Source organism: Oncorhynchus keta, chromosome 10, assembly GCF_023373465.1.
Source record: "Oncorhynchus keta strain PuntledgeMale-10-30-2019 chromosome 10, Oket_V2, whole genome shotgun sequence".
In the NCBI taxonomy this organism is placed as follows: domain Eukaryota; kingdom Metazoa; phylum Chordata; class Actinopteri; order Salmoniformes; family Salmonidae; genus Oncorhynchus; species Oncorhynchus keta.
The window spans coordinates 70,755,042-70,887,565 of record NC_068430.1 but is presented as its reverse complement, the minus strand read 5'-3'; the positions used below and the strand labels follow the sequence as shown (position 1 = coordinate 70,887,565).

At 43.2% G+C, this 132,524-nt stretch overlaps 3 protein-coding genes across 6 annotated transcripts; 1 reads left to right on the top strand and 2 right to left on the bottom strand.

The window, feature by feature from the left end:
* Positions 1 to 18,490: 18,490 nt before the first annotated feature.
* On the bottom strand, positions 18,491 to 24,740 carry LOC118389333 (glial fibrillary acidic protein-like). Its single transcript, XM_035779263.2, has 3 exons — positions 23,606 to 24,740; positions 22,717 to 22,841; positions 18,491 to 22,174 (listed from the first exon to the last, which is right to left on the bottom strand). Exons 1-3 carry the CDS (start codon positions 24,665 to 24,667, stop codon positions 21,859 to 21,861), a joined length of 1,503 nt encoding a protein of 500 aa, XP_035635156.2. The 5' UTR covers positions 24,668 to 24,740; the 3' UTR covers positions 18,491 to 21,858.
* Positions 24,741 to 26,200: 1,460 nt separating this feature from the next.
* LOC118389417 (cytosolic purine 5'-nucleotidase-like) lies at positions 26,201 to 59,579 on the top strand. 3 transcript variants are annotated; one of them, XM_052527811.1, is made up of 18 exons: positions 26,201 to 26,410; positions 30,891 to 31,023; positions 40,996 to 41,069; positions 46,153 to 46,270; positions 46,662 to 46,757; positions 46,916 to 47,007; positions 47,221 to 47,278; positions 47,954 to 48,047; positions 48,347 to 48,400; positions 48,597 to 48,680; positions 49,380 to 49,421; positions 49,550 to 49,657; positions 50,781 to 50,847; positions 51,280 to 51,450; positions 53,604 to 53,655; positions 54,314 to 54,374; positions 54,905 to 55,081; positions 55,760 to 59,579. In XM_052527811.1, the coding sequence occupies exons 2-18, from the start codon at positions 30,923 to 30,925 to the stop codon at positions 55,994 to 55,996; spliced, it is 1,686 nt and encodes a 561-aa protein (XP_052383771.1). In that variant the 5' UTR covers positions 26,201 to 26,410; positions 30,891 to 30,922; the 3' UTR covers positions 55,997 to 59,579. The 3 variants fall into 3 exon arrangements, with proteins under 3 accessions (XP_052383771.1, XP_052383772.1, XP_052383773.1); XM_052527812.1 differs by lacking the exons at positions 26,201 to 26,410; positions 30,891 to 31,023 and adding an exon at positions 38,160 to 38,242; XM_052527813.1 differs by lacking the exons at positions 26,201 to 26,410; positions 30,891 to 31,023; positions 40,996 to 41,069; ... (2 more) ...; positions 46,916 to 47,007; positions 47,221 to 47,278 and having other exon boundaries at positions 47,946 to 48,047; positions 48,347 to 48,384.
* A 6,133-nt stretch (positions 59,580 to 65,712) lies between these two features.
* On the bottom strand, positions 65,713 to 131,062 carry LOC118389416 (metal transporter CNNM2-like). Of its 2 annotated transcripts, none has more exons than XM_052527809.1 (8): positions 129,204 to 131,062; positions 78,215 to 78,358; positions 77,668 to 77,805; positions 75,947 to 76,116; positions 73,276 to 73,369; positions 72,701 to 72,760; positions 69,010 to 69,188; positions 65,713 to 65,989 (listed from the first exon to the last, which is right to left on the bottom strand). In XM_052527809.1, the coding sequence occupies exons 1-8, from the start codon at positions 130,693 to 130,695 to the stop codon at positions 65,735 to 65,737; spliced, it is 2,532 nt and encodes an 843-aa protein (XP_052383769.1). In that variant the 5' UTR covers positions 130,696 to 131,062; the 3' UTR covers positions 65,713 to 65,734. The 2 variants fall into 2 exon arrangements, with proteins under 2 accessions (XP_052383769.1, XP_052383768.1); XM_052527808.1 differs by lacking the exon at positions 72,701 to 72,760 and adding an exon at positions 72,547 to 72,609.
* Positions 131,063 to 132,524: the final 1,462 nt, after the last annotated feature.

Sequence of the window (132,524 nt, the reverse complement as noted above, 5' to 3'; positions counted from 1 at the left end):
TATTTCCTTTGCCTTATTTCTGCCTTTTCAATCTTGAAGAGATTCTCTGAAGAGACAGGAAGTTCAAAATCCGTTCTATTATTTATTCTGTCTGATACACCCACATATCAATCCGTTCCATCTCTGAGGTATGAAATCAGCCTCCACCGCAGTCGAGTTCCCCCCCCCCCGAAAGTGTCACTGCACTCCACAGAACACCTTGTCACTTCGGGTTATCATCACCTACTGTGGCGTTGGTTTCCAAAGTGTTCTTTTCCCCTGACCGGTGCAGCTTGGTTAGGTCCGTTCATTTTGTAGCTTTTTTCCGTCCCTTCTCTCAAAGTGCCAAGTCACCCTAGGCGGTTGTAGGATTGTTGGAGTGCAACCTTGAGTCATTGTTGATTTAACCTGGCCAGTCGTCGTTGATTTATAATAAATGCTGTACCCTGCTTGTAGTGAGATGAGTGAGTGAGATTTTATGGAATATTTAGCTGGGAGTATGAATGACTAGCTTGAGTGAGGTGGAGTAGTCGCAACATTTCTACATTTTTTTAATAATAGGAGGCCATCCATATTATTGAGCACAGATATCAATATATTGTCAACCTTGAGTTATCAATAATTGTCAGTCACCACCACCATTTTGCAATGTCATGCTGTCTCTTTCCTCCCTCTAATGTTGGGTTGCTCTGATATAGATTGTACTCTATATTTCAGCACTGCCATGCAACATAATCTCTCTGATGCCCAGGACTATTTTATGCTCCATTTTGCAATGTCACCGGCGTCAGGATACTCCCCATTGGACGGGGTTGTTTTTCCTGTGATGCGCCCTAAAAAAAAATAACGAGTCCCATCTGAATAGAGATTAAACATCTCTCTGTTTCCCCTCCCAGTTTACACTGGAAATCCTGAGCAGTAATTACAACTAGAGTCAAAGACATTTGCTGAGACAAAGAGGCCTAATCGTTAAAGGAAAGCTTTCAAATGTAACTGTTTTATTTGTACGCAGCTCAAGGTTTCTGTGTTGTAGTCTGAGAAGGTTCCTGGAGTTTTGTGGGAATACTCCAATGGTAGAATATAGCCAAACACTAGAGTGGAGGAGCGTTTGTATAGAGTTGTACATTCTAAGGGAGACAATGGATTGGTTTGCCATGTGTATTTAGAACACACCCACAGGGATAGTTAGTATCCAGAAATGTCTCCACATCCATATTATAGACAGCAACCATATCAAGAGTCCTGCATCTCAAACTCATACTTTCATATGGGCAGAAAATGAACAAAAAAAATGTCTAACTCCTCCGATTTCCTGGAAGGCAATTTGGCGTTCGATCTGTTGGAAAACTAGTCTTCCATTTGAAGTGCATCTCAGGAGCATCCTAGAGGAACTAGAGGAACCCTGAAGAGTTCTATCTGCCTCCAGGACTCTGCTGCTGCAGATGGCTAAGAAAGTGTCCTTGCTGATTGAGGTTGGAGTCCGTCTTTTAAGAGTTGAGTGTCTTAAAGTGTCTCTCTTTTAACATCTCCTGAAAACATTCTTCTGTTCTGCTGTGACAGGCTGCTTGGGGTACAGTATTGTGAAATTATTCAAGAACACGATTGTTCTCAATTCTCTCTCTCTCTGCCAGGCCTGAGGGGAGTTGGGGGCGAAATCTCATTCTTTCACTGTTTCTTTGATCAGCGGCCTTTGAGTGAAGTGGATTCTGGTTAAAAGTCTTTCCCTCAATATCATTTTGCAACAGTCTCCCACATGAAAAAATACTCCCTGTATTCACTGTAGTTTTTCTGCAGACTGAGGTCTTGATAAAAGAATGTACATGTTGAAAGATAACGATAAAATAATTCCACTCTGGAACCTTATAACGGTATGAAATTGATTGGAATCATAAAATTATCATCTGAGGATGTGTGCAGTTTTAGTCGGAACGAGGTTGAACAATGCATCTGCATTGTGAAAAAACACAGACTGTCTGAGCAAGGCGTAGCTTAGGATTTGAACTTGTGTGTGGGTGCCTTGGAAAATACCGAAGAACAATTCAAACTGTGTTTGAACCGGCCTGGCTAGGCCTCTGAGGAACCTATGGGAGCACAGGGAGTACTTCTCAAGGTTTCTCTAATCTTGGGGGAATGGAACTGTCGGCTGGGCAGTGATACACAGTGGTGAGGACTATGGAGATAAAACTCTCCTGCGGTTTGTGTGGAAGTATGTGCGTAGGATACCTACTGTTTGTGTGGAAGTATGTGCGTAGGATACCTACTGTTTGTGTGGAAGTATGTGCGTAGGATACCTACTGTTTGTGTGGAAGTATATGCACAGCTATACAATGGATGTCTTTGTATAATGGACTTCAGAACGTTCTCTGAATAAACTGTACTATCTTATTGCATAAGCTGAGTCTTTGACTAATTATTATTAAGCCCATGGTCTTACAGATCTCAGGGATTGGTCAGAGCTATTGATTGTCAGTTATTATGATTGGGATTGAAAATTCTCGTGACAAGTCTAAAGTCTACAAAAACTATACAGTGAATACCGTAGTATTGACTGTAAGTGTACTGTTATATTTACAGTTAACTATAGTATAAATACTACTGTAAAAGGATAATATGGTATATACTATAGTATTTAATGTACCATTTTTGCGGATTGAAGTGGCGTAAAATCACTGAGGAAGCCAAGTCAGTAAAACATCCACATTATAACCAATGTTGTGATAATTGTGTTGTTTGCGCTATAACCCATTCGTTCATAAGGCACTGTGATATAAAATGGCCGAGACAACAAAGAAGACAACAGTCACACAGTGGCAGATTAAATTCAACGACACATACGTTTGTTTAATTTTTTTATTTATTTATTTATTTCACCTTTATTTAACCAGGTAGGCAAGTTGAGAACAAGTTCTCATTTACAATTGCGACCTGGCCAAGATAAAGCAAAGCAGTTCGACAGATACAACGACACAGAGTTACACATGGAGTAAAACAAACATACAGTCAATAATACAGTATAAACAAGTCTATATACAATGTGAGCAAATGATGTGAGAAGGGAGGTAAAGGCAAAAAAGGCCATGGTGGCAAAGTAAATACAATATAGCAAGTAAAACACTGGAATGGTAGTTTTGCAATGGAAGAATGTGCAAAGTAGAAATAAAAATAATGGGGTGCAAAGGAGCAAAATAAATAAATAAATTAAATACAGTTGGGAAAGAGGTAGTTGTTTGGGCTAAATTATAGGTGGGCTATGTACAGGTGCAGTAATCTGTAAGATGCTCTGACAGTTGGTGCTTAAAGCTAGTGAGGGAGATAAGTTTTTCCAGTTTCAGAGATTTTTGTAGTTCGTTCCAGTCATTGGCAGCAGAGAACTGGAAGGAGAGTCGGCCAAAGAAAGAATTGGTTTTGGGGTGACTAGAGAGATATACCAGAGATATACCTGTGTGTGTGTGTGTGTGTGTCTGTGTGTCTGTGTCTGTGTCTGTGTCTGTGTCTGTGTCTGTGTGTGTCTGTGTCTGTGTCTGTGTGTGTCTGTGTGTGTGTGTGTGTGTGTGTGTGTGTGTGTGTGTGTGTGTGTGTGTGTGTGTGTGTGTGTGTGTGTGTGTCTGTGTCTGTGTCTGTGTCTGTGTCTGTGTCTGTGTGTGTGTGTGTCTGTGTGTGTGTGTGTGTGTGTGTGTGTGTGTGTGTGCGCACGCGCACGCATGGGTGCGCAAGTAAAACATGTTTTTGACTCTCCCTACTTACAAACTAGCTGAAAACCGATGCCATCGTCCTCTCTTTCATGTTGGCAAAATGGTCTGTGTCTCTGTCTTGCAGTACGCTTTTAGTTTTTGTTGTCATAGGCTACCTAGCTAAAAACCCTTGCTAGCCTAACTTACTCGCATGGGCAACAATGAACCAGCGAAGTTAGCTAGCTAGTTAACCTCAGCCTACTAGACTACATCTAGGCTACATATTGAATGTCCATTGTCTCAGGCCTATGGCACAATATACAATGCATTCGGAAAGTATTCAGACCGCTTGACCTTTCTACCTTTTGTTACGTTACAGCCTGATTCTAAAATGGATTAAACCGTTTTTTTTTCTCCACCTGTGGTAAATTCAATAGATTGGACCTGATTTGGAAAGGCACACACCCTTTCTACAGTGCATTTTGTTACGTTACAGCACAGATCTGATTTTCTCCCCAAGAACACAAAATGGAGTTTAAACCAAAATTATTTTTCTCCACCTGGTCAGGGAGGTGACCAAGAAACCTATGGTTACTCTGACAGAGCTTCAGAGTTCCTTGGTGGAGATGGGAGAACCTTCCAGAAGGACAACCATCTCTGCAGCACTCCACCAATCAGGCCTTTTTGATAGAGTGGCCAGACGGAAGCCACTCCTCAGTAAAAGGCACGTGACGGCCCACTTGGAGTATGCCAAAAGGCACCTAAAGGACTCTCAGACCATGAGAAACAAGATTCTCATTGGCCTGAATGCTAAGCGTCACATCTGGAGGAAACCTGGCACCATCCCTACGGTGAAGCATGGTGGTGACAGCATCATACTGTGGGGATGTTTTACAGCGGCAGGGACTGGGAGACTAGTCAGGATCGAGGGAAAGATGAACAGAGCAAGGTACAGAGAGATCCTTGATGAAAACCTACTCCAGATCATTCAGGGTCTCAGACTGGGCCAAAGGTTCACCTTCCAACAGGAAGTGGTTTCGGGACAAGTCTCTAAATGTCGTTGAGTGACCCAGTCAGAGCCCAGACTTGAACCCCATCTAACATCTCTGGAGAGACCTGAAAATAACTGTGCAGCGACGCTCCGCATCCAACCTGACAGAGATTGTGACAGAGCCTGACAGAGCTTGTGAATTGAATCAATTTTAGAATAAGGCTGTAACGTAACAAAGTATGGATAAAGGGTCTGAATACTTTCCGAATGCACTGTAATTCCATTGTAAATACTATAGTATTCTATACTACACTGTAGTATTTTTTTGTGTGGGCTGACTGCTTTTCTCTGCCATGTGATGTACAACAAGGAACATGTTGCTATGCAATTCTAAGATGAATGTGTTATACTGTAAGTCTGCAAAAACAATAACTTGTAATGTAAACTAATGCAAATGAAAACAAATGCTATCCTGCGTTATGCTTTGATCTACCCACACAGTCTCTTTCCCATCCTCTGCCGCAGTCAGAACGGCAGTGGCGTGACATGGCGTTGGGTTCCCCAGGGACAGGAGGAGAAAAGGCTTGGCTTTAAGAGGAGTTTTGCAGAGACTCCAGATCAACACACTGACTCACATCACTAACTATAACATCCATCAATATATGTATGCAGTTATATGTATGCAATATATGCAGTTATATATCTAAGGCCTATATTCCAGAATGTTGAATTTAAAGACATCTGTATCCTCAATGGATACAGATGTCTTTAAATTCAACATTCTGGAATATAGGCTCAATGGATACAGATGTCTTTAAATTCAACATTCTGGAATATAGGCTCAATGGATACAGATGTAGGATCTAAATTTGATCACCCCATTGCAGGAGAACTTTCCTGCATTGCTGAAATGTAAAACTTGTTGTTTTAAGGTTTAAAAAGGCTTCTGGGCCTCCCAAGTGGCGCAGCGGTCTAAAGCACTGCATCACTTTAGATCCTGGTTCGATCCCAGGCTGTGTCACAGCCAGCCGCGACTATGAGACCCATGAGGCGGCGCACAATTGGCCCAGCGTCGTCTGGGTTAGGGGCGGGTTTAGCCGGCCGGGTTGTCCTTGTTCCATTGCGCTCTAGCAACTCCTGCGGCGGGGTGGGCGCAATGCACGCTGACACGATCGACGAGGTGTATGATGTTTCCTCCGACACATTGGTGCGGCAGGCTTCCAGGTTAAGCGAGCATTGTGTCAAGAAGCATTGCAGCTTGGCGGGGTCGTGTTTTGCAGGACGCAGGGCTCTCTATCTTCGCCTCTTCCAAGTCCGTACAGGAATTGGAGCGATGGGACAAGACTGTAACTACCAATTGGATATCACGAAATTGGGGAGAAAAAGGGGTGGGATAAAAAAGGCTTCCAAAGTTTGTAATTTCTACTTCGAAATGTCAGACTTGATTTTCCCGTATGAAAAATTTATCAACCCCTACAAAAATGTCCAGAAATTACAATCCACATAAAGATTCACATTTCCTGTTGCTGCAGGATTATTTTCCTGCTGTAGAAAACTGGCTCAGATTAAGATCCCACGTCTGTGTCCCCTATCTTCCAGGCCGGCTCGGTCCTCCCCTCCCGCTCCGTGGCTCGACGACTCATTGCTAGCTCACAGAACAGGGCTCCGGGCAGCCGAGCGGAAATGGAGGAAAACTCGCCTCCCTGCGGACCTGGCATCCTTTCGCTCCCTCCTCTCTACATTTTCCTCCTCTGTCTCTGCTGCTAAAGCCACTTTCTACCACTCTAAATTCCAAGCATCTGCCTCTAACCCTGGGAAGCTCTTTGCCACCTTCTCCTCCCTCCTGAATCCTCCTCCCCCCTCCTCCCTCTCTGCAGATGACTTCGTCAACCATTTTGAAAAGAAGGTCGACGACATCCGATCCTCGTTTGCTAAGTCAAACGACACCGCTGGTTTTGCTCACACTGCCCTACCCTGTGCTCTGACCTCTTTCTCCCTCTCTCTCCAGATGAAATCTCGCGTCTTGTGACGGCCGGCCGCCCAACAACCTGCCCGCTCGACCCTATCCCCTCCTCTCTTCTCCAGACCATTTCCGGAGACCTTCTCCCTTACCTCACCTCGCTCATCAACTCATCCCTGACCGCTGGCTACGTCCCTTCCGTCTTCAAGAGAGCGAGAGTTGCACCCCTTCTGAAAAAACCTACACTCGATCCCTCCGATGTCAACAACTACAGACCAGTATCCCTTCTTTCTTTTCTCTCCAAAACTCTTGAACGTGCCGTCCTTGGCCAGCTCTCCCGCTATCTCTCTCAGAATGACCTTCTTGATCCAAATCAGTCAGGTTTCAAGACTAGTCATTCAACTGAGACTGCTCTTCTCTGTATCACGGAGGCGCTCCGCACTGCTAAAGCTAACTCTCTCTCCTCTGCTCTCATCCTTCTAGACCTATCGGCTGCCTTCGATACTGTGAACCATCAGATCCTCCTCTCCACCCTCTCCGAATTGGGCATCTCCGGCGCGGCCCACGCTTGGATTGCGTCCTACCTGACAGGTCGCTCCTACCAGGTGGCATGGCGAGAATCTGTCTCCTCACCATGCGCTCTCACCACTGGTGTCCCCAGGGCTCTGTTCTAGGCCCTCTCCTATTCTCGCTATACACCAAGTCACTTGGCTCTGTCATAACCTCACATGGTCTCTCCTATCATTGCTATGCAGACGACACACAATTAATCTTCTCCTTTCCCCTTCTGATGACCAGGTGGCGAATCGCATCTCTGCATGTCTGGCAGACATATCAGTGTGGATGACGGATCACCACCTCAAGCTGAACCTCGGCAAGACGGAGCTGCTCTTCCTCCCGGGGAAGGACTGCCCGTTCCATGATCTCGCCATCACGGTTGACAACTCCATTGTGTCCTCCTCCCAGAGCGCTAAGAACCTTGGCGTGATCCTGGACAACACCCTGTCGTTCTCAACTAACATCAAGGCGGTGGCCCGTTCCTGTAGGTTCATGCTCTACAACATCCGCAGAGTACGACCCTGCCTCACACAGGAAGCGGCGCAGGTCCTAATCCAGGCACTTGTCATCTCCCGTCTGGATTACTGCAACTCGCTGTTGGCTGGGCTCCCTGCCTGTGCCATTAAACCCCTACAACTCATCCAGAACGCCGCAGCCCGTTTGGTGTTCAACCTTCCCAAGTTCTCTCACGTCACCCCGCTCCTCCGCTCTCTCCACTGGCTTCCAGTTGAAGCTCGCATCCCCTACAAGACCATGGTGCTTGCCTACGGAGCTGTGAGGGGAACGGCACCTCAGTACCTCCAGGCTCTGATCAGGCCCTACACCCAAACAAGGACACTGCGTTCATCCACCTCTGGCCTGCTCGCCTCCCTACCACTGAGGAAGTACAGTTCCCGCTCAGCCCAGTCAAAACTGTTCGCTGCTCTGGCTCCCCAATGGTGGAACACACTCCCTCACGACGCCAGGACAGCGGAGTCAATCACCACCTTCCGGAGACACCTGAAACCCCACCTCTTTAAGGAATACCTAGGATAGGATAAAGTAATCCTTCTCACCCCCCTTAAAAGATTTAGATGCACTATTGTAAAGTGGCTGTTCCACTGGATGTCATAAGGTGAATGCACCAATTTGTAAGTCGCTCTGGATAAGAGCGTCTGCTAAATGACTTAAATGTAAATGTAAATGTAAATGTATGATTATCAGTCTATACTGAATTACAGCAGAGCATTTAAATGCCTTATGCAGTATCACTATCATAAAGACCATCTAGCTTGCTGTATGACAGACAGGGGAGAGCTCAGCTGGATTCTCATATTGCACACCAACCCAAAACAGCTGTATAAAGATAGAGAATAACACTGTCTTCCTCCCCAGGCTGGTCTGTCTATCCATCTGAAAAGTTAGACTGATGAGGTGGGATGTGTGGGTGCGTGTGTGTGTGTATGTGTGTATGTATCTTGTTGAACAGTTTCTGAGTCTCTAATGGGGTTATATACTGTAGGTCTGTTCTGTTTCTTCTGTCTCTGCTGCTAGACCCCTCAGGGTTCAGGGTTCAGGGTTCAGGGCTCAGGGTTCAGGGCTTAGGGCTCTGGGCTCAGGGCTCAGGGTTCAGGGCTCAGGGTTCAGGGCTCAGGGTTCAGGGCTTAGGGCTCAGGGCTCAGCGCTCAGGGCTCAGGGCTCAGGGCTCAGGGCTCTGGGCTCAGGGTTCAGGGCTCAGGGCTCTGGGCTCTGGGCTCAGGGCTCAGGGCTCAGGGCTCAGGGATTAGGGCTCAGGGCTCAGGGCTCAGGGTTCAGGGCTCAGGGCTCAGGGCTCAGGGCTCAGGGCTCAGGGCTCAGGGCTCAGGGCTCAGGGCTCAGGGCTCAGGGCTCTGGGCTCTGGGCTCTGGGCTCAGTACAGATAATACCAGGGAATAGACTGTTCCATCTCCTCCAGGGGAGATTATATAAGACTAGTGCACGGTGTCCATGGTGACAGCAGCAGCACAGCCGATCCCTTTGTTCAGGGTTTAACTGCTTCTGTCTGTCTCGCTCTGTTGAGTCGGTCTGATCTATAATTAGCACCAGCTGGGGGGAAAAACACGCTGTTTTCATAGCAGGGAGAGTCCTGAGTCACTTATCCTTTTGGGTAATATGACACAGTTTTTTTCTCATTCATGGGGAAACACTGATTGTAGTAATTGGAGATGTGGTTGGTGCAGCTGCTAGCTGTATTATCTTTTGCTTGGACATACTCTTGGTTTCTGTATTATCCCACTGGGCACAGATGTCAATTCATCTCTTCCATGTCGGTTCAACGTAATTCCATTCAAATGATGTGGGAACATCATTGATTCAACCAGTGTGTGCTCAGCGGGATTTTCTTTATCAATACGCTATTTTTAGTCCATGCAGCGCTTTTGATATAGTTTTGATGGTCACATGTTTTTTTATTTTTTATTACGTTATCAATACTCTATTTTTAGGCCTTTAACATGTCAATATCCTGTATTATTCTTTGCCCCTGCAGCTCTTCTGTTGAAGACACCTTTTGTTTTTGATGTTCCCTGCAGGCACCTTATACAACCCTTTTATCTGCAGTAATAATGATTGTTGGACTCTGGGCTCCCACATCATTTGACTTATGCTGTTTCTATGATTTCCCAGAGGGGCACCACAGCCGGTTACTATACGCCTGTGTAATGGGCCGGGACATTAGAGACTGTCAGACTACTGATATAAAGCTACTGCTGGCAGCAGGCTACTAAAACAACGCTTGCCTATTATTTGCTGGATGTGGGACACTTTCAAATCACAATAAAATGCCACGACAGCACACAACACACCTCTATGAGAATTCACCATGATAAAAAAAACATACTGTCCTGTTTGTAATAGTCTCTGTACTATGACCAGCTGGGGCTCTGGCTGCAGCCACTGAATGATACAATGACTGGTGCCTGAATACTGAACCTGTAGGCTTGGGATCCTATCAACTGAGAGGTTACTGGTCCCTGAATACTGAACCTGTAGGCTTGGGATCCTATCGACTGAGAGGTTACTGGTGCCTGACTACTGAACCTGTAGGCTTGGGATCCTATCGACTGAGAGGTTACTGGTGCCTGACTACTGAACCTGTAGGCTTGGGATCCTATCGACTGAGAGGTTACTGGTCCCTGACTACTGAACCTGTAGGCTTGGGATCCTATCGACTGAGAGGTTACTGGTGCCTGACTACTGAACCTGTAGGCTTGGGATCCTATCGACTGAGAGGTTACTGGTCCCTGACTACTGAACCTGTAGGCTTGGGATCCTATCGACTGAGAGGTTACTGGTGCCTGACTACTGAACCTGTAGGCTTGGGATCCTATCGACTGAGAGGTTACTGGTCCCTGACTACTGAACCTGTAGGCTTGGGATCCTATTGACTGAGAGGTTTCTGGTCCCTGACTACTGAACCTGTAGGCTTGGGATCCTATCGACTGAGAGGTTACTGGTGCCTGACTACTGAACCTGTAGGCTTGGGATCCTATTGACTGAGAGGTTACTGGTCCCTGACTACTGAACCTGTAGGCTTGGGATCCTATTGACTGAGAGGTTACTGGTCCCTGACTACTGAACCTGTAGGCTTGGGATCCTATCGACTGAGAGGTTACTGGTCCCTGACTACTGAACCTGTAGGCTTGGGATCCTATCGACTGAGAGGTTACTGGTGCCTGACTACTGAACCTGTAGGCTTGGGATCCTATCGACTGAGAGGTTACTGGTGCCTGACTACTGAACCTGTAGGCTTGGGATCCTATTGACTGAGAGGTTACTGGTCCCTGACTACTGAACTGGTCCCTGACTGAACCTGTAGGCTTGGGATCCTATCGACTGAGAGGTTACTGGTGCCTGACTACTGAACCTGTAGGCTTGGGATCCGATCGACTGAGAGGTTACTGGTGCCTGACTACTGAACCTGTAGGCTTGGGATCCTATTGACTGAGAGGTTACTGGTCCCTGACTACTGAACCTGTAGGCTTGGGATCCTATCGACTGAGAGGTTACTGGTGCCTGACTACTGAACCTGTAGGCTTGGGATCCTATCGACTGAGAGGTTACTGGTCCCTGACTACTGAACCTGTAGGCTTGGGATCCTATCGACTGAGAGGTTACTGGTCCCTGACTACTGAACCTGTAGGCTTGGGATCCTATCGACTGAGAGACTACTTGTCCATGAGTTTAAATTGTGATGGCTGATCTTCTTTGTCTTTTGGATGCAACACCAGGCACTGACAGGACTGTGTGTGTGTGTGTGTGTGTGTGTGTGTGTGTGTGTGTGTGTGTGTGTGTGTGTGTGTGTGCGTGCGTGCGTGCGTGCATGACTACTGAACCTGTAGGCTTGGGCGTGCGTGCGTGCGTGCGTGCGTGCGTGCCTGTCTGTCTGTCTGTCTGTCTGTCTGTCTGTCTGTCTGTCTGTCTGTCTGTCTGTCTGTCTGTCTGTCTGTCTGTCTGTCTGTCTGTGTGTCTGTCTATCTTCCTGACTGCCTAGTTTGTCTGAGAGGTCGCTCTCAAGGCCGCTAGAGCACAGCGGGACGTTAGCAACAGTATCCAAGGCAACAGCAGTCGCTAGCGACCCCGAATTAACACTTTGTTTACAGGTAACGAGACCAAGCTATGCAAAGAAGTGTTTTCCTAATATTTGTTGTTTTTACATGTTGATTGTCTATGTCTGCCTAGAAAAAAAGGATTTTGAAACATTACAAAGATTGGATAAATAGATCATAGGTCCTGCACAGCATCTGCCATCTGCATTTTCCAAATACAGTGTGTTTACAGTTTTTCTCAATTGCTAAAACACCATTTCTGAAACCTTGCTACATTTCCTGAGAACGTGAAACACAAAACTTCATCTTCAAGCACTATTTACATAACCTCTGACTCCTCTTGCAAAATGAAATTTTCGCCTCAAAACAGTTTTACCTGTGTTCAAAATCAAACATTGCTCTCAAATCATAAACAAAGTGATCAAAATAATATATACTCTCAAGCAGTCAGTAAACAATACACCGAAAAATAGAAAACACATTGTTCAAAACATACAATTCTCAGGGAGAAGTACATTTTTAATCTAAAAAAATATTCATATTTTTCCATCATTGTCTTTTGATGAACGAAAACATGTTCTATCATAGTAGCTCAAAATTGATCAGAAATTACTACTCTGCTTTGCTCTTTGCAGTTTTGTTTTCTGTTCTTCCTCCTCCTTGTACCCCTATTTTTACAGTACTGTACCCTGCATCTCACAAACTTGTCATTTGTCTCTGTGATACTGTAATTCTTGTTCTTTGTTGATATGAACCTGCAACCAGTCAAATTCTATTGAGCAGTCAGTACTGTTAATAAATGGAAAGCACAATGTTCAGGGCCATACAATTCATCCATTGTACAGTATACAGCCTACAATGCACTGTACTACAGTATCCATTCTCAGACTTTCTCCTTCCCACCTTCAACAACCTGTTTGCTCTCTGAACTGGCTTATATTGGTTGTGTCGCATCATTTGAAACAGGTTGAATCAATTTTGAGTGGTTCTGTTCAATCAATTATGTTACCTATTTGTATGTGATTGTTGCCACTTGTGTTTACCAGTATGGATGACATGTGCATTAGAGTGCAGAAAGTGTTTTGAGAATGAGAATGTGTTTAGAGTTTTGCTGAGAAGTCAAAGTGAGACTGCAAATTGTGTTTTACCATGTGAAATGGTTTAAGGTATTGACAACTGACTGCATAATTATCTAAATTAGTCTTTGTTCAGCCAATGGGTTTTAGTGTTTTAGCAATTGTGAGAAACTGTAAAACAACATGCCTATTTACATATTCATGTTCTGGTCAGTTAAGGCTGGTGGGTGGAGCTATTGGAGGATGGGCTCATTGTAATGGCTGTAATGGAATTATTTGGAACAATATCAAACACATCAAACCACATGTTTGACTCCTGTCCATTCATTCTATTCTGGCCATTACAATGGGCCCATCCTCCTATAGCTCCTCTCACCAGCCTCCACTGGTACTGGTAAAAGATTGAAGGCCATAGTATTCTCTCACATTCATTAGGCACAGTTCAAGCTTAACGATAACCCTCACGTCGCCTACTGATGACATCAACAGCCCTGGACGGTGACCTCTCAAGATGATGAATCACTTTCTAACGCGACCTTGAGATGGGAGACTGCAGCACGTCCACCATTTTACAACCAATAGTTCCTCCCTCCTCCTGTCTGCCATCAGGTGATACATAACATGTGGGTTAAAGCTACAATTTAAGGAATTTTTCAGTAACAGTCGTATTCCTTGCCTTGATTCCGTAATGTGTTTTTATACGGCCCATTGAAGTAGTGGTGGGCGGGAGAGACTGTGTGTGACTGCCAATTGTTGTGTGTGTGTGTGTGTGTGTGTGTGTGTGTGTGTGTGTGTGTGTGTGTGTGTGTGTGTGTGTGTGTGTGTGTGTGTGTGTGTGTGTGTGTGTGTGTGTGTGTGTGTGTGTGTGTGTGTGTGTGTGCCTGTGTGTGCATTAGCTTCCATGCGCACATTTGTGTGTGTGTGTGCTGCGTTTATGAGTCTGTGGGTGGATTAAGTGACAGGTAAGCCTGTGAGAGAGTGTGATGAATGGGTCTACTCCCACAGGGATAAGGAGCAGCCGAGGTCAGAGCTGTGGGTGATTTCATTTCATTAGAATAGGCTGCAGGCTGATATCATACTGTTGCTATAGGAAATATATATATATAGAATGTAATGGTAATGTATCGTAATTGTTGTTTTCAGTGGGCCCATGGGTTCAGGGATTTTGACTTACTCTCCATACTTGTCACAGTAAGTAGTGACTGATGAAGTAATGAGATGATTTATGGGAGTGTGTGTGTATGGATGTGTGTGATGTGTGCGTATGTGAATATGTGCATCTGTGTGTGTGACTCTGCATCTGTCCGTGCTGTGCTACAAGCTCTCAAAGTCACACGTCAAAATTACACGTTCATCCATGTTTCTCAAACGTCAAATTTCGAAGTGTTCAAGGCATTAACTCTGAATGGTTATGGTAAGGGGTTTGGGATAGGCTTAAAACAAAAAAACAAAAAAATGATATCGCTGGATTCGAACATGCAACGCTTGGTGCCCATCCGCCAACCCCATCAACAAAACTGAAACCTACTTGAAGGCATCAGTGCTCACTGTTACCCCTAGTGGCTGGTTTCCACGTCATCTCCCGACTTCCTCAGACATGGATGGACGTCGAATACTGACTTGTATCACGAATTACCTGCCTGGTACCATGATGACTCACTCCTTCTCCCGTTCTCCCACAGAGGGGTGATTGCATTGATCCGAGGCACTGATGGCCAGATGAAGTTTATGGCCTCCCTCGTTCCCCCAGCCCCAGTCAACTGTGTGTGTGTGTGTGTGTGTGTGTGTGTGTGTGTGTGTGTGTGTGTGTGTGTGTGTGTGTGTGTGTGTGTGTGTGTGTGTGTGTGTGTGTGTGTGTGTGTGTGTGTGTGTGTGTGGTTTATGACGTCCTTCGCTCCGCAGCCACAGTCCCCGGCCTGATTGTAATTTCCCTGTCCACCGCCAACAGAGAGGAGATTGAGACTCATCGCCATGACTCCGGAAAGATAAAACATGTTTATTTTTCAGAACATCCCTCACAGAGAGAGAGGGAGGACGAGGAGGGAGGGAGAGAGATAAAGAGAACAGGGGTGAAACAGGGAGAGAGAGACCCTGATAGAGATAGAGAGAGAAGTTGAGAGAGATAGGAACGGAGAAAGAGAGAGAATGTTTCCTCAAAACAGATGCCATTGCCTGACAAGCTGACTAGTCATGATTACCTTAGTCATTCCTCTCTCTGTTCACGTAGTTCGTTGTAGAGGTATTTTAGAACATATGCCGCTATCACGCTATGGAGCTACTGGGGTTATCCGGTGTTTGTCCCTACTGAAGCATATCCAATACACTCCAACTAAGTCATTTAAGTGAATCATTTCCACTGTAAGGAAAACATTATGCTTGACACAGTGTGCCAACTGCATGTTCGCAACATGCTGACGCAAGCAGGACATTAGCCATCAGCACGCTACCCTGGCCTTGTGTGATTGTGATTGTTTCTTGCATTGGCCTCTGAGCCATCCACTCTTTTTATTTTTTCATTTTACCTTTATTTAACCAGGCAAGTCAGTTAAGAACAAATTCTTATTTTCAATGACGGCCTAGGAACAGTGGGTTAACTGCCTGTTCAGGGGCAGAACGACAGATTTGTACCTTGTCAGCTCGGGGGTTTGAACTTGCATCCTTCCGGTTACTAGTCCAACGCTCTAACCACAAGGCTACAGCATTTGTTTCACTCTTTAAAATACATATATGGCAACATCTCTGAATGATCTGATGCAGGGTTGTTAAGTTGGGACCTGGGTAACAAGGTAAGAAAGGCATAGCTCCGATGCAGGATGGTCTGATCTGATGCAGGGCTGTTAAGTTGGGACCTGCGTAACAAGGTAAGAAAGGCATAGTTCCGATGCAGGATGGTCTGATCTGATGCAAGGTTGTTTAGTTGGGACCTGCGTAACAAGGTAAGAAAGGCGTAGCTCCGATGCAGGATGGTCTGATCTGATGCAGGGTTGTTAAGTTGGGACCTGGGTAACAAGGTAAGAAAGGCATAGCTCCGATGCAGGATGGTCTGATCTGATGCAGGGCTGTTAAGTTGGGACCTGCGTAACAAGGTAAGAAAGGCATAGCTCCGATGCAGGATGGTCTGATCTGATGCAGGGTTGTTGAGTTGGGACCTGGGTAACAAGGTAAGAAAGGCGTAGCTCCGATGCAGGATGGTCTGATCTGATGCAGGGCTGTTAAGTTGGGACCTGCGTAACAAGGTAAGAAAGGCGTAGCTCCGATGCAGGATGGTCTGATCTGATGCAGGGCTGTTAAGTTGGGACCTGCGTAACAAGGTAAGAAAGGCATAGCTCCGATGCAGGATGGTCTGATCTGATGCAGGGCTGTTAAGTTGGGACCTGCGTAACAAGGTAAGAAAGGCGTAGCTCCGATGCAGGATGGTCTGATCTGATGCAGGGCTGTTAAGTTGGGACCTGCGTAACAAGGTTAAAAGGCATAGCTCCGATGCAGGATGGTCTGATCTGATGCAGGGCTGTTAAGTTGGGACCTGGGTAACAAGGTAAGAAAGGCATAGCTCCGATGCAGGATGGTCTGATCTGATGCAGGGTTGTTAAGTTGGGACCTGCGTAACAAGGTAAGAAAGGCGTAGCTCCGATGCAGGATGGTCTGATCTGATGCAGGGCTGTTAAGTTGGGACCTGGGTAACAAGGTAAGAAAGGCGTATCTCCGATGCAGGATGGTCTGATCTGATGCAGGGTTGTTAAGTTGGGACCTGGGTAACAAGGTAAGAAAGGCATAGCTCCGATGCAGGATGGTCTGATCTGATGCAGGGCTGTTAAGTTGGGACCTGGGTAACAAGGTAAGAAAGGCGTAGCTCCGATGCAGGATGGTCTGATCTGATGCAGGGTTGTTAAGTTGGGACCTGGGTAACAAGGTAAGAAAGGCATAGCTCCGATGCAGGATGGTCTGATCTGATGCAGGGTTGTTAAGTTGGGACCTGGGTAACAAGGTAAGAAAGGCGTAGCTCCGATGCAGGATGGTCTGATCTGATGCAGGGCTGTTAAGTTGGGACCTGGGTAACAAGGTAAGAAAGGCATAGCTCCGATGCAGGATGGTCGGATCTGATGCAGGGCTGTTAAGTTGGGACCTGCGTAACAAGGTAAGAAAGGCGTAGCTCCGATGCAGGATGGTCTGATCTGATGCAGGGCTGTTAAGTTGGGACCTGCGTAACAAGGTAAGAAAGGCGTAGCTCCGATGCAGGATGGTCTGATCTGATGCAGGGTTGTTAAGTTGGGACCTGCGTAACAAGGTTAAAAGGCATAGCTCCGATGCAGGACGGTCTGATCTGATGCAGGGCTGTTTCATAACAGGGCTTTTACATGGCGTGCCACTGTGTGAGCCTCTCTCTAGACCTTCCACTCGGCAGCATTGCAGGGGTATAAATCTTTGAAGGACTGCAGAGTGCGTCACACACACAGAACCGCCCAGCCCAATCTGGCCCGGCCCACAGGCCCAAGGCTGCAGGGGGAGTGGGGCTTACAGGGGGTCCATGGACGCCCAAGGCCTGGGTGTTGGAAGGGTTTTGTGTGTGTGTGTGTGTGTGTGTGTGTGTGTGTGTGTGTGTGTGTGTGTGTGTGTGTGTGTGTGTGTGTGTGTGTGTGTGTGTGTGTGTGTGTGTGTGTGTGTATGAGGTAGGTAGAGGAAGAGATACAAAGGTCAACACGGCAGACAATCTATAAAGGTGTCTCTCTCCCGTGACCCTGGAGACTACAGCCATAACCAAAAGGTCAAGGTGGTTGTGCCCTTATTGTCTCAGCATCACTTCTTTACACAGAGATGTTCAAGCAAGTACAACAACTGTCATTCATTTCCCACCTGACAGATGGAGGGGCGGGACATTCAAAATTAAATGAACCTCTTTTGTTCTTTATTCATGAGTTTATTTGTGAGTTGTTCAATGATCATTCTTACATTCTTACATTCCTACCTACCTCTTTCATCATTAACAGAATGAACAAAAGTGCTCTAGCTGGAAAGGGAACTGCGAGAGTGAATGGGCCTACTAATGTAGTTATCTATTGCACATTCAACTTCTAATGAACAATCTAGGCTTTGATAGAATCATTAACACATGTAACGCTAGATGAATCACAGAAGATGCTCACTTAAAGTTAAGAATAATTGATTCATCAAAACTGAGATCCTGCATATTTCTTAGATTAATTTACCTAGCATGACCAAGAGTGGAAAACCACTTTCCATCATACAACTGTTAATCTTCGGAATAAGATTAGAATCTCATTAGTAAATGGGATTACATGTTTTCTTCATAGATGTATTAAACCACACTTGATTGGTCCATTACCACCATAATGACTGCATTGCCTCTTAAAAATGACTACTTTATCGTAGGATCCACCCATTCGTCGATGTATGATGTCATTTAGCTTGGTTGAGATCTCCCGTGACTGAGTGCACATAAGAAACATTGCTGTAAAAGGTTGAGTTTGGGTTTAATGTGTCAGAAGTCAAATAGTTAGTGCACTCCACTGGGCACACATTGGCTGAATCCACGTTGTTTCCACGTCATTTCAATGAAATTACATTGAACCGACGTGGAATAGACGTGGAATTGTGCCCAGTTTGGTATGCTCGCTCACCCCACGAAGCAAGTCCTTTAAACACCCATCAGAAAGACACAACAAGCCCAGAGATACGGTCTTAATATCTTAAGTCTTTATTGGTGTGTGCCATATATCAGCAGTAAGGTACAGAGTCAGAGCGTAGCCCACCAACCTACATTCAGATACTAAGCGTTGACATGTTTTCAGTTATTCAGTTCAGCATGGTAGCTGTTGCTCTTAACGCTAGAGGAAGATGGTTGAGAATAAAACATCCTAAACATAACCACACGTAGACGCACATGAATCCCGACTTCCACTTAAGTCCCATTTCCACTTGCGTTGATATCTATGGGAGGCTAAGTGGAGGTTTAACTTGAAGTGCAAGTCAGGACCCATTCAGTTAGAGAGCGGCTGGTGTTTTAAGGCATTTTGACAACACTCTAGCATTCATTCCGTGTTTTGTTTTGTATTGTTTTTGTCGGTTTCTGGTTTTGCGTGGCAACGGGTATTCAAAAACAGCTCTATTTTGTACACGAAAAGTTGTTTTTGCCGCACATGCATTTTAGAAAAGTTTGGCAGTGCTGCAGTAGCAGTAGTGAGGTTTGTTGTAGAGGCTTGTTGCAATGGTATTGAGACACCTGTGACCCTCTTGATTACGTTGAAGTTATAGCTATTCTAAACTTATACATGTGGTTGTGTACAAGGCTACTTGTATCTGTACTTGTACTTGCACTCGTATTTGTACTTGTCGATGTAGCTGTGCTTGTACTTGCAACCAGTTTTCCTTTGTAAATTTCCTTTACATTGGAGCTCAAGAATTACGGAAACGGTAGGCCAAACTTTCTGATTTTCCCAACCTGATTCCCCACTATGAGTTACCCCTAGGAAACTGTCCACATATACAAACACATACAACTCCAGACACTCAGACACTTAGTAACGCAAGCCTCGTGTAAAACAACGGCAAACACATCTCCACCAATCAACAGCTTTCTGTAGTCTGTTGTACAATCAGTGGTTTCCATTCGCAGGGTGAGAGAGTGCAGCCAGTCAGGGCTTAGAGGGCCGTGACAGACAGTCAGACAGACATAGATACAGAGGTAGCCTAGTTCCAGATTTGTTTGTGCTCTCTTGGCAACTCTCTGTCAATGAGAGACAATGAGCTGGCAACATAGCAGAAATAAACTGGCACTCAAGCTAAGATACAGAGGTAAGTTCACATAAGTAGTTGTGTTGAAACCTGGCAGTGCACAAGAAAGAAACCAAAGGGCTGCCTAGTTTCTTTACATACAGATTTCTATTGGTGAGATCATTCATGATCATTCACAACAGACATAATAATTCCGTCATGGCCGTATTTTTCAGAGGTCATGGTGCTTTAAAAGCATCATGGTCCGGTTCATTTTACTGGACTATTGGCTTGTTTTTGTTTACTTGTTTGTTTGGCTTGTTAGTTGTTGTGTTCCTAGGGCGTAGTGTCGTGATGTGGTACTGTTCAGAGGCTGGACGTCGCTGTTAATTCAAACGGGCTTCAGGAGTCCGCAATGGAACGTGGGAGTTTATGCATAGCATTCTGTCTGTCACACCCTATTGGACCATGTAGAAGCCCATGCATTCGTTCTAAAACGTCATTCTCTACCTACGCATTTTCTATTTGATTGATTGAGCCTGTCGTGAGAAAGAGAATTTCTCTCTCTCTCTCTGTTTCATTTCCTTTCTCCCTGTTTCTCAGAGTCCCACACCTCCTACTTTTCTTTCTACTTCTCCCATTGCCCCTTTTCTTGTAACCAGTCATGGCCTGCACAAACTGATCGTCAGTACAAATTAAATCCCATCTAGATCGATACATAAGTGCCCTGAATATGACCCTCGTCATGACGGACATCCTCATCATTAGAACCAAGCAGTGAGGCTGAGGACAATGTCAGCAGCGTGTGCCGAAGTCACATCCTGTCTAAATGATGGCATTCATCTCAAGTCTAGCTTACTGGCCAACTAAGCACGTACAACCTCATGTTCTAAAACAAGTGTTGTGTACATGGCGATGTAAAGCACTGGCAATGAAGTGTGGAACCTAGCCTCCCATTGTTTTCCTACTATACGTTATGAGTATGTGAAAATTAAGTATGGCCCTCTAACAATCTGTCATCATGCAAGCTTGAGATATGCTACATACATCATGCAAATAACAGTTTGATTATTAGCTAGTTTCACTTTCAGGCTGAGATTTCCGGTGGTCTATTCAAACAACAATCAGCGCTGATACTAAAAGGGCATTATCATCATTTTCACAATTTCACTGAATTAGTCCAACCTCATAGTGTGTAAACATTTAATAAACACCGGAAAATAAGTTTCTGACTGGACTGGGCCTTTATAGAAGTTAGAGTAATTGTCATGAGGTGCAACCTTGAAGAGTAATTACGTGTTTGATGGAACCGTTGATGGTTGAGATCTGGTTCTGGTGTAGAAGGGGTCGTGGTTTAAACAGCTACGCGCTGTTGTCATGCAGATTTGAGTGGACCAGGATCACAAGGCAGATGCTATTGACAGTGACGAGGCCAGGGTACGAACAAGCCTTTTAGATATACTCTGATTTTGTTACTCGTGATGCTTTGTCTGGGAATTTTTTTATTTATTTTTTATCTATATTGCTTTGAAACTCAGAGTTCGCAATATTGTCTGCGTTGTAGATAAGGCAAAAATGTCTCAGCAAGATCACAGATCTTTTTGGTTTTCTGCTGAGTTTGAATAACTGTGTGCTCCTTTAACAACTTGGTCGATCTCTAGCTCTCACCCCTGTACCATACACGTGCTTTCCTTCATATTGTAGTATGTGGATGTAGTAGACGTATTAACAACAGTTAACAAGCTGATATGTTTTGGATTTTTGTTTTCCGTGCACAAATTCAAACTCTCACACACACATACACACACCCCTCCCCCTATGGAATGTGTATAGAGAATATTATCATAGGCGGTGGCAGTAGTGCATGATTATTTCTTGAACTGAATGACATCTATCACAGCTCGGTGCCAAACTAGCCTGGCGTCCCAAACTGATTTAGCTGTGTTTCACTGCTGTTTCTAGTGAGTGCAGGGTTCAGTCTGGTTAAACCAGGCTAGTGCCATACAATAGCGCGAGCCTAAAGTGAGAGTAATCTGTTGGGAGTATTGTACTGAACTGTATGTTCCTATCACCACAATAACCTACGTGTCTCCTGATAGGGCCAGAAGTGTGCCTGTAACTACTTTGTTATTGTCATAGTAAGAGAGTAGAGTGGAGAGAAGTACCGTGATTGGTTGTTGGATAGTGGTAGGTTACACAGTAGTAGTAGTAGAGTCTAAACTATAACGGATTCCTCTCTGAGAATACCCCTGTGAAGGGGGAGAGGGGGATGGGGAGTAGGAGGGAGGGGATGGAAGGTGTAAGGGTAAACCTAAGGGAAGGGGAGAGTCTAGTTTTTCTGGTTGGCGTCGCTGGACCCCTTCTGGTCTCCGTCGTTGGACCCCTTGCCAGACTTGCTCTGCCCATCCTCCTGGTCCTTTCCCTCGTCCTTCTGGGATCCTCCAGAGATGGTGGTGTACCTGGTGGTCTGGTTGTAGCTGCCCATGCTGGGCAAGTCCACGTCGCCGGAGGAGGTCATGTCGGAGGACCTCATGTTGGAGGACCTCATCCCGAAGGACCTCATCTCGGAGGACCTCATGTTCATGCTGGGGCTGGAGTAGGTGATGCCTGTGCTGATGCGGGTCTCTTCCCCTTCCAGGAGTTTCCTGAGGAGAGGGGGGGAGTGTTGGGGTGGGAGTGTGACGGAGGGAGGGAGGGATGGGGGGAGAAGAAAGCAGGGGAAGAGGGAAGAGGGAGAGGAAGAAGAGATGTAGAGAAAGCGATAGCGGGAGGGGAGGAAGGGAGAGAGATAGGGTTGGTTAAATACAGGTTAAAATATAAACAAGTCATGTGACCTGCCCATGCTACCCCAGGAGAGTAATGCTAAGTCACCTCAGGGTGTGTGGCTAATGACTTCTAAATCTATGTCATTGATTGATCAGGATCTTTAAGGTGATGCTGATCAAGTGTTGGTCATGCAGATATTGAGGCATGACATTTTCAAGCTTAATAAATCTACTGTAACTATATGAAAGCTAGGATGTCCATTTTTACGTTACAGTAATACATCATTGTGATGTTGTGATTACAATGATGAGTGTTATGAATACAATCTATGTAAAATGTATGCATGACTGTAAGTTGCTTTGGGTAAAAGCATCTGCTAAATTGCATATATTATATTATTATATATGATCATATTAAGTACCTGTACGCAGCAATTTCAATATCCAGCGCCATCTTGACATTCAGCAGGTCCTGGTACTCCCGCAGGTGACGAGCCATCTCGCTCTTAGTGGTCCTCAGGTCATTGTCCATCTCGGCCATGTTGTCCTGGTAACATATTGAAGTAGAAAACAAATTGTGAAACAGTGGCAACCCTAAAAGTGAATTGTGTTGATATAGGCTATGTTTTAATATAGCCTACCTTTCTTCTGAGAGTTGGTGGTCTGACTCAAGAAAATAACGATAACAATAAGATTATAAATTCGATTTTAAATAATCAAGAACATGCAGCTCTCCAGAGAATATTTCATCACTATGTACAGAGACGCACTAACGCCAAATAAAATACGGTTATAAGAGAGCAGTCAATGAGTTTCTCAGTTACTAAGTACAACACAAAGCAGTTACAATGAGAGGCGCGTGCGTAATTTAAAATTAGAACAGTGGTTTTCAACTTCCAAACTAAAAAAAAAGATAAAAGACGCTTTCAACCGCAGCCCGATAACCGGTGACAGAGCGTCTTATCACGCCACCGGAATAGTTTCAGCACTGTGGAGAGTGAACAGCTCCTATTGTCATCTCAACACTTTTATTTGACAGCTCTCGTGTTGTTCATTTTAGTAAAACAATTGAATAGCTCTAAAATAATGTTATAAAGATAAATTCCCCACTTTTATTAGAACATAAATTGTGATGTTCTTTTAATCAGAATTGTTTTGTTTTTTGCACATGGTTATATGCTATATATTTCCAAACTAAACAGTTCTTTATCTCTTGCTTTATCCTGGACATGTTTGTAAACAAACTGCAAGAAAGATAAGCTCACATTTGAGCTTTAAAAATGTATTTAAAGTATACAAATAATTTCTTACCTGGTACTGGCCAATCTCCTGGTTGTGCCTCTCCTCCATCTCGTTGAGCTGCCTTTCCAGGGACTCATTGGTTCCCCTCTGGCTCTCGATCTCGATGGTCTTGGACTGGAGCTGCCTCCTGAACTCGTTGAGTTCCTCCCGGCTGGCGCGCATCGCCTCCTGGCTGCGGGTGGCCTGCTCACTGAGGTCAACAAACTTCGACTTGTACCACTCCTCGGCGGACTGGAGGTTCTTGGAGGCCATGGACTCGTACTGGCCTCGGATCTCCTTCAGGGCAGAGGTGAGGTCAGGTTTGGAGACCTCCATCTCCACGGACACCTGGGCGGCTTGGATCATGTTCATGAGCTCGGCCACCTCCTCCTCGTGCACCTTCCTCATGAAGTTGATCTCGTCAAGGAGGGATTCTACCTTCTTCTCCAGGTCTAATCGCACCATGGTGGCGTCGTCCACGTCCTTCTTGAACGCCTTGAGGGTCTGCTCGGCTTCCTCCCGCAGGCGGTACTCGTCATCATATTTGCAGCGGAGCTTCTGCAGGTCCTCCTCGATGTTGTCACGCTCGATGAGGATCTGGGACTTCTCGCCGTTCACCTCATCCAGCTGGGAGCGCAGCTCGCGGATCTCCTGCTGGTACAGGTCCGCCAGGCGCGAGGGCTCCGTCTGCCTCTGACGCAGGGTCACCAGCTCGGTCTCGAGCACCTTGTTCTGCTGTTCCAAGTTGCGAACCTTGTCGATGAACATGGCAAAGCGGTCATTGAGCCCCATCATCTGCTCCTTCTCGTTGGTGCGGATGATTTTGAACTCATTGTTGAGCACCGTGCTCTGGGCGAAATCCAACTTCTCCGTCGGCATGGGCATCTGCGAGTAGGACCGGCCAGAGGACCTCTTCTGGTGGAAAGAGGAGCCCAGGTTAGAGCCCATGCTCCGGGACTGAGAGTGGGACCGGTAACCGCCGCTGCGTAAAGAGGCATTGCTCATCCGGGAAGGAGAGCTGGAGTAACGGGGAGACTCCCCGAAAATCTTTCGGTAGGAAGAGGCGGAATTGAAGTCAGATCCGTAGCTCATCTTGGCGAGTGATGAAAGGGAGCAGAGCAGGAGGCGCGTCTCCTTTTTATAGGGGGACCTTCCAACGATCAATAATTAAAGCCGGTTTATGGCAACCTCTAGCCTGCCCAACTGGCCACTGCAGATTTCCCAGGTAAAACAACCTCATCAAATACCTTAAATATACTGAGTCATTGATTATAAGCACTTTTAAATGGTTAATAACCACATTTATATTTTATATCACATCTAAGGAACCGCACCCATTTTGGACGCTAGAGTCGGTAGATGGAACTGTCCGTTTTGGCGCAGTGCTGATTTCAGCAAGAAATACTGTATCTCGTTTTAACCACTCACCTCTGAGGAGACTGGACACATTGTAATAAACTATATTTAATGTGGTTCTAAACCTATGCAATTTTCATTCTCAGTACTATTGGATTTAGGATGCGTTTTTAGGCTTCCTAACACATTTATTCCGTTGCCTAAAACCGGTAGTAATGCTGAAATGTATATTATTTTAGAAGGTGAACCTGAAGTGTTGCCATTTGTGAGCTACTCCTCCCATTACAGAAAGTAATATGTGTCCTTCTACATAATTTGACACTACAATTAGGAACCAAGAAATATGAAGCGTCTTGTTTTTAGTCAATAGACCTACATCAGATATTGTCCTGCAGAGGATTCAGCACATTTCTGACATATGGCTAGATTTCGTTTGTAAATATCCCTGTATCATCCTTCGTCATCATGCAGCTTTCCAAAATCAGACCTCTCTCCACACCTCCCATGGAAATAGTTGTGTGACGCTGCCCTCTGTTGACGCAACTCATACTGCATGGCACCAGAGTTTGGAATGGGACACATGCAGCAAAATACAAGACTAGGTGCATGTGGCTAGATGGATGGATGGATGTAGACAGTGTTGGGTTTATATAGCCTCGTATTCTAAATTGCTTTAGCAGATATTTATATCTTTAAATATGACATGAGATGGATGATAGACAGATTCTAATGCCCCGTCGGCAGATTATTCACCGATCTACTATTGGGTCAATCATACGCTATGGCATTATTACTGTACATGGATGGCTTGGTAACCTGACGGTGCAGCTCACTGTTACATGGTTTGGTAACCTGACGGTGCAGTTCACTGGTACATGGTTTGGTAACCTGACGGTGCAGCTGAAAGTCCAAATCTTGAGACTGACTAAGACTGACTTACTCCTGAGACTGACTACTTACTGGAGCCTATTCATCAAAATAATAGAGAATAGAGAAATAATTTGCCTAATAGAAAAAGTATGAATTGTCAATAGATTGATTTGGAAAAACAAATCAAAGTTTGCAATAGTGTTTGCAGTAAAACTTGTGAAATTACGAAATCACAACTGTATTTTTATTCTAAATACATTTAGTGAATGAAAGGAATTGCAACAGTAGTCTCATTGATGGCCCATTGTTGATATCAGAATTGTATTGAGCCTAAAATCATCACATTTCAATAATACAATTTATGTCCCTCCCCCTTACAGCAGAAAACACCGCCCACTGCCTCCGGAACAATCCAGTCAGTAGAGAGCTTTTCCAAGAAATTGCAAAAGAATCATATCTCCACGGACTGTGTGTGCATAACGTATCTACTTGTTCTTCTGCGAGTGCATTTCAGATACTTTTTTCGATTTTGTTCCACGTTGATCGTGTATGAAGCGCATGCTCAGATTACCAAACGGTGCAGTTTTTGCTTTATCGAGGAATACAGAGGTGAGTGTATGTAAAGTTGGTCACAGAACACCCGTTTTTGTTCTATTCTACTATAGACAGTCTGCCACTTTGGCTTTTCCGTGAAGGGGGAGCAGATGTGAATGGTTGTTTTGTAACCTGCTAGCTAGCTAGCTTAGCATAATGCTAATAAATGCGACAAAATAGTTCAATTGTGGCTTAGCTAACGTCCATTTTGTAAATTGCCTAACGTTAGTATTTAATGCTAAACTCCATAATCAGCTGTTAGCTGGCAAGGTAGCTATAACTAGCTAACCCCCTTGGCGACCTGCAAGCAAAGAAAATGTGATTTGACAGAGACCATTGTTTGTGCCGGCAAGATAAGCGCATAATGACAAGCCCTGCGCGAGCTGAGCCTATAATTAAAAGGTAGCTACAGTATATATTCAGGCTAACAATGAGCTAAACCTAGTTATTAAATATGCGATATATAACTTTTTTGGGGCCACCAAACCAAATTCACATAGAAATACAGGTTATAGATATTTTATTATTGAAAGCAAGTCTAAGAAGCAGCAGACCTGTTCTATGTGCACTTTTTCTATGCTTCCCGTTCTTAAGTTTTTGTTTTTTATACCAGCTTCAAACACAATATTTTAGTTTATGGAAATATATTAAATGGTACAATGGTTCTCTACATAATGACGGGTTGTTTTGTCACGAACTGAGGTGAAATATTAGCAAGTGATTTATGAATATTGCACCTTTTTAAAGCACATACCTAGCTACTGAATTTAAAATGTGACCTAGCTAACTAATGTATCACTTTTTGTTGGCCACAAAATTGCTGTTAGTTACCATGTTAGCTAGCGAAGCACAGCTGCGTATTGCTTGCTACTCAAATGGAGTAGTTACTGCTAGTTTACTTAACATTCTTTTTACCTTGTTGATTTGCCCATTTTTTTTTTTTAGCAAACGTGAAAAGTAGTTAGCTGCTACATAACGTTAGCTATCTATTTGTTTAATCAAAAACAGATCTGGCATGGGTCATCATCAGCCAATCAGGCATTGACTGGTCTGACGAGGCAGGTCCAGTGTTCCCTGTAGGACCTTGGACCAAGTCTGAACACTGTATAATTTTTGAGGATAAACATATTAACTTGGTCTTTGATTGTATAGTCCATTACAAAATGTTAAATAAATCTTTACTCTGCATATCTTCACTGGTTTGTCAAGGAGCATAAGGCTGGAATAGGCAAACTTTTATCTATGCCAAAAATGCCAAGGGCTGTCCTTGGCCTCCTTAGAAAACTTGCTCAGTTGAGTAGTTCACACTGTGATGTCACTTTGCCTGAACCCAGTTTCAGAGCCTCTCATCAGATGTCATTTTCCTGAGCACAGCTGAGTGAGGAGACTCATGGTTGCTGGGGATAAGTCTTTCCCTCACCCTTAGCCAGCAGATCTGACCCGCTTGCTTACAGCTTATACTAGTTGGACAGCATTCCTGTGTATATTAAGACACCGTGGAGCCGGCGTGAGGTATTGCTCAGAAAACGTACCTCAATCCAAGGATGAGAAATGTGTTGTACTCCTGAGTTGTCCCAATATCTCAACTGTCACACCATGAGAAGATTGAACGACTGCTAAAAACGAGTAGTCTTCTCAAATCAAATCAAATCAAATGTCAAATCAAATTTAATTTGTCACATACACATGGTTAGCAGATGTTAAATGCGAGTGTAGCGAAATGCTTGTGCTTCTAGTTCCGACAATGCAGTGATAACCAACAAGTAATCTAACTAACAATTCCAAAACTACTGTCTTATACACAGTGTAAGGGGATAAGGAACCTGTACATAAGGATATATGAATGAGTGATGGTACAGAGCAGCATACAGTAGATGGTATCGAGTACAGTATATACATATGAGATGAGTGTGTAGACAAAGTAAACAAAGTGGCATAGTTAAAGTGGCTAGTGATACATGTGTTACATAAGGATGCAGTCGATGATGTAGAGTACAGTATATACATATGCATATGAGATGAATAATGTAGGGTAAGTAACATTATATAAGGTAGCATTGTTTAAAGTGGCTAGTGATATATTTACATAATTCCCATCAATTCCCATTATTAAAATGGCTGGAGTTGGGTCAGTGTCAATGACAGTGTGTTGGCAGCAGCCACTCAATGTTAGTGGTGGCTGTTTAACAGTCTGATGGCCTTGAGATAGAAGCTGTTTTTCAGTCTCTCGGTCCCAGCTTTGATGCACCTGTACTGACCTCGCCTTCTGGATGATAGCGGGGTGAACAGGCAGTGGTTCGGGTGGTTGATGTCCTTGATGATCTTTATGGCCTTCCTGTAACAACGGGTGGTGTAGGTGTCCTGGAGGGCAGGTAGTTTGCCCCCGGTGATGCGTTGTGCAGTCCTCACTACCCTCTGGAGAGCCTTACGGTTGAGGGCGGAGCAGTTGCCGTACCAGGCGGTGATACAGCCCGCCAGGATGCTCTCGATTGTGCATCTGTAGAAGTTTGTGAGTGCTTTTGGTGACAAGCCGAATTTCTTCAGCCTCCTGAGGTTGAATAGGCGCTGCTGCGCCTTCTTCACGACGCTGTCAGTGTGAGTGGACCAATTCAGTTTGTCTGTGATGTGTATGCCGAGGAACTTAAAACTAGCTACCCTCTCCACTACTGTTCCATCGATGTGGATAGGGGGTGTTCCCTCTGCTGTTTCCTGAAGTCCACAATCATCTCCTTAGTTTTGTTGACGTTGAGTGTGAGGTTATTTTCCTGACACCACACTCCGAGGGCCCTCACCTCCTCCCTGTAGGCCGTCTCGTCGTTGTTGGTAATCAAGCCTACCACTGTTGTGTCGTCCGCAAACTTGATGATTGAGTTGGAGGCGTGCGTGGCCACGCAGTCGTGGGTGAACAGGGAGTACAGGAGAGGGCTCAGAACGCACCCTTGTGGGGCCCCGTGTTGAGGATCAGCGGGGAGGAGATGTTGTTGCCTACCCTCACCACCTGGGGGCAGCCCGTCAGGAAGTCCAGTACCCAGTGGCACAGGGGGCGGGGTCGAGACCCAGGGTCTCGAGCTTGATGACGAGCTTGGAGGGTACTATGGTGTTGAATGCCGAGCTGTAGTCGATGAACAGCATTCTCACATAGGTATTCCTCTTGTCCAGGTGGGTTAGGGCAGTGTGCAGTGTGGTTGAGATTGCATCGTCTGTGGACCTATTTGGGCGGTAAGCAAATTGGAGTGGGTCTAGGGTGTCAGGTAGGGTGGAGGTGATATGGTCCTTGACTAGTCTCTCAAAGCACTCGGTGTAACAGTTGGGATAACGGGACAATTCAAAGTACAACACATTTCTCATCCCTGGATTGAGGTACATTTCCCGAGCCTTATCTCACACCGGCACACAGTGTCTTTTAATATACACAGGAATTCTATACAACCCTAGTGCTGCTGTAAGCAAGGTCAGATCTGCTGGCTACCTCAACCCTTCAACTCCTCAAGGTTTTCTCGCTTGTTTGTGTATTGTGTCATTTGCGAGTTGTGTGACAAAGAAAAGCTGACCTCAGCTTTTTTTCTCCTGCTCACTTCTCTAGTCTCCTGGGTGATAGAGAAGGCAGTTAATGTATAAAAAAAACCCGGTCCTTCTCTGGAGAGACCGCTAAAAACATAAATCTTTCCCCTGAGAATTTTACGCTGCTAAACACTCAACAGATGTGAATGCTGGCACTGAAGGCTCTATTCATTTCTGTTTTTATCATAATAAAAACAATAATGTGTTACTGTCTACTGTACAGCTCAATTTCCTCTTACGTGTGCTCGATTTAATCTAACCTGCCCTAACTCCTTGTCCCTCAAACGGAGTAGCACAGAAGAAGTGAGTGACTCCTTTTGATTTCTTCCACCTGGGTGGCCGGCCGTTTGTCATTAGCCACAGTCAGGATGAGGACAGTAATTAGTCTTCCATTCAGTCTTATTGCATAGAAATTGCCTGCAAACTGCAAAGTGTGAACATTGACAACACACACTGTTCGATTTCTTTAGTCGTCAAGAGTGACTCAAACTAGGGATGTGTCCCGAGCGGCACCCTGTACACTAAATCTGGAATAGGGTGCCATTGGGCACACCGACTTGGCAAAGTGTATTTTAGGGATTTGATAAGATTATTGTGGTTCTTTGTGTTCTGTCATTGACATAACAAACAGCTGGTGTGACTGGAGGACTAGGTTCTCCCCGCCCGGCGGCTCTCCCTGCCTTAGAACTACATAATTAGTCCAAATGCAGCTGTTTTTCAGGCAGTGGCTTGCAACGGTGGCTCGTTCATACAGGTTTCGCAGAGCGAGTGTAGTGAACTCTTTGAGAGTTCATACTCCTCCTGTTTGAAGATTTGAAAGATATTTGACGCTAAATAGATAAGCCTTATAATGTTCAGTTAGGCCTATGCTCAAAGCGCAAGAAGAGGAAACTGCAGAATCATGTCAAGGTGAATTTCTCTTTTCTCCCTCTAGATTGACTTTCAGAGGATTTTAAAGGTATAAATATGACCACTTCATGGAGCGACAGACTGCAGAACTATGCAGACCTTCCAGCCAACATGGACGGGCTGGCCATGAAGAAGTACCGCAGAGAGGCTTACCATAGGTATGGATGGACACTGTCAGTGACATTAGTTACCACAGTTATTGATACTCTCAGGGGTGACATGTAGGTATGTATGTACAGTGGGGAGAACAAGTATCTGATACACTGCCGCTTTTGCAGGTTTTCCCACTTACAAAGCATCTAGAGGTCTGTAATTTTTATCATATGTACACTTCAACTGTGAGAGACTGAATCTAAAACAAAAATCCCAAAAATCACATTGTATGATTAAGTAATTAGCATTTTATTGCATGACATAAGTATTTGATACATCAGAAAAGCATAACTTAATATTTGGTACAGAAAACTTTGTTTGCAATTACAGAGATCATACGTTTCCTGTAGTTCTTGACCAGGTTTGCACCCACTGCAGCAGGGATTTTAGCCCACTCCTCCATACAGACCTTCTCCAGATCCTTCAGGTTTTGGGGCTGTCGCTGGGCAATACGGACTTTCAGCTCCCTCCCAAAGATTTTCTATTGGGTTCAGGTCTAGAGACTGGCTAGGCCACTCCAGGACCTTGAGATGCTTCTTACGGAGCCACTCCTTAGTTGCCCTTGTTGTGTGTTTCGGGTCGTTGTCATGCTGGAAGACCAGGCCACGACCCATCTTCAATGCTCTTACTGAGGGAAGGAGGTTGTTGGCCAAGATCTCGCGATAGATGGCCCCATCCATCCTCCCCTCAATACGGTGTAGTCGTCCTGTCCCATTTGCAGAAAAGTATCCCCAAAGAATGATGTTTCCACCTTCATGCTTCACGGTTGGGATGGTGTTCTTGGGGTTGTACTCATCCTTCTTCTTCCTCCAAACACGGCGAGCGGAGTTTAGACCAAAAAGCTCTATTTTTGTCTCATCAGACCACATGACCGTCTCCCATTTCTCCTCTGGATCATCCAGATGGTCATTGGCAAACTTCAGACGGGCCTGGACATGCGCTGGCTTGAGCAAGGGCACCTTGTGTGCGCTGCAGGATTTTAATCCATGACGGCGTAGGTTGATACTAATGGTTTTCTTTGAGACTGTGGTCCCAACTCTCTTCAGGTCATTGACCAGGTAGTTCTGGGCTGATCTCTCACATTCCTCATGATCATTGATGCCCCATGAGGTGAGATTTTGCATTGAGCCACAGACCGAGGGTGATTGACCGTCATCTTGAACTTCTTCCATTTTCTAATAATTGCGCCAACAGTTGTTGCCTTCTCACCAAGCTGCTTGCCTATTGTCCTGTAGTCCATCCCAGCCTTGTGCAGGTCTACAATTTTATCCCTGATGTCCTTACACAGCTCTCTGGTCTTGGCCATTGTGGAGAGGTTGGAGTCTGTTTAATTGAGTGTGTGGACAGGTGTCTTTTATACAGGTAACGAGTTAAAACAGGTGCAGTTAATACAGGTAATGAGTGGAAAACAGGAGGGCTTCTTAAAGAAAAACTAACAGGTCTGTGAGAGCCGGAATTCGTACTGGTTGGTAGGTGATCAAATACTTATGTCATGCAATAAAATGCAAATTAATTACTTAAAAATCATACAATGTGATTTTCTGGATTTTTGTTTTAGATTCAGTCTCTCACAGTTGAATTGTACCTATGATAAAATTACAGACCTCTACATGCTTTGTAAGTAGGAATACCTGCAAAATCGTCAGTGTATCAAATACTTGTTCTCCCCACTGTATGTACAGTGGGGCAAAAAAGTATTTAGTCAGCCAACAATGGTGCAAGTTCTCCCACTTGAAAAGATGAGAGAGGCCTGTAATTTTCATCATAGGTACACTTCAACTATGACAGACAAAATGAGAAAAACATTCCAGAAAATCACTTTGTAGGATTTTTAATGAATTTATTTGCAAAATATGGTGCGTAAAAACTTTTGTTATTGACCAAATACTTAATCTCAATACTTTGTTATATACCCTTTGTTGGCAATGACCGAGGTCAAACATTTTCTGTAAGTCTTCTTCACAAGGTTTTCACACACTGTTGCTGGTATTTTGGCCCATTCCTCCATGCAGATCTCCTCTAGCGCAGTGATGTTTTGGGGCTGTTGCTGGGCAACACAGACTTTCAACTCCCTCCAAAGATTTTCTATGGGGTTGAGATCTGGAGACTGGCTAGGCCACTCCAGGACCTTGAAATGCTTCTTACGAAGAAGCCACTCCTTCGTTGCCCGGGCGGTGTGTTTGGGATCATTGTCATGCTGAAAGACCCAGCCACGTTTCATCTTCAATGCCCTTGCTGATTGAAGGAGGTTTTCACTCAAAATCTCACGATACATGGCCCCATTCATTCTTTCATTTACACGGATCAGTCGTCCTGGTCCCTTTGCAGAAAAACATCCCCAAAGCATGATGTTTCCACCCCCATGCTTCACAGTAGGTATGGTGTTGTTTGGATGCAACTCCGCATTCTTTGTCCTCCAAACACGACGAGTTGAGTTTTTACCAAAAAGTTATATTTTGGTTTCATCTGACCATATGACATTCTCCCAATCTTCTTCTGGATCATCCAAATGCTCTCTAGCAAACTTCAGACGGGCCTGGCTTAAGCAGGGGGACATGTCTGGCACTGCAGGATTTGAGTCCCTGGCGGCGTAGTGTGTTGCTGATAGTAGGCTTTGTTACTCTGGTCCCAGCTCTCTGCAGGTCATTCACTAGGTCTCCCCGTGTGGTTCTGGGATTTTTGCTCACCGTTCTTGTGATCATTTTGACCCCACGGGGTGAGATCTTGCGTGGAGCCCCAGATCGAGGGAGATTATCAGTGGTCTTGTATGTCTTCCATTTCCTAATAATTGCTCCCACAGTTGATTTCTTCAAACCAAGCTGCTTACCTATTGCAGATTCAGTCTTCCCAGCCTGGAGCAGGTGTACAATTTTGTTTCTGGTGTCCTTTGACAGCTCTTTGGTCTTGGCCATAGTGGAGTTTGGAGTGTGACTGTTTGAGGTTGTGGACAGGTGTCTTTTATACTGATAACAAGTCCAAACAGGTACCATTAATACAGGTCAACGAGTGGAGGACAGAGGAGCCTCTTAAAGAAGAAGTTACAGGCCTGTGAGAGCCAGAAATCTTGCTTGTTTGTAGGTTACCAAATACTTATTTTCCACCATAATTTGCAAATAAATTCATTAAAAAATCCTACAATGTGATTTTTTTTTCTTCTAATTTTGTCTATCATAGTTGAAGTGTACCTATGATGAAAATTACAGGCCTCTCATCTTTTTAAGTGTGAGAACTTGCACAATTGGTGGCTGACTAAATACTTTCCCCCCCCCACTGTATGTATGTACGTATGTACAGTACTCGTCAAAAGTTTGGACACACCTACTCATTAAAGGGTTTTTATTTATTTGGACTATTTTCTACATTGTAGAATAATAGTAAAAACATCAAAACACATGGAATCATGTAGTAACCAAAAAAGTGTTAAACACTCTTGGCATTCTCTCAACCAGCTTCACCTGGAATGCTTTTCCAACAGTCTTGAAGGAGTTCCCACATATGCTGAGCAGTTGTTTGCAGCTTTTCCTTCACTCTGCAGTCCAACCCACCCTAAATCATCTCACCCTAAATCATGAGGTCAGGTGGTCTAATGTCCATTGCTCGTGTTTCTTGGCCCAAGCAAGTCTCTTCTTCTTTGTAAGTCGCTCTGGATAAGAGCGTCTGCTAAATGACTTAAATGTAAATGTAAATGTTAGTGGTTTCTTTGCAGCAATTCGACCATGAAGGCCTGATTCACTCAGTCTCCTCTGAACAGTTGATGTTGAGATGTGTCTGTTACTTGAACTCTGTGGTGCAATCTGAGGTGCAGTTAGTTGCTGATTTCTGAGGCTGGTAACTCTAATGAACTTATCCTCTGACTGGTTGAGAGAATGCCAAGAGTGTGCAAAACTGTCATCAAGGCAAAGGGTGGCTACTTTGAAGACTCTCAAATATGAAATATATTTTGATTTAACACTTTTTTTGGTTGCTACATGATTCCATATGTTTTTTCATAGTTTTGATGTCTTCACTATTATTCTACAATTTAGAAAATAGTTAACATAAAGAAAAACCCCTGAATGAGTATTTTGTGTCCAAACTTTTGACTGGTACTCTGGATGGATGGATGGATGGATGGACACTGGGAAGATAGCCTAGCGGTTAAGCGCTGTGGGCCAGGAATCGATAGGTTGTTGGTTCAAATCCTCAAGCCGACTAGGTGAAAAATCTGTCGAGACACTTAACCCTAATTGCGCCTGTAAGTCGCTGTGGATAAGATTGTCTGCTAAATGACTAACATGTAAATGATGTACAATAAGATTCAGTTATATTAACCTACTGTACTGTATGTAGCCGTGTATTGTGTGTCACTGTTTTCTTTAGTCATTAGTCTACCACAGATAATTACAGCAGCAACATATGACAGGACGCTATGATACTACTCGTCCCAACCCTCTGTTTGTAAATGTCTTTCAACGTCAACTTTCCACTTAGCCTAATTCTCAGTTCACACCATCATAACCACTCAGTATGTCTTGTTAAATGGCTGTGGATTTGAATGTGGTGTAGTTGTAGGTTATTCTTTGGTCCAAAATCTTGCGACAACCTGTCAGCCATGTAGCGTATATTACAGAGTCCTTGTGTACTAGTTTGTTTTACACCCGTTCAGTGTAAAACCAAGTCTCTGTGGATTTCATTTAGCACTTCCTGTCTGAAGCGTCTTCCTCTGAACTTCATGACTGTTATGCCAACATCCTGTTCAACTGAAACACACGTATTTTCTCAATACTGACATGTCATTTGTGATGTGTTGGAGGTGGGGAATATGGCAAAAAAAATCCATATTGCGATAAATTGCCTGAATTGAGGCGAGAACGATAAGTTTACAACATGAATGTACACCACAGGTTTTTAAAATGAGCCTTTAAAATACTAGTACCTGTTTGATGGTTGTAGCCATCAATTGTCATTAACAAACATCCATATTATATTAGCAAACTTATTTCATTTCAAACTTCACATTCCTCTACTATAGGCTACTTATCGTAATGGAAGATGTCAGCAAAATGTCTATCGATCATTTTCGGTTCATCATCCCAGCTCTAGTGTGTGTGTGTGTGTGTGTGTGTGTGTGGTCCTACACTAGCTGTGTGCAGCAGTCAAATAACCTCTCTATGTCCTGACTCGATAAACTAGTCCTCTAATTCGTTAAATATAGGCTAAAGTGGTGCCCAGTCGTAAAATAAGTTACAATGGTTTGACAGTCACTTACATTTATAACTGAAAATGGGGACCCTAAAATAGATGAGCCCTAAATTCATTGTATCTCATGACAGGAAAGAAGCCTTTGGCCGTGCATGCTGGTTAGCTGGCCTTAACGGTAGACAATGGCAGTGGGCAGGAATGCCGGCTCCACGTGAGTGAGATAAACAGCCGCTTGTGCAACGTTTAACTTCACCAAAGAGACGTTGTGTGTGTGCGGCTTAATTGCAGTTATTTCATACAGTTACATAACCTATAGACATTACAGCGCCACTAAAGCTGTCACTGTGTCGCTGTTGGTTCTGAGTTCACTGGCACTCTGGCATCTGTAAGGAAGTCTGTAAGCCAAGTCCCTCAACAACAACAGCATTGAACTTTTACTACCTGGTTGTTTTGAGGGGCTGATGCATTTATGTACATTTAACAATATTTTTTTTGTTGAAATGTCAGGCTTAGTTTAACAAACTTTGCAGATTCAAAAATATCAGCAACCTTTACAGAAAGAATATCTTTGCTGAAAGACTGATGAAACCATACAATGAAACAATCCACTCAGTCAGTAAGGCGAACACCATTTGTTAGTCTCACAGAGAAGGGTCTGTTAGACCTAGATAAACTCTCATGTTAGGTTCAATGTACTGTTTCCATAAGATAAGGGTACTGGTGGTACACAAATCTGTCTGATTGTCACACACTGTGGTCTGCCTAAACTAGGGATTCACTGTTAGATATAGACTACATAGAAATAGAATCACTGTGCTCTGAGGTGCTTTACCCATTCTAGTAAATCTATTTCTACGTCGCCTGCACCTAAAAGTTAATCCCTCAGTCAGACCACAGTGGGGACAACCAGACAATCAGGTAATGGTATGCTAGTACGGGAGGCCGGCCCACACATTCAGTCTATTTGAGGCCCAGTCATCAGGTCAAAGTGGGCTGTCCCCCACCGTCACGCTTTGTCAATAGTAGGGAAATGAGTACTCGCAACATTTATGACTCCCACTCACGTTCACCTCTGTGCTAATGGCCCCAGAACATCTTGGTCTATTTGCAGAAGGAGGGCCTGAACTGTACACCTAGAGTTTGACCGTTTAACCTGTTCATAGGGGGACTGGAACAAGGAGAACCCCCAGTAATCTACCCATTACTTCAAGACCCCGATTTGTACTCAATGGTGAGAATACAGTAGGTCCTTCTTAGGCCTACTCACATTCCAGACGATTGTTATCAGTTAGCCTAGAGGGACCTCGGCTGTAAGCTACAGCTTAGTGTCAGTAGTAGGTCTACCTCACATTCAGTGCACTGACATTGTAATCGTATCATCCATATTAGGGATTGTAAGCATCAGATAATTGGCTATTTCTGATGAAATTCTTCTGAGTTAAAGCAGTGAATGGTGTTACGTTCTCCTTATTCCTGATGGATAGCATAGCCCCTATTCACAAACTGTCTCAGAGTTAGGAGCGCAGATCTAGGATCAGGTGCCTCCGGTCCATACAATCACATTCATTATCATCTAAAAGGCCAAACTGATCCTAGTACACGATGACTATTTGCGAATACAGGCTTGAGCCTTAGTACTGTACAGTAGCCTAGCTCCAGTGGCTTAGGGCCTGGGAGGCACTGAGTTTGTTGCTGTTTCCACCTGATGGATTGTTCTGGATGTTTTTGAGGGCTACAGCAAACGGCAACTCTCCCCAACCAACAACACTAGTGACAAACGGGCACCACAAACAACAACAACAATAACAGAGAATGATGCAGAATGGCAACAATAATTTTTGCAACAAGTCAGAAATTGAATGGCAAGGAAGCAAAGAGAGTGGGCTCTTTTTGTTTCTGGGCTGGAGTTGGAATAGCATTATGTAAGCGGGCTAGGCCAGAGCGCAGGCTAGTACACTTTTAGTCACGACACAGAATGCATCGTATGTCTGCCGCCGGGCTTAACTCGCAGTGGAAGCTGGTTCATTATGGAGCTGCAGCAAGGTAATGACAAAATATTGGATCATTTATGAATGTATTATGGTCTATTTCCTAGGACGGTGACGATGGCAGTATCATAATAGCTGTGTTCAAATACCCATACTAACATACTGTATACTACATACTTAATGAGTGTATATACTGCATACTATTAGTTAATTTTAGTATACTGTAAAAGAACTGTATCCTTTCAGTTGAGTGTACTAGTGCTTTGCCTGTCCACCGGAAGTTGATTCTGTTGCTATGCAACCTCTTTCTAGCTTGTTAGCATAACAAATGACGAGCTAGACCTTTTTACAATCTTCAATCTGGAGCGTTTGTAAATTCAGAGCGTTCAGGGCGCACACACTGGACTCTGGTCGAGGAGTAGGGTTGATCTGAGCGTTCTGACCTCACAACGGCAGTCAAGCACCCAAGCTAACTGGCTAACGTTGGCTAGCTTGTTAGCTACTTCCAGACACAAATGAGAGAGCACCTCTCTGACCATTTTACTCGCCCAAGCAGAGCTGGTTATCCAGAGCGTTGGTGACTGTAACTGTGCTGCTGGCAACATTTTAATTACGCTTTTTTTAAAGCCAACGTTTGACACCGGCCATATTCAATGGGTGTTGAGCGTTCAGAAATTCGTCAGTTCTTCTGCGCTCTGTCACACTCAGACTAGAGTGCTCTGAAATTGGAGAAGATAGCCAGAATTAGCAATGCCCGTTGAGAATGCAAAATGACTAAACCACATAGCTAAGAATGAAGTGAATAATCATGTCAATAAACATTGAGTAGTTAGTTATATAGCATATAGTTAATATACTGCCTGGCAAATTCGATATGTTAGTAGCCAACTAACTTTAGGACTGTAGCTAGCTTGCATACTGCTGTGATGATATGCAGTTCGTAAGGTTAGCTAACTGTCAGCCAACATAACATGTAATGTAACTTATTTCAAAAGTCATTACTTTATTACATTGCTCAACATTTTCTTAACGGTTGTCTCAATTAGTTAAAGCAATTAGTATCTTTTCTCATTGGACTTTAGCTGCATATTTTCCACCATTTTTTTTTTTTTCAAATCTGAAAACGTTGTGAAGCCACGCCCATTTTGCATTATGGGCCCTAAAAGCACGGAAATTGTGTCCACTGCTTGTATACTTAGTATTTTGGCGAATTTAGTACGACTTCCAGAACTTTTGGCATACTAACTATATCCATACTATGACCAATAAGCATACTACATACTCTATTTAAGTCACAAATTGTACATTAGTGTGGTTAGTGTGAGTATTCGATCATAGTGAATATGTTTTCCATGGTAAAAATGAAAACACAAAGCAGACAATTCTTTGCTCCTTTAAAAACCTGCTGTATTTAAAATAGGGTTTTATAGCTTGGAAAATATATAAATGTGACTTGATGACAACATAATGATGTCTGTTACTAACAATAGGACTTTTTTGTAAAGATTATTATTATTATTTTGCCATGATACTAACTGGTATCGTCCCGGACCTACTACTTCCCGGAATAGGAAAAGGGTGGTGTTGGGGTAGTGTTGTGGAAATGAATATTGTGTCAGATGTGGATTGACTGTTTCGGATGAAAGAAAAACCGGTTTGTGGAATGCCTGTCAACATGTTTTCAACCTCATTAACAGATATGTAGTTGTTGAACTGGATTGACTAGTTGTATAAAACATATTTTTTTAAATGGCTAGCTTAATTATGTTGATTTGTGTGTGAAAACATCTGGAGACCTTTTTTGAATACCAACATATTTATTTAAAAAAATGCGAAATTCTATGTGTAGCCCTAACTTTTTTTACAAGTTACTTTGCAGTATAAGTTGTTTTGTGGTAGTTTGTTCAAAAGCTGTAGGTAGCAGGCTTGGCTGCACTAACACAGAAAAGCCTAGAACCAGAAGAACAGAGATCTCTCTGACAGGAGCTTCCTGGCCTGGCCTGCCACTGGAGCTGCCTGGCCTGGCCTGCCACAGGAGCTGCCTGGCCTGGCCTGCCACAGGAGCTGCCTGGCCTGGCCTGCCACTGGAGTTGGCTGGATCAGAAAGTGTCAGGCAGGATATGCCAACAATGCCGACCACTCCGGCCATGCAGACCCCCCCTACCGTGCCTTTAGATTTAACACTGGGGACAGTTGAGCTAGTTGAGGTGCCACTGTAAACATGCTGTCTATGCAGAATGGAGAGTCATGTTCATTAGGTACCAAACTGACTGATACAGGGATGGTACGTGTCCAATAAGAAACGCTCATTTTGTTGTCCATTGCAAAATGTTTTGCTATAGTGTGCACTTGTGAACCTACCCTGTAGGAAGCAATGCACTGTCTAAGGGCTAATAATGCCTTTTAAAAGGTTAAAAAGCTCAGACAGCGAGTCTAGCTGTCTAATACTCAAATTCCTATGTTTTTAAGACATGTGGGAACGTGCCTTGTAAGGCTAGGGAAAATAGGAGCTTACTGACTTCATTATCTGTGCCAGATTGTTTCTAATATCTGTTTCGAGGCCATGCATATCAATTGTAGACGTTTGTTAGGCTATATTTCAAAATGAGAACCACGTCAGCCATCACTAGATGGCTAACATATGATTTAATCGCAAAAATACCTCTGCTCATTCCTCTTATGTGAGAGGCAATTTATCCTAATGTTCTCCTTGCACACAGAGGTAGAACTCTCTTGTATGTCTCTCAAAATCACTCTGAATCACATTCTGATTCTATCCTTCTGTTTCCTCCCTTTTTTGTTTTTTAGAGTTTTTGTAAACAGAAGCTTGGCCATGGAGAAGATTAAATGCTTTGGCTTCGATATGGATTACACTCTAGCCGGTAAGTGCACTACAGTCGCTGCCCTGGCCGTCAATACTTCTTTACTGTGTGTGTGTGGGCGCCCTCAGCCCACCGTCACTACTTTACAATGTAGGCTCAACTCTAGTTTGGTTGGCATAGCAACTAGTCGTCGGCCATATTGATTTCTCCTTCAGTGTTTGTTGACAAAGTACACCGGGTCAGAACAGGGGCTCACGTGTCATTCGATAAGCCCAGACCAGACTCACTGGGGACTAGGGGTGGTGGGTAGAAGGGCAGGGGAGGTGTAGGTTTCTTGGGGTACAGCGACGATGGAAAAAGGTGATGAGTTCTTCAGAAGGATACTGTAACGGAGGGAAATGCGTCAACTGAATCTGTATTGTTTTTAGACTCTTCCGTCATTGGAATTTGCAAACAACAAAACTCTGACCTCAAGTGAATGGCTAAGACTATCCTCACTTTCTAAATATTAACTAGTACAGTTTCTCTGTATTTGACTAAGCAATAGTAAAAAAAGTAGCAGTAATTCTCTAATAGTTTTCTAAGTGACAATAGGTTGTCTGTAATCCATTGACCTGACCGTCAACCACATGAAGGCTAACGTCAGTTAGGCGACATCTCTTGACACAATGTCTAGGTGATGGCGTTGACATGAGTCCGTGCCAGATTTGTAACTGCAAGGCGAACCAGAAACATAGATGAGGTTGTACCAGTGACGGGCAGGAGGCTGAGGTGTCGCTGTGTCGTGCTCTGGCCAGGGAGGCCACAGCCAGTTCCTGCGGTCGCAACTCGAGCATTGAGTGAAGCGATACAATAGCCCTGGCATCTTGTAAACATCATCACTTGGTTATGGACCGTCCCATATTTATTTTATAAAAAAAAAAAAATGTAACCAGGTAGGCTAGTTAGAACAAGTTCTCATTTGCAACTGCGACCTGTCCAAGATAAAGCATAGCAGTGTGAACAGACAACACAGAGTTACACATGGAGTAAACAATTAACAAGTCAATAACACAGTAGAAAAAAAAGAGAGTCTATATACATTGTGTGCAAAAGGCATGAGCAGGTAGGCGAATAATTACAATTTTGCAGATTAACACTGGAGTAATAAATGATCAGATGGTCATGTACAGGTTGAGATATTGGTGTGCAAAAGAGCAGAAAAATAAATAAATAAAAACAGTATGGGGATGAGGTAGGTAAAATTGGGTGGGCTATTTACCGATAGACTATGTACAGCTGATCGGTTAGCTGCTCAGATAGCAGATGTTTGAAGTTGGTAGGAGAGTTGGTAGGAGAGGGAGATAAAAGTCTCCAACTTCAGCGATTTTTGCAATTATAAAGAGGCTACATGTCAACAGTTGAGCGCCCGTAAATGCCCTCAGATGATGGAAATGGGATATGGGCCGTGTGTTTGCGGGTACAAGCGATCCCCTTTCCCTAGGGATGACCCCCTCCTCAAAGTCTCACACACACACTGTACTTCTAGATGAATTACCAACCCTCCACTTAGCTGAGTCACTGAAGCACATTTAGCTAGCTAGATAGCGTCTTGACCCATGTTGATAGGACTTGACGCCTGAGGAGTCAGACCCCTCACTTTGACGACTTCTCACGGCAGCAGGTAGGCTATACATTGGTTTCTGTTTCTAGTGAGGATTTAAGAAGAGGGCTGTTAGGAGTTTTGTTTTCATACAACATGGTTACATGTACAACAAATCCTCTGACTGTAAATAGACCATAACCGTACAGTCGTCCTATACGGTCGTATTAGGACCGTGATCTCTGGTCAGTGTTGAACCATGTTCCTCTATGATATATCGGCCTTCTGTCAATAGCTTTGTGTCAAACAGAGGAGATCAAATGTCCTCCCATCTGTCCATGTCACTACGATACAGTATTTCCACATCAAGACCACGATGCCTGATAAAAGCAAAGGGCATTAGTTGAACCATGCCCTTCGATGATAGGTCATCCGTTATTAACTGTGGTTTATATCAAAGGTCGTGAAATCATCCACTGATGACAGCTCTGTCTGGCCTAACACTGTCCCTGCCCACTCGCCTCTGGCACATTACCGTGGTAACGAGATGCCCCCGGCCACGCTGGCTGACACATCTGTCCTCGACGACTCGCTGTTCTGAAAACACAACATAGAGAGGCTTCGCTGTACTGTAGTTCAAATAACACACACATACACACACACTGTTCTGAAAACAACCTAGTGAGAGACTCCACTGTTCTGAAAACAACCTAGTGAGAGACTCCACTGTTCTGAAAACAACCTAGTGAGAGACTCCACTGTTCTGAAAACAACCTAGTGAGAGACTCCACTGAGAAGCTCAAAGTGGAGCCACACTGTCCACCTGTTAGTTCTATGGGGCACGGGGTTATCGTCCACTGTTCCATTGTAGTATGGTGATTAGCCTGAAAGCCATTCGTTTTGGAATAAGCTAGACTATGCTATGCTAACTCTTAGCCTTTGGCAGAGCGGAGCCCAAGCTACTAATTTATGTTATTTTGACATGGTGTTGCTGTCTAATAAAGATACTGCTGTCTGAGTGACAGCGATGTCTGGACCCACCTCCGATACAGCTAGATAATTACTTAGGCCTATAATTAGCAACCAGGAAGTTGTCCAGAAGACACTTCATATGTCATAAGCTATGGCTACGATCCATATGGCACCCTATTCCCAATACAGTACACTTCTTTTGACCTGGTGCCATAGGGCTGTGGTCAAAATTAGTGCACTTTATTGGGAATAGGGTGCCATTTGGGATGAAGGCTGTTTATGTATCTGTATATAGCACTGTCTAGTCCAATAGATTTACAGGTCTACAACCATGTTTTAGTTAAAGGGTAAAGTTGTTTACCCTTAGGTGAGGGGTAAGCTTACATTTGGAAAGAAATTGGCCCTGCAGGACTGTAAATTCTAGCCTGGTCACCTACTCACGCACGCACGCACGCACGCACACACACACACGGCTTAAGGGGAGTATAATTATCTGTCAACGTCTGCATCAGGAGAGGAAGATTTAATGGATCCCCAAGCTTAGTGTGTATGTGTTACCAGGCTATAATTGACTACTTTCCAGTGTCACTTTCATCCCAAATTTAAGGTATACCCCTCGCCTATGAGTAAACAAAACAACTATTTCAACTTACACATGGTCCCAGACCAGTAAATCTAATGGTCTAGACCAGGGATGGGCCACCGGCGGGCCACGGAACAATTTCACCCCCCATCTCTCAACTTACTGTTGAGAGATTTAGAATAATAGAACACACAAGGGTCAATTTTGAAATGTCAGGGATTTTTAAAAACATTTTTTATTGGTAAATTAGTCTGGCGTTCACCTATTTACACTTGTAGTAACCATGGCCAAATTAGCGACCGGGGTGGGGCCAGTTATCTTATTAAAAACGGCCTACTTTTCTGTTCGCCCCATGGAAAAATGTGTAGAATTGCAGAAATGTTTTGCTCGCAAGGTGGGGATGTGCAGACATACCCACTGCCCACTGCAACCCCTCATGATGAGTTCTGTTTTTCTGTGACCCCCAACCCCATCAACGTTTCCTATCCCTGGACTAGACTGTGCTATATATACAGACATAAATAGGCTGTGTGTGTTTCAGCTAAAGCTGTCTGAAGGTCACAGCAGTGGACAGTGCAGAGAGCGAGAGCGAGCAAACTCTGCTCATCGCCGGCCAACCAAAGAGAGAGCTGATCGGGAAGGTGGCAGAGGGGAAAATACTCTTAAAATAGGTTTCTTTGTAACAGCCACAGAGCTTAGGGAAATGGAGGCAGGGATGAGGGGAGGAAAGGTGGGAGGGGCTATTTGTATGGAGGAGTCTGGCCCAGAACTGTGCGACTCTTCGAGGCTGCAGCACTGGGCATGATGCCCACCACTCCTCTGCTTCGCTAGCTAGCCAGGGACACTGGAACACCACAGGGGATTTGAACTCACCAGAGAGCGAGGGAGAGAAAACACACAATTGGGCTAAGAAGCAAACACACAAATGGGTAAATGTGCACACACACATTACAACAAGATGGGTATTCACACTGCTCTTTCTCTCTCTCTCTCTGTCTGTCTGTCTGTCTGTGCACACGCTAACTCAGTAAGACACATTTTCCCAGGCCTATTCCTTCCACGTTTGGGGTCTCAGCGCTAGCTAGCCTATCCCCACATCGTCCTTCCTGCTCCCTCTAAGCATCAGCCAAGTCCTCCCCTCCTGCAGCCTGACTGGACCTCATGTGGAAAAACACCCTTTATATGAATACCATCTGACAGAGCCTTCTTCCAATGTCAGTTAGCATTCTCATCGGCTGATAGGCCCCTCTGGCCCAGGCCTGGACATTGTATCCCTCTCTACTTTTCCCCTTCACCCATGGCTTGGCTCGCCAGGCCTGGGGGATGTGTTCATTAGGCACCAAATGGCAGAAAACAGACAAACAGGGAGGGACTAAATGGACCTGCCCAATAAGAAAGGCTTATTATCCTTTTCTGTTGCACAACCTTGTAAACTGTTTTCTGTCACGTGCCCTAATGAACAGGGCCCTGGAGATGTCTGGTCGTTTGGTGTCTGAATGTCATCGTCTCCACCGGCCTCATTAGTATCAGAGTCCAGAGTTGAGCTATGGGTCCTGTTTCTCCACGGATTAGATCCTAGGTTATTCAGGCCCCTGCGCTCGGTGTGTGTGTGCCCGGGCGTGTGCGCGCATGCACTTTAGGGGGAGAGGGGCTAGGCTATGTTATTACCAACAGTATCCCAGATATCCTTACGGTTAGAGTTCTTTTTAAAATACCTGTCTCGCGTTGCATCACGTCACCATGTCACGTTGCAATAGCTTACGCGCTGTTGTCGAGTTGAATGGGTCCACATTGGCTGGTTGAGGATCAATGGGAGGCTGCAATTTACAGAGTGGTCCGTTCGCAAACAGGCCATTAGACTTGACTTCCTCCTACGTCCTTCTCCTAAATGTATGGTGTCAGTGTAATTACGTGCCTGTATAGGCATCGGGGAGTGCTGATGTGTGACTCTGTGTAGTCTACACCGGCTTGTGTTAAATGCTAACGTCTGTGTTTCTATTCTCCAGTGTACAAGTCTCCAGAGTATGAGTCCCTGGGCTTTGAGCTGACCGTGGAGCGCCTGGTCCACATCGGTTACCCCCAGGAGCTGCTCAGCTTCGTCTACGACCCCGCCTTCCCCACCAGGTGACCACACACACACACACACACACACACACACACACACACACACACACACAAGGGGACCACCAATCACATCATACCGTTAATGTTGTTGCCATGGTGATGGCGTTATACTGCTATATATTTATTTATTTTAACTGGAAAACGCTTTGATGTCAACGGGGCACCAGCTGTCCTTTGTTACCAGGTACCTATTACCTATCACATCATGGTTGCCATGTTGTTGCCATGGTGAGGATGTTTTAATGCTATTTTTATACCTGGCTGCGTGGGTTTCTAATTTGGTCCTGGTTGTAGCTAGGTAGATTGTCTGATGGGCTTTTAAAGATCATGTGTCAACCATTTGTAGATATTCTAACTGACTGAATGATGTTGTTTCTCTGTGTTTCTTCAGAGGCCTGGTGTTTGACACCCTGTATGGGAACCTGTTAAAGGTGGACGCCTACGGCAACATCCTGGTCTGTGTCCACGGCTTCAATTTCCTACGAGGGTAAATGGTGAACCCAACGCTCTCCTAACCTTCTCGCAGTGTCCTCCCTACGTCCCCTTGTCCCCGGATCATTGAGCAGGTTTTTGAAGGTTAGGTCCCGGTCTACCTGCCAAGAAATTCTCCTGACGTTGCATTTTGTTTTTCTCTTCTCTCCCCAGACCTGAAATACGGGAGCTATACCCGAACAAGTTCATCCAACGTGACGATACTGAACGTTTCTATATCCTCAACACTCTCTTCAACTTACCAGGTAGAAGGAGGAGAGATTCTGTCCATGCCAGAGCCATTCAATTATTTAAAAATGTGTTTATCTCCATCTAGATTCAACTGTCAATCATAAGAGGGACAAGCCCAGACATGCCCTCCATTTTGTCTGAGCACAGTTTGAGGCAAGGCCATGGAGTTCAACTCAACTTTATTGACACTCAATTGATTTTACAGTACAGTTTCCCTCTCTCTCCAGAGACCTACCTCTTTGCCTGCCTCGTGGACTTCTTCTCAAACTGTGACAGATATGCAAGGTATGGAATCCCTAGTCACACTACCCACCTTATTTGTCTTGTGGGTTATATACAAGTAATTCCTGGATATGACATGGCAACATTTGATAAGCCAATTAGACAACATGACAACAGGGTAGGTCCATATCTCCAATAAGAATCCTCCAATAAGGAAGTACTTTAGCCCTAACCCTGTTAAGCCAGTGGAGCAAGATACTTTATTAGGATTACTCAGCTCTCTGAATGATTATTGGTCTTCCATACTAATCATTCCACGAATGCATGCAGTAACTTAATTCCATATTTTCAGATTTCATTACTTTTATTATTTAAAGGAATCTGTAATGACTAATCATCTAGCATGATGTAATATCATGTCTATCGTCTCGATATAATTATACAATCATTTGTTAGCGATAGTTTTAATGAGTTCTTTGTGTGATGATGTGATCTGCAATGGAATGGCTGCATGTCTTCTCCTCTGAAATGAGTTGTTGGTCTTTTAGGGGGAGATTGCTTTCCTGTTTGGCTGGAAACCACCTCAAACAAGGGAAGACTATCCCATTTAAAAGCAAAACAAAAACAAAACAAAAGAATGTAGTGAAAATGGCTACTAGCGTTTAAAAGCAAAGCTCTCTGTCTGGCCTTGGCCTGTCCACTGGCTCTGTGTGTCCCTCTCCTCCCCCCTTACCTCAGCTGTGAGACTGGCTTTAAAGATGGCGACCTCTTCATGTCCTTCAAGAGCATGTTCCAGGACATCCGCGACGCCGTCGACTGGGTCCACTTCAAGGTAGCGTGATGAGGAAGTCTATCACAGTGCAATCATTTGTTCACTTCAATTCACTTGACTTCCATTTCAAGGTGTTATATGGGGCGAAACGCCCAATGATTATCTTATAATAAATATAAATAAATCTTTATCTTGAAGCATTCATTTACTGTTTGTCGTCGTGCTAATGGTATGTACCCTGAAAATGATTGACATAGTTTACAGTGAGTGTCATCATAAAGAAGACATATGATGTATAGATGTGAGCTTGTTATTTTTCTACGTATTTCAACCCATTTACCGGTAGTCCTGTCTTCCAGGGCACCCTGAAGGAAAAGACAGTAGAGAACCTTGAAAAGTACGTAGTGAGAGACGTAAGTACACACATTAACATTTTACCAGCCCCTTTAGCGTCTCGACTTGTTGTATTCCTACGGGAACACACTGGCACGATGACTTCAAAACCTGACGAGAAGTTAACATTTTACTTTACGTCTCTGTCTGTATGCCTGTACAAACGCAGTGTGTATGATAATGGCTTTGTAATATTTAGTGTTCTCTCTCATAAAGGCTAAGCTGCCTCTCCTGCTGAGTAGAATGAATGAAGTCGCCAAGGTGTTCCTGGCCACCAACAGTGACTACAAATACACACACGTGAGTCCACAGTACTGACCACGCTAAGTGCCCCGGTCCACTGTTTCACACACACACACACACACACACACACACACACACACACACACACACACACACACACACACACACACACACACACACACACACACACACACACACACACACACACACACACACACACACACACACACACACACACACACACACACACACACACACACACACACACACACACACACACACACACACACACACACACACACACACACACACACACACACACACACACACACACACACACACACACACACACACACACACACACACACACACACACACACACACACACACACACACACACACACACACACACACACACACACACACACACACACACACACACACACACACACACACACACACACACACACAGAGGAATGAACGATTCACATGCACAGTAACAGACACCCTTCAGAGCCCAAAACAATAGTTAAGTCCTGCCTTGTTAAATGTCCATGCAGAGCAACATTTAATATGCAAAGCAAACGCACACACGCAGCTTCACAAAACATGTCCTGGCAAACTGTCACGTTTGCATATGAAACTGGGGTGTTTGCGTACTGAACTGGGGCGTTTAGCTGCGGTATCTGTCCCAGTCACGAAGACATTTAAATGAGGTGACTAATAGGCTCGTTATGTTGTTTACTTTTCTCACAGAAGATCATGACATACCTGTTTGACTTCCCCCACGGCCCAAAGGTAAGAGAATCATATTCAACATTCATACACGGCATTCTCCCGTAGACGTGAAATCTTGTTAACTAGATTCATCTATATAAGTTAACTATCGTTGGTACGCATTGACCAGAATCTGTGTTGTGTTGCAGCACGGGACATCCCACCGGCCGTGGCAGTCCTACTTTGACCTGATTCTGGTGGACGCCAGGAAGCCTCTGTTCTTTGGAGAGGGAACGGTGCTCCGACAAGTCGACACAGTGAGTAATTACACCATCACACCTCTGTCAGAACACAGTGCCGAGACTTTTTAGTGTGGTAGCCTGATGGTGTGGTAGCCTGATGGTGTTGTAGCCTGATGGTGTGGTAGCCTGATGGTGTGGTAGCCTGATGGTGTTGTAGCCTGATGGTGTTGTAGCCTTTGAGCAATTTGAGGTGACTAATCTGCTTGGAGTAACCCTGGATTGTAAACAGTCATGGTCAAAGCATATTGATTCAACAGTAGCTAAGAGGAGAAGTCTGTCCATAATAAAGTGCTGCTCTGCCTTCTTAAAAACACTATCAACAAGGCAGGTCCTACAGGCCCTGGGTTTGACACACCTGGACTACTGTTCAGTCTTCTGGTTAGGTGCCACATAAAGGGACTTAGGAAAATTGCAATTGGCTCAGAACAGGGCAGCCCGGCTGGCCCTTGGATGTACACAGAGAGCTAATATTAATAATATGCCTGTCAATCTCTCCTGGCTGAAAGTGGAGCAGAGATTGACTTCATCACTACTTGTACTTTGGCACACAGCTCGGACACCCATGCATACCCCACAAGACATGACACCAGAGGTCTCTTCACAGTCCAGAACAGACTATGGGAGGCGCACAGTACTACATAGAGCATAGACTACATGGAACTCTATTCCACGTCAAATAACTGATGCCAGCAGTATAATTAGATTTGAAAAAATATAATTAAAAAAACTGATAAATACACCTTATGGAACAGCGGAGTCATAGACACCAGACACACACACACACACACACACACACACACACACACACACACACACACACCATAACATGTGCACTATACACACACACACACGTACACATGGATTTTGTACTGTAGATATGTGGTGGAGTAGGGGCCTGAGGGCACACAGTGTGTTGTGAAATCTGTGAATGTAACGGTAAAATGGTATAAACTGCCTTCATTTTGCTGGACCCCAGGAAGTGTAGCTGCTGCTTTGGCAGGAACTAATGGGGATCTATAATAAACCCCAGGAAGAGTAGATACTGCTTTGGCAGGAACTAATGGGGATCCATAATGAATACATATACTTGACATTGTTTTGTGGTGAGGCTACTGTTCCATGTGTTCTCTGGTGTTAGACGACAGGGCGGCTGAAGATCGGGACCTATACCGGACCCCTGCACCATGGCATCGTCTACTCTGGAGGTAAGATACCTGGGGACATGCACTGACTCACAGCACAAACCGCCAGACAGCACTGCCAACTTGTCAAATCATCTAACTAGCAGAGTACTTCTAAACATGATGGATCTCAGTTAACCTTTATTTAGCCAGCATAGTCTTCTCAACAACGTTCACTGTTCTCCAGGGAGGTCTGGGTTCCCTAAAAACAAAACAATGTGGTACAAATCTTTCATAAAACAACATCATCCAGTAACGTCTACATTTCAATATGTGTGTCTCTCTCTCTCTCTCTCTCTGTCTCTCTGTCTGTCTCTCTGTCTGTCTCTCTGTCTCTCTCTCTGTCTCTCTGTCTGTCTCTCTGTCTGTCTCTCTGTCTGTCTCTCTGTGTCTCTCTCTGTCTGTCTCTGTCTCTGTCTCTGTCTCTCTCTGTCTCTGTCTCTCTCGCCCACCTAGGTTCTTCTGACATCGTGTGTGACCTGCTGGGGGCCAAGGGGAAGGACATTGTCTACATCGGAGACCACATCTTCGGGGACATCCTCAAGTCCAAGAAACGCCAGGGTTGGAGGACCTTCCTCGTCATCCCCGAGCTGGCCCAGGAGTTGCATGTCTGGACTGACAAGAGCTGTGAGTCACACTTGTAGTCTCACACGCAGGCACACACACGCAGTCACACACACACACAAAAGGACGGGTGGACATTCCCATGCAAGCAGCCAGACAGACGTGTGCAGACACACAGATACTCGTACATAAAAATGGCTGATGGACACACTGGAGAGCACTGGTCTGTAGCTCAGTTGGTAGAGCATGGTGCTTGCAACGCCAGAATTATGGGTTTGGTTCCCGGGACCTACAGTAGGTAAAATGTATGCAGGCGTGACGAAGTCGCTTTGGAGAAAAGCGTCTGCGAAATGGCATACAGTGTCTACAGAAAGTATTCGCACCCCTTGACTTGTACCACATTTTGTTGTGTTACAGCCTGAATTCAACATGGATTCAAATATTTTTTTCTCACCTGTCTACACACAAAGCCCCATAATGACAAAGTGAAAACATTTTTGTGTTTTATTGAAAATGAAATATCTAATTTACATAAGTATTCACACCCCTGAGTCAATACATGTTAGAATCATCTTAGGCAGTGATTACAGCCGTGAGTCTTTCTGGGTAAGTTTCTAAGAGCTTTGCACACCTGGGTTGTACAATATTTTCACATTTATTATTTTTTAAATTCTTTAAACTCTTGTTTAAATTGGTTGTTGATCATTGATAGACAACCATTTTTAAGTCTTGTCATAGATCTTCAAGTCAAAACTGTAACTTGGCCACTCAGGAACATTCAATGTCATCTTGGTAAGCAACCCCAGTGTATATTTGGCCTTGTTTTAGATTATTGCCTTGCTGAAAGGTGAATTTGTCTCCCAGTGTCTGTTGGAAAGCAGACTGAACAAGGTTTTCCTCTAGGATTTTGCCTGTGCTTAGCTTTATTCAATTTATTCTTCTGCTAAACAAAACTTCCTAGTCCTTGCCGATGACAAGCATACCCATAACAGGATGCAGCCACCACCATGCTTGAAAATACGAAGAGTGGTCCTCGGCAAAGTGTTGTGTTGGATTTGCCCCAAACGTAACACTTTGTATTCAGGGCATAAAGTTAATTTCTTTGCCACATTTCTTGCAGTATTATTTCTTGCCGTTTTAGTTTCGTGCCTTATTGCAAACAGGATGCATATTTTTTAAATATTTTTTTTTGTTCTGTACAGGCTTCCTTTTCACTCTGTCATTTGTTAGAATTGTGGAGTAACTGCACAGTTATTGATCCATCCTCAGTTTTCTCCTATCACAGCCATTAAACTCTGTAACTGTTTTAAAGCCGTGGTGAAATCCCTGAGCGGTTTCCTTCCTCTCTGACAACTGAGTTAGGAAGGACCTGTATCTTTGTAGTGACTGGGTGAATTGTTACACCATCCAACGTGTAATTTAATAGTTTCACCATGCTCAACGGGATATTCAATGTCTGCTTTTTCATTTTTACCCATCTACCAATAGGTGCCCTTCTTTATGAAGCATTGGAAAACCTCCCTGGTCTTTGTGGTTGAATCTGTGTTTGAAATTCACTGTCGACTGAGGGACCTTAACTTATTTAGGCTTGCCATAAGAAAGCGGTGGAGTACTTCTCAACTCTTTTCATTTTTAATTAATTTGTAAAAATGTCGTAACATAATTCCACTTTGACATTTATAGGAAATTATGTGTAGGCCAGTGACACACAATCTCAATTTAATCCATTTTAAATTCAGGCTGTAACACAACAACATGTGGAAAAAGTCAAGGGGTATTAATTAGTCAAGGGGTGTTATATTATAGCAGTGACACACACACACACACACACACACACACACACACATTCATGCACAGGCACACACACACACATTCATGCACAGGCACACACACGCACACATACACAAATATAACTGTGACGTGTCATTGTAGCTGTAAAATGCCCTCGTACACCTCTCAACGGCCTTTGAGTGACAGCGTGCCAGGGAGAGGGGGAATGAGAAGGGAAGATGGAGGGGGAGAGTGAAAAAGCAACAGATGGAACAAGTTTGTCAACACCTGTGATTAAGGGCAGTGGTGTAAAGTACTTTAAGTAAAAATACTTTAAAGTACTACTTATCTGTACTTTCTCCACCGCTGAATTTAAGGGAGGAGGAGAGAAAGGGATGTTGTGACTGAGACTTACCCTGGCCTCCTTTTCCTCTTCTGTCTTACAGCGTTATTCGAGGAATTGCAGGGCCTGGACATTTTCTTGGCAGAGCTCTACAAGTGAGTACTGCACTGTTGGCTCCCTGTGTGTGTGTGTGTGTGTCGCCCTTGGGCCAAAGTCTGCAGGGTTTGCCCCATCGGTCTGATGATAACTGGCTTCAGTCAGACTTCAGCCCATTTAGAAACAGTCTATCTATGTAGGTCTGTCCCCTTCCTTCTTGCTCTTTATAATAGTGACTAGCACTGTCTTCACTCTCTCTCTTCCAATCCCCTTCTTCTCTACCTCTTTGACCTCTCTAACCCATTATCTCTCTACCTCTTTGCCCTCTCTAACCCATTATCTCTCTACCTCTTTGCCCTTTCTAACCCATTATCTCTCTACCTCTTTGCCCTCTCTAACCCATTATCTCTCTACCTCTTTGCCCTCTCTAACCCATTATCTCTCTACCTCTTTGCCCTCTCTAACCCATTATCTCTCTACCTCTTTGCCCTCTCTAACCCATTATCTCTCTACCTCTTTGCCCTCTCTAACCCATTATCTCTCTACCTCTTTGCCCTCTCTAACCCATTATCTCTCTACCTCTTTGCCCTCTCTAACCCATTATCTCTCTACCTCTTTGCCCTCTCTAACCCATTATCTCTCTACCTCTTTGCCCTCTCTAACCCATTATCTCTCTACCTCTTTGCCCTCTCTAACCCATTATCTCTATCTCTCCAGGCATCTGGACAGCAGTAGTAATGAGAGACCTGACATCAGTGCTCTCCAGAGAAGGGTCAAGGTACAGATTCTACACATGTTTCCATAGCGACTACAGAAACATTATTCAATACGTCCACATGTGTCCCTGAATAGTTACAGGCTTCAGTTTAGTCTTCAAACCAAATCATTCCCAACTTGTGGACTTACATGGTCTTACAACCCCTAAGTAAACTCCTGAAAATACGCTACGATCCTCCTCCCGTCCCATCGAAGGCTTGGATATACCGGAACACAAGTCGCTGAATTTCCATTGTCCTCAAGGAATTTTATATTTAACCAGGAAAATACCCTTGGATGTTAGAAACCTCTTTTTTTAGAAGGGGACCTGGCAAGAGGTCAGTAGGATGTAGTCAGTAGGATGTAGTCAGTAGGATGTAGTCAGCAGGAAGTAGGAAGTAGTCAGCATGTACACGTAACACAAGAGCACAATACCAAACATGAAAACATGTTTGACAATGGTCATCACGTTCTTCCGTCGGAGCTTGAAATATTTTCAGAGGGTCTTTTCGGGCTGAGTATCTAAACCCAGTGTTCTTCTCCCCTCCCCAGAAAGTGACCCATGACATGGACATGTGCTACGGCATGATGGGTAGTCTGTTCAGGTCTGGCTCCAGACAGACTCTGTTTGCCTCTCAGGTGATGCGCTATGCTGACCTGTACGCTGCCTCCTTCATCAACCTCCTGTACTATCCCTTCAGCTACCTGTTCAGAGCTGCTCACGTACTGGTGAGACACTCTATTCAATTCCTTCTGTTGATTCCTGTTAACAGTTTACGGGTAAAAAGGGAGAAATGCAGCATTTACGGAATAAAATGTTACAAAGACAATAGTGTAAGATACAGCCCTTTCTTTTGCTAATTGGAACACTGTAATTGTTAGAAATTGGATGGTTAAAAATATAGATGCACATGAATTAACATTTCCAGCTAGTTTAATAAAGAATATACAGTACTTGACTCTTAACTTAGACTGAACCCTTACATAGTCTGGCACCCATCTAGCTGAAACACTGACAGGCAGAGTGACATTTGCATTAGAGTTGGTACGTATGAGTTATCTTCTCATTTCAATTCAATACAAATGTCTTTACCAAACATATTATCTGAAACATGCACATCACATACACACAGTGATCAATATTCTGTGTAACAAGTTAAACGCATGGTAATAACATTATTATATTACGTATTGGTGAGCTGAAGCTCTCTTTACTAGCTGCTAGCCAACTGGAAGTGCTCCGAGTTGACTTTGGTAGTAGCGTCTCTCCTCACCTTCTCTCACGCTCTCTCTCTGTTTCTCTCTCTCTTTCTCTCTCTCTGTCTCTGTCTCTGTCTCTGTGTCTGTTTCTCTCTCTCTGTCTCTGTCTCTGTCTCTGTCTCTGTCTCTCTCTCTCTCCCCTCCCAGATGCCCCATGAGTCAACGGTGGAGCACGCACACATCGACACGGACACCGAGTCCCCCCTGGCCACGCGCAACCGCCACTGCACTGAGAGCAAGGACCTGGAGAGCTGTAGCAACAAGAACCGCAGCCAGCTGACCCGGTCCATCAGTGAGATCAAACCCCCCAACATGTTCCCCCAGACCCCCCAGGAGATCACCCACTGCCACGATGAAGACGACGATGAGGAGGAGGAAGAGTAGATGGGAGGAGGTGTGATGGCGTGACCCGAACCAGGCTTGATTCCTTCCTAGGAGGAGGAAGAGAGAGAGGAGTGAAAAACCGTCTTGATTCCTTCCTGATGTTTCCCTAAGGGGGTTTTAGAGTATAAATACTTCTAGGAAGATATAAACTATAATAGTCCACAGTAAAAGTCAATGTAGGATACATTGGAATGAGGGAGGAGGGGATATGGCCAGTGTAGTGTATCTATAGGAGATTTATATAGAGAGAAATGAAGCTACGTTTTATACTAGAGATGTATCAGGATATTAAGGTTTTATGAATCAGATCAGTCAACTGTATGTTACTACAGTACCAGTTGCTGCTCGGTTCTCCAAAAACGTTGCCCCCGTGCCAACCCCTTTTCAAGTTTTACGTTTTCAATGCTTGTTGTTTTTTTCTATGGATTTTTATGATGAAATGGGAAAAGGTTGACTTGAAGTTGGCAAATTTAAATTTTTAAAAAATTGTTATTTTTTATTTTTAAGTTGGAGCTAAAACAGTTTTTACGGCATAGGATGTTGTAGCAGACAAATATACATGAATACACACAAGAAGCAAATATTACGAACACTACTTTTCTCTGTACTGACCTTAGTGTCTGGTCATAGAGAATAATTCCCTGTGTGAGTTTACATAGTCTACCATAATGCAGGCACCATACTGTAGTTTGAAGATGGAATAGCCTTTGCCAAACAGTATGTACAGTACTGTATATAAACTCTATATACTGTTTTGCTGTTCTCCTTTTGAAATGAATGAAAGTGTTCTAGCCTTTTGCTGTACTGGTGATGCGTATCGAGCAGCACGGCAATCCAAAAACATGGTCCAAAAAATGTATTTCTCACTGGTTGTTATTTTGGTCATTTTTTTTGCAGTATAATTCCTCCCGTCGTGACCCTGCATAACACAGCTTGTGTGTGTGTCCGGCCTTGGCCAATCAAAAGTCGAGTTTGTGTCGTCCTGAGCGACTGTAACCAAGGCATCCATAATTGTACTAAAGAACAGTGTGGTGTATGTTTTGGGTTACACAAAGCACAAGTCTGATTGTGGGTAACTGATTGTCAATATTAGCTCGATATGCCATGAAACATGCTGTCTATTTAAGGTATGGTGCACATAATGTAATCTGTGATTCTGTGTGGTTAATTTCAACTGACGTTTTGAAATGCATGAAATGTTGTTTCTAGGCAACCGTGCGTACAGGGTATCGATTATGCTGCCTCTGTACAGATGGGGTCTATGGCAACTGTGGACGGTCACATAGGCCTAATGCTATTGAGAGGCTGTGACCCAGTATTACTGTTCTCATACATGATACTGTAAAAAGCAAGACATTCATCATGCAAAATACCATTACATTTTTTTTTGTTCTCCTGTAGGATGATATGAGATATCGAAACCTGCAACATTGTTACACTATGTGCAACTAACATGCAGTAGTAGTTTTCCTGTTCTCTTGATTATTACATTGTTACAGTTGTATTTTTCATTGCATAGAACCGCTTTAGTTAGAACTGTCATTCACCCCTACCTAACCAAACCCTCATATTCCATGTGTGATAATTATGGTCGGGTGTTTCCTAGTAATTCTTTGCAGTTAACATAAAGAGTACAGTATGTTATAGGAACAGACCTGGGTTCAAGTACTATTTAAAATGTTTCAAATACTTCAGCCTGCTTGGAGTGCCAGGTGGGCAGAGTTGAACATTTGTGAACATTTTTCTGGTTCCATTGCTCCAGGCAAGCTCAGTCAAGCCCCAATAAAGTATATGAAATGATTTTGAATCGTATTTGAACCCAGGTCTGATGTACAGGAGGCCTTGATATTGAAAAAGGAAAACTAGGTCAGCCTGGGTGCTGTGACGTGTGACACTGTGTAGGCCTTGAGAATGCACGGGCACCAGACAAGAAACCAACGCCTCGGCGAGGGGGCGTTAGTGTCTGACCACCCCCAGAGAGGTTAGGTTGGGCCTGGGAAAAGGACAAGGGGCGCCCTCCTGACTGATGGGAATAGGTTGTAGACTCACCCTAGCAGGAAGATGTATAAAGGACTATAGCTACAGTATTCTGGAGTTTGTTGGATCACTTAGGGGTAAAAAAACACTGAATGATGCAAAGAAGCACCTGGTATTTCCCACCAGGGTTGCATTTGCTGTCTCCGAACATGAGCAAACCTTTTAAAAAGGTGGAAATCTCGCAATTGTTGATTAGGCCCACAATTCCACTGAAACGTTGAGATACTTAAAAAAAAATGTTACTGGAAAATATTACCGATTTTGCTTAATATTAAACTTCCCTGTTTAGCTACGGGAATGCTTAACATGTTCAGTTGTGTGTCCTAATGAACATGACCCAGATGGTATGCAGTGCGGAGGGCAGGAAAACTGCATATGTGTATGCTATGTAAAACATGTGCATCGTTTTATTTCTAAGGCACGTAGTTGTGTAGCTAGAGGTTTCGATTGGCCTGTTGATTTGAGCTGATGAAGGGAAGACCAATAGCAGGTCTCTGTTTGTAACCTGGTGTAGTAAAAAGGGGAATGTGGGTTCAACTGGGGATCTTTAAAACAGATTCTACTCTTACTAAATTTGTTACAGAGCAAATATATAGTGGTTCAATATTTTATTACTCTCTGAAAAAAAAAGTATCTTTTTAAGAATTGATTTAACTGGAAATACCACAGAAACACCTGAGGCATCTGTGTTCTTCACCTGGTTGGTTAGTCATTGTTTTGGTCTCGTTACTGAAGAATTCCTAATAAAGCTTGGTCGTTGGGAGGAACATTTGAAGTCCTTTTCTATCAAAACACTTTACAATACATTTATTTTCTATGCAATGACTCAGTACAGTGCATTATACGTGTAAACTAACTTACTAAAAGGCTGGTCAATGCAAGCAAATGGCTTACGTCAAAGTTTGATAACTGTATGGCTACAACTGATATGTGGAGCGAAAAGAAAACATGTCCGTCTGGCCACATGTTCTAGAAGGTCATCTGTGTAGTAACAATTGTACACTTAATAATAATAATAATAATAATAATAATAATAGCCTTGCAGACCGATATGCTGAACAATAGGTGATGTTGAAGAGCATGTATTTACCGTGCATCAGACATGGCACCTTACTCAACAACACCTTGGTTTTGCTGTTTATTTGTTTTTTCTAACCAGTGTTTTCAGATTCTTAGTTTACAACGTTGTATATTATATATGCATTTCCATGTGGAAGAAATGTTCCTTAAATTCTTTATTTTTTTTCTTTGTTTTTGACATTTTTCTGGTTTCAGACATGTTTTTTTACTATAACGGCTTCCGTGAGTATGTCTGAGCGAGCTAAACATGGCGAACAGGTTAATGCCACCATCCATTTATACAATTTGTCCATTTAAACAAAATTTCAACAATTGCAGACCGAGCGTGACAACTATCACGCATTCACTTCTTTGTTTCGTGCGTTTACTTGGATGTTCCTCAGAGCGTTTTGTTTCCAGAGTTATTATATAATGTGTCCATTGGGGAAATGACATATGTACAATAAAAGCTAATTTTCCATAATAAGTTACTGGGTGTGTGTGTACTGTCTCCTGTTGCTTCTTGTTCTTCTTGCAAAACTATAGTTTTAAAATGTTTAAGTCAAACAAGTATTTGATTGTATGCAAGTATAATTCTTATAATCATACATAAACATTCTTTCATACAGAAATGACTTAATATATCCAGTAATGTGTTAAAGTAAATGTTCTACAATGAATTGTGAATGAAAATATATAGCTTGCATAGCTTTTTATATCTAATGAACTTCAGGGCACTTGCCTAGAATTCTCCTCTCCCATCCCTCTGGTGACAAGAAATCAAGAAAATGGTGGGGAATTACATTTGTCATTTCACCTCCCCCTCACAGTTTAAAAGGGTGACATTTGGGTGTCCAAAAGGCAACTCAAAACATGATTCAAGAATAGAAGTCCTGTCAAAGTTGGGAAATATAAACGTCCCAGATTTTTTAAAATAATTATATTTAACTACACAATAAAACATATCCAATAATCCCAAATCCAGCTAAAATGAGGAGTTTCTCTGAGCAAGCACCAAATCCCCATTCATGTTTCACTATGTAATAACATTTAAAAACTGATGGCATTTCTATTACATACTGTGAGTACATTGAGACTTACTACAATGCAAACATCTGTGTGGTTCCAGTTAACAGATGTACTTAGGCTACACAACGGGAAATGTATACAGTATAGTGGGAAAAAAGTCATGAATACATGTAAATCTCCTAATGCTTTGATCCAAGGGTTAAATGTCCACAACCTCGTCAATGCGTTTGGCAGATCTGTGTACACTAACATGAAAGGTCAAGGAGTAATATTTGCAGCAGCATCAGCTGCATTTCTTTGACTCAGCAACTTTTGCTTATAATGCAGCAATGCTCTACCGCAATGGTTTTAACACAAATCAAGAATAGCAGGTAAATTAAAACATGGAAATATTTGATACAGACTTGGGACGACTTTTTTAAAGGCATTTTTATGAGTATTTTTTGGGAAACGGTTACGTTTTTCCAGCCTTCAATACTTTTCAGGAAGACAAAACAAACCTGCGACTGAAAATGTCATTTTAACAGAAGGGTAAATCATCTTTGCAATAGATCATTCTGTCCTTGAAATTGCCTCCATACAATGTTCTGAACTGCCTCTCTTTAATCTGAGCACCTTTGTGTTGAGGGGAAAAATAACATATTCCATCACTAATACACATTCTGTTAATAATTCACTTTTTATTGTACCACCAACACCAACCAGAGCAGAATATGGGAATGCTTTTGCCGTGTTGAGTATCAAACATGTGGACAGGCACATATACATAGCAGCATGAGGATAAACGTGGTCCGATATGACACATATAATGATAGAATGGAGTGAAGTATTTTTCTACGGATCTAAAAGTGTCTTGACAAATACTGTAGTCATTCATTGGTGATGTGTGTCTTATCTTTAGAGCGGAGAAAGTCCTCAGAGAAAGAGGGGGAAAAGAGAGAGAGAGAGCAATAGAAAGAGAGAGGAATCTCTTTTTTCAGGTGTTTATTTTCCTGTGAATGTTCAGGAAGCAGGGGTAAAGACCACATGGGTCAAGATATAGGTCACAACCAGGCTAAAAAAAACAACACAAGACTACGTTGGATAGTCATATATGTTATTTTCAAAATTCTGACATGTGAAAAACCCTCATCTGCATGTGAAGGACTTTTATTTTGAAGGAGATACCTATTTTTTTCTTGTATAAGTGTATTAAATACAGCAGTGATCAAAGTATAGATGGTAAAGTACAAATACAGTCTTGTTATATCATCATCATCGTCGCTTATCTCTGGAATGATTGTCCTTGCAGAGCAGAGTTCACCTGATGCATAGGAACACTCACAAGTAAAACAACAATATCTGGTCAGTGTTATTAATCTCTTCCATAGTCTGGTCATTTTGAAACGGAAGCCCCTTGGTGTATGTGGGAAGATTGCCAACCCATGTGTTTTTTTAGAAGTTGTTTATGCTCCCAGTAATTTGGGAATACTGTGACACGAAGAGAAATGGCGACGACCAGTGGTTAAAAGTTGCAATTGCACGCTCATACTTGGAGCTACATTCTGCAATGAATATCTTTGCTTTAGCGAGCAGATATTACAACTATCTAGGATGACTACAAACTGCGTCAACATGCTTTACGTTAAGATGCTGCGTCTACAGAGATTTAGGATAGGAGAGTTATTTTTGGACTTCTACTTTAAGTTCAGCTTTGATTCATATAAAACCATTTATATACAAACTGATACAAAGAAAAAGTAAACTCAACATTACATTACCCTAGAAATAAGTTTACACTTGAAGTTAATATACTCAACAGAAGGCATACACCCCAACCCTGGCTTGGTTGTTCATACATATTTCCCAAGAGACAAATGATAACAAAATACAGAATGGTCCACCACAAAGAAAAACAGAATAATTTGTTTACAGGCTTATAGGAGAATTGTGATAAGAAATATACAACATATGTGTGGCTAAGATACAGAAAACACATTAGTAGTTCTAATACTGTAATTGCGTACATTCAATACAGTACATCAATGGTGAGATTTCATATTTTCCTCAATTTCCCCCAAACTATGCATTGCTAAGATTCAAGTCATCACAATTCAAAGAACTAGCATCTATAGTAACCAGCAAAGGGAATGTTTTGCTCTTTACAATAAATAATAATAATAACAATAGTAATCATTTTAATGTTAAGGTTTTTTTAGCTTCAGTGGCACATGTTCATTCAATTAATTATTATTAGATTACAAAGGTGTAAAACTAGCATGTGAAAACAAGCACTTAAGTGTTTAATTTGGCAATTTTTCTCACTTTAAAGTGTTTTAAGTTGGTATGAACTTGAGCCTTACAAAAAAGATCAGTCAGTCACAGAAAAACAACCATTTCTGTTCATCTCCAACAGTGACCAAGTTAAAGGGTGTATAACATCAACAAGCTTGGGGTGACAGGTAGTGGTTAGAGCGTTGGGCCAGTAACTGAAAGGTTGCTGGATCGAATCCCCGAGCTGGCAAGGTAAAAAAAAATCTGTCGTGCTGCCCCTGAACAAGGCACTGTTCCTCTGTAGGCCGTCATTGTAAATAAGAATTTGTTCTTAACTGACTTTCCTAGTTAAATAAAGGTTAAATTAAAAAAAGGTTTCAGTTCAAGCCCACACTATTCGATTAAACTCGCTAACCAAATGATTGGGGCATTGTTGGGAAAAAAACATTCTTCTTGCACTGAAAGAGAGCATGTTTGAAGCATTATTATTTTTGTTTCACACAGTAAACATTGTTTTTCATTACATTCTCACACTGCAAGAAGAATGGTACCTTAATCTCAAAGGTACACCGCAAAAAATGACATCATTCACAGCAGGGCGACATCCTGCTTACTGACAACAACAACGAGAACATTTGAATCTGCCAAGGCTCCCCACTATTGGCTCTTTCGAATTTGCACCCTCCCACAATGCAATAGTCAATTTCAGTTTTGTTGGTGTCAATTTATTTAAGCCGGATGTTGCCACACTGTGTATGCTACACACAGAGTGGACAAAACATTAAGAACACCTGCTCTTTCCATGGCATAGACTGACCAGGTGATCCTAGGTGAAAGCTATGATCCCTTATTGATTTCACTTGTTAAATCCACTTTAAATCAGTGTAGATGAAGGGGAGGAGACAAGTTAAAGAATGCTTTTTAAGCCTTGAGATAATTGAGACATTGATTGTGTATGTGTGTCATTCAGTGGGTGAATGGGCAACTCAAAAGATTAAGTGCCTTCCAACGGTGTATGGTAGTAGGTGCCAGGCGCACTGGTTTGTGTCAAGAACTGTAACGCTGCTAGGTTTTTCACACTCAACAGTTTCCCGTGTGTATCAAGAATGGTCCACCACCCAAAGGACATCCAGGCAAGTTGACACAACTGTGGGAAGCATTGGAGTCAACATGGGTCAGCATTCCTGTGGAAAGCTTTCGACACATTGTAGAGTCCGTGGCCTGACCAATCGAGGCTGTTCTGAGGGCGAAAGTGAAGGTGCAACTCAAAATGACTGGAAGGTGTTCCTAATGTTTTGTACACTCAGTGTATTTCATAATGCATAGTCTGCCTTTAACCCCAAAACCCAGTTAACAAGTTTGATTGAATAAAGCTTACACTCTAAGCTCAACATGAGCTGAAGGAGACTGAACATACTTTAACATGCCACACAACACACACACAGTGGAAAGGAGAGTGCTGTGCCATACAAGAGGGTCATTCATGGACAATAGTTTAATGTCGAGGTTGCTTTTGTGAAGTTCATGATGCTCAACATGTTAGATGAGGTCATTAATACTGGCCAATGATCACGTTTGATTATTAATAATAAAAGACACATGCGTTCATAAGTGCCAAGTTAGCACTTTTCAATGTCAATACATCCCGGGTCCCACTCCTTAACCACAGACCTAAGACTTGTCTGGATTCTATTATTAAGTCTGATTTAAGTCTGTTAACTAAAGTCTGGATAACCTCCATATCAAACAGCAATATAATGAGGTCAAAGGGCTTCTGATCGTACATCGGCCATAATAGGAAAAGAAACTGGCTTAGGGACGGGTTTTGCTTGTGGACGGTTGCAACTCAGCATCTTTGAACCAAAACCCACACATACATACGGTGCATACAAACATACAAATATATCTGTCTCAATTTACAATAAAGTGATATTTTTATTCATAATCATCTCTTAAATATACTGTTTTTTCCCCATTGCACTTTGTTAAAATAATTAAGATGATTTTTTAAAAAGGCAATAGTGTGATTTTAAGAAGGTGAAAAGATACGGTACCATGAGCCTGATTGAGAAGAATAGTAAAAATAACAAGATCTGTAATACAGTACCAGTCCAAAGTTTGGACACACCTACTCATTCAAGGTTTTTTCTTCATTTTGACTATTTTCAACATTGTAGAATAATAGTGAAGACATCAAAACTATGAAATGGAATCATGTAGTAACCAAAAAAGTGTTAAACAAATCAAAATATATTTCATAAAATAGTAAAAATAAAGATAAACCCTTGAATGAGTAGGTGTGTCCAAACGTTTGACTGGTACTTGTATGAGCATATATATATATATATAATCATCTTATATATATATATAAATATATGTAGCATGTATTTCAATATCACATATACACACACAAACATCTACATGCCCATGCATGTTTGTGCGCCGGTATATGTCATATCTTCTCCACACATACATATATACACATATATAATAAATAAATGCACAAAAACATTCTTGGTTCATGGTTCCATGGTTTCCTTCAAAGCGGTATTTGGTTACAGTCTTTGACTAACCATTTTGTCTGCGTCCGTTTGAGTCCTTCGATGTAGTAGTACTAGTAGTACTACAGTAGTACTAAAGTAGTACTACAGTCACTCTGACAATCCCTGAACAAGAACAGACTGGAAAGTGTGTGTACTTATGTGTAAGTGTTTGTGTGCGGACAGGGGAATGGGGTGGGGGGCATGCACACTGTTGTCCATCTTTCCGAGCTACTGGAATACCAGGTTACCGGGTATTTAAGAGGATGGATTGGCCGAGGACGGTCCAAGCCCACCCTAACAGGATATTCTAGAGGTGTGTGATGTGGGTGAGGGCCCAGAGTGCTATCCCTTTAGCCCCCTTCCCCATTACCCCAAAGGGTATTCTGTTCCAGGCTGTGGAATCAGACAGGGATGGTGGAGGGTAGAGAGTAGAGGTTCAGGCTGGGGCTCAGAATACACATCTACGTAGCCCCCTTCCCCTCAAATCCTCCAGGGTCTTCCATCCATAAGGGGGTGGTGGGTAGGGATTAGAGGTCCTTCCCCTCAATTCCTCCAGGGTCTTCAATCCATAAGGGGGTGGTGGGTAGGGGTTAGAGGTCATTCCCCTCAATTCCTACAGGGTCTTCAATCCATAAGGGGGTGGTGGGTAGGGGTTAGAGGTCCTTGGATGTTGGGGGATTAGGCCCAGGCCCTGGCCCAGAGGGTACTAACACCATCTCTCCTCCCTCCTCTCCCCCTGTCCCCAGACCCCTCCTCTCCCCCTGTCCCCAGACCCATCCTCCCTCCTCTCCCCCTGTCCCCACCACCCCAGTGTGGGCTAGATGGGTCCCTCATTGTGTGCAGTGTGGTTGACCCTGTGGGCCAGACAGTTCTGGGGCTGTGTGTTGAGGTTGAGCAGGCCGACTGTCTCGTGGTGGGCCATAGCTGGCGTCTCCAGGACGCCTCCCCCTCCACCATCGTGGAGCTCAGTGGTCAGAGTCAATTCGATCTTGGTGAACTCGCTGTCCATCGACTGGGGCGTCTTATCCATGCGCGACGCCATCAGGGCGTTCTGGTACTGCTGCCGGGTCACCTGCGGGAGGATAATGCAGTTACATGATATCAGGTTATATGATATTACAGGATATTAAATTGCACCCCTGGGCATCAGTTGAACTGGCAGATGTGGATATCTACATGATCATCTTGAATGATATCATAGCTACATTTCCAATAGAACATTCTTATCCACTTTCTCCTGGTTTCAATCATGTTTCACCAAATGGACACATATATCTCACTAAACTCACACAGGGTGTGCCTCTGGGCTCTATGCTAGGCCCCCTATTTTTCATAATCTACATCCTCCCACTTGGACAGATCCTATGCCAGCCAATTGAACCTCAACCTTCACTGTTATACAAGCGACACACAAATGTGACCCGTTTCAGGAAACTAGGCGTATGTCGCGGGTCACTACTTCACAGGACAGTCATTTGAACATAATATACAGTGCCTTGCGAAAGTATTCGGCCCCCTTGAACTTTGCGACCTTTTGCCACATTTCAGGCTTCAAACATAAAGATATAAAACTGTATTTTTTTGTGAAGAATCAACAACAAGTGGGACACAATCATGAAGTGGAAGTGTATCTCAGAGCCATTTTTTTAGCTAACATTGAACCTGCTTGGTTAGCTACCTGCAGATTCATGCAAGGTAGTAATGTCATGAGTTTGGATTATGGTTCATTGTTTAGCTAGCTACATGTCTTAACAAAAGACTCCACTATGCAAGTGTCTGATTTAATAGAATGTCACTGCGACAACTGTTAACCAGTTATCTTGGGTGCTTGACTGCTGTTGTTAGGACAAAACGCTCAGATAAAGAGATTGGAGGAGCTAAAGCTTAAAAGGGTGCTGAATGAAGAAGAGCTCTCCAGTAGGTACCAAAACATTCAAAGGCGATTTTCTCAAAAGTGAATTTACCAGTTTATCAACTGTCAAAGCAACATTACTTTCCCATTGTTCCTCAAATGCAGTGTATGATATACCATTTTGTAGCTCTGAGTCTCTGCTTTTATCCAATGTAAAAAACACCATTTCAGATTTTGCTACATAAGACCGAATCAAGGCGGTTGGTCACAAATGTGTGTGTGTGTGTACAGTATGTGCGTGCAAACGTGTGTGTAGAAGTGTGTATAGACTCTCCTTGAAATACTGCAGGTCCGACAGCCTTAACAGAGTAGTCAGGCATGTCTACAACTGAAGTCGGAGGTTTACATACACTTAGGTTAGAGTCATTAAACCCATTTTTCAACAACTTCACACATTTCTTGTAAACAAACTATAGTTTAGGACATCTACTTTGTGCATGACACAAGACATTTTTCCAACAATTGTTACAGACAGATTATTTAACTTATAATTCACTGTATCACAATTCCAGTGGGTCAGAAGTTTAAATACACTAAGTTGACTGTGCCTTTAAACAGCTTGGAAAATTCCAGAAAATTATGTCATGGCTTTAGAAGCTTCTGATAGTCTAATTGACATAATTTGAGTCAATTGGAGGTGTACCTGTGGATGTATTTCAAGGCCTACCTTCAAACTCAGTGCCTCTTTGCTTGACATCATGGGAAGATTAAAAGAAATCAGCCAAGACCTCAGAAAAAACAATTGTAGACATCCACAAGTCATCCTTGGGAGCTATTTCCAAATGCCTGAAGGTACCACGTTCATCTGTACGAACATTAGTACGCAAGTATAAACACCATTGGACCACGCAGCTGTCATACCGCTCAGGAAGGAGACACGTTTTGTCTCCTAGAGATGAATGTACTTTGGTGCGAAAAGTGCAAATCAATCCCAGAACAACAGCAAAGGACCCTGTGAAGATGCTGGAGGAAACAGGTACAAAAGTATCTATATCCACAGTAAAATTAATCCTATATCGACATAACCTAAAAGGCCACTCAGCAAGGAAGAAACCACTGCTCAAAAACCGGCATAAAAAGCGGTTTGCAACTGCACATGGGGACAAAGATCATACTTTTTGGAGAAATGTCCTCTGGTCTGATGAAACAAAAATAGAACTGTTTGGCCAAAATGACCATCTTTATGTTTGGGGGAAAAAGGGAGAGGCTTGCAAGCCGAAGAACACCATCCCAACCGTGAAGCACGGGGGTGGCAGCATCATGTTGTGGGGATGCTTTGCTGCAGGAGGGCCTGGTGCTCTTCACAAAATGGATGGCATCATGAGGATGGGAAAGGATGTGGATATATTGAAGCAACATCTCAAGACATCAGTCAGGAAGTTAAAGCTTGGTTGCAAATGGGTCTTCCAAATGGACAATGACCCCAAGCATGCTTCCAAAGTTGTGGCAAAATGGCTTAAGGACAACAAAGTAAAAGTATTGGAGTGGCCATCACAAAGCCCTGACCTCAATCCTATATAACATTTGTGGGCAGGACTGAAAAAGCGTGTGCGAGCAAGGAGGCCTACAAACCTGACTCAGTTACACCAGCTCTGTTAGGAGGAATGGGCCAAAATTCAACCAACTTATTGTGAGAAGCTTGTGGAAAGCTACCTGAAACATTTGACCTAAGTTGATCAATTTAAAGGCAATGCTACCAAATACTAATTGAGTGTATGTAAACTTCTGACCCACTGGGAATGTGTTGAAAGAAATAAAAGCTGAATGAAATCATTCTCTCTACTATTATTCTGACATTTCACATTCTTAAAATAATGTGGTGATCCTAACTGACCCAATACAGGGAATTTTTACTATGATTAAATGTCAGAAATTGTGAAAAACTGAGTTTAAATGTATTTAGCTAAGGTGTATGTAATCTTCTGATTTCAACTGTATGTGTAGTGTGTGTGTGTGTGTGTGTGTGTGTGTGTGTGTGTGTGTGTGTGTGTGTGTGTGTGTGTGTGTGTGTGTGTGTGTGTGTGTGTGTGTGTGTGTGTGTGTGTGTGTGTGTGTGTGTGTGAATCCTGACTATCCTCTCACCTTGATGTACTGCAGGTCAGACACAGCCCAGACAGAGTAGTCTGGCATGTATATCTGCAGTGTGTGTGTGTGTGTGTGCATCCTGACTATCCTCTCACCTTGATGTACTGCAGGTCAGACACAGCCCTGACAGAGTAGTCTGGCATGTATATCTGTAGGAAGGCGTTCAGCTGGTTGTTACTGCTCCCCAGCGTGGGTGTGATGGCATCGATGCGGTCACTCCGGTTCAGGGAGTCTGAGTGGTTCAGGCCAAACGGCCGCGGGGGGGACTTGTTCTCTGCACAGGATAGAGAAGAATATACGTTTTTGGCTTCTGTTCACAGAAAATACCTATCTGAGGTTGGGGTCGATCCCGTGTCTATAAAAGTCGATTCAGAAAGTAAACCAAAATCCAATATCCAATTCTACATTTTCCTCATTGAAAAGCATTGAAGAGACCTGGAATTGAAATGGAATTGACCCCAGCCCTGATCTGAGAACAGAATAGAGAACAGAGTAAAAGCAGAACATGTCACACAGACCGTGTATATGGAATCCACAATCAGTTATAGCTGTACTGCTGGACCTAGCCATAGCTGTGTATGATTTATGTTTGTCACCTCATCTCCATCTACACAACCTGATTGTGCATCATCTATTTACTGAATTCTACGCAGAATGAGAAGCTATTTCTTTAATTGAACGATTAGGTAACATATAGGCCAAGAATCCTTGGTGCAATGTATGGAAATCTAATATACAGTGCCTTGCGAAGGTATTCGGCCCCCTTGAACTTTGCGACCTTTTGCCACATTTCAGGCTTCAAACATAAAGATATAAAACTGTATTTTTTTGTGAAGAATCAACAACAAGTGGGACACAATCATGAAGTGGACCGACATTTATTGGATATTTCAAACTTTTTTAACAAATCAAAAAATGAAAAATTGGGCGTGCAAAATTATTTAGCCCCTTTACTTTCAGTGCAGCAAACCCTCTCCAGAAGTTCAGTGAGGATCTCTGAATGATCCAATGTTGACCTAAATGACTAATGATGATAAATACAATCCACCTGTGTGTAATCAAGTCTCCGTATAAATGCACCTGCACTGTGATAGTCTCAGAGGTCCGTTAAAAGCGCAGAGAGCATCATGAAGAACAAGGAACACACCAGGCAGGTCCGAGATACTGTTGTGAAGAAGTTTAAAGCTGAATTTGGATACAAAAAGATTTCCCAAGCTTTAAACATCCCAAGGAGCACTGTGCAAGCGATAATATTGAAATGGAAGGAGTGTCAGACCACTGCAAATCTACCAAGACCTGGCCGCCCCTAAACTTTCAGCTCATACAAGGAGAAGATTGATCAGAGATGCAGCCAAGAGGCCCATGATCACTCTGGATGAACTGCAGAGATCTACAGCTGAGGTGGGAGACTCTGTCCATAGGACAACAATCAGTCGTATATTGCACATATCTGGCCTTTATGGAAGAGTGGCAAGAAGAAAGCCATTTCTTAAAGATATCCATAAAAAGTGTTGTTTAAAGTTTGCCACAAGCCACCTGGGAGACACACCAAACATGTGGAAGAAGGTGCTCTGGTCAGATGAAACCAAAATTGAACTTTTTGGCAACAATGCAAAACGTTATGTTTGGCGTAAAAGCAACACCCTGAACACACCATCCCCACTGTCAAACATGGTGGTGGCAGCATCATGGTTTGGGCCTGCTTTTCTTCAGCAGGGACAGGAAAGATGGTTAAAATTGATGGGAAGATGGATGGAGCCAAATACAGGACCATTCTGGAAGAAAACCTGATGGAGTCTGCAAAAGACCTGAGACTGGGACGGAGATTTGTCTTCCAACAAGACAATGATCCAAAACATAAAGCAAAATATACAATGGAATGGTTAAAAAAATAAACATATCCAGGTGTTAGAATGGCCAAGTCAAAGTCCAGACCTGAATCCAATCGAGAATCTGTGGAAAGAACTGAAAACTGCTGTTCACAAATGCTCTCCATCCAACCTCACTGAGCTCGAGCTGTTTTGCAAGGAGGAATGGGAAAAAATTTCAGTCTCTCGATGTGCAAAACTGATAGAGACATACCCCAAGTGACTTACAGCTGTAATCGCAGCAAAAGGTGGCGCTACAAAGTATTAACTTAAGGAGGCTGAATAATTTTGCACGCCCAATTTTTCAGTTTTTGATTTGTTACATTTTTTTGAGATATCCAATAAATGTCGTTCCACTTCATGATTGTGTCCCACTTGTTGTTGATTCTTCACAAAAAAATACAGTTTTATATCTTTATGTTTGAAGCCTGAAATGTGGCAAAAGGTCGAAAAGTTCAAGGGGGCCGAATACTTTCGCAAGGCACTGTAGGGGGGGTGCTTTGCTTCACAGGTTTTGAGTCGGTGGTCTAGAGTGATGCCGCTTTTTTTTCACACTTCTCAAATTAGAATACTTTCTCTTTATTTTAATTAAACTCAGCTTATGTTTTCCACTCCTCAAAAAGCAGACGAGAGGAAAACCACACAACAAAGTGGAAAAGACGTGGGCTTGCAGAGGACTGGGGCGTTAATGCTCACTACTCTGGCTGGAATGTATGTAATCCTGGGTTTGGATGTGGTCCCCAGACCCACGCAGTAGTCCAAGGCCCAGTGAACCCTGGGAGATTTGTACTCTACTTTCTCGGGGGCCGACGGGGGACGGTAGGGGATGGAGGGATAGAGTGGAAGAGGGTGGAGTGGGACAAGGGGGAAAAGAAGGAGGAGGAAATTTAGTAAACATAGGGTGGATCAGAGGCTTGAGCCGTGTGTGTGTGTGTGTGTGTGTTTATGTTTTCAGAATGTGTGTGTGTGTGCTTGCAGCTTGTGTGTGTGTGTGCGTGCTGCAGTCAGCGGCCCTGCGGTGGGCTGTAACTCATAGCCTTGTTTATGGAGTCAGAGGGTTAAGGGGCTAGAGGGTGGAGCCTGTCTCTAGTGGCGGCTATGCCTCACTCTGGGGGCCCCTACTACACTATTCACTGGCTTGAGTTATGGCACTGGTTACCACACACACACACACACACACACACACACACACACACACACACACACACACACACACACACACACACACACACACACACACACACACACACACACACACACACACAGCACAGGAATGGACGATTCACATGCACAGTACACAGTAACAGACATCCTTCAGAGCCCAAAACAATAGTTAAGTCCTGCCTTGTTAAACGTCCATGCAGAGCAACATTTAATATGCAAAGCAAACGTAAGGACAGCGTAAGTAGGACATGCATATTAATACACAAACACGCAACAAACAATATGCTCAAAGTATTCTTGCTATGTGGCACAAGAGAATCCCGCTCTCAAAGAATTTAAGCTCATGACCAGCAGGTCCAGAATTCATTCCTATGTCCACAACACATCATGCAGTTTTGATACCTGTAAATACCAGGCTTAGGTGAAGTGTACACTCATCCCAATGGGTGATAGACAGATGGATGAGGCATATTAGATGTGAGGAGAGATGGAGAGATAGAGGGATAGGGGGATGGACTGTCCGGACAGACAGACAGGCAGACAGACAGGTTGACAGACAGACAGGCAAGCAGACAGACAGGAAAGAGAGGACTACCATACCTGGAGATCCTGCTAGGGACTCAGCCCTACTGACAACGAAGGTACGAGACAGGGAGAGAGGGACTGGCGAGTAGAGACGGACGACAGAGAGAGGAGACACACATGGAAAAATCCATCACCAAAGCCCACAAGTGAAATAATTGTATAACGTTACCGTCGTACACCGTGTCCTGAAAAACAACCAACGTGCCATCCAAGCACATTGAAAGAGGGTCTGTGATAAAATATGACAAAATACATAATCTCATAAGCATGTGCTCTATGTTCCATAAACCAAACAACAGTGACAACTTTTTTTGATGAGGAGGGTGTAATTCTGCCCTCTCACCAGCAGGTGTCTCTGAGATCCTACTAGCGCCTGACTGGAAGTTTGTGAATGAACTGAGAAAATACAGAGGCTGCGTCACAATTTTCTTTTTATCATACCTTGTTTCAATATGAGTCAATTCACTTGATTACTGATAAACAGTTTCTTTACTATTTCTAAACCAGTCATCCTGCACCTAGCCCTTGTCTCAGTAGCTGCCAAAGGATGATGGGTAGGAGGGAATTGGGGAAATCTGAAATATACATGGTAGGTTCCTATAGACTACAATGTAGTATTTTAGAAAAGTAGTTTTATATAGGGACGTAGGGTTCTGGACAAAAGTGTTGTGTACTGCAGTGAATATTTATAGGACCTCATTTTAGACACAGCCATTGAGACGTCAGTCTACAAGGATGTCTTACCTGGAGAGGTGGTGAGAGCCATCATCCCATAGGAGGAGAACGCTCCTGCTTCAAACTTCATCCCTTCCTTCCCTGCCTCCACCTCCACCTTCCCCTGCAGAGGAGCACAACACACTCTGCGTAAGAGTCTGAAGAAGACTCAGATCAGTTGAGAAGTACTGCGGGGTATAGAGGTTTGATCATCAGCTACAGTAAATTCACTATGTGTTTTTGTTTCGGCAGCATTACAGTCGAAGCATTGACTGAACCGCGTAACAACATTTCAGAATTCACACCTTGAACAATATTCAGGCAAATCTCTCCTTCGCAGTGAGATGACGATCTACTTCACGTTCTTTTAAAGGTCCAGTGCGTTCTGTTTTTCCTGTGTTTTCAATCATATTGTACAACAGCTGATGAAACTGTGATCTGTGTTATTTCCTGATAGTTACTGGTTGACAATATAATCTCATCAAGCAGGGTTTAGCATGGGTGGAGTTTCAGCTTGCCTGGTTACAGCACCAGGCGGTAGATAAGTTAATAGACCAATAACAAAGAGAGTTCAAACCTCTCTGCCAGTTTTTTGTTTTCGGGTGCCCTCCCCCTCCCCACTCAGACCACTCCCAGACCGCCCTAGAAACATTCTTGCTTGAGAACTTATTTTTTGCGAAGAAGTTTTTTTTTTTTTTTTTACAATTTTAATTGAAAACTATTACAGAATGATACTTAATTGTTACCCAGAAATGATTTGATATTGATATAAAAACATCCGCATTGGTGCTTTTAAGTCCACAAAGTCAATTTCCTATTTGCATGCTGCAACATTTCAGCCAATCCATCTTTAACACTTTCTCTTAATAAAGATGAATTACCCAATGCAGAAGTGTTTATCTCAATATCAAATCATTTCATGTTAACAATTAAGTACCTTACTGTGATTGTTTTCAATCAAAATGGTCAAAAAGAAACAAATTCTCAAGAATTTAGCTTGGACTGTCTGGGAGTGGTTAGAGCTGGGAGGGGAAAACTGAAAACTAGCTGTTAATTGGCAAAGAGGTTTGGAACTCTCTTTCTTATTGGGCTATTAATTTACCGCCTGATGATGTCACCAGTCAGGTCAAAACTCCATCCTCTTTTCAAACAGCTCTTACACTAAAAGGGCATTATCATCATCATCATTTTCACAATTTCACTGTATTTTTCCAACCTCATAGTGAGGAAATATATATAAAATACAGAAAAGTAACTTATTTTGACTGCACTGGGCCTTTAAAACAGGTACTTGCAGCATCACTTCTGACTTGCATCACCCTCATGTTGCCACCCTGACTCGAGGGCAAATATCACTCTTGTTTATAATTAGTGGAAAATCCCCTTGCGTTGTTTAATAGCTGCCAATCCCCTTCCTGGCCTACACTCTTAGGAAAAGGGTTCCAGAAGATTATTTAGCTATCCCCATATGAGAACCCTTTTTGGTTCCAGGACAAACTCTTTTTGGTTTCAGGTAGAACCCTCTGTGGAAAGGATTTTACATGGAAGTCAAAAGGGTTCCACCTGGAAACAAAAAGGGTTCATCAAAGGGTTCTCCTATAGGGACAGCTGAAGAATCGCTTAGGTTCTAGATAGCACTTTTTTTCCTAAAGCCTCTTTTATACCATGTTCTAACATGCGTCAGTTGTCCTGATCTGGTCAACATTCTGATTGTGCCCACACTTGTCGACAGGTGTAGACAATCAAAAGACGCATTGTGAACTGATTGTGATTAGACCTTCCTGACCACCGGAGGAAGTCAAAGACGCATCTTGTACGGATATCCTTGAAGTGTAAACGAATCCTGACCACGAAAGCTTAGAAATTTGTCCAACGTCACGGTTGTCCCGTCCTCTAAAGATAAATTGCACTGGCCTGTTGAGGTAGTAATTATGGGCAACGATACCTCGACAATTCCTCCAGAACAAACATCATGGACTTCATTAGCAACTAACTGCCTACTGGAGTGGGAGTGGGAACTGGAATACCCAATGCCCATTTTATTCAGAGCTGGACAAGGTATTGGGCTGTAATGATGAGTATAAAAAGTTAGCTGTTTTCTGTCGATTTATACAGCTCGTGTTGTAAAGGGAGGTTCAAGTCAGGTTGGATAATTTTGCATCGAGGTAGGGACCAGGGAATCTGGTCACAATACGGACGTAGTGGGCAGATAACAGACACATTTTATTACCATGTGTAGACGCAACAAATCTCCATCTTGGTCGGATGATGACAACTACATGTTAATGCAAGGTGTAACCACAGCTGAAGAGTGGAGTGACCGTCGCCCAATAGCATGGCCCATTTCTGACCTGGCCCGATAGTGTGGCCCATTTCTGACCTTGCCTGACAATGTGGCCCATTTCTGACCTGGCCCGATAGTGTGGCCCATTTCTGCCCTTGCCCGATAGTGTGGCCCATTTCTGACCTGTCCCGATAGTGTGGCCCATTACTGACCTGACCCGAAGTGTGGCCCATTACTGACCTGGCCTGATAGCGTGGCCCCGCTCTACATTTGTCACTTCTGTCATTGTACAACTACATACAGCATCACAATCACTGCAAGTAAAATATCTGCTATCTGCAAAATCCGTGTTTGTGAGTGCCCCAATAGCGTGGCCCCGTACTAACCTCTGGCCCAATGGCGTGGCTCGGTACTGACCTGCAGGATTAGTATGAAGTAGTCCACAGGCTTGTTCCTGTGGAAGAGGTAGTGCTCCGGTGCTCTCTTGTTCTTCTCATCGTACTTCAGCTCCTGGATCACGTTGGGGTGTTTGAGCAGACGCAGCAGGATCTTCTCTGACATCTGCACCGGCCCGAACGACTCCACCTCTGGAGAGGGGGATGGATGGAGAGAGAGAGATGGCAAGAGAGAAAGAGAGAGAGAGAGGGGGGGGGAGAGTCAGAGAGAGAGAGAGAGTCAGAGAGAGAGAGAGAGAGAGAGAGAGAGGGAGGGGGAGAGTCAGAGAGAGAGAGTCAGAGAGAGACAGAGAGAGAGTCAGAGAGAGAGGGGGGAGAGAGAGAGTCAGAGAGAGAGAGGGGGGAGAGAGAGAGTCAGAGAGAGAGAGAGAGGGGGAGAGAGATAGTCAGAGAGAGAGAGTCAGAGAGAGAGCGGGAGAGAGTCAGAGAGAGAGAGACACAAGATGTTATGATGTAATACCTTACAATACCATATCAAAAATATAATTCCATGTAAAAACACACTCCCTCTCTTGCATTTACCATGTCACCTTATTATCACCATATCCACGGTAAATTGACTATAATCACGTGTATTGCACACAGGCTCAACCTGATACTCCCCATACTCTATCATTATTCTCATTGGTCAAGGTAAAAAAGGTTAACCAATTGTGCCCCTGACACCAGAGTGTGGTGATATGTCTCAGTTGGCAGCTTGCTCCAACACACTACGGTAGCGACCTGCTAATAGCCAAAGTTCCTTTAGAGGGGCCAGCGGGGCCACAGCTTTAAGCGATGCTTACCAGCTCGCTAGGTCAAAGTTCTCACCAAATCCCCTACAAATGCAACATATTTGAATGACCTGTGCTCTACTACTGGTAGCTAGCTGGGACATTCCACGGTGGTTCCGGTTGTACGTTCCATGGGATTTTTCAAATAGTATTTCAAATCTTTTAAACACTTGGCACCACAGCCACATATTGATCTGGATCTAATGTTCTGCTTTGAGCTTTAGTCTGTTTGCTTTAGCCTGTTTGCTTTAGCATGCCTGAAGTGCCAGATGGAATGGGGTTTGCACTTTGGGGACTATTCCATTCCAACCCATTGCCCTAGGCAAACTCAATCAAGCACATCTCAATCAAGAATGTCAAACATATGTGAATGCAGGTCTGGCATGCAGACATGCCTTCTGTGAGAACCTCAGAAATCAGCCAAACTGTTGAAAGTGATGTCATCGTGAAAGTAGTGTAACCAAATTGTGATATGTGTTCCAAGCTAAATGCTCCAGTCTCCCAACTGCTGAGAACATGACACGCAAGCAAATAGTCGGCCATGTTTTCAGACTGAGCCATATAAAGTCTGTGCAGACATCCCCTGCCGCGCTCCCCAGAGGCCTAGTGTCTCCTCTCAGACAATCACCCACGTGTATATCACAAACACACATTCTCGTCTCAGACACACACTGTCGCCACACACACGCATTCACGTGTCGCAAACACACACTCAAACACACACTCTCGCCATGTCCACACACACGCACGCACGCACGCACGCACGCACGCACGCACACACACACACACACACACACACACACACACACACACACACACACACACACACACACACACACACACGTTCCACAGTCAGGGTTCTGAGGGCACACTGGGGGAAGTCAAGCAGCAACACAGTGTGCACACTTGCCTGTTGCTAGGTAACGCAGGGTTGCCAGCAGAAGCTGAGGTGATATTTTAACCTTCATTTCACTGTCGTTGGGCTTGAAGGCTGAGAAATCCTGCTTCCGCTCACGGTGGGTGATTTTCTTCTTCGTTTTGTTGTCAGCTGAGGGGAGAAAGAATTGGGGAATGGGGATGAAAGGGGAGGAATTGTTTTTAGGAAAAGGGAGAAATTGTAAGATGACTTTGATAGTGCATTTCCTAGTTACAAGGGGGAATAAACTTTAGTTACTCAAAGGAATTTATTTTCAAGCAACTATATTCTTTCCCTATGGACAACGTGTGTACAATGTAAAAAAAATGGGGGAAACAGAGTTGCTGTTGAAACATTACTGGACATAACAATAAAATGATGTAAAATGCCTGGAAGATAAACTTTTGCAGTAGCACCTTACATTACAGAAGATAATACAGTGGTACAGGTCTGGTAACAGGTTCAAGTTACTCAAAATGAAAACATTGATACCCCTTCATTTCAATAAAATGTGCGTAAAGTAAATAGTTTGGGCACCTACTGTACAAGTCTGTCTCGTCCAGGATCTCTGACTTGATGATTTCCTCGATTATGTCCTCCAGGGTGACAATGCCCAGGACCTCGTAGAAGGGGTCCCCCTCACCCTCGTTGTTCACCCTCTGAACTATGGCCAGGTGGGATTTACCTAACACACACACACACAGAAGGAGAGATAGAGAGACAGAGAGAGAGATAGAGAGAGAGAGAGAGAGAGAGAGAGAGAGAGAGAGAGAGAGAGAGAGAGAGAGAGAGAGAGAGAGAGAGAGAGAGAGAGAGAGAGAGAGAGAGAGCGATAGAACACACATTTAAGAGGTTGTAAAGTTTGGGTCACAGTGATAAAGTGCGGCAGGAGCCTCTGTCTCCAACGCTATGAAGGTCCACTTATGAACACGGTGGGCTTTTTGAACAGTGGATAGAGGTCAAGTACTCTCTGTTCATGCAATATATCACTAATTACAAACCAGGTGGTTCGAGGCCGGAATGCTGATTGGCTGAAAGTATGACAAAGAAATATTTTTTTTTCCCGTCGTTAAACAGTTTATAACAGCAATAAGGCATCTCAGAGGTGTGTAGTATATGGCCAGTATTCCGAGTACCGTAGCCAGGTACTCTGTGTTCCGTCGTACAAAAGAACAACCCTTGGCCGAGGTATTTTGGCAACACAACACACATCCACAGGCCTCACTGCTTAATGATACATTGCATAAAGTAATAAAGCACACATCACACATCATCATATTTTATTCCCCTCATCAATGTACACCCAATACCCCATAATGACAAAGCGGAAACAGGGCTTTGGACAGTTTTGCAAAAAATGTAAAATAACAGAAATAACTAATTTACATAAGTATTCAGACCCTTTGCTATGAGACTCAAAATTGAGCTCAGGTGCATCCTGTTTCCATTGATCATCCTTTAAATGTTTATACAGCTTGATTGGAGTCCACCTGTGGTAAATTCAATTGATTGGACATGATTTGGAAAGGCGCACACCTGTCTATATAAGGTCCCACAGTTATCAGTGTATGTCAGAGGCAAAAACTAAGCCATGAGGTCGAATGAATTGTCCATAGAACTCAGAGACAGGATTGTGTCGAGGGACAGATGTTGGGAAGCATTGAAGGTTCCCAAGAACACAGTGGCCTCCATCATTCTTAAATGTAAGAAGTTTGGAACCACCAAGACACTTCCTAGAGCTGGTCACCTGGCCAAACTGAGCAATCTGGTCACTCTGACAGAGCTCCAGAGTTCCTCTGTGGGGATGGGAGAAACTTCCAGAAGGACAACCATCTCTGTAGCCCTCCACCAATTAGGCCTTAATGGTAGAGTGGCCAAACAGAAGCCAATCCTCAGTAAAAGGCACATGACAGCCCACTTGGAGTTTGCCAAAAGGCACCTAAAGGACTCTCAGACCGTGAGAAACAAGATTATCTGGTCTGATGAAACCAAGATTGAACTCTTTGGCCTGAATGCCAAGCTTCATGTATGGAGGAAACCTGGCACCATCCCTACAGTGAAGCACGGTGGTGGCAGCATCATGCTGTGGGGATGGTTTTCAGCGGAATGGGACTGGGAGACTAGTCAGGATCAAGGCAAATATGAACAGAGCAAAGTACAGAGAGCTCCTTGATGAAAACCTGCTCAGGCTGGGGCAAATGTTCACCTTCCAACAGGACAATGACCCTAAGCACACTGCCAAGAGAACACAGGAGTGACTTCGGGACAAGTCTCTGAATGTCCTTGAGCGGCCCAGCCAGAGCCCAGACTTTAACCCGATCGAACATCTCTGGAGAGACCTGAGAATAGCTGTGCAGCAACGCTCCCCATCCAACCTGAGAGAGTTTGAGAGGATCTGCAGAGAAGAATGAGAGAAACTCCCCAAATACAGGCTTAAATCGCTACCAAGTGTGCTTCAACAGAGTACTGAGCAAAGGGTCTGAATAATTATGCAAGTGACAAATAGTTCATTTAAAAAATAGATATATATATTTTACCATATAATACATATGAACATACTGGGCATATCCATTGAGGTTTGCAACTTAATAAAAGCTTGCAGAAAGTAACAGTGAGTAACATAGTAACACTAGTAATACAGTAGTAACAGTAGCATAGTAACACTAGTAATACAGTAGTAACAGTAACATAGTAACACTAGTAATACAGTAGTAACAGTAGCATAGTAACACTAGTAATACAGTAGTAACAGTAACATAGTAACACTAGTAATACAGTAGTAACAGTAGCATAGTAACACTAGTAATACAGTAGTAACAGTGAGATGGTAACACTAGTAATACAGTAGTAACAGTAACATAGTAACACTAGTAATACAGTAGTAACAGTAACATAGTAACACTAGTAATACAGTAGTAACAGTAGCATAGTAACACTAGTAATACAGTAGTAACAGTGAGATGGTAACACTAGTAATACAGTAGTAACAGTAACATAGTAACACTAGTAATACAGTAGTAACAGTAACATAGTAACACTAGTAATACAGTAGTAACAGTAGCATAGTAACACTAGTAATACAGTAGTAACAGTGAGATGGTAACACTAGTAATACAGTAGTAACAGTAACATAGTAACACTAGTAATACAGTAGTAACAGTAACATAGTAATACAGTAGTAACAGTAACATAGTAACACTAGTAATACAGTAGTAACAGTAACATATTAACACTAGTAATACAGTAGTAACAGTGAGATAGTAACACTAGTAATACAGTAGTAACAGTAACACAGTAACACTAGCAATACAGTAGTAACAGTAACATATTAACATTAGTAATACAGTAGTAACAGTAGCATAGTAACACTAGTAATACAGTAGTAACAGTGAGATGGTAACACTAGTAATACAGTAGTAACAGTAACATAGTAACACTAGTAATACAGTAGTAACAGTAACATAGTAATACAGTAGTAACAGTAACATAGTACCACTAGTAATATAGTAGTAACAGTGAGATAGTAACACTAGTAATGTAGTAGTAACAGTGAGATGGTACCACTAGTAATACAGTAGTAACAGTAACACAGTAACATTAGTAATACAGTAGTAACAGTGAGATAGTAACACTAGTAATACAGTGGTAACAGTGAGATGGTAACACTAGTAATACAGTAGTAACAGTGATATGGTAACACTAGTAATACAGTAGTAACAGTAACATAGTACCACTAGTAATATAGTAGTAACAGTGAGATAGTAACACTAGTAATGTAGTAGTAACAGTGAGATGGTACCACTAGTAATACAGTAGTAACAGTGGGATGGTAACAGTAGTAATACAGTAGTAACAGTGAGATGGTAACACTAGTAATACAGTAGTAACAGTGAGATGGTAACACTAGTAATACAGTAGTAACAGTAGCATAGTAACACTAGTAATACAGTAGTAACAGTGAGATGGTAACACGAGTAATACAGTAGTAACAGTAACATAGTAACACTAGTAATACAGTAGTAACAGTAACATAGTACCACTAGTACTATAGTAGTAACAGTGAGATGGTAACACTAGTAATACAGTAGTAACAGTGAGATGGTAACACTAGTAATATAGTAGTAACAGTGAGATGGTAACACTAGTAATACAGTGGTAACAGTAACATAGTAACACTAGTAATATAGTAGTAACAGTGAGATGGTAACACTAGTAATACAGTAGTAACAGTGACATGGTAACACTAGTAATATAGTAGTAACAGTGAGATGGTAACACCAGTAATACAGTAGTAACAGTGAGATGGTAACACTAGTAATACAGTAGTAACAGTGACATGGTAACACCAGTAATATAGTAGTAACAGTGAGATGGTAACACTAGTAATATAGTAGTAACAGTGAGATGGTAACACCAGTAATACAGTAGTAACAGTGACATGGTAACACTAGTAATATAGTAGTAACAGTGACATGGTAACACTAGTAATATAGTAGTAACAGTGAGATGGTAACACCAGTAATACAGTAGTAACAGTGAGATGGTAACACTAGTAATACAGTAGTAACAGTGACATGGTAACACTAGTAATATAGTAGTAACAGTGAGATGGTAACACTAGTAATACAGTGGTAACAGTGACATGGTAACACTAGTAATATAGTAGTAACAGTGAGATGGTAACACTAGTAATACAGTGGTAACAGTGACATGGTAACACTAGTAATATAGTAGTAACAGTGAGATGGTAACACCAGTAATACAGTGGTAACAGTGACATGGTAACACTAGTAATATAGTAGTAACAGTGAGATGGTAACACTAGTAATACAGTGGTAACAGTGACATGGTAACACTAGTAATATAGTAGTAACAGTGAGATGGTAACACCAGTAATACAGTGGTAACAGTGACATGGTAACACCAGTAATACAGTAGTAACAGTGAGATGGTAACACTAGTAATACAGTGGTAACAATGACATGGTAACACTAGTAATATAGTAGTAACAGTGAGATGGTAACACTAGTAATACAGTGGTAACAGTGACATGGTAACACTAGTAATATAGTAGTAACAGTGAGATGGTAACACCAGTAATACAGTAGTAACAGTGAGATGGTAACACTAGTAATACAGTGGTAACAGTAGCCTACTGTGATGCTGTACCATGACATGATATCAAGCTCTTGGCCTATTACGTGACTGTATTGATCTCTATCAATCAGTATAAAATAAGAAACAATGTTCTACTGTCTGGCACACAGCAATGACAATCATTCCATTGGTCATCTGATGGAAAGAAACCTTAACCCACATCTGCTTTCCCAGGACCCTCTACTACACAGCCACTGTCTGCAAAAACCCCTCCATGCAAAATACTGTCAACCAAAACGCTAAACAAATTCTTTGCCTTTTCTCAGCGAGTGATCATTTAAAAGGAATTTTCCAGAGGAGGCCCGGCCCGGGCTAATATTAGCCCAGAAAATGAAGTTTCCGTTCCCGCCCTCCCGGGCGATATTCTCACTGACCGAAGCCACTACTGTGTGATCAGATTGTCTTGGAGCTTGTGGGGTCGTTTAGATGCAGATAGGCCATAGTTTAAATACGAAGGACTCTCTCTCTCTCTCTCCCTCTCTCATCTCTCTCCTCTCTCTCTCTCTCTCTCTCTCCCTCTCCCTCCCTCCCCCTCCCTACCTCCCTCCATCCCTCTCTCTCTCTCTCTCTCTCTCATCTGATCTCTCTCTCTCCCAGGACCCCCTCCCTACCTCCCTCCATCCCCTCTCAAAATCTCTAAACTCTCTTTTCTCCCTCCTCCCTCCCCTCCCTACCTCCCTCCATCCCTCTCTCCACTCTCTCTCTTCTCTCTCCCTCTCCCTCCCCCTCCCTACCTCCCTCCATCCCTCTCTCTCTCTCTCACTCTGGTCCCTCAATGGGGTAAATGGATCCAGTCAAATACTTCAGCAACAATCCCTCTACACTGTGTTACTCTGAGCACCTGAGGTAGTTGGAAAACAGAACAGCTCCATGTTGATCAGAGGGAAATCACTCCAAATACACAGGTGTTGCAGATCGAGTAGAAACCAACCCTGGAATGTGTGTTAACGTAGCCCTTTCCTGCAGTCAAATGACCTACTAACCTCATTGTGGAATGTTATTCATATTTTTCTTCATTATAAACATTTTAAAAATCAGAAAATATGGTGTTCCTATGTCCAACAGCTTTGTTATATACTGAAAAATATATATAAATGCAACATGTTGGTCCCATGTTTCATAAAAGATTGCAGAGAAGTTCAAATACGCACAAAAAGCTTATTTCTTTCAAATCTTGTGCACACATTTGTTTCCATCCCTGTTAGTGAGCATTTCTCCTTTAACAAGAGAATCCACCCACCTGACAGGTGTGGAATATCAAGAAGCTGATAAAACAGCATGATCATTACACAGGTGCACCTTGTGCTGGGGGCATGGCGTTGTGTGCCGTTTTGGCACACAACGCCATGCCACAGATTCCTCAAGTTTTGAGGGTGCAAGCAATTGGCATGCTGACTGCACGAATGTCCACCAAAGCTGTTGCCAGAGAATTTAATGTTAATTTCTCTACCATAAGCCGCCTCCAACGATAACAGCCACCCAGACATACCAGCCACCCAGACAGCTGACGAAACTAAGGAGAATTTCTGCCTGTAATAAAGCCCTTTTATGGGGAAAAACTCATTTTGATTGGCTGGGCCAATCAAAATGAGTTTTTCCCCATAAAAGGGCTTCATTACAGGCAGAAATTCACCCATGGCTGCGCCCCTGCCCTGAATGTGAAATCCATAGATCAAATCAAATCAAAGTGTATTTGTCACATGCGCAGAATACAACATGTATAGACCTAACAATGAAATGCTTACTTACAGGCTCTAACCAATAGTGCAAAAAAAAGGTGTGTGTGTGTGTGTGTGTAGGTAAGTAAAGAAATAAAACAACAGTAAAAAGAAATTTGAAAATAAGAGTAGCAAGGCTGTATACGGACACCGGTTAGTCAGGCTTATTGAGGTAGTATGAACATGTAGGTATGGTTAAAGTGACTATGCATATATGATGAACAGAGAGTAGCAGAAGCGTAAAAAGAGGGATTGGCGGGTGGTGAGACACAATGCAGATAGCCAGGTTAGCCAATGTGCGGGGGGCACTGGTTGGTCGGGCCAATTGAAATAGTATGTACATGTACAGTTACAGTGACTATGCATATAAGATAAACAGAGAGTAGCAGCAGCGTAAAAGAGCGGTTGGAGGGGGGGGGGGACGCACACTGCAAATAGTCCGGGTAACCATTTGGTTACCTGTTCAGGAGTCTTATGGCTTGTTGAGAACTGTTGAGAAGCCTTTTTGTCCTAGACTTAGCACTCCGGCACCGCTTGCCATGCGGTAGTAGAGAGAACAGTCTATGACTGGGGTGATTGGGGTCTTTGACAATTTTTAGGTCCTTCCTCTGACACCGCCTGGTGTAGAGGTCCTGGATGGCAGGCAGCTTTGCCCCAGTGATGTACTGGACCGTACGCATTACCCTCTGTAGTGGCTTGCGGTCGGAGGCCGAGCAGTTGCCGTACCAGGCAGTGATGTAACCAGTGCTTTCAATGCTGCAACTGTAGAACCTTTTGAGGATCTCAGGACCCATGCCAAATCTTTTCAGTCTCCTGAGTGGGAATAGGCTTTGTCGTGCCCTCTTCACGACTGTCTTGGTGTGTTTGGACCATTCTAGTTTGTTGTTGATGTGGACACCAAGGAACTTGAAGCTCTCAACCTGCTCCTCTACAGCCCCGTCAATGAGAATGGGGGCATGCTTGGTGCTCTTTTTCTTGTAGTCCACAATCATCTCCTTTGTCTTGATCACGTTGAGGGATAGGTTGTTATTCTGGCACCACCCGGCCAGGTCTCTGACCTCCTCCCTATAGGCTGTCTCGTCGTTGTCGGTGAACAGGCCTACCACTGTTGTGTCGTCTGCAAACTTAATGATGGTGTTGGTGTCGTGCCTGGCCATGCAGTCGTGGGTGAACAGGGAATACAGGAGGGGACTGAGCACGCACCCCTGGGGAGCTCCAGTGTTGAGGATCAGCGTGGCAGATGTGTTGCCACCTACCCTCACCACCTGGGGGCGTCCTGTCAGGAAGTCCAGGATCCAGTTGCAGAGTGAGGTGTTTAGTCCCAGGTTCCTTAGCTTAGTGATGAGCTTTGAGGGTACTATGGTGTTGAACGCTGAGCTGTAGTCAATGAATAGCATTCTCACATAGGTGTTCCTTTTGTCCAGGTGGGAAAGGACAGTGTGGAGTGCAATAGAGATTGCATCATCTGTGGATCTGTTTGGGCGGTATGCAAATTGGAGTGGGTTTAGGGTTTCTGGGATAATGGTGTTGATGTGAGCCATTACCAGCCTTTCAAAGCACTTCATGGCTACGGACGTGAGTGCTACGGGTCTGTAGTCATTTAGGGCCTAATGAATTTATTTCAATTGACTGATTTTCTTATATAAATTCAGACAAATCGTTGAATGTTGCGTTTATATTTTTGTTCAGTATATTCCAGTCTTATGTGATGTGTATAAAGTGTAATATTGGGATGCAAACACAAAATGTAATACATTTCAATTCTATATCTGACATGGTACAGGTGTCTTCTTCTTTTTAAGCCCATAACCATGTGTGTGAGGTGTCTACCTTTGTCTCAAAGTAGATTTTTTTTAAGACTACCAAGAAACACTCTGTTTTTAGCCCACCGCAGTAATTAACCGTGCCTTCCCAACACAACACACCAATATAACCCCTGTAAACCAGATAGATCTAGATAGGCCAGGTGTAAGGTGACAACAGCACTCAAGTAAGCCACACACACAGCACATAGAGGGACAGAGACAGAAAGACACACGCACAGCACAGAGAGGGACAGAGACAGAGGGACGGAGACAGAGGGACACACACACACAGCACATAGAGGGACAGAGACAGAAAGACACAGACAGAGACAGGTACACACAGCACAGAGAGGGACAGAGACAGAGATACAGACAGAGACACAGACAGAGACACGTACACACAGCACAGAGAGGGACAGAGACAGAGACACAGACAGAGACACAGACAGAGACACGTACACACAGCACAGAGAGGGACAGAGACAGAGAGACACGTACACACAGCACATAGAGAGATAGAGACAGAGAGACACACACACAGCACATAGAGGGACAGAGACAGAGACAGAGACGCGTACACACAGCACAGAGAGACACACACACAGCACGGTGAGGGATAGTGACAGAGACAGAGAGAGACACACACAGCACAGAGAGGGATAGTGACAGAGACAGAGAGAGACACACACAGCACAGAGAGGAATAGTGACAGAGACAGAGAGAGACACATACACCGCACAGAGAGGGAGTGACAGAGACAGAGAGAAACACACACAGCACAGAGAGACACACACCACACAGAGAGAGACACACACACCGCACAGAGAGGGATAGTGACAGAGACAGAGAGAGACACACACAGCACAGAGAGAGATAGAGACAGAGAGACACACACACAGCACATAGAGGGACAGAGACAGAGACAGAGACGCGTACACACAGCACAGAGAGACACACACACAGCACGGTGAGGGATAGTGACAGAGACAGAGAGAGACACACACAGCACAGAGAGGGATAGTGACAGAGACAGAGAGAGACACACACAGCACAGAGAGGAATAGTGACAGAGACAGAGAGAGACACACACAGCACAGAGAGGGATAGTGACAGAGACAGAGAGAGACACACACAGCACAGAGAGGAATAGTGACAGAGACAGAGAGAGACACATACACAGCACAGAGAGGGAGTGACAGAGACAGAGAGAAACACACACAGCACAGAGAGACACACACCACACAGAGAGAGACACACACACCGCACAGAGAGGGATAGTGACAGAGACAGAGAGAGACACACACAGCACAGAGAGAGATACACACCGCACAGAGAGAGACACACACACCGCACAGAGAGGGACAGTGACAGAGACAGAGAGACACACACACCGCACAGAGAGGGATAGTAACAGAGACAGAGAGAGACACACACACCGCACAGAGAGGGATAGTGACAGAGACAGAGAGAGACACACCACACCGCACAGAGAGGGATAGTGACAGAGACAGAGAGACACACACACCGCACAGAGAGGGATAGTGACAGAGACAGAGAGACACACACACCGCACAGAGAGGGATAGTGACAGAGACAGAGAGAGACACATACACCGCACAGAGAGAGACAGAGAGACACACACACAGCACGGTGAGGGATAGTGATAGAGACAGAGAGAGACACACAGCACAGAGAGAGACAGAGAGACACACATACCGCACAGAGAGGGATAGTGACAGAGACAGAGAGAGACACATACACCGCACAGAGAGAGACAGAGAGACACACACACAGCACGGTGAGGGATAGTGATAGAGACAGAGAGAGACACAGCACAGAGAGAGACAGAGAGACACACATACCGCACAGAGAGAGACAGTGAGACACACACCAGTGGAATGGTACCAGTGGAATGGAATCAAATACTGTACATCAAACACATCGTTTCCAGGTGTTTGATGCCGTTCCATTCTGCTCTGTTACAGCCATTATTATGATCCAACCTCCCCTCACCAGCCTTCTGTGGTATACACATACCCTCCATATGTACAGTGGGACAGACAAAATTAGAAAAAAAATCCAGAAAATCACATTGTAGGATTTTTAATGAATTTATTTGCAAATTATGGTGGAAAATAAGTATTTGGTCAATAACAAAAGTTTATCTCAATACTTTGTTATATACCCTTTGTTGGCAATGACAGAGGTCAAACATTTTCTGTAAGTCTTCACAAGGTTTTCACACACTGTTGGTGGTATTTTGGCCCATTCCTCCATGCAGATCTCCTCTAGAGCAGTGATGTTTTGGGGCTGTTGCTGGGCAACACGGACTTTCAACTCCTTCCAAAGATTTTCTATGGTGTTGAGATCTGGAGACTGGCTAGGCCACTCCAGGACCTTGAAATGCTTCTAACGAAGCCACTCCTTCGTTGCCCGGGCGGTGTGTTTGGGATAATTGTCATGCTGAAATACCCAGCCACGTTTCATCTTCAATGCCCTTGCGGATGGAAGGAGGTTTTCACTCAAAATCTCAAGATACATGGCCCCATTCATTCTTTCCTTTACACGGATCAGTCGTCCTGGTCCCTTGGCAGAAAAACAGCCCCAAAGCATGATGTTTCCACCCCCATGCTTCACAGTAGGTATGGTGTTCTTTGGATGCAACTCAGCATTATTTGTCCTCCAAACACGACAAGTTGAGTTTTTACCAAAAAGTTCTATTTTGGTTTCATCTGACCATATGACATTCTCCCAATCTTCTTCTGGATCATCCAAATGCTCTCTAGCAAACTTCAGATGGGCCTGGACATGTACTGGCTTAAGCAGGGGGACAAATCTGGCACTGCAGGATTTGAGTCCCTGGCGGCGTAGTGTGTTACTGATGCTAGGCTTTGTTACTTTGGTCCCAGCTCTCTGCAGGTCATTCACTAGGTCCCCCCGTGTGGTTCTGGGATTTTTGCTCACTGTTCTTGTGATCATTTTGACCCCACGGGGTGAGATCTTGCGAGGAGCCCCAGATTGAGGGAGATTATCAGTGGTCTTGTATGTCCATTTCCTAATATTTGCTCTCACAGTTGATTTCTTCAAACCAAGCTGCTTACCTATTGCAGATTCAGTCTTCCCAGCCTGGTGCAGGTCTACAATTTTGTTTCTGGTGTCCTTTGACAGCTCTTTGGTCTTGGCCATAGTGGAGTTTGGAGTGTGACTGTTTGAGGTTGTGGACAGGTGTCTTTTATACTGATAACAAGTTCAAACAGGTGCCATTAATACAGGTAACGAGTGGAGGACAGAGGAGCCTCTTAAAGAAGAAGTTACAGGTCTGTGAGAGCCAGAAATCTTGCTTGTTTGTAGGTGACCATCTTTTTTAAGTGGGAAATCTTGCACAATTGGTGGTTGACTAAATACTTTTTTGTCCCACTGTATTTGGACAGTGATGCTACAATTTACCATTTAAAATTGTATATCTGTACACATGCATTTTGGGACTTGAGATCAAATGTTTCATATGAGGCGACAGTATAGAACGTCACCTTCTTTTTGAGGGTGTGTTCATACAAGCTCAGAAAGTTTTCTCACCCCTTGACTTCTTCCCCATGTTGTTGGGTTACAGCCTGAATTCAACATGGGTTCAAACGCTTCTTTTTTTTGTCACCCATCTACACACATTTCCCCCATTATGACAAAGTGAAAACATGTTTTTAGAATTCTTTGCATTTTATCGGAAAAAGAAATACAGAAATATCTCATTGACAAAAGTATTCACACATGTTAGCAGCATCACCGTTGGCAGCGATTACAGCTGTGAGTCTTTCTGGGTAAAAGTCTCTAAGAGCTTCCAAACCTGGATTGTGCAACATTTGCCCATTATTCTTTTCACATTTCTTCAAGCTCTGTCAAATTGTTGTTGATCATTGCTAGAAAGCTATTTTTAAGTCTTGCCTTAGTCTTGCCTTAGATTTTCAAGCAGATTTAAGTCAAAACTGTAACTCGGCCACTGTTGATAAGCAACTCCAGTGTAGCCTTGTGTTTTAGGTTATTGTCCTGCTGAAAGGTGAATTCATCTTCCAGTGTCTGATGGAAAGTAGCCTGTACCAGGTTTTCCTTTAAGATTTTGCCTGTGCTTTGCTCCATTCAGTAGATTTTTATCCTTAAAAACTCCCCAGTGCTTATATATTATATTATATATATTACAACCACACTACAGAGAGCTAAGCACACACACACACACACACACACACACACACACACACACACACACACACACACAACACACACACACACACACACACACACACACACACACACACACACACACACACACACACACACACAGCACACACACACACACACACACGCACACACAACCACACTACAGAGAACTAAGCACACACACACACACACACACACACAACCACACACAGAGCTAAACACACACACACACACACACACACACACACACACACACACACACACACACACACACACACACACACACACACACACACACACACACACACACACACACACACACACACACACACACACACTACAGAGAGCTAAGCACACACACACACACACACGCACACACACACACACTACAGAGAGCTAAACAAACACACACACACACACACACACACACACACACACACACACACACACACACACACACACACACACACACACACACACACACACACACACACACACACACACACACACACACACAACACAACCACACTACAGAGAGCTAAGCACACACACACACACGCACACACACAACCACACTACAGAGAGCTGAACACACACACACACACACACACACACACACACACACACACACACACACACACACACACACACACACATACACACACACACACACACAACCACACTACAGAGAGCTAAGCACACACACACACACACACACACACACACACACACACACAGAGCTACACACACACACACACACACACACACACACACACACACACACTACAGAGAGCTGAAAACACACACACACACACATACACACACACTACAGAGAGCTGAACACACACACACATACACACACACACACACCCACACACACACACACACAACCACACTACAGAGAGCTAAAACAACACACACACACACAAACACAACCACACTACAGAGAGCTAAACACACACACACGCACACACACACACAAACACAAACACAACCACACTACAGAGAGCTAAGCACACACACACACACACACACACACACAACCACACTACGGAGAGCTAAACAACACACACACACACACACACTACAGAGAAATAATCACACACACACACACGCACACACACAACCACACTACAGAGAGCTAAACAAACACACACACACACACACACACACACACACACACACACACACACACACACACACACACACACACACACACACACACACACACACACACACACACACACTACAGAGAGCTGAACACACACACACACACACATACACACACACACACACACACACACACAGCACACACACACACACACACAGAGAGCACAACACACACACACACACACACAACCACACCACAGAGAGCTGAACAAACACACACACACACACACAAAACCACACTACAGAGAGCTAAACACACACACACACACACACACACACACACACACACACACACACACACACACACTAATCACACACACACACACACACACACACTACAGAGAGCTAAACACACACATACACACACACACACACACTACAGAGAGCTGAACACACACACACACACACACAACCACACTAGAGAGCTAAAAACACACACACACACAAACCACACTACAGAGAGCTAAAACACACACACACACACACACACACACACACACACACACACACACACACACACACACACACACACACAGAGCACACACACACACACACACACACACACACACAACCACACTACAGAGAGCTAAACACACACACACACACACACACACACAACCACACTACAGAGAGCTAAACACACACACACGCACACACACACACAAACACAAACACAACCACACTACAGAGAGCTAAGCACGCACACACACACACACAACCACACTACGGAGAGCTAAACACACACACACCTTCATATCCCTTTATCCTTTTACTGCAGTGGGCTAAATCGGGGTCACACAGAGTGTTTCTTGGTAGTCTTAAACAAATCTACTTTGAGACAAAAGTAGACACCTCACACACATGGTTATGGGATTAAAAGAAGAAGACACCTGTACCATGTCAGATATACAGTTGAAATCTGTTACATTTTGTGTTTTCATCCCAATATTATACTTTATATACATCACAGAAGACTGAAATAATAAAAGACTGTTTGACATCGAAACACCAGATTTTCAAAGTTTTTGTTTTATAATGTCTATTAATGATTAAATTAAGAAGAACATTAATAACATTCCACCCATGAGGTCACTAGGTCATTTGACTGCAGGAAAGGGCTACGTTCCTAAGTGGCAAGGGTTAAAAAGGTTGTTGTCACCCCTAACAAAATCAGTATTTTTAGTTACAGACTGATCCCAGATCTGGCTGTGAAGTCTTGCCACCCGCTATGGCCATTGTGCTATACAGCACAAACAGATCTGGGACCAGGTTAGCTTAGTTAGGGTTAAGCTTTATAATGACCAACTCCATAAGTCCTATGACTTAAAGAAAGACCCTATAAGTTACAAGCCACCACCAGTACATATATAGAGGGGAGTGTATATGCATGGTCATATACTCTCCCCTCCATATGTATTTGGACAGTACATTTTTTGTTTTTAAATAACAGTAACAAATCATGAAAGAGCAGCAGTAAAATAACAATAGCGAGGCTGTATACAGGGGGGTACAGAGTCAATGTGTGGGGGGGCACTGGTTAGTCGAGATAATCGAGGTAATATGTACATGTAGGTAGAGTTAAAGTGACTATGCATAGATAATAAACAGAGAGTAGCAGCAGTGTAAAAGAGGGGGGAGTAAAGGTGGTCTCGAGTTTTTTTCCCCCTCTGGTTGCACATTTAACATGCTGGTAGAAATGAGGTAAAGCGGATTTAAGTCCCCGGCCACTAGGAGCGCCGGCCTCTGGATGAGCGGTTTGCTTATGGCCGTATACAGCTCATTGAGTGCGGTCTTAGTGACAGAATCGGTTTGTGATGGTAAATAGACAGCTACAAAGAATATAGATGAATACTCTCTTGGTAAATAGTGTGGTCGACAGCTTATCATGAGATACTCTACCTCAGGCGAGCAAAACCTTGAGACTTCCTTAGATATTGTGCACCAGCTGTTGTTTACAAATATACATAGACCGCCACCCCTTGTCTTACCAGAGGCCACAGTTCTATCCTGCCGAACAAGTGTAAAACCCGCCAGCTGTATGTTATTCATGCCGTGGTTTAGCCACGACTCTGTAAAACACAAGATACTACAGTTTTTAATGTCCCGTTGGTACGATATAAGTGCTCGTAGTTCATCTATTTTATTATCCAGTGAATTTACGTTGGCTAATAGGATTGATGGTAAAGGCAGATTACCCACTCGCCGTCGGACCCTTACAAGGCACTCAGGCCTACGTCCCCAATATCTCAATTTCTTTCTCCTGCGAATGACGGGGATGAGGGCCTTGTCGGGTGTCTGGAGTAAATCCTTTGCGTCCGACTCGTTAAAGAAAACAAAAAACGATTCTTCCAGTATGAGGTGAGTTATCGCTGTCCTGATATCTAGAAGCTCTTTCTGGTCATAAGAGACAGTGGCAGAAACATTATGTACAGAATAAGTTACAAATAACGCGAAAACACACACACAATAGCACAATTGGTTAGAGGACCGTAAAAAGGCAGCCATATCCTCCGGCTCCATTAGTATCAATGAAATATATTAGAGAAAAACATGTTCATGCAGTTGCATGTGTTTATACCAGGTTTAAGCTAGTTCGATTGGGTGTACGGGTAGAAGGAGACACATATTTCCCCACGAGGATGAAGAGGAAATCCTATTTGATATTTCCCTTGAGGATGTCTCACACTTTTCATGGAAATCATTTGAAGTAAAGAGGACATTCAGCAAGAAGCTCTTATCAACTTCCAGTGTCCTTTCAAGAGTTTACTTTACTGTACCTGTATGGTCTAATACTTCAGTAAATTAGACAATAAATGCTAGTGATGTTCCAATGTAACCAAAAACCTTACATGACAGTGTTATGGCAGGTTATGACAGTGTATCCATCTAATTGTCCACGCCCGCTTTACCCTACTGCAGCACGCCGGTGGCAAACTTGACAGGGATAATTATTCGAAGGAGTTCATTTATAGAGCATAAAAGTAAAGTAAACAAGTATAAATGTATTTTTATATATTTTTTTAATTCAAGTTCACTAACGTTAGCTATACCTACTGGTAGTTCTGCTGTGATAATTATGTTAGTTGTGTTGTCAGAGTTAAGGGCTATCCACCAAGCCAATATCTATAACGATAAACTATAGGCCACATAACTATAAAAACATTGGTGAGCATCCACACCAGAGGAAAGTTTATCGTTCTACAGTCTTACACCTGTCAATCAACTGATCAACGCATTCTACTGCACACTGCCTATTAATAAGGTGGTAACATAAGACCATTCACGAGGTCATAAGCACAGATACTGGTCAGACCGTTCACGAGGTCATACGCACAGATACTGGTTCAGACCATTCACGAGGTCATACGCACAGATACTGGTTCAGACCATTCACGAGGTCATACACACAGATAATGGCTCAGACCATTCACGAGGTCATAAGCACAGATACTGGTCAGACCGTTCACGAGGTCATACGCACAGATACTGGTTCAGACCATTCACGAGGTCTAACACACAGATACTGTTTCAGACCATTCACGAGGTCATAAGCACAGATACTGGTCAGACCGTTCACGAGGTCATACGCACAGATACTGGTTCAGACCATTCACGAGGTCATACGCACAGATACTGGTTCAGACCATTCACGAGGTCTAACACACAGATACTGGTTCAGACCATTCACAAGGTCTAACACACAGATACTGGTTCAGACCATTCACGAGGTCTAACACACAGATACTGGTTCAGACCATTCACGAGGTCATACGCACAGATACTGGTTCAGACCATTCACGAGGTCTAACACACAGATACTGGTTCAGACCATTCACGAGGTCTAACACACAGATACTGGTTCAGACCATTCACGAGGTCATACACACAGATACTGGTTCAGACCATTCACGAGGTCATACACACAGATAATGGCTCAGACCATTCACGAGGTCATACACACAGATACTGGTTCAGACCATTCACAAGGTCTAATGCACAGATACTGGTTCAGACCATTCACGAGGTCTAATGCACAGATACTGGTTCAGACCATTCACGAGGTCATACACACAGATAATGGCTCAGACCATTCACAAGGTCTAACGCACAGATACTGGTTCAGACCATTCACGAGGTCTAATGCACAGATACTGGTTCAGACCATTCACGAGGTCTAATGCACAGATACTGGTTCAGACCATTCACGAGGTCTAATGCACAGATACTGGTTCAGACCATTCACGAGGTCTAATGCACAGATACTGGTTCAGACCATTCACGAGGTCTAATGCACAGATACTGGTTCAGACCATTCACGAGGTCTAATGCACAGATACTGGTTCAGACCATTCACGAGATCTAATGCACAGATACTGGTTCAGACCATTCACGAGGTCTAACACACAGATACTGGTTCAGACCATTCACGAGGTCTAATGCACAGATACTGGTTCAGACCATTCACGAGGTCTAACACACAGATACTGGTTCAGACCATTCACAGATCTAATGCACAGATACTGGTTCAGACCATTCACGAGGTCTAACACACAGATACTGGTTCAGACCATTCACGAGGTCTAATGCACAGATACTGGTTCAGACCATTCACGAGGTCTAATGCACAGATACTGTTTCAGACCATTCACGAGGTCTAACGCACAGATACTGGTTCAGACCATTCACGAGGTCTAATGCACAGATACTGGTTCAGACCATTCACGAGGTCTAACACACAGATACTGTTTCAGACCATTCACGAGGTCATAAGCACAGATACTGGTCAGACCGTTCACGAGGTCATACGCACAGATACTGGTTCAGACCATTCACGAGGTCATACGCACAGATACTGGTTCAGACCATTCACGAGGTCTAACACACAGATACTGGTTCAGACCATTCACAAGGTCTAACACACAGATACTGGTTCAGACCATTCACGAGGTCTAACACACAGATACTGGTTCAGACCATTCACGAGGTCATACACACAGATACTGGTTCAGACCATTTACGAGGTCATACACACAGATAATGGCTCAGACCATTCACGAGGTCATACACACAGATACTGGTTCAGACCATTCACAAGGTCTAATGCACAGATACTGGTTCAGACCATTCACGAGGTCTAATGCACAGATACTGGTTCAGACCATTCACGAGGTCATACACACAGATAATGGCTCAGACCATTCACGAGGTCTAACGCACAGATACTGGTTCAGACCATTCACAAGGTCTAATGCACAGATACTGGTTCAGACCATTCACGAGGTCATACACACAGATACTGGTTCAGACCATTCACGAGGTCTAATGCACAGATACTGGTTCAGACCATTCACGAGGTCTAACACACAGATACTGGTTCAGACCATTCACGAGGTCTAATGCACAGATACTGGTTCAGACCATTCACGAGGTCTAATGCACAGATACTGGTTCAGACCATTCACGAGGTCTAACACACAGATACTGGTTCAGACCATTCACGAGGTCTAATGCACAGATACTGGTTCAGACCATTCACGAGGTCTAATGCACAGATACTGGTTCAGACCATTCACGGGTCTAACACACAGATACTGGTTCAGACCATTCACGAGGTCTAACACACAGATACTGGTTCAGACCATTCACGGTCTAATGCACAGATACTGGTTCAGACCATTCACGAGGTCTAACACACAGATACTGGTTCAGACCATTCACGAGGTCTAACTCACAGATACTGGTTCAGACCATTCACGAGGTCTAACTCACAGATACTGGTTCAGACCATTCACGAGGTCTAATGCACAGATACTGGTTCAGACCATTCACGAGGTCTAACACACAGATACTGGTTCAGACCATTCACGAGGTCTAACTCACAGATACTGGTTCAGACCATTCACGAGGTCTAACACACAGATACTGGTTCAGACCATTCACGAGGTCTAATGCACAGATACTGGTTCAGACCATTCACGAGGTCTAACACACAGATACTGGTTCAGACCATTCACGAGGTCTAACACACAGATACTGGTCAGACCGTTCACGAGGTCATACGCACAGATACTGGTTCAGACCATTCACGAGGTCATACGCACAGATACTGGTTCAGACCATTCACGAGGTCTAATGCACAGATACTGGTTCAGACCATTCACGGGGTCTAATGCACAGATACTGGTTCAGACCATTCACGAGGTCTAACACACAGATACTGGTTCAGACCATTCACGAGGTCATACACACAGATACTGGTTCAGACCATTCACGAGGTCTAACACACAGATACTGGTTCAGACCATTCACGAGGTCTAATGCACAGATACTGGTTCAGACCATTCACGAGGTCTAATGCACAGATACTGGTTCAGACCATTCACGAGGTCTAATGCACAGATACTGGTTCAAACCATTCACGAGGTCATACGCACAGATACTGGTTCAGACCATTCACGAGGTCATACACACAGATACTGGTTCAGACCATTCACGAGGTCATACACACAGATACTGGTTCAGACCAGTGCTTTCAGGGTGTGTTCATTGTCATAGTGACAATTGCAAATAATACTTCAATGTACATCTAGGCCAAATGAAAAATAAGGCCGAGCCTGCACATATTTTATAGCATCTCATTGCCTCGTTGCTCATGTGGTTTGTAAGTGATTTCCATTTTTCTAATGGTTGTCAATTCCTTTGCGTCTTATTTTTCACTGTGCTCATCTCTCTGTCTGTCCAGTGCATCCATTTAAAATGCATCAGTACAACAATGTTATCATAATCAGCCAAAAGTGATCACATCAACACACTTTCTCTCCTCAACTCTCCACGAAATTGATTTTCTGTGCTGTAGGCCTGTTTTACATTCAGCAATTAGTCAAAGCAAGCCTGCTTCTTTCCCCGAATAGACTATTAGGCTTTGTAAAAAAATAAATCGATAAAATATGAATGTCCTATAGTTTTTGTAGCCTATAGCGCAAAGGAACGTTTTAGTTATTTATCAGACGCTCTTATCCAGAGCGACATACAGGAGCAATCAGGTTTAAGCGCTTTGCCCAAGGGCACATCGACAGATTTAACACATAGCCGCTTCAGAACTAGCGACCTTTCGGTTATTGGCCCAACGCTCTTAACCGCTAGGCTACCTGCCGCTCAGCTGGAAGGGAGAGGCGGGTGATGTGTAGCCCAAGTAATTAAGCTAAATATCAGCTAGATATTAGGCCATTCATTTGCTAAATATTAGGGATAAAGGCTAAATATTTACCTGCCAGGGTGCAAGACAAAAGGTTAACGGATTATGAAATGTCAGATCTGTGCGTTCCCCCAGAGTTCTGTGGTACCGGGGTACGCAAAGCTTCAGTATTGATTAGGCCTAGGCCTATGTTTTCAGACAAGATGATTATCACACCTGGGCTACGACAACACAGTGCAACGAGGAAGGTATTATTGTTATGAAGTGAGGTCACAGTTATCGTTCTATAGGCTGCAAACTGCAGTGATGTAGGCTAATAACCGCTCAAACATCCTGTTGTTTTTCATGCCAAAATAGCTGCCCACAGCCTAGGCCTGATTATGCAACCATTTGGATCAGTCTATTATCAACAGTTTAGAACAGGGGTGTCAAACTCATTCCATGGAGGGACTAGTGTCTGCTGTTTTTTTTTTTTTTTCCTATTCAATTTAAGACCTAGACAACCAGGTGAGGGGAGTTCCTGACTACTCAGTGACCTTAATTAATCAATTAAGTACAAGGGAAGAGCGAAAACCCACAGACACTCGGCCCTCTGTGGAATGAGTTTGACACATGTAGTTTAGAAGCACAAGAAAGGTCCATTAGCAGGCCACTCCTATGGTGTATTTTGTCAGGATGTAGCCTGTTAAGATAGGCCTACTATAGGAAAAAAAATCTAAAATATTCCCCTTTATTTAACCAGGCAGGCTTGTTGAGAACAACGGTGACCTGGCCAAGATAAAGCACAGCAGTGCGGCACAAACAACAGCACAGAGTTACACATGGAATAAACAAACATACAGTCAATATCACAATAGAGAAAAAAGTCTGTATACAGTGTGTGCAAATGAGGTAAGATAAGGGAGTTAGGCAATAAATAGGCCATAGTGGTGAAATAAATACAATTTAGCAATTAAACACTGAAGTGATAGATGTGCAAAAGATGAATGTGCAAGTAGAGATACTGGGGTGCAAAAGAGCAAATAAATAAATAAATCATAATAAATAACAGTATGGGGATGAGGTAGTTGGATGGGCTATTTACAGATGGGCTATATACAGGTGCAGTGATCTGTAAGCTGCTCTGACAGCTGGTGCTTTAATCTAGTGAGGGAGATATGGGTCTCCAGCTTCAGTGATTTTTGGAATTCGTTCCAGTCATTGGCAGCAGAGAACTGGTAGGAAAGGCGGCCAAAGGAGAAATTGGCTTTGGGGGTGACCAGTGAAATATACCTGCTGGAGCGTGTGCTACGGGTGGGTGCTGCTATGGTGACCAGTGAGCTGAGATAAGGCGGGGCTTTACCTAGCAAAGACTTATAGATGACCAGGAGCCAGTGGGTTTGGGGACAAAAGCATACAGGTCGCAGTGGTGGTAGTATATGGGTCTTTGGTGACAAATCAAATCAAATGTGATTTTATTTGTCACATACACATGGTTAGCAGATGTTAATGCGAGTGTAGCGAAATGCTTGTGCTTCTAGTTCCGACAATGCAGTAATAACCAACAAGTAATCTAGCTAACAATTCCAAAACTCCTACCTTATAGACACAAGTGTAAGGGGATAAAGAATATGTACATAAAGATATATGAGTGAGTGATGGTACAGAGCGGCATAGGCAAGATACAGTAGATGGTATTGAGTGCAGTATATACATATGAGATGAGTATGTAAACAAAGTGGCATAGTTAAAGTGGCTAGTGATACATGTATTACATAAGGATGCAGTAGATGATATAGAGTACAGTATATACATATACATATGAGATGAATAATGTAGGGTATGTAAAAATTATATTAGGTAGCATTGTTTAAAGTGGCTAGTGATATATTTTACATAATTTCCCATCAATTCCAGGTTGATTAGAAAGGCCTGCTCGCTGAAGTGTTTTAGGGAGCGTTTGACAGTGATGAGGGGTGGTCGTTTGACCGCAGACCCATTACAGATGCGGGCAATGAGGCAGTGATCGCTGAGATCCTGGTTGAAGACAGCAGAGGTGTATTTGGAGGGCAGGTTGGTTAAGATGATATCTATGAGGGTACCTGTGTTCACGGATTTGGGGTTGTACCTGGTAGGTTCATTGATAATTTGTGTGAGATTGAGGATATCAAGCTTAGATTGTAGGATGGCCGGGGTGTTAAGCATGTCCCAGTTTAGGTCACCTAACAATCCCTTCCCTTCGGTTACAGAAGTCAACAAATGAGAGGGCCTGGGGAATGGGAGTGGAGCTAGGCACTGCAGGGCCTGGATTAACCTCTACATCACCAGAGGAGCAAAGGAGGAGTAGGATAAGGGTACGGCTAAGGGCTATAAGAACTGGTCGTCTAGTACGTTCGGGACAGAGAGTAAAAGGAGCAGGTTTCTGGGCAAGGTAGAATAGATTCAATGCATAATGTACAGACAAAGGTATGGTAGGATGTGAATACAGTTGAGGTAAACCTAGGCATTGAGTGACGATGAGAGAGAGATTGTCTCGAGAGACATCAATTAAACCAGGAGAGGTGGGGGGGTGGGACAAGAGGGATAGCTGAGGCATATTGAGCAGGGCTGGAGGCTCTACAGTGAAATAAGACAATAATCACTAACCAAAACAGCAATGGACAAGGCATATTGACATTAGGGAGAGGCATGCGTAGCCGAGTGATCATAGGGTCCAATGAGTAGCTGGACGGGCTGGAGACACGGCGATTCAGACAGCTAGCGGGCCGGGGCTAGCAGGCGAGCAGAAGGGCCTTAGAGGGACGTCGCGTTGGAGGAAGTCTGTTGTTGTAGCCCCCTCATGCGGTTACGTCGGCAGACCAGTCGTGATGGATCGGCAGGTGTCCGTGTAGTAAACGTGTGTTACATCACCGACAGCTGACTGTGGGCCTCTACGTATAGAGAGTCTTTTGAGAGGTTTGCAGGGATAACCTTACAACTAGCACCAACATCTAGCTGAAATTTGACAGCCTTTTTATTGACCAGCACGGTTGCAAAGAGAGCTGCATTGGGGTCTGTGGCTTTCTCCTGTACCACGTTGATGGTCTCGGACTTTGGCCCTAGCGTGACGCAGAGAACATCCCCATGCGAGTCAGCTGAGGCATTCTCCATTGCCAGGACGTTGTTTCTCTTGCTGGTTCCTGCACTTTTGCAAACAGTAGAGAAGGGATTGTTAAATGATTGTTAAATGCAGGGCATTCTTTATTTTTTGTCTTTCATGTTTCCGTCCACGGTCTTGTATAATGCTCTGTGAGCCTGTTCCTCTGTGGGGTCTCCTCTCCCTCTCTGTCTCTCTTTCTGCATTACTGCAGCATTGCTACAGGGCCCTACACTTCTATGGCTTAGCTCTCTGTCTAGCAGGGTGGGGCTCAATTCAGAACTGTGGAATTGACTCCCATTCAACTCAATTCAGAACTGTGGAATTGACTCCCATTCAACTCAATTCAGATCTGTGGAATTGACTCCCATTCAACTCATGAGTTAAAATGTTATTGAATTGGCTCCACCCCACACAATTTGAGTTTGAGTGACAGGTAGTATAATTCCATTCAGTGAAATTCAATTCCACTCAGTCATAGAACATTAGAGTTTCATTGAATCTAAATGGTCACACTTCCAGATAAAGAATATATCACTTTTCTCTAGAAACAATGTTCCTAAACTCTTTTGACCTTAGTACTTAGAATAGACCATTACATTTCCACCAACCATTTCATTTGTTTGGCTTCTTTCTCCCTCTCTCTTAGCAAATTACGGGCAAGTTTATGGGCCAAAGGTTCCCTTCCAAAATTCAAAAGAAGCAAACACATGCGAAGTCATGATTTGTCCAAATAACCAGTGATGAAAAATCCAAGCGCCGGAGCTACTGCTGCTCGTTATCTCACGTATCCCGTTGTGTCACGACAGATCTACGGTACAATGTATGTTTACAGTTGTTTGCAGTTGTTTACAGTTGTCCATAGCTATATCTTTCCAAAAATATGCAGTAGCACAGATCATCTATATACTGACCAGGGAAGCCCCAATTCTGTTATTGACAGAAACCTGTGACATGACAGACCAATCAGGACTCATCTCTCAGTATGTCCAGCCCTCCATGATCTCAGCCAATCACGGCTAGCCAGGAAGGATCCTGTCCCTTTTTCCTACATAGCTCAGTGTTTTCTCCTTGGCTAAACTAGGCTTGTAATTGAACAGTTTTATTAATATTTACAGATCACATACAAGTTTATTATTAAGGCACGTCAAAGTTCAAATGTTCAAGAAGACATTTAAGTTAGTTCCTATTTCACAGTAGGAACTACTTCACAGTAGGAACTAACGGAAAATGCCCAGCTTCCTGAATCCCGTAACAATTGGCAGCCAAGCATCGATCACCATGTCAACGGCATTCAAATAAAACCCTCAATATTTATAGAAAATGTGTACCAAGCTCATCACCGTCCAACACTTTACCACCATGAAGTTCATCATGACATATTTCATCTGCCTATAAACTCCTAATGGTTTCCCATGTCGTAGTGGTAGTACAACGTAGCCTATCATCACATGACTCCAAGTTTACTTTCACATGATGATTTATTATGTCAATATCTCCACATCATCAACTTCACAAACACAAAAATATCCTACAACGTCGAACGAACAAATTGTCTGTCGACATTTATGAAATAGTATTGACCCTTCATGTTTCCATCACACCTATGGGGATTTTTATACGGCATGACCTTACTCGCATAAACACTGTGGATGGAAACATGGTTACTGTCCCGCAATAGATGACTACATAGCTTCCACAAAAAAACAGCACAGAACGACAGTTACCAAACAAGACGACTGGCGTCTTCCATAAATACTCTGAAGACAAATACAAACTGCTTATTCATAGCTCCTCGGCTGCTATAATTAGTGTGGTACACTCCGGTTTTGGCGCTAGGACTTAGGGAAGTAGTGGGGAGGCAGGGTGACCTCTTGACCCTGTGGAATCTACAGATTGGCAGACAGCCTCGGAAAGAGTGTGTGTTTCTGGCAGACCTGGGTTCCAATACTATTTGAAATAAAATCAAGTACTTTAGCTGGGCTTGACTGAGTTTGCCAGTTGAAATGGAACTAATGATAAAGTCCCATCCAACTGGCACCACTGGCAGACTAAAACAAACACAAAGATTTCATATAGTATTTGAACCCAGGTCTGATAAGTGGGGACTGGCTGTCCAAGCCCTCATAAGACACAGCGGTATGTATGTGTTAGAATGTGTGTGTGTGTGTGTGTGTATCTGGCAGAGTGGGGACGGACGTACACACGGGACCTCTTCTAGAGCCGGAGGAGGATGGAACTAAAAGCACAAAAGAACTCCCGGGACACACATCAAACTGGAGAAAACATTTAAGAGGCATGGCATGCATGCTCAAACACACGCACACACATGCACACGCACACACACACACACACACAATGAGGGGAGAATGATCCATGCCGGCAAGAGTAGAAAGACAGACACAAATACACATCTACACATAATGTACACATCTACACATACTGTACACATCTACATATACTGTACAACTCTACACACACCGTACACCTCTATACACACTGTACACATCTACATATACTGTAAACATCTACACACACTGTACACCTCTACACATCTACATATACTACACACATCTACACACACTGTACATCTCTACACACACTGTACACATCTACATATACTGTACAACTCTACACACACCGTACACCTCTATACACACTGTACACATCTACATATACTGTAAACATCTACACACACTGTACACCTCTACACATCTACATATACTGTAAACATCTACACACACTGTACACCTCTACACATCTACATATACTATACACATCTACACACACTGTACACCTCTACACACACTGTACACCTCTACACACACTGTACACCTCTACACACACTGTACACCTTTATACACACTGTACACATCTACATATACTGTACAACTCTACACACACCGTACACCATCTACACACACTGTACACATCTACACACACTGTACACATTTACACACACTGTACACATCTACACACACTGTACACATCTACACACACTGTACACATCTACACACACAGTACACATCTACACACACTGTACACATCTACACATGAACAGAAAAGCAGGACAAACTATGTATTTTGCCTAACTGTAAACATTCTATTTTAGTCTAGTTGCTGGATGACAATTGTTCACTATTGTGAAAAATGAAATTCACATAAGCACCACTATGGCCTACTCCACACATGCCCTACTACAGTAGCTATGTTGGTCTATTGTACTTCAAACTAGGATTGCTTAGGATTCAAACCTTCTCAAACAGCCTAATTCAAACTCTGTGATGTAACACAATCAGATCAAGCCCTATGTGACTCCTGAGAAGCAGCTGACTAGTAGAATCGGGTGTGTTGGAGTAGGGTTAGAACAAAATCCTACAGGAAGATAGCTCTTCAGAGGGAGGGTTGACCCCCCCCGCCCCCCACCCCCCCTAATTTCCATGGGTCACCAAGATTGCTGCCCAGTGACCAAGCCATGGAGCCACCGCCACAACCCCTAGCCATCACTGTCGTGCCTCCCAGGCTTGTGAGAACCTCTCCCTGAACCTTCTGAGACTGTGTGCTCTTTTCCACCATTCCCAGGTTTATTTATGGAAGGTGCAGTTTGTCATATTTTTCCATAGCGTAATTTCTACCCTATAAATACATCCCGTAAAGCTGCAGGGCATGTCTATCTGTCCTGGACAATGATCAGCCCTCTCTCTCGCTCTCTCTCCAAATATTTCAGCTTTGACAAATATAGTGTAATCTCTGTGGCGATGGGAACCCATTGGATAACTAACAACTTTATTTGAAATCCAGAGTTTCCATGCTAAAGCCATCTTGAGTTGGACCCATTTTTCCATCGACATGGACAGCTAAGAAGACAGTTGAACTCTGGAGTAGTAGCTATAAATGGACTATTTTTAGCATATTTTTAGTATCTCAGTAGGCAAATATTTAGGCTACAACTTTGTGCGTCTCATAATAAGATATTATAGGTCAGTAGAGGTACTGAGGTACTTCGTGTTATCAGAAGCCTATTGGTTGTTGTGGGGCTTATCAGCCTCTTTTGTGTGCATTTCACCTTGAAGTTCCCACTGATAGGAGGAATGTAAATATTAGGATTGGCATATGAGGCATTTCTATATTGATGTCATGATAATGAATCTCATTATTGGAATTAAAGGCCAAGTACAGTCAAAAACATGATATTCCTGTGTTTCATATATATTTCCAGACTATGAGGTTGGAATAATACTGTGCAATTTTGAAAATGATGATAATTTAGCATCAGAGCTGTTTAAAAATTCCACCTGAAACTTCAACTTCAGAGTTTTGACCTGCATGGTGACATCATCAGGCGGTAAATTAGTTCGTAGACCAATGGGAAAGAGAGCTCCAAACCTCTCTGCCAACAACAGCTAGAAATGTCTATTTGCTAAGAAACTATGTTTGTTTTCAATTCAAATGGTCAAAAAGACACAAACACAGTAAAGTCATTCAATCTGACCCAGAAAAGAATTGATGTGGAGATAAAAATGGCTGCATTGGACCTTTAAAAGCCAAGGAGACAGAAAGCCTTGTTGACAGAAAGCCTTGTTGACAGAAAGCCAAGGAGACAGAAAGCCTTGTTGACAGAAAGCCAAGGAGACAGAAAGCCTTGTTGACAGAAAGCCAAGGAGACAGAAAGCCTTGTTGACAGAAAGCCAAGGAGACAGAAAGCCAAGGAGACAGAAAGCCTTGTTGACAGAAAGCCAAGGAGACAGAAAGCCTTGTTGACAGAAAGCCAAGGAGACAGAAAGCCTTGTTGACAGAAAGCCAAGGAGACAGAAAGCCAAGGAGACAGAAAGCCTTGTTGACAGAAAGCCAAGGAGACAGAAAGCCAAGGAGACAGATAGCCAAGGAGACAGAAAGCCAAGGAGACAGAAAGCCTTGTTGACAGAAAGCCAAGGAGACAGAACGCCTTGTTGACAGAAAGCCAAGGAGACAGAAAGCCAAGGAGACAGATAGCCAAGGAGACAGAAAGCCAAGGAGGCAGAAAGCCTGTATGACAGAAAGCCAAGGATTTACAGAAAGCTTTTTTTGGCAGAATAAAGACACTGTAAAGACAGGCAAGGGGACAGAAAGCCTTGTTGACAGAAAGCCAAGGGACAGAAAGCCAAGGAGACAGATAGCCAGGAGACAGAAAGCCAAGGAGACAGAAAGCCTTGTTGACAGAAAGCCAAGGAGAGGGAACGCCTTGTTGACAGAAAGCCAAGGAGACAGAAAGCCAAGGAGACAGATAGCCAAGGAGACAGAAAGCCTCCTAGTTCATTTGAGAAAAAAGCCTAAAGGAAAGTTTAAAGGATTGGCCTTGGACTGAAATAAAGCCAACAGAAAGCCAAGGAGACAGAACGCCTTGATGACAGAAAGCCAAGGGAGACAGAAAGCCAAGGAGACAGATAGCCAAGGAGACAGAAAGCCTTGACACACACAGAAAGCACAAGGAGACAGAAAGCCAAGGAGACAGATACAAGGAGACAGAAAGCCAGGAGACAGAAAGCCTTGTTGACAGAAAGCCAAAGACAGAACCCTATGTTGACAGAAAGCCACCAGACAGAAAGCCAAGGAGACAGATAGCCAAGGAGACAGAAAGCCAAGGAGTCAAGAAAGCTGGCTGAAAAAGCCCACACTGGGAAAGTAGCTTTATTTCAACCTAAGACTAAAGACACTGTAAAGACAGGCAACCTGGGCCCACAGCGGTCACAGTGGTTAGCCCAGTGTTGGACTAGTAACCGGAAGGTTGCCACAGTTCAAACCCAACCGAGCTGACAAGGTGTCGTTCTACCCACCTCAAACAGGCAGTTAACCCACTGTTCCACAGGTCAACCAAAAGCACAAAATAAAAAAATGTTCCAACACTGTGTCTGGTTTATAAAGGTAAAAAAACCTTAAAAAATTGTCAATGCATCACCACATTCAACCTAAGCCTTACCACTTAGAATCAACCAAACCCAACACAGTAGGTTCCTTCAACCTAAAGTAGGGAGACACTGGAGCACAGCCATTATCACATAGGGATACTCAACCAGTATACATTCACACTCAAATTTCTCCCTATATCACAAAACCACCAGATTCTCTTTTCCCATGTCAACCTAAACCCACACTAGTTAATTTGAAAAATAACCTAAACCTTTAAGTTTAAAGGATTCAACCTAAAGCCCACATCAACCTGGGAAAAGCCTACACTTCAACCTAATGACTCAAACACTCCACTGATAACAGAAATCTCAACCTAAAGCCCACACTCTCAACCACGCCCACACACGCAACCTAAAGCACACACTCACAACCAAAGCCCACACTCTCAACCAAAGCCCACACACACACACTCAACACACACACACTCACACACACTAAAGCCCACACTCACAACACACACCCACACACACAAAAAGCCCAAAACCTGCATTCCAACAGCCTGTTTTGGTCATTGTCAATGACATCACCATATTCAAGCCAGTGTCAAAAGCCCACACTCTCAACCTAAAGTGTACACTCTCAACCTAAAGCCCACACTCTCAAATATAGAAAATCAACCGGAAAATCTATATTTTCCCAGAATATCCCCACAAATAGTTTGTAACTCCACTCTTAACCTAAGCCCACACTATTAACCTAAAGCCCACACTATTAACCTAAAGCCCACACTCTCAACCTAAAGCCCACACTCTCAACCTAAAGCCCACACTCTCAACCTAAAGCCCACACTCTCAACCTAAAGCCCACACTCTCAACCTAAAGCCCACACTCTCAACCTAAAGCCCACACTCTCAACCTAAAGCCCACACTCTCAACCTAAAGCCCACACTCTCAACCTAAAGCCCACACTCTCAACCTAAATCCCACACTCTCAACCTAAAGCCCACACTCTCAACCTAAATCCCACACTCTCAACCTAAAGCCCACATTCTCTACCTAAAGCCCACACTCTCAACCTCAACCAAAAGCCCACACTCTCAACCTAAAGCCCACACTCTCCCACACTCTCAACCTAAAGCCCACACTCTCAACCTAAAGCCCACACTCTCAACCTAAAGCCCACACTCTCAACCTAAAGCCCACACTCTCAACCAAAAGCCCACACTCTCAACCTAAAGCCCACACTCTCAACCTAAAGCCCACACTCTCAACCTAAAGCCCACACTCTCAACCTAAAGCCCACACTCTCAACCTAAAGCCCACACTCTCAACCTAAAGCCCACACTCTCAACCTAAAGCCCACACTCTCAACCTAAAGCCCACACTCTCAACCTAAAGCCCACACTCTCAACCTAAAGCCCACACTCTCAACTGAAAGCCCACACTCTCAACCTAAAGCCCACACTCTCAACCTAAAGCCCACACTCTCAACCTAAAGCCCACACTCTCAACCTAAAGCCCACACTCTCAACCTAAAGCCCACACTCTCAACCTAAAGCCCACACTCTCAACCTAAAGCCCACACTCTCAACCTAAAGCCCACACTCTCAACCTAAAGCCCACACTCTCAACTGAAAGCCCAGTCTAGTGTTGTTGTCCCAACAACATTATGGCATTTAGAATGACATAGATTCACCTGGGAGCCTAATTCCATCTAAATAGAATTATTAGAATGCGTAAAGCCCCTTAGACAACGCTTATTGACTTGAATTGGGGTGCCCGTTCTAGTAAATCTATATCTATGGTTAAGGCTTCTCACAGTCATAGCCCCTTGCTGGTCATTAAGGGGTCGTAGGGAGCGAGGAGGTCCACATCCCCCTGTATCCCAAAAACCACCCCTTTGTCCTGGATTGTGCAATTGTTCACTACTCCCCACAGATGTAATGGTGTGTGCTAGAAGGAGTATCCACCATATTTATTATACCAGGCATCTTCCTTCCATGAATCCATGAAGGGAAAAAGTACACACTTTGGGAGAAAGAAGGGAACAAGTGCACACTTTGGGAGAAATGGGTGATTATTGGGACGCAGACCTCTCTCTGTTTGTTTGAACGGGGCAGTACAGATGTAGGATCTTAATTTGAGCCAGTTTACTACAGCAGGAAAATAATGCCGCAAAAGGAAATGTGAATTATTATGTGGATTATAATTAATGAACATGTGTTTAGGGGTTGGTCAATTTTTTTATAAGAGAAAATCAAGTCTGAAATGTAAAAGTGGAAATTAAAAACTTCAGAAGTCTTTTTAACCCTGCAACAGGGTGATCAAATTAACATCCTACATCTGTGGCGGCAGTGGTAGGCGGCGTTACACTCTAAGAAAACACACTGAACTGGCATGGTTGTTCATTCATATAGAGGCCAGACAAGGAGTATTCTCAGCTGGCTGCGTTTGTTGTTTAAAACACCCTGTGATGCGTGTTGAGATTTCAAGGTCTTTCAGTCATGGGGAGCAAGAGAAGCATCAATGGGAAACTTGTGATGAGAGATGAATGACAATGAATGAAGGGACAGATAGATAGTCAGGTGGTGCTTTGGTTTACAAAGATGTGAATCAGTGAGCGGCAACGCAAGCATTTCGCTACACCCGCAATAACATCTGCCGAACACGTGTATGTGACCAATACATTTTATTTGATTTATCACAAGATAGTGACAGTAAGTATATATATTTTAAACTGCCCTGTATGGCCAGTGTCAGTTGATATCCTCACTGCAATCTAACACTGAGGCTGTGTTCACTCATCTAGAGTGCCCTGGCTTTTTGGAGAATATCTGCATTTTGAGTCTGTGATAGGGTTGGAATAATAACTTTAATTCAGCACCTCCACCTGATCCAGCGAGCTCACAGACAGTGACTCTGACTCCCTAACACCTTTATCACAGTTAACCCCCCCTCTTTTCTCTCCCCGGACTCTTTTCAAGTAGAGATTGCCCTTTGACCAATGCCCTTGGAGTTTCAGCCTTCCGGCAACGAACTCACACTCCATGAGATGTCTCAGAGTGACATCACGTTGTAAGTCGCTCTGGATAAGAGCGTCTGCTAAATGACTTAAATGTAAATGTAAATGTAGCTCATCACTACTGAGCATATTGTATCCTGTGAGGTGTAGGGAGGCTCTCTTTGCGCTTATCAATGACAGTCAGGGTCAATCGGGAACTCCCAGAGAGAAACTCTCTCTCTCTTTCATTAGTTCTTCCTTTCAACGCCGTTCTCCAACTCACCACAAATGGATTCCTTCGACAATACTTTGGTTTCAGTCGCTTGTGGACAACACTAACACCTTACTGGATTGACTGGAGTAAATAGTGGCCAGGCTTCTCTGAGTGAGTTGTAGAAAACACGATGATAAAGCTGGAGTAAATGCTGTAGACACACCTTTTCAACCATTGCAATTTGGGGGGGCATAGTAAGTACACAGAGTGGGGTTCATTAGTCTGAATGGGCTGATACAGACAGAAGCAATACGACAATCTAACACCTGAAAACATGCACATTCTTGGCTCGGCCTGTTTTCAGCTTTATAACTCTGTAATAATAATTAATACCTCAATAAAAACAATTAGCCGTGTCAGAAATCCTTAAAGCCAGAAGGAGCTAAGCACCAATAAAAAAGCTTTCAGACATGGCCGCGCGCGCTAAGCTGTGCTGGGAATGTGGCTGTTGGGGTCAAAATAATAACCTTGAACCAACCAAGAACATCTCGCATGTTCTGTGCTTTTTGTGTGCCTGCTCTTCAGAAAAGAGTCCCATGTGCGAGTCACAAACTTGGGGAAATGGGATCCTGAGCGATGTCTAGATTGGAATAAAAGACGTAGCATACATCCCTTCAACCCTTTATTTAGTCTTGATATATTTTGGATACTATTAGTCTTTCACAAAGATGGTGTGGAAGGATAGTGCTGCTTCACTGCTAAAATAGTGAGAAAAGCCCTCTCAGCTCTCAGCTGATTTCTAAAGCAGTGTCTTTTGGCCCTCCCTAGCACCCGTTCTCTGTTCAGGGTGTTTTTCCTCCTTTCCTCTAAATGGAGGAGAGAGAGAGAGAGAGCGAGAGAGAGCGAGAGCGAGAGCGAGAGCGAGAGCGAGAGCGAGAGAGAGAGAGAGAGAGAGAGAGAGAGAGAGAGAGAGAGAGAGAGAGAGAGAGAGAGAGAGAGAGAGAGAGAGAGAGAGAGAGAGAGAGAGAGAGAGAGAGAGAGAGAGAGAGAGAGAGAGAGAGAGAGAGAGAGAGAGAGTGTGTGCCTGGTGTTATCAATGAACCAGGGCCTTTGGTTCTTTCCAAAAAGTTGCAGCTTGGAAGGCGTCCACGGCAGGGCATTAGGCCGCGGTTTGTGTCGTTTGTAATTTATAACGTTGAGGGGAACGGGCAGGAGGACAATATGGAGGGAGTGGAGGGAGGCGGAGGGGAGAGAGAGAAGGGGTTGCAGAATCCCAAGGCAAGGCAAGTGGCTCTGGTAAAGAGTGTCAGTATGTTTCACACAGGCTGAGGTGAAGTGCAGGTCTGTGGCTACTGCTACTCTCTGGAGAACTGGCTGACTGAATATGACTGTTCTGTGGCTGGCTGACTGAATATGACTGTTCTGTGGCTGGCTGACTGAATATGACTGTTCTGTGGCTGGCTGACTGAATATGATTGTTCTGTGGCTGGTTGACTGAATATGACTGTTCTGTGGCTGGCTAACGGAATATGACTGTTCTGTGGCTGGCTGACTGAATATGACTGTTCTGTGGCTGGCTGACTGAATATGACTGTTCTGTGGCTGGTTGACTGAATATGACTGTTCTGTGGCTGGCTAACGGAATATGACTGTTCTGTGGCTGGCTGACTGACTGAATATGACTGTTCTGTGGCTGGCTGACTGAATATGATTGTTCTGTGGCTGGTTGACTGAATATGACTGTTCTGTGGCTGGCTAACTGAATATGACTGTTCTGTGGCTGGCTGACTGAATATGACTATTCTGTGGCTGACTGAATATGACTGTTCTGTGGCTGGCTGACTGAATATGACTGTTCTGTGGCTGGTTAACCGAATATGACTGTTCTGTGGCTGACTGAATATGACTGTTCTGTGGCTGACTGAATATGACTGTTCTGTGACTGGCTGACTGAATATGACTGTTCTGTGGCTGGCTGACTGAATATGACTGTTCTGTGGCTGGTTAACCGAATATGACTGTTCTGTGGCTGACTGAATATGACTGTTCTGTGGCTGACTGAATATGACTGTTCTGTGACTGGCTGACTGAATATGACTGTTCTGTGACTGGCTGACTGAATATGACTGTTCTGTGACTGGCTGACTGAATATGACTGTTCTGTGGCTGGTTAACCGAATATGACTGTTCTGTGGCTGACTGAATATGACTGTTCTGTGGCTGACTGAATATGACTGTTCTGTGACTGGCTGACTGAATATGACTGTTCTGTGACTGGCTGACTGAATATGACTGTTCTGTGACTGGCTGACTGAATATGACTGTTCTGTGACTGGCTGACTGAATATGACTGTTCTGTGACTGGCTGACTGAATATGACTGTTCTGTGGCTGGTTAACCGAATATGCCTGTTCTGTGGCTGGCTGCTCAACTGGAAAGTGAAGGAAGTCAAAAAAGTACTGGCTCTCAAATTCAGAGAAAATTGAGAGTCTTTCTAGGATGAGGACATATGCAATGTTTGGACTTACATCTACTTTAGTTAGAATAATGGAAGTGTTTGTGTGAAGTATATTCTTATTTGATTGCATTAAAGAAGACAAGGTCAGCAAAAATGTGATTCCTGTGAACATCACAAAACCAACTGAAATCAGTATCAAATGTTATTTTCAAATTTCATAAAGGTGATAGTACATGATAATAATCACCATCGTCATCATCATCATCATAATGATTATATTCATCATCATCATAACCATTATATTCATCATCATCATTATAACCATTATATTCATCATCATCATAACCATTATATTCATCATCATCATTATAACCATTATATTCATCATCATCATAACCATTATATTCATCATCATCATAACCATTATATTCATCATCATCATAACCATTATATTCATCATCATCATAACCATTATATTCATCATCATCATAACCATTATATTCATCATCATCATAACCATTATATTCATCATCATCATAACATTATATTCATCATCATCATAACCATTATATTCATCATCATCATAACCATTATATTCATCATCATCATAACCATTATATTCATCATGATCATAACCATTATATTCATCATCATCATAACAATTATATTCATCATCATCATAACCATTATATTCATCAACATCATAACCATTATATTCCTCATCATCATAACCATTATATTCATCATCATCATAACCATTATATTCATCATGATCATAACCATTATATTCATTATCATCATAACAATTATATTCATCATCATCATAACCATTATATTCATCATCATCATCATCATAACCATTATATTCATCATCATCATAACCATTATATTCATCATCATCATAACCATTATATTCATCATCATCATAACCATTATATTCATCATCATCATAACCATTATATTCATCATCATCATCATCATAACCATTATATTCATCATCATTATAACCATTATATTCATCATCATCATAACCATTATATTCATCATCATCATAACCATTATATTCATCATCATCATAACCATTATATTCATCATCATCATAACCATTATATTCATCATCATCATTATAACCATTATATTCATCATCATCATAACAATTATATTCATCATCATCATAACCATTATATTCATCATCATCATAACCATTATATTCATCATCATCATCATAACCATTATATTCTTCATCATCATAACCATTATATTCATCATCATCATAACCACTATATTCATTATCATCATAACCATTATATTCATCATCATCATAACCATTATATTCATCATCATCATAACCACTATATTCATTATCATCATAACCATTATATTCATCATCATCATCATAACCATTATATTCATCATTATCATCATAACCATTATATTCATCATCATCATAACCACTATATTCATTATCATCATAACCATTATATTCATCATCATCATAACCATTATATTCATCATCATCATAACCACTATATTCATTATCATCATAACCATTATATTCATCATCATCATAACCATTATATTCATCATCATCATCATAACCATTATATTCATTATCATCATAACCACTATATTCATTATCATCATAACCATTATATTCATTATCATCATAACCATTATATTCATCATCATCATAACCATTATATTCATCATCATCATAACCACTATATTCATTATCATCATAACCATTATATTCATCATCATCATCATAACCATTATATTCATCATTATCATCATAACCATTATATTCATCATCATCATAACCACTATATTCATTATCATCATAACCATTATATTCATCATCATCATAACCATTATATTCATCATCATCATAACCACTATATTCATTATCATCATAACCATTATATTCATCATCATCATAACCACTATATTCATTATCATCATAACCATTATATTCATCATCATCATAACCACTATATTCATTATCATCATACACTTTGCCTTCTTGATAATGATGGCGTAAAATGTAACCTGCCATAATGATAATATCTTCAAGCCACAACCACATGGAAAACAAACACGTCCTCATCTTTACTCCCAAGAGAAACATTAGGAGATGGCATAATCTTGGGCACAACCCGAGACATTTCTCTCAGGGCAGGATCAAGCCATTTGATCCGGTACTAGATCCACAACATCAAGAGTCCAAAATGTAAATCCTGAAGCAGAAAACTGTACGGGTTCTGAAAACAATTGACTGGGCCAAAATGCAATCCACACAAACAATATACCCGAGGTATGACGTAGGTTGTAAGGACAGAGGACAGAGGGGCTTGCTGTTGGTCTATGAGCAAAAACAAAGCTCCAATAGTAGACCAAACACAGACTGTGTGTGTGGTACACATTGTGCAGAAACCAGGTTTGCATTACAGAAATAGTAAACATCAAATGGGGGCTCGTCCAGGATGTCATTGGATTCAGAAAGCAAGGGGTTTGGGATAGACATAGGTATGTAAAAGTCTGCAAACAGCAGTATTATCATTACTAGGGAGTCCCACCACAACAACCCTAGTACTGCTTAACTGATGACCCACTGGGTACATTCTTAGATAAAGGGTTCCAAAAGGGTTATTCGGCCGTCCCTATAGGAGAACCCTTTTTGCTTCCAGGTAGGAGCCTTTTGGGTTCCATGTAGTACCCTCTGTAGAAAGGGTTCAACATGCAAACCAAAAGGGTTCTACCTACAATCAAAAGGGTTCTTCAAAGGGTTATCCTATGGGGACAGACAAAAAACCCTTTTAGGTTCTAGATATCACCTTTTTTTTCAAATAGTGTACATAGTACAAGTCAAGGTAGTCGTACATGGTGACAAACCACTGGTTAGTGGGAAGGTGGGGACCTTCCTGATGGAATGTTCTTCTCTACTTGAACCTCTAAGTCTATAAAGCCTGTTGACGCTTTCACCCAGATTATGATGGGAAAAAAATGTATCAAAACATATACAGTGCCTTGGGAAAGTATTCCCGACCCCTTGACTTTTCCCACATTTTGTTCCATTACAGCCACATTCTAAAATGTATTAAATTGTTTTTTTCCCCTCATCAATCTACACACAATAACCCATAATGACAAAGCAAAAACAGGTTTTTAGAAATTGTTGCTACTTTATTAAAAGTTTAAAACTGAAATATCACATTTACGCATTTATCACATTAAGTATTCAGACCCTTTACTCAGTACTTTGTTGAAGCACCTTTGGCAGCGATTACACCCTTGAGTCTTCGTGGGTATGACGCTACAAGCTTGGCACAACTGTATTTTGGAATTTCTCGCATTCTTCTCTACAGAGCTTCTCAAGCTCTGTCAGGTTGGATCGGGAGCGTTGCTGCACAGCTATTTTCAGGTCTCTCCAGAGATGTTCAATCGGTTTCAAGTCCGGGCTCTGGCTGGGCAACTCAAGGACATTCAGAGACTTGTCCTGAAGCGTCTCCTGCGTTGTCTTGGCTGCGTGCTTAGGGTCGTTGAACCTTCACCCCAGTCTGAGGTCCTGAGGGCTCTGCAGCAGGTTTCCATCAAGGATCTCTCTGTACTTTGCTCTGTTCATATTTGCCTTGATCCTGACTAGTCTCCCAGTCCCTGCCGCTGGAAAAGCATCCCCACAGCATGATGCTGCCACCACCGTGCTTCACCGTAGGGATGGTGCCAGGTTTTCTCCAGATGCGACGCTTGGAATTCAGGCCAAAGAGTTGGTTTCATCAGACCAGAGAATCTTGTTTCTCATTGTCTGAGAGTCTTTCGGTGTCTTTTGGAAAACTCCAAGTGGGCAGTCATGTGCCTTTTACTAAGGATTGGATTCCTTCTGGCCACTCTACCATAAAGACCTGATTTGTGGAGTGCTGGAGAGATGGTTGTCCTTCTGGAAGGTTCTCCCATCTCCACAGAGGAACTCTAGAGCTCTGTCAGAGTGACCATCGGGTTCTTGGTCACCTCCCTGACCAAGGCCATTCTCTTCTTATTGCTCAGTTTGCCCGGGCGTCCAGCTCTTGGAAGAGTCTTGACGGTTCCACACTTCTTCCATTTAAGAATGATGGAGGCCACTGTGTTCTTGGGGATCTTAAATGCTGCAGATATTTTTTGTTACCCTTCCTCAGATTTGTGCCTCGACACAATCCTGTCTCGGAGTTCTACGGATAATTCCTTGGACCTCATGGCTTGGTTTTTGCTCTGACATGCACTGTCAACTGTGGTACCTTAATCATGTCCAATCAATTGATTTGACCATAGGTGGACTCCAATCAAGTTGTAGAAACATCTTAAGGGTGATCAATTGAAACAGGATGCACCTGAGCTCAATTTCGAGTCTCATAGCAAAGGGTCTGAATACTTATTTAAATAAGGTATCTGTTTTTTAAATATTTTTAATACATTTGCAAAAATGTCTAAAAACTATTTTATCTTTGTCATTATGGAGTATTGTGTGTAAATTGCTGAGGAAATGCTTTTTTTTATCTATTTAAGAATAAGGCTGTAAAGCAATAACATGTGAAAAAAGTCAAGGGGTCTGAATACTTTCCTAAAGCACTGGAGAAAGGGATCGTAAGGGATTGATTTGCGTGATAGAATTATTTTCTCTGTACAACGGCCTATCCACCTTCTGTGGGAAGTAGGCGTCCTTGATTAGCCTACATATCATCAGACTCAAAACCGCTAAAGTCACACTTCTGGGAATAACATGCGCTCAGACTTTATAATAAGCTACATTACTGGAATCCATGTTGGTAAGACAAAACCAAACTTACTGGACCTACGGATATGAATCACAAGAGCCAAATTCCATGATGCACGTGTGGTGTGCCCAACACACTGTCATCATGACCTCACATTACCACACGACTTTGCCTTTTACAGAATTATTCGTATTAGAAGGAATTAGAATAGCTAATTCAGTTTTGGTTTCATTTCAATAGCATAATTCTTTCAATATGACATTTAGAGAAGGACATTGATAATTCAAGAGACTACAGACATAGACAGTATCATTACACTTTGCTGGTCAAAATAACTAGCTGCATCTGTGAAACGATATTTGTTCTGGCCGAGTTGTACGGAACGCTAGTAGCACTGCCATTATGCCAGCCCACAGAAATCAAAGAGTTAGCCTTACTCTGATCAGACTACAATTCCAGACTTCTCTGAGCTCATTTCAAAAGCCAACTTTAAAGTGTTCCACAGCAAAGCTACTGACATAAAAAAATTTAAAAACTGTTTCAATACCCCAGTTCACTACACAGGAACAATGTCTGATTCATGAAGCGAACTCTTACAATCCCATAATAAGAATTCCATTGATGCATCAGCATCAAAAGAAATAGAATGAGCAGAAGCAGAACACTACTATTTTGAGGATCGACCACATCTTGAGGAACTGCAACAGAGGGTGGGATCAAAAGGCAATCGAAGATAAGACAACTGCGAGTTCAGTTCAGTTGGTTTGTGGCAGGGACGGTATGGCTCTGCCATGTTGCCTGCATCTATCCAGTCCTTCAGGATAAGCAGGTGAGGAGATTAGATATGCCATAACATACCTTTGTCTATTATTTCCTATTGGTGAATCTCCAGCGGGAGTACGTCACTGTTCTCAAGACCCGGCGGAGGTGCTGTACGGACGTGCTAAAGCATTATGTTGATTTTCTAACACAGCTTCTAATACAGGCCTGCCAAGTAGGACAAATTTGGAGTATCGCGCTTTTTCAACTCATGCCAAGTTTCACAGGTTAACGACCGATTAACGACTGTTTATATGTGTGGATCACAAGAACAGTAGTAATACCTTATTGTGTAATTAATTACATTAAGTAACAACTGACATATTTCAACGGAACAATACTCAAGTGCCTTCTGGGTAAGGATGGCTTTTTTAGGAAAGACCGCAATTCATCGTGACTACACAAAAATAGCGGTAAATGTATGAGTTTGCTTCTGCCCTTAATACTGTAATACAAGAAGCCATTTAAGGTGTGCACCTGGCCTTTAAAAAGTCTACTCCATGTTATAGTAGAATTTGAGGAATGTAGGCCATTTGAAAAGCCTGGCTTTGAACACAACCGGCTCAAACAAACTGATCACAGAAGTGTATTTATTCTCAACAGACCTGGGTTCAATAGAGTAGTCACAATAAATGCAAACCATGCCAATCTGGCACTCCAGGCAGCCTAAAGAAAACACTCAAAGTACTAAAACAACAAAAAAATATTTGAACCGAGGTCTGATTCTCAGAACTACTTCAAACCGATCATCTAGCTACAGTACGTTCTACGCTTTCGTTGAACACGTCAAGCTTGCCAAAACATGCCTAGTTTGAGTTGGGAAAAAAAAACGGAGGTAAAATTAACTCTTGTTTAGTGAGACAAGAGCGACTAAAACCGAGACAACCAATCCACATTAAGGTGAAGCATGTAATCAATAGACAAAGTAAAAAGTCTTGAAGGAAAAGTCACGCTGTGTTCAAAGGGGTATCCCTCACCAGGAGCCATTCCTGTCCAACTGCCAACATGACGCCATTTAATCCCACCTCTTATTTCGCCATTATAAATAAGCACAAGAACTGTAACCAGGTGAACAAACGCTCAAGCACAGCTTTATTTGCTGCCGAGAATTGAAAACCACATTTGTGAAACGATATGAATTCGAAAAGCGTCTGCTGAAGCAATATCCCTGAAAGTGTTAAAATACTTCAATATCAACTAGGTTAGTTTCACTTTAAGACAAAATGGAAGGAGAAAGGCGGCTGTGGAGGCTGCTGAATCTGAATTAAGCATAGATTGGCCTATATTGCAGGAAAGGGGCGAACTAGTTCAATACCTGCCAGGGCTCATGTAGCCTCTAGTACACTGTTAAAATGAAGTGCTTTATAATATCAACACTAGTGGCGACTGTGCTGCCACCAACTCAAAGGAGACGAAACCTGAACTTTTCTGGGGTATTGAAACACATCAACCTGATTGACACATCAACACCAACACATCAACACCAATTGATCAAGCATTGTGCAACACCTTGCCAGGGGCTGGGAGCACTTCTGGAAAAGGTTGAAAACACTATTTTGATGTTTCAAGTTCTGTTTAGTGCGGAATTTTGGCAGGCATGGGGGTTACATTACATCAAACATTGCAGGATTCTGTATTTGCCTCTACCGTAAAAAGTTTCATCATTGAACGTCATTTTGCCTGACAATTTTGATATCCATTCATTATTATCCATTACACCTCATGGCATAACAAGTTGCTTAATATTAATATAGAAGTATACATTTCTTTCTTCAAACATGCATGTGTAAAAGAATCATAAAATCGAAAATGTTGAATTACCCACAATCCTCTAATAACTGAGCCACGTGGGAAGATGGGAAATGCAAGTAGAATAAAACCAGACTTCTGAATAGTTAAACACATACATTTTCTCTATCTTTGGTTATCCTCATATGAAATATCTTACATTTTGAGAAACATTAAGTTGGATTTATTCTTACAATTTTTTGGTTAAATTAAATTAACAAATCATTGAAACAACTCAATATTAGGAAGGTGTTCCTAATGGTAGGTATACTCAGTTTAGTCTGCAACAAATATATATTTTGTGTGTTTTGATGCTGCCGTTTACATGCACAGAAAACCCCCCAAAAGTGTTTTCACAGCACTATCTTAACAACACCCAAATTTAAATTTAAGAACCACTTTGGGTGTTTCAGAGTGCTTTTATTCTGTTTTAAAACACTATCTGTGTCGTTCTGTTTTTACAGTGTAGTCTACACTGGAGGCCTCTTTCTCAACCCCAATCAAGAACATACAGCACATAGTATTCTAGTTATATGTGAGACATAAAAAGACATGAGTGGAATGGAGCAGAACTGGAAAACGAGGAATGTCACTTTCGAGGAACGATGGCGATGCGCTGCTTAGTTTGAACGACAGCTGTCCTTCCCACCTGCAGTGGCTGGCACTAGGCCAAGTTACACTGTCCAAGGTTATGGAGTTCATAAGATTAAAATCAACCCTCTGTGTGTGTGTGTGTGTGTGTGTGTGTGTGTGTGTGTGTGTGTGTGTGTGTGTGTGTGTGTGTGTGTGTGTGTGTGTGTGTGTGTGTGTGTGTGTGTGTGTGTGTGTGTGTGTGTGTGTGTGTGTGTGTGTGTGTGTGTGTGTGTGTGTGATTCAAGACACAAGCAGAAGGCGATCCTCGATCTACCTTTGTAAATATGTCACGTGTCTGGGAAATATGACAACATAAGACTAGTAAAACTTAAAGGGGGTGCAACAAAGGGGGTGCAACAAAGGGAGTGACATTCATTCGTTCAAAAAACAAGACTGGACATGAGTGTGATTGGCCCCATTCTGTGTGTGCTACTCAGGTTCATCCCAAAGGGCACACTTTGACCCACTCGTTAACACACTACTAGTAGTCTCTAATTGTCGCTAATTGTCACTGTCACTAAGTGTCACTACTAGTCGCTAATTGTCACAAATTGTTGCAATCCAACAGAAACTAACAAAAGGGTTCAGAAGTTTCCAAGGGGTTGTCTGTCTCGATTTAAAGGTCTAGGATGACGATAGTGGCTTAGGTTAAGCCACCAACCTGAACCTTAGCATGGGGGCATAGTATTAAGAACTGCCACCACTGGGTTTTTTTTAGTTTCTTGTGCTCCTTCTCACTCTTCAGGTGGAAGCTGGTTTACTTCACAGTTTCAGTGCAGAAAGTGAAAGCCTCCTCTTCAACCACAAACAGAGCCAGCAAGAAACGGCTAATTCAGAATCCTGAAAAACCTGAGTTCAAAAGTTAAACCAATTACACTTTTCATGTGCTTTACACTGAGTATACCTAACATTAGGAACACTCCTTGCCCTCAGAACACCTCAATTCGTTGAGGCGTGGACTCTACAAGGTGTCGAAAGCGTTCCACAGGGATGCTGACCCATGTTGACTCCAATGCCTTCCACAGTTGTGTCAAATTGGCTGGATGTCCTCTGGATGGTGGACCATTCTTGATACACAAGGGAAACGGTTGAGCGTGGAAAAACCCAGCAACAGTGGAGTTCTTGACACAAACCGGTGCGCCTGGTACCTACTACCATACCCCGTTCAAAGGCATTTAAACCTTTTGTCTTGCCCATTCACTCTCTGAATGGCACACATACACAATCCATGTCTCAATTGTCTCAAGGCTTAAAAATCCTTCTTTAATCTGTCTCCTCCCCTTCATCTACACTGACTGAAGTGGATTTAACAAGTGACATCAATAAGGGATTATAGTCTTCACCTGGTCAGTCGATGTCATGGAAAGAGCAGGTGTTCTTAATGTTTTTTCCACTCAGTGTATCTCTAACGTATGTAGCTGTTGGAGCAGATGTGGCGGGAGGCTTTTTTCTTTCTTTCTTCAACCCAACTTCAGGTGGCTGTGCAGCAACCAGCTCCACAAGAGGCAGTCAAATTAATTAACACTGACTTACAATACAAAGCACTTTGAACCGAGTGTGGTGCCGTGACTAGAGGCAGATTGACGAGAAACTTTGACCTCCCTTCCTCAGGATTTACAACCGCTCCAGAGGTTGGACGGAAGGAAGGCGAGTTCCCTCTGGAGCAGAGCCAAGAACAGGATCCCAAAGACCACACTGGCACCTGGCCTCGTGGCCTTGCTGGGAGGCTGGAACCTGGAGGACTAGGGTTTAGTCTGACGTACCTTACCTGTATGTACAATCTACAAAAAGGTTATATCTAGAACTTTAAAACTGCAATATATAACTTTTTTGGGCGAGCCAACCAAATTCACACAGAAATTGGAGTTATAGATCTGTCATTCTCATTGAAAACAAGTCCTCCCCCTCCCCCCCTCCTCCCTCTCTGCAGATGACTTCATCAACCATTTTGAAAAGAAGGTCGACGACATCCGATCCTCGTTTGCTAAGTAAAACGGCACCGCTGGTTCTGCTCACACTGCCCTACCCTGTGCTCTGACCTCTTTCTCCCCTCTCTCTCCAGATGAAATCTCGCGTCTTGTGACGGCCGGCCGCCCAACAACCTGCCCGCTTGACCCTATCCCCTCCTCTCTTCTCCAGACCATTTCCGGAGACCTTCTCCCTTACCTCACCTCGCTCATCAACTCATCCCTGACCGCTGGCTACGTCCCTTCCGTCTTCAAGAGAGCGAGAGTTGCACCCCTTCTGAAAAAAACCTACACTCAATCCCTCCGATGTCAACAACTACAGACCAGTATCCCTTCTTTCTTTTCTCTCCAAAACTCTTGAACGTGCCGTCCTTGGCTAGCTCTCCCGCTATCTCTCTCTGAATGACCTTCTTGATCCAAATCAGTCAGGTTTCAAGACTAGTCATTCAACTGAGACTGCTCTTCTCTGTATCACAGAGGCGCTCCACACTGCTAAAGCTAACTCTCTCTCCTCTGCTCTCATCCTTCTAGACCTATCGGCTGCCTTCGATACTGTGAACCATCAGATCCTCCTCTCCACCCTCTCCGAGTTGGGCATCTCCGGCGCGGCCCACGCTTGGATTGCGTCCTATCTGACAGGTCGCTCCTACCAGGTGGCGTGGCGAGAATCTGTCTCCTCACCACGCGCTCTCACCACTGGTGTCCCCCAGGGCTCTGTTCTAGGCCCTCTCCTATTCTCGCTATACACCAAGTCACTTGGCTCTGTCATAACCTCACATGGTCTCTCCTATCATTGCTATGCAGACGACACACAATTAATCTTCTCCTTTCCCCCTTCTGATGACCAGGTGGCGAATCGCATCTCTGCATGTCTGGCAGACATATCAGTGTGGATGACGGATCACCACCTCAAGCTGAACCTCGGCAAGACGGAGCTGCTCTTCCTCCCCGGGAAGGACTGCCCGTTCCATGATCTCGCCATCACGGTTGACAACTCCATTGTGTCCTCCTCCCAGAGCGCTAAGAACCTTGGCGTGATCCTGGACAACACCCTGTCGTTCTCAACTAACATCAAGGCGGTGGCCCGTTCCTGTAGGTTCATGCTCTACAACATCCGCAGAGTACGACCCTGCCTCACACAGGAAGCGGCGCAGGTCCTAATCCAGGCACTTGTCATCTCCCGTCTGGATTACTGCAACTCGCTGTTGGCTGGGCTCCCTGCCTGTGCCATTAAGCCCCTACAACTCATCCAGAACGCCGCAGCCCGTCTGGTGTTCAACCTTCCCAAGTTCTCTCACGTCACCCCGCTCCTCCGCTCTCTCCACTGGCTTCCAGTTGAAGCTCGCATATGCTACAAGACCATGGTGCTTGCCTACGGAGCTGTGAGGGGAAACGGCACCTCAGTACCTCCAGGCTCTGATCAGGCCCTACACCCAAACAAGGGCACTGCGTTCATCCACCTCTGGCCTGCTCGCCTCCCTACCACTGAGGAAGTACAGTTCCCGCTCAGCCCAGTCAAAACTGTTCGCTGCTCTGGCCCCCCAATGGTGGAACAAACTCCCTCACGACGCCAGGACAGCGGAGTCAATCACCACCTTCCGGAGACACCTGAAACCCCACCTCTTTAAGGAATACCTAGGATAGGATAAGTAATCCTTCTCACCCCCCCCCCCCTTAAGATTTAGATGCACTATTGTAAAGTGACTGTTCTACTGGATGTCATAAGGTGAATGCACCAATTTGTAAGTCGCTCTGGATAAGAGCGTCTGCTAAATGACTTAAATGTAAATGTAAATGTAAGAAGTGGTAGATCTGTTCTATGTGCGCAATTTCTATGCTTCCCGTTCTTAAAGCTGCACTATGCCGAAATCGCTCCGCCATTTTCTGGTTGCTAAAATTCGAAAACTTCGCCAAATATCAGTTTGTGACAAAACAATCAAGAATCGTGTAGAGAATCACTGTACCATCTAAACCGCTGTGAAATATATTTTTCCATAACCAAAAATATAGTATTTTCAGCTATGTGAAGCTGGTGTTTAAAACTGAAGGTGAAAGAGCCAGGCTGTTAGCTTTAGTTAATGAGAGCTGTGGTGGTAGATTTGTAAGTCGCTCTGGATAAGAGCGTCTGCTAAATGACTTAAATGTAAATGTAAAATAATGGGGGTTTTATGGGTCATGTTCTGGGATCACTGATGATGTCTAAAGGACTGGCCATAGGTCAGCAATATCCGATAATAGATAAGATTATCAATGCAGCTGCTGTTCTGTTCTGACCACCTTCTAGTCTGCTAATCATATCCATGTATTAATGAATCCATTAAGCAAATGCTAATGCATACCGTTGTCTACTATATTAATAGAAACCTAATTTGAAGTAATCACACCATGGTTTCTGTAAAGATTTTCATCACTGACAGAAACCTTCAAATGAATGTGACCAAATTAATGAATATGCATAATATGTAAGATATTATACATTAGCCTTCAAACAAGGCTATTATTATTTGATTTTTTCCATTAATTTACTTCTCGTTAATCGGATTTTACAATAACCCAAAACAAACACTCTAGCGATTGAATAATGAATATAAAATGCCTAATTGACATTATTTCTCTGAAAAAACGTAGTTCAGTGAAATCATAGTCATAAAAAGCTATTGACGAGATGAACATAGTCACAACCAGTCTTAAAGTTAAGTATGATAGGCCACAAAGTGTAAGTAGTATTTTTAAGTCTTGTAATGATGTAACAACCGTAATGATGTAACAACCGCAATGATATAACAACCGTAATGATGTGACAACCGTAATGATATATATCAACCGTAATGATGTAACAACCGTAATGATGTAACAAACGTAATGATGTAACAACCGTAATGATGTAAAAAATGTAATGACATAACAACCGTAATGATGTAACAACTGTAATGATGTAACAACCGTAATGATATAACAACCGTAATAATGTAACAACCGTAATGATGTAACAACCATAATGACGTAACAACCGTAATGATATAACAATCATAATGATGTAACAACCTTAATGATGTAACAACCATAATGACGTAACAACCGTAATGATATAACAACCGTAATGATGTAACAACCGTAATGATGTAACAACCTTAATGATGTAACAACCATAATGATGTAACAACCATAATGATGTAACAACCGTAATGATATAACAACCATAATGATATAATAACCATAATGATGTAACAACCGTAATGATGTAACAAACATTATGATGTAACAACCGTAATGATGTAAAAAATGTAATGACATAACAACCGTAATGATGTAACAACCGTAATGATGTAACAACCGTAATGATATAACAACTGTAATAATGTAACAACCGTAATGATGTAAGAACCGTAATTATGTAAAAAACGTAATGATATAACAACCGTAATGATATATAAACCGTAATGATATAACAACCGTAATGATGTAAGAACCGTAATGATATAACAACCGTAATGATGTAACAACCGTAATGATGTAAAAAACGTAATGATGTAACAACCATAATAATGTAACAACCGTAATGATGTAATAAAAGCAATGACGTAACAACCGTAATGACGTAACAACCGTAATGACGTAACAACCGTAATGATGTAAAAAACGCAATGATGTAACAGCCATAATAATGTAACAACCGTAATGATATAACAACCGTAATGATGTAATAAAAGCAATGACGTAACAACCGTAATGACGTAACAACCGTAATGATATAACAACCATAATGATATAATAACCATAATGATGTAACAACCGTAATGATGTAACAATTGTAATGATGTAACAACCGTAATGATGTAAAAAATGTAATGACATAACAACCGTAATGATGTAACAACCGTAATGATGTAACAACCGTAATGATATAACAACTGTAATAATGTAACAACCGTAATGATGTAACAACCGTAATGATGTAAGAACCGTAATTATGTAAAAAACTTAATGATATAACAACCGTAATGATATATCAACCGTAATGATATAACAACCGTAATGATGTAAGAACCGTAATGATATAACAACCGTAATGATGTAACAACCGTAATGATGTAACAACCGTAATGATATAACAACTGTAATAATGTAACAACCGTAATGATGTAACAACCGTAATGATGTAACAACCGTAATTATGTAAAAAACTTAATGATATAACAACCGTAATGATATATCAACCGTAATGACGTAACAACCGTAATGACGTAACAACCATGTGCACAGAAGCTGCCTGATCAAAAGTATATCGTTCCTGCTATCAACAGACATGTGTGATTGCACGTGTCAGATTGTGACGATACCAAAACGCACCTGAAGATGAAAACTTTACAAAGTGAATAACTATGTCATAAAGTGTAACTCTGTGGGTGTTAAGAGAGAGGAGTTATTCATTATTCACACGACTGCATTCCAGTGGACATGACGAAGGGAGTTAAACACCACCATCATTCAGAGGCAATGCACACAACTTAGAGTAGGGAGAGGAGGGGATTTAAGCAGGTTCTCAAACAAGATGCCCCCACCTGATAACCTTAGCACTGACGCGGTTGTACCATTCCCATGCATGAATTTCCTAATGCAAGTCACAAACCACAGAGAGGGAGAGAGGGAGGGAGAGAGGAGAGAGAGAGAGAGGAGAGAGAGGGAGAGAGAGAGAGAGAGAGAGAGAGAGAGAGAGAGAGAGAGAGAGAGAGAGAGAGAGAGAGAAAGAAAGAAAGAGAGAGAGAGAACAAGAGAGAAAGAGAGAGTGGGAGGGGGACCGTGTGAACATTAACGAGGAATGGAAGTGATGGTGAAAGATAACATGAACATTCCCCCTCTCCACTTTTTCTTTGCAGGAAATGACCCCAGAGGTGACAACAAATGCGCCCTTACATCTCTGACAAGGAATGTCAGCCAGCTACTTTAGGATGCCATTCCTCCCCACCTCACCTCGCCTCTTTTCTTTTTATTGTATCTGGGATCTTTTGTGACACCCTTCCTGATGGAGCAACGCCACAATCCATCTTCCTGAAAGTCGGGTTTCGTGGTTTGGCTTAACATCTTTGTTTATACACTTGAAACACTTGGGAGACACCTGAAGGACAGCAGGCCTTCCGTGCTATGAGGTCATTCACGTGTCTCAGTCAAGTTTTAAATGACAGTAACCTGTTATTAGACAGTAAGACACACATTACGTGACCATCTTCCAGAGGGAAAGGGTCTTCGAGCTCTCTATGATGTCATAGTATTATCATAGTAGGACATCTGATCTGGATATTATTATGTCAAGTGTGTGATATTATACGTACAGTCAAGGAACTGGGACAGTGTTGTTGCCAGAGGCAAATACCCCCTGATTGAAGGTTGTGATGTTTTCCCAACTATAAAATGCCATAAATATGTTGATATGAATAGAAATCTACAGTGGAGATGTAATACGGTGAATTGACTGCTTACTAATGAGTAGAAACACGTGTCTCTCTAGGTTATTATATCATCCGTCTGTGTTCCGATGAAACGTCATTCTCACATTTGCAATGAATCCCAGTCATCCCACATTTGGCTTGAAATGGCATGATCATTTGATTGACAGGGTACAGTTGGCCAATAGAAATGAAACCCCTCTCACCTTTCTTGAACTCCTCCAGCATGGCATCCAGCCTGGTGTCATTGAACACAAAATGCAGCTGATGGCTGTAAAACTTCGTGATGGTTTTCAGCGGTGTAGAATCATCTGGGTCGACAAACGCCAGGTCCTTCACGAACAATAGATCCACAATGTTGGACCTGTCACCCTCGAACACGGGGATGCGCGTGTAGCCGCTCTCCATAATTTCAGACATGGTGTTGAAGTCGAGGATAGCATCACCTGGAATCATAAAACAATCTCTTAGCGGGGTCATCACGTCCTCCACAGTCTTAGTCCGCAGTTCCAAGGCGCCCTGAATGATGTTCAACTCCTCTTTGACCAGATCATTGTACGGATCCGTGACTCTGAGCATCTCCAAAAGCTTCTCGCGGTTGTACACAGTGCCTATCTCTTGGCCCAAAAGGTAATCTAGAAGTTTGCTCACTGGGTATGACGCAGGGAAGGTGAGCAGCATGAAAAACTTGGTGAGGAAAATGGTGTTGGCTCCAACGGCAAGGCCATGTCTTGAGCATATGGCTTGAGGGACAATCTCTCCAAAGATGACAATTCCAATAGTTGACATCACCACAGCTATCAGCCCAGAACCTGCAATATCATCAAATAAGATAGTTAGAGTTGTATTGACGAGCACGTTGCCTAGGAGAAGTGAGCAAAGCAGGTAATTCCCTTGGCTCCTAACTGGCTCTATCTTTTTGGCATAATTCTTCTCCATCTCTGTGCCACAATTCTGAACTATTTGGAGCTCCATTGGGTCCAGTGCCATCAGTCCCAAGTTCAACCCGCTGAACATGCCTGACAGACACAGCAACATGGAAATAAAGATGACTTGAAGCCAGAAGGGGAGCAGAAACCTCTTCTCCTCCACAACTATCACTTTAGTGTCATCTCCGTCGTGGTAAATCCAGGTGTTTTCGGTCCATGGGTCGTGCAGGCCGGCGGCGTGATGAGCAGGTGTCGAGGTGGCGATGCACAGATAATACGATTTACTCCTCTCGGTTTTTCGAAGGGGTTTGACCTCGATTTCAACTACTCCCGACGTCCTGCGACTTAGAATGATGTTGGGCAAGATGATTATATCCGAGGTCCTGATACCGCAGGGATGCGCGGACGTATCCTCTTTGCTCCCGTTGTCCCCCGACAAGCTGTCGATGTCCCCGACTGGTCGGATCTGCTCGTGTTCCGTAAATGCAATTTTGGACCAGGTCTCGTTGTTTATGTTTTGCCCGTAGACCCTCAATTTGACACGAGACCGTTCACTCACCCGTAGGTAGCCCCTGTCCATAAAGGAAATGTCGTCCGTGTCCTCCAACCGGAGCCCGATGATAACCGTGTCCGACTCTACCCCGCCTTCTTTGCCACTTGTCGAGGTGACCAAACAACCGCTGACAGTTAAGAAAATCATCGTGAGAGCTCGAACCCGGCTAAGTGACGCCATTTTTGCAGAGGGTACTGGGGCCGACGGCTCAGCCATGTTGATAATGGGAAACCTCCTGAATGAAAAGAGCTTTTAAAAATCAGAGCCAATCGGAGTCCGCCTTCATCTCCACCGGGGGTCGCCGTGATTTGTGCAGCATCGGGGACCCAAGCGCTTGGTTCCACTACGAGTCCGAAACTGATTACTCCTAGAGCGAACTCGTGCCTCCCCTGATGTCCCGGAGACAGACGACGGTAGCACCCAATCCAGTGCGGCAGTTGGACGGGGGCGGAGTTTTCGCCGCAGCTCCAACGAATGAAATTCCAAAACAAGCGCACCTCACGCAAAAAAAGCCCAAGACACTTTCCTCGTGACTTTTTCGAATGGATTTCAGGGGAAACCAATACATAATTAATTGGTGGGTAGATCCATAATATTTGATTTATCTGGGTGGAGTGAATGGTGCGTCGTTATGCAATGTTCTCTCCATTGCAGAGGAGAGCGAGAGGTAGAGGGAGAGAGTTGTTTCAACGGGCTGAATGGAATGCATGCTTTTAGGCTATGTGACATTCTTTATGCATTTTAGATTAGTTCCTTAAGATGACCAAACAAGCAGTCACAATGCATTTTTATAGCTTAGGGTATGGTATGTCTTGTATGCTATTTAAAGATGATCTGCAAAGCCTAATTGTATGGACGGTTGGTTGACCAACCAAATCAATACAAATGCATGATAGGCATTGGAAATTATATAGATAGACAAAACGTGCAGTAATTGCCATGTGTAATATTAGCCTAATTAACAGATAATTACGCAAAATGCCGAGACGCATGTATAAGACATTTTCTTTTGAATACTGTAGCCTACATTGTTCTGTTGTGAAAATAATTATATCATACAACGTGTGCAAATGAATTAATAATCACCCATCATTAATAGGCAATTTAGTCTACGCATGATGCGGTGTTATGCATGAATCACATCTCAATGGGCTACTTTCACAAAGTAGGCATTGGGCATAGTTTAAAAAACGGAAGGATAGTTAGGACAGTATCACAACATCACATTGAGGTAGTAGAGTCATTATCTGTCCAATCGGGGATGATGATGACAAAGGCACGCATGTCAACTCATGGATAATAGGCCTATTCTGCCTGACATATCAGAACATGGAACAAATAAACTACATCAAATGAAGCACATATGGTTCTACTACAGATATATATGTTTTTTTCCTGTTTTCGGGTGATGGAATATTTCCGTGCTCTTCAGGGCTGGTTGTTTATCAACAAAACCGACGCCTGCACAACTATGGGACAAAACCGACAGGGTTGGCTTAGATTGGTGATAACGTGTAAACTAGTTAGTCGCCAATATTTATTGAAAACATAAATACAGTTGTACCATGACCACTTGTTGTCTCTCAAATACATCGTTACAGTTGTTGGTTAGGTAGCTGGCCAATTTTGGCCATGTCATCATTGAGGTGACAGTCAAATAACCAACAACAATAAACAATACCTGGCATCAAGAACAAGATAAAAAACTAGCAGAAACGAGCCACTTACAATTCACCACAGGGAAGTCTCTTGTCATGTTGGCTAGCTATCTGGCCATCCAGAACCATAACAACAAATGGGCTTCTGCGCCTTTGAAGAGCGCGCAAAGTTTTCTAGACGTCGTCAGCTAACTAGTCTATAGGTGTTATGACAATGGATGTAGTTATAGCAGGGATTGTGTCCAACAGTGCGCAGTTGGGGGACGCTGTAGACGCGCACCCACATCTGATCGGAACAGTGCATCTCTGAGATTGCGTGCTCTCCTATAGACGAACAGGGGAGGGTTTTTGAATAGCCTACATATTTGAATTTGGAATCAGACGTCA

Bases quoted from the DNA above. Each gene is read 5' to 3' on its own strand.
- LOC118389417 (XM_052527811.1), top strand. From the start codon at position 30,923: ATGACCACTTCATGGAGCGACAGACTGCAGAACTATGCAGACCTTCCA. The intron at 46,271-46,661 runs GTGACCACACAC...GTGTTTCTTCAG, and splicing joins GACCCCGCCTTCCCCACCAG to AGGCCTGGTGTTTGACACCC. The intron at 46,758-46,915 runs GTAAATGGTGAA...TTCTCTCCCCAG, and splicing joins GGCTTCAATTTCCTACGAGG to ACCTGAAATACGGGAGCTAT.
- LOC118389333 (XM_035779263.2), bottom strand. From the start codon at position 24,667: ATGAGCTACGGATCTGACTTCAATTCCGCCTCTTCCTACCGAAAGATT. The intron at 22,842-23,605 runs GTAAGAAATTAT...ATATGTTACCAG, and splicing joins AGGAGATTGGCCAGTACCAG to GACAACATGGCCGAGATGGA. The intron at 22,175-22,716 runs GTACTTAATATG...CCCTCTCCTCAG, and splicing joins ATTGAAATTGCTGCGTACAG to GAAACTCCTGGAAGGGGAAG.
- LOC118389416 (XM_052527808.1), bottom strand. From the start codon at position 130,695: ATGGCTGAGCCGTCGGCCCCAGTACCCTCTGCAAAAATGGCGTCACTT. The intron at 77,806-78,214 runs GTAGGTGCCCAA...TTCTCCCCTCAG, and splicing joins GGACGAGACAGACTTGTACA to CTGACAACAAAACGAAGAAG. The intron at 65,990-69,009 runs GTGAGAGGATAG...ATCCTCCCGCAG, and splicing joins CTGACCTGCAGTACATCAAG to GTGACCCGGCAGCAGTACCA.